At 43.3% G+C, this 144179-nt stretch overlaps 3 protein-coding genes, 1 long non-coding RNA gene and 1 pseudogene across 6 annotated transcripts in view; 3 read left to right on the forward strand and 2 right to left on the reverse strand.

Annotated features, from left to right (window-relative positions):
• Positions 1–8772: 8772 nt before the first annotated feature.
• Positions 8773–46726, reverse strand: LOC147020276 (uncharacterized). The gene is made up of 5 exons (XR_015061741.1): positions 46592–46726; positions 37901–38122; positions 21109–21157; positions 9738–9892; positions 8773–9538 (listed from the first exon to the last, which is right to left on the reverse strand). It is a non-coding gene; the product is annotated as an uncharacterized LOC147020276 (long non-coding RNA).
• On the reverse strand, positions 15973–18220 carry LOC147020277 (uncharacterized). Its single transcript, XM_085896709.1, has 2 exons — positions 16945–18220; positions 15973–16786 (listed from the first exon to the last, which is right to left on the reverse strand). The coding sequence occupies exons 1-2, from the start codon at positions 17548–17550 to the stop codon at positions 16082–16084; spliced, it is 1311 nt and encodes a 436-aa protein (XP_085752835.1). The 5' UTR covers positions 17551–18220; the 3' UTR covers positions 15973–16081.
• Positions 46727–48123: 1397 nt separating the features above from the next.
• Positions 48124–100156, forward strand: LOC147020278 (calpain small subunit 1-like). The gene is made up of 10 exons (XM_085895530.1): positions 48124–48383; positions 68933–68969; positions 81841–81927; positions 83439–83496; positions 90395–90459; positions 92474–92542; positions 93298–93376; positions 93469–93585; positions 93678–93736; positions 99307–100156. Exons 1-10 carry the CDS (start codon positions 48331–48333, stop codon positions 99331–99333), a joined length of 651 nt encoding a protein of 216 aa, XP_085751656.1. The 5' UTR covers positions 48124–48330; the 3' UTR covers positions 99334–100156.
• Positions 58888–59028, forward strand: LOC147020279 (signal recognition particle RNA; annotated as a pseudogene).
• Positions 100157–142285: 42129 nt separating the features above from the next.
• LOC147020280 (thrombospondin-1-like) overlaps positions 142286–144179 on the forward strand; it is a 116292-nt gene continuing 114398 nt past the window's right edge. The window contains exon 1 of one of the 3 annotated variants that reach the window (XM_085895531.1): positions 142286–142508. In XM_085895531.1, coding sequence (XP_085751657.1) covers positions 142393–142508 — 116 coding nt within the window. In that variant the 5' untranslated portion in view covers positions 142286–142392. Of the gene's footprint in view, positions 142509–143349; positions 143369–144179 lie in introns of those variants that run through there. The other 2 variants (XM_085895533.1, XM_085895532.1) reach the window with 2 other exon arrangements.

A 144179-nucleotide genomic window follows, 5' to 3' on the forward strand; every position in this document is an offset into this window, starting at 1 on the left:
ACTGCAGTGCAATGGCAGGATAGCCAGGAAAACCCAGCAGGTAACCCACCTGAGAATTTACCTAAACTACCGAGGTTGTACCCAACCCTGTAAGGTATGGAGTCGCTGGCCACGGCATCTGCCTTCCCGGTGCGGGAGGTAACCCCAGCAGTGCAGGGGGTAGGAAGGGCTGCAGGACAACCAGCCTAATCGATATACCAACCATTCAAAGAACATGAATTAAGATCCATGAGGGAGCGAGTTTTAGAATTAAAAGGGAATGCTGAAACAACAAAGTTGCGAATAACACAGTGGGTAGGGACCCACCACTGTACACATAGAGATATCGGTATATTGTACCATGCAGTGTTGTCCACATCAATCTGGAGGACAGCTCGACAGGATGCTCAGTGGCCGGGAAATGAAGATCGACAGTGGACTCCTCAGGATCGGCAGGCCGCATGTCAGCGGCTGTATGATGCAATCGGAATGGCACTGGAAGCTGCCACGCGAGATTGGGATAGGATCGATGAGACAAAGTAACGTCCAGGGGAATGGGCAGCCGAGTTTCTTCATCGGTTAGTGCAGGCATTCCAGCAATACGGGGGTTTCCAAATTGAAGCAGATATACCACCTCGATTGTTAAAAAAAACTTCCTAATGGAGGAATTCAGACTCTCGGTGAAGAAACAACTGAAGTATGTAATGCTGGGATGGCAGGGCATGGCCCCGAGGGTACTTTATACATCAGCCGACCAATGTTCAGCTCGATTAGAGGAAAAGGCGGGTGCAAGAGCGAAGGTAAAGGAAGAGGTGTTCCAGATGGTCCTGCTAGATAAAGCAACGGAAAGGGGCAAGACCAGGGATTGGAGACGTTGGGAACCTGAGGAAGATGATACAGATTCAGAGGAGGAGGCTGCCAGGCAGTGGCGATGATGAATGAAAATACCACCTCGGCCCCCACCAGTGGTATAAGGAAGACAGCCTAAGAAACGGGGAGGAAGGAACAGAGACCCAGAACGAACGCCACCGCAGACTCATTCTAGGACCGCTCAGGATCAAACCCGAATACAGCCAACTGCGCCACGGGGATGTTTCCAGTGTGGGGATACAAACCATTGGAAAAGGGATTACCCACAGGGAAGGAGGCCGGTCCGCGAACAGGACCATAAGCCGTATTGACAAGACACGAGTGGACCTGTGTTGCAAGGAGCGATGCTGAAATTAAACCCAACAGAGGAGCTGACCTGAGACATTCCCACGCTCAAGTCAACCCAGGAGGAATCTGATTCGCGTATCATCCTATATTGTGAAGATGGTAGAAGTCAGAGTTACAAGTACTTGAGGGTGAAGAGTCCAGACGCTGATGTATTCTTTCGACTGGATTCTCTGGATGTCTCAGGTAAGAAGCTTTCCTTTTTGGTTGACACGGGAGCCAATCACTCCACCATCGCAGTGAACGAACTGTTAGGGGTTGAAAAGTCCGACACGAATATTCGACTAGTAGGGTTAGGGGGTAAGGTTCAGACATTAAACACAGCAACACAATTACCAGTAAGGTGTGGACCTTTACAGGAAAAAACACGCCTTCTCACAACCTCCACGCCAGTAAATCTGTTAGGGAGAGATTTCTTGTGTAAACTAGGATGCACAATAGCATGCACTAAGGAGGGGGTGTATGTTGACATCCCCCGAGAGAAAATACATTCAGCAATGATGGTTTTGATGGCACCGCACCCGGTTGTCTCTTGGTGGCATTGCCAAGACAGCCGATTAGCGATGTTTTAATATGATTGGATGCTATTTTAGCCGAAAACCAGAGTATGCAAATGTGGCGAGACAATGCACAAGTAATGGCGCGCACCTACTATGACCCCCCCACACTGTATAATCTATAATGATGTGGATGGAAATGATGCCGTATTTGTGGGGGGAATTGCTCCGTGTCTGGAGAGATGTGATGATTTATTGGTGTGCCGTTTAATGATCAGTAAGGAAGGTGTTTCAATGGAAGTTAAACTCATGAAGGAACAAAGACAATTGACAAAGTACCCGCTGGGGGGTAACCTCACATATAACACTAACCACGGCAAGAGGGTATCACCCAAAGGATTTAGGCATTATGGTTTATCGCCTACAGAAGGCAGCAGTGACCTCCACAACAACAATATTGCATTGGCAAGTACACAGGTTAGCTGATAACGAAGGGTCGATTTGTGATTTTAAAGAACAGATGTTACGAGGGATGGTGGAGGAGGTTAATTTACCTCCTAAACGAGAGATGTTGATGGAAACTGCAAGTGAAACAAGGGACATAGAAAGTTTGCGAGAGGGTTCCACAAGAATTGTGGACCCGGCCTGATAATGATGTGGGTCGTATCATTGGGGCAGTGCCCCGAGTGGTAAAACTCAAACCCGGAGTACGGTGGCCGAATGTGCACCAATTTCCTCTCCGGAGGGAAGCAGAAGCTGGCAAAGCGCCGGTAATTGAATCCTTCAAAGGACAGGGTGTAATTGTAGAAATTTCAAGCCCATGTAACACACCTATATTGCCAGTAAAAAAGCCACAGAAGAATAAGTGGAGATTTGTCCAAGACTTGTGAGAAGTAAATGAGGTGATTCAGGGAGTCACCCAGTAGTACCCAGCGCAGAGGGGTTGATTACCTCCATCCCCGCTGACGCCACTCATTTTACGGTAATTGATATATGTTCCGCATTTTTCTCGGTTCCCATTGCAGAGGAATCGCAATTTTTATTTGCTTTTATGTACAAGGGACGCTTATATATGTGGACGGTCCTGCTGCAGGGGGTTTGCTGATAGCCCTACATTATTCTCGCATGCATTGCTTAAGGATCTAGATGACATCAGGCCATGGGCGACATATGGCTACCATGCCCCCCCCCCCACATCTCAATGAACCTATGTTTTTCTGAATCCCCTGGATGTGCTGAATAAGAAATTGAATGTTAACATTGAAAATATAGGGATGAACTTCTGGTTTTGACCCTATAACTAATGGTACCCTAAAAACCGCTAATCGCTGCTCCGCGTTGGTCATGATTCCTATGCCTCATCATATCAACTTGTGGAATGGCTCAATGAAGGTCAATGTTCACATGTGATATACCAAATAATAGCTGATGCTATTCTGCTTATTTTCATATGTCTGATAAGTTGTTACAATACATATTGCCTAAATCACAGTTATTTGAATGAGCATACCCCTATCCAGGGATATTCACGCACTGACTGACACTTTCATGTTTCACATTTTTTATTTTACTGATAAATATGGCAAAGATAATCAATTTAAAAGTCATTCATAACATTCTAGAAGGCAACAGAATTATTTTAATACCAATATTAGCCAGATACCTTGATAATAAGTTGCAAAATTACATTTTAAACTTTATTGGTGTTTGCTGAAAGTTGGTCCAAACCCCACTTTCAAGAATGATTCTCGTGCGTACGTTGTAATTGTGTTATTATTATTGTAATTTAGCAACAACAAAATAGTCATCGCCTTGATGGGTAAATGTAGTTATATAATTATAATCATGCAACACTCCTCTCATTAATAAGCACATTTGAAATATCAATGTTCATACATAGGTTTAATCAGAATCACTGTCTGAACTGTCTCCAGCAGGATAGTCTGTTCCTGCAGGAAGTGGGCAATCATCATCTGATTCGTCCTCATCATCAGTCGGTGAACCTTCAACAATATATATTAATTGTTGTGGAAGTCCATCTCCATCATACCATAACGGCTCCATTTTGCCATCATTTTGCCATTTTGCCATCAACCATTGTCCAACCATGGCCATCAGTAGCCAGAGGGATATCAGGATCAGTGATATACGCTCTCTTCCATATTCCAACCTGGAAATTCACTCTCCTGATAGGTTGCTCTAACGATTTTCGGCATGGAGGTAGATTAACCATATCAATGTTGTGTGAAGTTTTGATTGATGTGTCATTATCTGTGTCACACAACTGGCTCATCTTAAGGAAGCGTGCTTCATCAACTCTGCGCATGCGCGGCCTTTCGTAAATGGCACACGTGAACTTGTCAAGATCGTCTACGAGCTCTGCAGGTACATGCCAGGAGTCTCCCTCGCAAGCACACGCACAAATTTGGGCATCTTCAATAGTTTCTTGAGAGGTTTCACTTTTCCTAATCCTTTGAAGGCGCTTGTGGAGTCGCATCCACTGTATGCATGGAGTGCCATCAGAGCTGTACAGTGTTGCTGGGTATAACCTCGTGACATATCACTCACATTTAGCAGTCTTTTCTTGTTTCCAGTGCCAGTGTCAAACAAGATGGTGGTGACATCACCAAGTGTGGGTGCATAGTGGAGAAGTATAAAGAATACATCAGTGTCCGGACTCTTCACCCTCAAGTACTTGCAACTCTGACTACTACCATCTTTACAATATAGGATGATACGTGAATCAGATTCCTCCTGGGTTGACTTGAGCGTGGGAATTTCTCTTCTATGTGTTGACAGACCATCATCAGATGTCAGGAGGTATGCAGTGCCTTCACAGATTACAGTCACTTCTCTTCCTTGCAGCTTCTTAGCATATGCATCTTGGCTCCAGAGTCGAGTGAGTAGTGCAATAAACTGTTGCTTGTTGACATCATTGCCCAAGAACAATTTCCAGTCAGATGGTTTGTTGGTGTTCTCCACTTTGATAATCAGTTTTTCACCACAACTTCGTCTTAGTCGCTCCATTGCTTTCACAGAGTTAGGCATGCAGGAGTCTGTGCTGAACACATCATCATCTATCGGTGGCATTATATCAAACACTTTGGAACATATCTGGCTGAAGTTTCCTGGTGTTTCTTTCATGCAGTAGAATACAGCATTACCACCGGGGTATGTTCGCTGCTCAATCGTTATCTGAGGACTCCTACGCTGGGTGACATAACAATCTGGAAGACATTCAGATGATTGGATGTTTAGAGAGTGTTGTTTTGTTGTCATATTCCGTGGAATGGATGGTATTTCTACACGGGTACCTCCGTGGTCCTCTGGTCTCGCTTCTATATCCTGCAGCATGATACCATGGGCAGTGTGGATTGATCCCATTCCAGTGAAGTTATTGAGTAGTTGATCAAAGTTGTCAAATTCAGAGTGAAAGACAGAAGGTGCATCTGGAGATCGGATGATTTGAGTTGACAACAAATTTGAAGTTTCATCCACAGCCTGTGCGAGAGCCGTTTGCAGTTCCAATGAAAATGAGTAGTTCTCTGAATGTCCCATTCAAGTCAGTAAGGTGATCATTCGCTCACTCCTGAAAAGGTGGCGGAGTGTCATGCATATCAACATGTGTTTTGGGAGTTTCCACTCACCATTGGTAGCTGCTCAACAAATGTCTTGTCCTATTGAGTATACCAGTCGATGTGACAGATGTACGAGCGGTGGCTTTTCCACCTATGACATCACTGAGAAATTTCTCGAGTTGTGGTGGTACAATATCCTTCACATCTCCAAGATCTTGAGCAGTTGGTGGCCATTTTAGTTCATTGGACAGAGCAAAACTGCCAAAAATCACCTGACGCAGGTATGTTCCAGCTTCTTGTATCATATTTGTCGAAGCCAGCTCATATGCTAATCGGACTGCATTGTTCACGTCAATGTCAGAACTATATACTATATAGGACTACATTTTTGCTGAGGAATACAGCTTGCAGAAGGCCAATCTGTCCTTGTACTCATCGTGTTTCTCAAGTTTGATTTTAAAGTTTTCTCCACGGAAGTTTGGATTTGCGAACTCTGTGAGTTCCAAGCTGGCTATGTATGTCTTGACAAGATCAGTTAGTTTCACCATCTTCTTGTCTCGTAGAACATCAGTGTTGATTACCTCACACACATCGTGAAATGCATGATTATGAGCCTCCGTCAGTTGAACTTGTTTATCTTTCTTCTGGACATTGGTACTTCTCCATTTATCTGGCTTCAAAAGGTACTTTGTCCTGCACGAATTGTGAAATTTGGCTTCACATGAAAACAAATCCTGGCATCTAATCCGTGTGAGCAGTTTTTCGTCATTTGTCTTCTCGGCTATCTCTAAAATTGTTTGCCAACCATGAGAAATAAAGCAACTCATGCCCTCGGTAGTCCACGCCCCCTTGCTTTTAACTTTTTTCCTTCCTTCAGAATTGCAAAAAATACAGTCTGGTGCAAACAACATATGATCTGCTGAACTGCGTCTGCTTGGTCGGGAACATGATGGTTCTCGTGAATCCAAGTGTGAAGCCAAACGATTGATGTTCATGGTAAAACGCTGATAACACACCCGATGATAACCATGATGGTGCTCTTTTATGACATCAGGAATAAGATTACACATGTCCTTCATCTGGTGAACAGAACCTGCATTTTGGGCGAGTCTCTTATTACGAATCTCTTTCAATTTATCCAATTTTTGGTCACCATCCTCATTTGCAGATAATTGTAGCAATGGTCCATATTGTAATCCTGGGACATGCACAATGCACACGAGCAAACTACAATCTTGGCCACCCTTTGATCGCTTTTGGGGAGGCGCATTCTCGTCACCGAGGTCTGATGAATTAGACATCATTCAGGTGCAATCTGGAAATAGAAAAACAAGAAAGAATTGTAGAATAAAATCAAAGTGGAAATATTAACTTGCCAAGCTTAATTAATTGTTCTTTGAGTACGAGATTCTGTAATATAAAACAAAACTTATCAGTAAAAGAAAAAATGTGAAACATGAAAGTGTCAGTCAGTACGCGAATATCCCTGGATAGGGGTATGCACATTCAAATGACTGTAATTTCGGCAATATGCATTGTAACAACTTATCAGACATATGAAAATAAGCAGAATAGCATCAACTATTATTTGGTATATCACATGTGAACATTGACCTTCATTGAGCCATTATACAAGTTGATATGATGAGGCATATAAAGAAACCATGATGCGGAGCAGTGATGAGCGGTTTTTAGGGTACCATTTGTTATTGGGTCAAAACCGGAAGTGCATCGCTATATTTTCAATGTTAACATTCGATTTCTTATTCAGCACATCCAGGGGATTCAGAAAAACATAGGTTCATTGAGATGTGGGGGGGGGGGCGTGGGGGGGTGATGGTGGCCACATGTTGCCCATGGCCTATTTCCTTTTGCCTTCAATTTCACATCTTCATTTTCTTCATCACAAAGTCCCACTGGCTTTTAATTAACGTTTTTCAAACAATTAATTTTTATGCAGTAAAAGTTTCGAATTGAAAAAAGCTGAATTACTACTCATCGGTAAAGGCGACGTTTCGGGAAGAATCCCCTCGGCTTGGTCACGGCAGAGGAGGAAATGAGGAAGAAGCTGGAAAACTGCCACGTGACATCCAACCTACTTCGATTTAATTACCAACATCCATCGATTTAATTAATTAATTTAATTGCATCGATTTTTTTTTTAACCAACCTTCATCGATATAAATAATTTTAATGATCATCCAGTTGTACACAATGAATTAAATACGGATACATTAACACTCATGTCAGACTTTCACCAACTGGATGATCTTTTTGGTGCTTGTCTGGTTAAGAGTACAGCAAAACATTCGTTTGTCCCGTACACTTCTGAGACACAGACAGAAAGGGACACGATGGGGGTGAAGAACATGTAGTTTATACAAAGTTTGGAATAATTTGTAAGGTAAGGCAAGAATCTCGGCAAGTTACGTTCCATCCGGTCGGATGGTTTCATTTGAGGGGGTGGAGGGGAGTTAACGAGCACCTCTTCTGAGGGGTTTGCGGGAAAAAAAACAATAAAAATATAAAAGATTAAATGCATTGATATCTTCATCAGTTTGATAACTTGTTCAGGAAAGGGCACAGAAGGGAATACACTGAAGGAACAGGTAACGAAGAAAAGGTGAATAATCCAATCGAGGGAAGTTAAACTTTTCGTGATGTAACCTGCATCGCGATGACCATGTTAATAAGTTTCCTTCCCACCAAAGTTATCTATCTATAATTTCAGCAATGTGTGTGTGTGTGTGTGTGTGTGTGTGTGTGTGTGTGTGTCTGCGACCACTGTTTCTCGACGACCGCCGGTCCGATCGGATTGAAACTTTCCAGGAATTGCCGGAATATTGCCGGAGCCCCGCAGATGTGCCTTTTCGAGGTTTGATATCGATCGGACAAGCGGTTCCCAAGTTACGGCCATTTATCTGTTGGCCAATGACAAGACACGGTGCTATGACATCACGAATGATGTCACAATTAATGTTTATTTATTTATTTTTGCACAATCGACGGTCCGATCTGACTGAAACTTGCCAGGAATATTGCCGGGGCCCCGCGGATGTGCTTTTCAAGGTTTGATATTAATCGGATGAGCGGTTCCCAAGTTACGGCCATTTATCTGTCGACCAATGACAGGACAACACAATTCTTCTTCGTTTGATATGACGTCACAAGTGACGCTGAGGACCTGAGTATGTTTCCCAAGTTATGGCCATTTATGATTCGGTTGGTCCAATCTAATTGAAATAATGCCCCAATCCAGTTGTCGTTTATGCACCTACGGGCCCATACCAGAAATTACAATTCTCTCCACAATTAAGAACATTCTTCTTCATCGAAGGAAGTATGAACAGCAATGTCAATAAAAGAACAGGTGGGAAAATGTATTTCAGCTTAACGTCCCGATCTTGGGGTTTGCTGTCTTTGCCCCAGTGTGGTCACCGCAACTGCCAAAAGTATTGAAGAGTGCTTACCTGTTGAAGGTTCTGCATGTGGTATGACCTGTCAACACCGTGATGTTTCTGCTGTTGCTGTTGCAGCCACTCAGTAACATGTTGCTTGTGTTGCTGTTGCAGCCTGTGATCACAATGAGGGTTCTGCTTTTCCTGCATCCCCTCAACACCGTGCTGCTTCTGTTGATGCTGTTGCTGCTTTCGACCCTGTTTACCCTTAAGACCTTTAGACCCCACATGACCCTTTAAACTTCTATATATCCTTTGACCTCTTTGACATTGATACCCGCAGATCCTTGAGACCCGTTGAGACCCCATAGATCCATTTTGATGCCTTTTTTGTAAGAGCCCGTGTGACCATTACACCGTTTGAACTGCTTCGACCCCTTCAGAACCCTTTACACACACAAACAAACATCAAAATAGTCTTTTTGCAACACAGACTACTCTTTTCAGCAGGTGATGTGCAAACTCGTTCTGCCCAGAGGGTGGTAAACTGTGCTGGTGACCTTATCTGATCGAAAACTACTTGGAAAAACTACAACTGAAATGAAATCAGATTCCTGGAAGTTTTACAACACAAATTAGAGCCTCTCGCCCTCCTCCCCTGCGAACCTGGTATCCCTGTCCTCAATTGGAATCGTCATTGGAACAAAGACATTCATCCTCACAATGACATCCGTCATCGTCGCAATCACATCCGTCGTCATCGTCGCAATCACATTCGTCATCTTCTGAATGAAATCTCTCATCCTCATCATCTTCCACATCTTTATCCTCCCCATCAGGCTCATCTTCTCCATCGACTTTCTTGTCCTTTCTGTGAACACACAAGAAAAACCAGAACTTCGTTTTCGAGAACATTTCTCTGTGTAGCACAAATGTATCAATCAGAGGACCACCAGATATATAAGCTCCAATAACAACATATTCCTCAGGAGAGAGGTCCATCGGGATCATAGTTTGCTGATGTTAATTTGAAGATCAATAATAAAAAGAAGACTTATGAAGAACTTTACCGGAACCGTTTGTTCATCCAGAAATAAATCGCACAAAGCGAGTTGATGATAACTATCACCATGGAGATGATCCCCACAGAAAATTCAAATCTCCCCCAAAGCAAGACGAGTTGTCCAACGTCCATCGGGCCGAAGATGGAACCTTCCCCAAAGATCTGTGGACACGGATATAACAAGTTTAATAAATAAATGTTATTTCAATGAAAACAGGAATCAATTTCCTGCAGAACAATCCTAAAATGGAATCCTTTCAAACTGAAGTTGAAATACGACGTTCTGACCACAGGCCCAGCAAATGGATCAATCATTCCAGAACAGGTGTGGTTTCCTTGTAACAAGACAAAAGAGTACATTTGTTCACATCGTAATCAAACCATCATTATTTCTTGAATATCACAATCTGCTCCGTTCCTATAACTTCCTTTTCATTCTCATAAATGGGATCTTTGAACCTTTACTCTCCGTACATCAAGGCCCGGTCACACCTTGACGTTTTAGCCAACGTATGCCGATTTTTGAATTATTTTTCTAAAACGCTGGCACACGTTGAATACGTTATGGGTAAGTTTTGATAACATTGAGAGCACGCTGAAAAACACTGTCATACGTCGTTGTACGTTGGCTTTAAACGTTGTACTTTTTGGTTTTGTTCAAATTTTTTCATGCTTGAAATTTCACGACGTATGCCGGCGTATGATGCACACGTTCCGCTACGCTGGTCACAAGTTGTATGCACGGTCTGCGATCGTTGACAGACGTCAACACATGCTACTTGTAAGTTAATTATAAGTCGAGACACGCCGGCGTAATGTTTTGCGTACCCGAAACTTATTTCTAACCTGTGATTAACGTGTTGTTTGGCACGTTACGCGTTCGATGCCACACGTCGACAGACGTTACTTTTAAGTTACTCATAGGCTGAAAGACATCGGTATAATGGTTAGCGTGCCTGAAACTTATTTATAACCTATCAGCGACAAGTTGCCAACAAGCTTCGCGATCGTTGACACACTTCGACACTCCTTGCTTAAAAGTTACTTACACGTCAAACCATGCCGAGTTATTATTTAGAACAAAAGAGGCTTTTATCAAACCAGTGAGTGACGTACTTTGCGCCTGTGTGTAACGCACCTCTTGCGCATACTGACGTATGTGGACGTATTTGGCGTTTGCCGGACAACTACAGAACATAAGGAACGAGTTCCGAACGTACTGATACCAGATGATGATGTAATGGCAGCGATTAGGGGAACTGGTAAATAAAAAGAGGTTTCACAGGAGGAACCCGTCAGTGTTGCGGACTACATAGCGAGTACATGTCCATGACATTACGAGAGATGGAGTATCCAGCAACGATGACACTACAATACCTTCCTGTCCTCCAACATCAGCATACCCTCATCAATTTGGCACTGCACCACTTGCGTGCCAATAGAACCAAGAAAACAAGACGTGAACGAAGGAGAAGGCACTGGGTGACACCATGGATTGGGAGGCGACGGCATTTTGGTTTATATAACCAGCTCATGGTGGAACTCCGTAAGGAGGACCATTCAGCCTTCACCAACTTTCTCCGCATGCCCCCAGCCATGTTCGATGAGCTGCTGGCCAGAATGGGTCCACGGATAGCAAAGCGGCACACCTTCTTCAGGGCTCCGCTTGAGCCTGGCATGAGGCTGGCACTAACTTTGCGTCACCTTGCCTCTGGATGCAAGTATTGCTCGATGAGGTTCGGATGGCGGGTCCCTCATAACACCCTGTCCCGAGTGGTAAGAGACGTCTGTCAAGCTATTGTTGACGAATATGTGGATGAGGTACTTGTTTGCCCAACAACTCCTGATGGTTGGCGCGTCATAGCCGACAAGTTCTACAAACGATGGAACTTCCCCCATACATGTGGGGCACTTGATGGGAAGCACGTGGCCTGCCGCTGTCCTCCAAGGAGTGGATCACTTTTCTACAATTATAAAGGATTCTACTCTATTGTTGTTCTGGCGCTTGTAGATGCTGACTACAAGTTCATTTGGGCAGATATCGGCGGTGCCGGATCCGCATCAGATGCGCAAATTTACAATGACTCTGAGTTGAAGGAATGCGTGGAAGACGGTACACTTGGCTTCCCTGACCCTGAGCCTCTTCCACACGACAACGAGGACGTACCATACTTCTTCGTCGGCGACGATGCGTTTTCCTTAAGAACCACCATGATGAAGCCATACAGTTTCCGGGGTATGAATAATGACCAGCGCATCTTCAACTACAGGCTTAGCCGAGCAAGGAGGGTGGCAGAAAATGCATTCGGCATTTTGACGAACAGATTCCAGGTTCTGCTAAGTGCAATGCAGCATCAACGCTCCAATGTGCAGGTCATTGTGAAAGCATGCCTGATCTTGCACAACCTCTTGCGGACAAGGTAATCCATGTTTAAATAGCATACATTAACCAGTATAGAATGCAATAGAACTTTTTAGCGTACCCTTCGAAAAATGTATGACTTACTTTCGATGTTATATGTATCATTATATTGTTTGTTATTGCACAGCGCATTTGGATACGTGTTTTTATAAAAGCTGTGCTTTATAAGTGAATAAAATATAATTTGACTCCAAGGTACCCCAGAGTACACAACCCGCAACTTGACCGGGAAGACAATGGGAAATGAGACGTTGTTCCAGGAGCATGGCGAGAGGGACGCCACTTGGAGGATACGCAGACAGCTACTGGTAACAACACTGCCTCCAAGGATGGGAAAAAACAGAGGAATCTCCTCAAGCACTGGGTCAACTCCCCTGCTGGTTCAATTCCATGGCAACAAAAAAATGCTATAGATATGTGTTTTTAGCAAAAGTTCATGCAATAAAGGACCACAGAGGATTTAACATTCCTCTTGAAATGAACATCGTTTCTGTTATTTATTACAAAGGACAAATACATAAGGGAAGACAACATAACGTATTGGGTGCTCTTCCAGCACCCTTTTTCGGGGTATTTCCATGACTGCCTTTCCCAAAATCCTTTGTCAAGCCTAACAGCTAAACCACTCTAAGGATTCCTATGAAATTTGCTACGTACGCTCAATATATGTGTGCATCGTGTTCTTTCCAATAAAGCACCACGGGTCCTATCAAAGTCTTGCCAGCGACCCCTTTAATTCTTCCGAAAAGAAAAACTTTTCAAAAAAAAAAAAAAAAAAAAGAGTGCGCAATCTACAAATGCCCCTTCATGCCAATTTATAGGCTTAACCACCCAAAACGACGAGGAGGATATAGGTTATGGCCCAGTACATTTCTAACAGCCTCACGAATGCTAAATTGTTAATATTGTTGCGGATTCGCGCCCGCCGGCGTGCGGACGGCCACGTAACTCGAATCGCGGCACGTCGCCCACCGGACGGACAATCCAGTCGTGACCCTCTCGGACTAACGCCGAGAACCAGTCATGGGTGGACCTTTCGGTCTCACCACGATCGTGCCAATCGGCCCCCGCGTGGGATAGGGTTGCTCGCCAAATTCGACCTACCTAAGTACCCACACGGAGGGTAGACCGGGCGATCGCACCTCGCCGCAGGTCGACTTCGGACACGGGCCACTTTAAGCGACCCGTTCCGTACTATCGGGATAACCGAGCGGTGTTATTCGTCGGCCTCGATGGTTCGATTAATTATCGGGCGTTTTAGCCCACGACCAACCCTTTACGTGAAGCAAGATGGAGATTCAATGAAAGAAAAGACGAAGCGAAGCGGGAAAACAGTTCAACAATAAGCACATTTATTTCGCGATGAACGGAAAGCACACATATACAATTACACCAAAAGCAAATGTAAAAGAAGAAGAAGACAATGCAATATTACACAAAAAGCAAATGCAACAATGCAGATCTATCCGACTACCGGGCACACGGCAACACTTATACAATTTTACTTCACAGACGGCGCCGACAACACATATTCCCAAAGCAAAAGAAAAGAGAACCACCCTCCAGGATGAGGGGGGTAGGCGGGCCTGGGGCCGAGACCGTGTCGGGCCTACCCGTCTGATGATGAGACGCGGAGCGGCGGTGGTGCCTCAACACCGCGGGCCTCGCGGACAGTGTCTGGTAGGGGGTGGGAAGGGGGCCCCCTTTGTCGCACTATCTCAGCGCGGGGGGGAAACAGGAGGGGGTTGCTGATGCTCGGGGGAAGGAGGATATTACCCTGTCTCGGGTCCCGCGGCGAGCGTCTCCTCCTCCACCTCGGTCGCGTTGCTGGCCTCTCTCTGTGCAGCTCCCGGCACCGACGCGAGCACCCCCTCGTCCGCCTTCGCCGCCGTCACCTCTCCACAGCTCCGTCCTCTTCACTCCGACTAGTACCACTTCTTTCCAGCTCCACTGACGACTCTCTTGAATTCCGCACACTCAACTCTCAACTTCCAACTGAACTCTTCTCAACTTCCAACTGAACTGAACTCGACTGATGAACGCAGTCGTTTTTATAAGCCCCGTGGCTTCGCTCTTTCACCCTTGACCCTTTGCCTCCGACCCTTCACCTGGCTCCCCATTGGCCCGAGGAAAAGTGGGCGTGAATGCTTTTTGATCCATGAATTTGCATATAGCGACCGCCCTCCAACGCCCTGGAGGCGGGGCCAAATCGCCCCTCGCTCACTGATTGGACGGAACAAAAGTGGGCGTGAGTCGTTTTTGATCCGTTTTTCTGCGGAAAGTCCGTGATGTTTTTGAACACGCTGCTCGGTGCGCGCCCCGCACGAGTCCAGCATCGGTGCCCACGAGTGGCGTGAGATGACGGTGATGCGATGGTGGCGAGTTGTGACGGTAAAGGTCGTGGCGGTTGTGGTGAAGCGGCGTTGTGGTTGGTGGTTGTTGTTGTGATGGCCGCGTTGTGGTTGGTGGTTGTTGTGTGATGGCTGTTGAGACGTGGTTGGTGGTGGTAATAATGGCGGCTGGTCCAAAATAAAGATAGTAAAAGAAAAACGGCTATCCTGAAGAGTCGCAGCCCTCATGAATGACATTTATTCCCTCTAGACAACGGGTTTGGGCCTAACTACACATATACTTACCGAGATATCTCACCTAAGGGACCTGAATGGTGGTTTGTGAATTTCGTCAACCACAACAATATGTTGAAGAAGAACATTATGCTGCTCAAGACACTTGGGTGAATGGTGGTCAATGTTGTTCGTTCGTGCACAAAATTTAATGGTTGCTCTGCACACCTCCGTTGCTTCGGAATAGCTCAAATACTTTATCGAAAAACATATAGTTATTGTGAAGTGTGCAAAATACAAAAAAAAACCTCCATAAGTACACCTCCGAGGGGTCTTTTTAAAATGAACAAGGACAAATGTCTCCAAGTGCCGTATCCTAAAGGTTTTGTCCTCTCCAGGACAATAGGGAAAAACATTTATTTATATAATTGAAGGAAAAGAAAAAACAACAACAACTACAAAAAACCGTCACGTGGCGTCGCCTCACGCCCGTAAATGGCGTTTTCCGTGCATTTTAAGTTGTAATTATATTTACGCAATTTAAATATATTAAATGGAATAATTTTTTAATTGAAATACGAACTTCCCCAAACTTGTAAGCAAATTTCCGAATGTATTTAAAAGTCCACGTTAGACACTATCAAAAGGCAACCTCAATGTGACAATGTGTATATGTGTCTGGTATTTTTGGAGATCCGGATCGTGTATGTGAAAGAGCCGTGACGTAAAGGTTTTGTCTTCACAAGAAGAAGAAGAACAGCGCCAAGCTCTCCATGAACCACGGCTCGCAAGCGAGACGCGACTTAAAATGTGAACAAGGAGAAAGTGTAACAAACTCCTATTAATAAAAAGTGTTTTAGCGAATAGGCAAATGGGATCACTATGGCTGACATTTGTTACAGTCCCTTTGGATACATGTTTATTATTCCACAAGGCGGGTTTCTGGCCGCAAACTAAGAGGGTTGTGATGAACATATTTATTGTACTAAACAGCTTGGTACCATGTAAATGAAAAGGACAAGTGGCGTCGCCCAGCTCCCAAAGTAGAGCGAGCAGCGATGGCGCCTAACGGATTCATATTTAGCATTATTGTTTTTGAATTAAATATTAATGAAGCAATTCCAACCAAAATAGAAAGAGTTTGCTCAACTTTTATTCAGTGCTCTGTGGAAAAATTGTAAAAGAGTACAGTGGTCCAACGTATATAAAAAAAAAATGGCACAAATATGGCCCAAACAATGTATTTGCCAAACTTGAAAAGTAAACCACGACACTGTCACTCTATTTACTTGTTCTTCTCAGGTGGTGGAGGTTTGTTAACCTCCACACAAGGGGTGCTTGTGACAATCAGATTGCTGGTCAAGCTCAGCAGTCCTGAGAAGCCAGAGATGTCGACATTACTCCCACTGCGAATGTGTCCAACTCGTTTGGGGACTGGTTCAGTTCTTGCACATCAGATGCAGATGCGGAGCTTGCCTGCTGTGTACTCACAGGGGGAGGAAGCAAAAAGCCATGCTGAGGGGGATGAGGCGTCATCAGCTGCCACTGCGGATGCTGCATGTGTGGGTCCACATCGCCGGTAGTCTGTGAGGCCCATGCTGACGCAGTGGATGGCTTGTTTCCCCACATGGGGCGGGGTGGCTGGTGCCTAGCTGTTGCTGCAAACTTGCGCCTTAAAACACGAGCAGGGACGTTGTGAGCTGTCGGGTACTCTTCCTCTTCACTGTCCTCATCCAGCAGCACATTGAGGATCTCGTTGAATCTTGACCTTGTCTCCCGAAACTTGTTTTTCGACATACCGAGCAGGATGTCATGCACGTATTTGGCGTACGCTGCAGCGGCTGTGACGGGTTGAGGTTTTGCGAGACTTTTTAGGAGTTCCCCAGACTCGTGTACCCTCTCCTCGAGTGACTGCAGCAGCTGGTCATCGTCGTGTGCACGCTTCCCCTTGCCCTGTGCGGATGAATGTGGGACAGGGGAAGGCGTGCTGTCTTCATGGACCATGAGCTCTGCACAAGCTGCCTCTGCAGCGGCGAGGTCCCCGCTGTGTGCCGCTATGGTTTTCTTTATCTGCAATTACAACAAGTGTATATTAAATGACAATGCAAAAATTTGAGGCAAATGTAATGCTTTGCATTAATATATGAAGAATTTCCTTAGAGATCTTTAGTACAATTAAAGGCATGGGGGAAAAAATAGTATCCATGATACTATGTATTTACACTTACACTATTGACGGGCAAAGGACGATGACTGATCACAGGCTTGAGGAAGCCGAAGTTTGCCTTCACCCACTGCTCCCTCTCCGTCAGTTCGGTGGCGCCGTCACTGCTCTTGCTCCTGTCGAGACGGGTGTGGGTGTCTCGCAGGGACTTCAACCACCCCTGAAGGTGCTCCACAGACTTTCCCATGGCCTTGCCTTGATCCTCCCAGACCTTGACCTTCTTGTCCACCCTTCTGTAGTCCGTCTTCTTGATGTCCCAGATGCATGGATTGTCGCGAAGGAAATCGCACATGAGCTGCTCCTCTTCGAAATCGAGACAATACATTGTCTTCTTGGCCCTCTTCTTCGCAACGACTTGTGGAGGGGACGTGGAGGCGTCGCACGCAGCTATCGATGCCACCGACGATGCCCGAGAGGCGTTGGAGCCAGCATCCTCTCCGTCGGAGGTTGAGCGTGATGGGGAGGGTTTTGGTGATGAAGGATCGTCCTTGCGTCGGCGTCCACGGCCACGGCCAGGACATCTATTTGCAGCAGTCTTCAAACTTTTCTTGGGCATGACGAGGATGTTCACACTTTGATGTCTTGCTTGCCTATGATTCCAATTGTCCATCGGCAGCGTCTTTTTAAAAGAGTGGGGTTTGATCGATTTAGCTCGTTCAATGGAAACGATTAAAATTTCTGAGTGCCAGCGTCAAAAAACAAAGGCGAGTGACAGCATTTGAAATCGTTCATTGTAAACAATGAAAATAGCTGAGTGGTACCGTTTAAAAGTCGTTGAGTGTAAAAAAAAATCGAATTGTTGAGCGCAAACGTCTACTTTCAATAGTGGGGTTTGAGCGATTTAGCACGTTCAATGGAAACGATTAAAATTTCTGAGCGCCAGCATCAAAAAACAAAGGCGAGTGACAGCAATTTAAAACATTCATTGTAAACAACGAAAATACTTGAGTGGTACCGTTTAAAAGTCGTTGAGTGAAAAAAAAAATCGAATTGTTGAGCGCAAGCCTCTACTTTCAATAATGGGGTTTGAGTGATTTTGCATGTTCAATGGAAACGATTAAAATTTCCAAACCCCAGCATCAAAAAACAAAGGCGAGTGACAGCAATTTAAATCGTTCATTGTAAACAATGAAAATAGCTGAGTGGTACCGTTTAAAAGTCGTTGAGTGTAAAAAAAAATCCAATTGTTGAGCGCAAGCGTCTACTTTCAATAGTGGAGATGCAGCCATTTAAATCGTTGAGTGGCAGCCTATGAACCTACCCGTGGACACGCGGACGCAAGGACGATCCATCATAACCCACACCCTCCCCCTCACACTCACCTACTACTGCCAACATGAACAAACTGCTACTAATACCAATACTAATACCAATACTAATACTGATATTGATACTGATACTGTTACTGCTGACATGGACATCGACTCAAAAAGGACTCGAAAACACTGTTGGGTTTCCCTTTTATGAGCAGCATTTTTATATACCAATTCCCAAAACCGCTGGGAACACGTCTTCATATGGCAGTTGTAAGTTTGAAACACGTTCTTTTATTTTTTTTGTCGACCGGAAGACGTCATTTGAATACGTGTGCATACGTCGATGTTGGTTGGGACTATGTACAGAATTGGTTCAAAGCACGTCAAACAAAAGTTATAAATAAGTTTCGCGTAAAAAAAAGACATTACCGTGACGTGTTTCGACTTATGAGTAGCTTATAAGTAGCCTTTGTAGACGTGTGTAAAACTTATCCCCATCGCATGCGAACGTGTGTCATACGCCGAGTACGTCGTAAAATTTTGAACATGTTCAAAATTTCTTGACGTACTCTACTTACTACGACTTATGATAGCGTATTTAGCATTCTACTCGCGCATACCAAACTTACCCATACCGTATTCGACATGCCCCAACGTTTTAGACACACTTTTTGTTACGTCGGCATACGCTGGCAAGATTGCCAAGGTGTGACCGCGATTTTGACCCTTCCATTTCTACGGCAGTTATGATTCGAATCGTTGTGCGTCAGCCTTTTAATAGGCTACGCCACGACATAGTCGGCGATGCGTGCAACGCGCTATGCCTGAGTTAGACTATCGTTGGGCATCGGTTGTGTAGGCCGACAACAGGTTCAGCATTCGTTGGTATAAGTTATCTATAACACAACGAAACGTTCTGTGTTGTTACCAATGCGTTATACATAAGACCAAGTCGCTATGAATACATCCGAATCTTTAAAAAAAAACATCAAAAGTTCAACGTAAGCCAGCGTTTTACATAAATTTTAACACGTTGCCATCGCTGGCTAAAACGTCAAGGTGTGACCGGGCCTTCAGGGAAGGTCTTTCTCTTCGTTTAACACTTACCTGGTAAGACTTCCTTCTAGTCCAGACTGCAGGATGCACTTGCAGGTGTGCCGGAAATATGTCCTCTTGAAATTCATTGAAAAAAACTCAAGAGCACAACAAGGTACGACCACATCGTAGCAGCAAATGTGGCAGAATTGTTGAAATGTTCAAAAAGGTGAACACAGAATGCATCGCGATGATGGTCTTTGTGACGCTGCAAGCATTGTTGTCATGGTAACCCGATTCGGTTCCAAACGAACCCATTTCAGTTTTAATTGTATCATCATCCATTGTATTATCTGAAATTATATCATGGTTTGCAATATTTGTGTACAGGTTGGCCTGAAAGTCGTTTTACCCCTCATCAGTAAAGCATTCATTCTCAAACTCTTAAAATAAGGTTTTATTGTGCTGTACTTACAATATAAAATAATCACTTATTGTATTTGTATGTGCTCCATCACCATGGAGATGATCAACATCAATATGTTGAATGCATCCACATTATAATATTCACCACTGTTTGCATTCTCACTCAAATGCTGTCCAATAGCAGATGCAGACGATGTTGGGATTGATGCTGGGACCTTCCTACAAGCAGGTACCGGCTGTATTCGTGTACCAATAGTGTTTTTTCCTGATGGACAAAGGGACGTGATGTTTGATTCTGTCAGTCGGAATCTGGGTAGTTCTGCCTTCATACCGAACATCACACCGGCACTTGAACTCATAAATAATATTGCTAAATTTTGAGGCAGGCAGAACATCCTTCTTAACTGCAGGAATCAGTTGTCGAGAGGTGAAAATCACTCTTGGACGAACAGCGAGATACATGTTTGAGACGCATCTTTTGATTTGTTCCTCATATCTTTGCGTTCAAGAGGTGCATTCAAATATTGAGGAGAGGACGAAGTACATCACATCTCTGAATACCAGAAGTGGCATTTATCTATTCAATGGACCCTGTGTTATGTCGGCAAACAGACTTTGTCCACTCTTTTGCTTATTTATGCAAAGAAGAAGAAGAACACGAACTCGTCTCACGATCACAGATGCTGATGAAGAGGATTCTGAAACAGCCTCAGGGGCTCTGCCTCAGACTCAGCAACCTCCAACTGGAGAGCTGAACACTGAACAGGCTCCTCTCACCTCGACCGTCGGGAGGTGATGACACATCAAGAGAGAACGTCCAATCAGAATTGACTGTTGATAGGTGTCTATTTGACTTCTTCTTCTTCACCTCATTCAGTTGGTGCGAATTTCACCTGAAGAGAGAACGAAAAGCGTTGTGGTTTTCTTTTAGTCTGTTTTATGGTAATGTCCTACAAATGTCTCAACTGATTAACTTTATTTTTAATTTCTGCACAATAAAACCTCTCAATTAAAAGAGTTTAAGAACAAATGTTTCTGTCTCATGGGGTTTGCAAGGGAAAGACTCATAAAGGGTGTGGATAAAGGAAATTAAAGGGGTGAAGCCAGCATTAGGATTAAGTTTAGAAATCGAGCTGTTAATGTTAAGATTGTGGTTTCTGTTATGTTGGAGTTCAAGAAAATACCACCCATCATTTCACTGATGGGAATAATAAAGGGGGAGGGAGAAAAAGAGGGGGGAAGAGGGAGAGAGGGGTGGAGGAGAGAGAGAGAGAGAGAGAGAGAGAGAGAGAGAGAGAGAGAGAGAGAGAGAGAGAGAGAGAGAGAGAGAGAGAGAGATAGAGAGGAGGGAGGGGGAGTGAGGAGGGAGGAGGAGCCGGGAGTGATGGGGAAGGGAAGACAGTGTGATGTGAGAGGAAGGGAAGGTAGACGTGCGGTGGAGCAATAATTACCACCCAGAAGCGTCCAGGGAAAAAAACTCCAGACGTTTCTTGAGCCGAGCTGAAAGAGACAAACACTGCTTGGACACGAACGGAGACAAACACTGCTTGAACACATCCGGAGAAAAACCCTGCCCAGACAAAGAGACAAACACCATCCAGATATGTCCAGAGACAGAGAGAGAGACTTTTGACTCCTTTTATTATAAAAATACAAAAAACCAAAGGAGATAAAACAAAAACAGCTTTCAAAGACAAAATCAGCAAAGTCAAAGAAACACCAAAACTTGAACGGGCACTCAGTGGAGCGCATACCTTCGCGAACGCTATATTTTGCCCCCCCCCCCCCCAGAAACCGTTGATTGTGAGGGTATTTAATCCCGTACCACATCTGCCATCTCATATGTGTTTTGATGGCTTAAAAACATTAAATTTCCTGTGTCATATCAGTAGGGTGAATACACTGATTCTGGCTCACTTTTCCCCATGTAAATGAATGGGGGATTTTCAGCGATTCATATTTTTTTTCCCTAAAAATAAACCCCCTTTTTATCCCAAGGTATATTTATTTGTCTCCCCCTTTAACCTGGGGACACTTTTTTTTTCAAATAACCCATGCAATAAGATAAAGATTTGTTCAAGTAGCGAAGTAGTAATGTGATTTGTTAAAGGTGATTCTAAAGAAATATCTGAAACGTCGAAGCCTCGGGACACTCTTTTTCAAATAACCGATGCATATTGGTTAGCTCACTCATTGAACCTATAAAGATTTGATCATTCTCAAATTCCTTCAATAGTTTAATTTTCTTTGCACAATAATCCCGATCTAAAATATTTAAAAACAAAACATTTGAATCTTTATATTTTTTAAGATACCCCTTTTGTGCCATTACGAAATGATAAACTTCTCTTAATGCTCTTGTTTGACCACCTCCTGAGCCACGTATCATTTTGAGATTATAGTAAATTGTTTTTTCATTGTTCAATTGATAACCATCAAAGTTTTCAGTCCATTCAAGGATATTCATTTTTTTCTTTACATCCTCAAACTTACTAGTTTTTAAATTGATTCGCTTATTTGTTTTATTTACCTTTGTTTTAGTTATTTTTTTCAAGAAGACTTATTTGATATTTTTCACATTCATTATGTTTTCCATTTATATACCAAGACTGAGATTTTCTCCACTCTTTAGTTTGATTAATACTTGGTTTGACCATTTATATATTGCGAAAAAACGTGGCGGTAGCCCTTAAAAAACCCTAACCCATCTTCCCATCGTTAAAACACAATCTATTTTATACACTCTATCATACAATATCCACATGGAACACAATCTATTCCATTATCTAAAATAAATCTCTCATCATCAAAGGCTCCTAATGCCTTTTTATTTACTTCTTCACTATATATATATATATATATATATATATATATATATATATATATATATATATATATATATATATATATATATATATATATATATATATATGTTATGTTATGTTTATAACTTCTTATTGCATTCATTTTCCTATATTCTTCTTTCTTATTCATCCAATGATTATAATAATTTCTAAAAGTTATTGATTTCTTTATTACATATTTCTTTCTTCCCTTTAACCTCTTATCAATCTGATCACCATACTTATAAGCATAAGCCTTTGCTATCAATCCAATAAACTCACTCATTACTTTTCCACCCAACTCATCCTTAAACTTACCAATAACCTTTTCATTCTTTTTAGAAAATAACTCGCTCTTCTTGCTGAAATTACTTGTATCATATACTCCAATATTTTTCTTCATATCTTTAGAAACATCATCAGTTTTTATATCTAGGATAAAACTATCAGTGTCCATACACAACAATGAAACATTTTCACCATACTCTTTCTTTAAGTCATTATACAAATAATCATACATCAATATCTTTGATAAATCAAGAACTGCTGTTCCAATATAAATTGGTTTATCCATTACAATACTTTCCTTTTTCATATGAATTGCAGAAAAGTTCTCTGAAAAAACGTCTTCTCTCTCAAAACTTGGTTTATTTATCAATCTCGAAGCTTCTTTCCAAGATGTTGCGAATCTAATGTTTTGCATGTTTCTAACATTTCCATAGTCTTTCCAAATACAGCATGATTCATTAATTTATAAAAGTCCCCTTCAAATTTTACTTTAGTATTTGCTCTCATATCTGTATTGAATTGAATATACTTTTTCACCCAAGGACTTTGTTTAAATTTTAAAACTCTATGAATTTTAGCTACTCTCAATCCTTCTCTCAAAAACTGTTTTAAGCTGCTCTGATGCAAAACATATCCCTCTTTATCATAGAATGTTGTTAATAACTTTTCTGTTGATTTGCCTTTAATATTAAAACTTTTATGATAATCACTGAACCATTCTTTCTTTGGGGTTTCTTTCTCACATGCAAAAGGAAGGTCTTTATGCTTATTATGAAGATCACTCGTGTACCTCAAATCAACTTCAAAATAATAACCTTCTTCTTCGTCATTCAATTCCTCTTGAGAAGAAATAACAATATTCATCAAAGCCTTTTCATAATCCTTTTCTTCCACCCACTCTAATTTACCATAAGGCAGAGATTGAGACATTGCCCATACATACAAATTATTAGCATCAAAGTACATCAAATAATTACTATCCTTTTCACTATCATAATTTGGAAGATATTTATTATTTGCTTTAGCATATATTTTTTTGAACATACTTGTGATATTCCACCTCTCTTGGACTTCTCAATCATCAAAAGCATATCTACATCACTGATTAAATCTATATCTTGTTTTGTCATTTTCAACATTGCACTCCAAGCTAAACCAGGAGCTGTGAAATAGTAAGCAGGATCTAATCCATAACAATTTTTATAATGACAGAGTGATCTAAAAGCTTCAAACACATCAGCTAACAATAAAACATCTGTTTTTAGATACAAATCATGATATTCTCCAAGGTTCTTTATCTTAAATATTTTCCATATTTCTTGTGCGGGTTTATATTCCTTATCACTTAACTCTTCTTCATAAAGGTTATTATAGAAACTTTCTTTTGAAGGAAGTTGTGTTTCTTTAAATCTCATAAATGAATCCATATAATCATAAGGATAAATTACCTTACTTGTAAGAATTTTCTCTTTACTTTGAATTTCATTCCTTGTTTGAATTTCCTCTCTCGTGAGAATTCCTTCTTTAATCATAATTTCATTCATTGTTCGAATTTTCTTTATAATTAGAATTTCATCTTCAGTTAGAATTTCTTTATTAATTAGAATTTCCTCTTTACTTTGAATTTCCTCTTTTGGAAAGAATGAATTAAGATTTGGAAAAGAGTCCGTGGAGCTTAGATTTGATGCGAGGTAGGCAAGTGGTGTTCCCCTAAACTTGTAAGAATCTAGAAACCTAATACGAGTTAAAGGTTTTGTGAATATCATTTTTGCAAATTAAATATACTTTTGACTTGTGTTTGTTATGGCAGAAATATTCCCTGGTGTTTTTGAAAGTTCATTTATAAATAGATGTGTATCATAGTTGGCGCTGTTGTGAAGAAAGACTGGAATAAAAGAAGGTAATTTATAATTAAGATTACAACAGGAATGAGCGGGACCTCTATATTTACCAGTAAGATGACAATGATCCCTAACTTTAGACTCCTTAATTTCCCCCTCACAAATATGACAGATATTGTTCTTTCTAAATTCTAATTTTTCTTCTTTGGTTAATTCCATCGGTTCATTTGTTTCTTTCATTAATTTAGTGAGTCTTATACAATCCTTTTCTAATCGTTTTACAAACTCTTGTGAAGCTTTTTTTCCACTATAATGTTCAAGTTTGTTATACTTTTCTCCAACAGATGATTTGATATAATAACAGAAACCACAAGGAATATGTTTTTGATATTTATTTGTATATGATTCTTTTGGATTAGGAGAAGCAGTATTTATCTTTTTAAGGATACACTCAAAATCAGCGTTTATCACAAATGGGTGCATGATAGATTTATTATAATCTTCAAAATAAATCTTTTCACCAGGTTTAGGCATTGTAATTATAGCTGATTTATGATTACTACAATATTTTGAATGTTGTTCTAATCGTTCTTTTGTATGAAATGAATTAAGACATCGCTTACAAGGATATATTTTGTTTGCTGTTCTGAATACCTGAGAAGAGATGAATCCTGATAAATTATTGATGTATGTGTAATGTGAATTATTTCCAACACTAAAATATAAAAGATCAATGTGTGTTTCTTGATTTTTATAGTTGTTTGAAATTTTTAATATTTGAACTTTGTTTGTATCCGTTAATCCATATACATTAATAGAAAGATTATTCTTTTTCTCAAATTGAGGAATATCTGTTCGTGGCATTGAGAATTTAAAATCTTTCATGTTCAAGGTATTCTCATATTTCATATATTGTTTTACTCTTTCTGAATTACATTTTGGCGGATGAAAGTGAGCAAGAACAGACCAGAGAAAACATTTATTATCATTGTTCTTAATATTAACAACTGCCTTCTTTAGTTTTATTTCTTTTCGTAATTCAATATAAGAAGAAGCTTTAAGAGGGTTTGATTTTAGAATGTGTATATGTAAAAAGATGATTTTTTAAATATTGAATCCACTTCCTACCACTGTATTATCAACATCCTCCTCTTGTTTTGATAGTTCTTCATTAACCCCACTTTTCAAAAATCTTGAAATGATGTTATAAAATGAAGATCTGTTCTCATTTTAAGAGTTTGTTCTTCATCTTGTCTTTTCATATTCATTTTCACTCCCATATAAAACTTTAGAGTTTTCATTTCTTTTTAATAACTTTTTCAACATCAGATTTCACTATTTCAATTGATTCAGCTATTGATGATGGACCAGGTTCTCCAAATTGAAAAATCCTTACTTTTATATGCCCTTTAAATGCCCCATTAGTGTTTTCAATATAATAGTCTCCCTTTACTTTAAACTCATTTTTCTTGTGTTTTTGTGATTGAAGATGTCTATTATAACTTCTCTTCAAAACATCCTTTGAACAGATATCACAATGTTTTCTTTCAAACTCAAGATGAGATATTTTATGAAATAGATTAAATGTGTGTTTGTTGGTTCGGAGGTGTTTTCTATAATGTTTATATTCGTGATTACAAACATCGCAGTATGTTGTATTCACCATATTTATATAATAAATCTTTGCTTAAACTAAAAGTTTCTTGATGAAAATTTCATTTATTTTACAGGTGAATCTGTGCTTAAAACCATTTTATCCTCCAACTTTTTCACTTAATAAATACAATGTTTCAAGACACAAAAGACAAGTTTCAATCAATCTCTTCATTTGTTAAAGATATTGAGAAATATGTCAAGGATGTAAAATTGAACAAAGAGAAATATAACAACTATTGGATAAAAACAATTGTGGTGGATCTGATGAGTTCTTCAATTTCCTTCAGTGGAAGGGCTTTTAGTATACCTGGTAGAACATCAATTAAAGTATCTCTAACAAAAGTTTCTCCTCTCCTTCTGGTAATATATTCAAAACTAGAAAAAGCAATGAAACAAGAAAAAGTATCAAAAAACAAAAACATTATGGATGAAGCTTTAGAAAGAAAAGATAAGACCATCTGTAATATGCAAGGAGAAATTTGTATTTTTTTCAACACCCCAAAAGATGTAAATCCTGATGAAATAAAGGATGTTAAGATATCAGGTGAAATGACATTTCGTTCAATCGTAGTTAACGATCATTTTAAAATTACCTTTAATATAAAAAAATGTTGTCGTTGAATCTGGTAATGAAAAAAGTATATCGATATCGATAGTAATATTATTAAATCTGAGTCAATATACAACTGAAAGTATGGATGAATTTCAGTTTAAGTAAAGTTTTACTTTATAAATATGCTAGACTTTCCTGATTCTCCATATGACAAATTTGACAATTGTCCTGCATGTGAAAGACGGGGATTAAACACAGAGTCAAAAGCCTATAAACAATGTATATTCTGTGATTATCTTCAAATTAATGATAATAAAAAAATATAAAAAGGAAAATAATTCTTTTAGATTTACACCAAAAATGAATTACTTTTCAAGATTGATTAGAGAAATGAATGTAAAGTATGATTGTGATAACACACCTTTACTTACAAGGGAAGAAACTGAACATATTAGAGAAATGTTCAAAGGATTGTTGTTATATATTATTCATGGATGTGATTTTCAGGGAAATATCAACACAAGATATTGTATAAATAAAATAATGGATTATCTTGAAATTAAACCTGAACTGAGGATAAAATATAGAGTTTCTAAAAAAGCCAAAAATAAATTAAATAACCTGTTTTCCAAAAATATAAATGAATGATTTTTTACCCATTTGGGAAAATAAGATAAAATTTAACAACCATAAAAATCTCCCAAATTCATAAAGATGTCTCATAGTTGGTTCAAGTGGATGTGGAAAAACCTGCTTACTTTTAAAGATGCTCCTCACTCCCAACTTTTTAGACTTTGATAATTTAATAATTTTCACAAAGTCGAGTTTTCAACCAGAGTATCAACTACTCTCACAAGGTTTTAATGCTGGTCTTCAAAAAGAAGATATAATCGGTTTATTTAAACGTCAAAAAAACCTAAATGATTATAACATTGAAGATATAATTCAACTATTTTGTGATACACAGAGATGTAAAAAGAAATCAAATCCGATAACTTGTATTCTTCGTGATAATACGGATGATATACCGTCTCCGCAAGATTTGGATAAATCAAAAAAGAACCTCGTTATCTTTGATGATTGTGTTAATGAGAGAAACCAAACGGTAATGGACAGCTACTACACAAGAGGGAGGCATTCTTCTTGTAATTGTATTTATCTTAGTCAATCGTACTTTCAACTTCCTCGTCGTTCCATCAGAAACAATGCTAATACTTTTATTTTATTCAAGTTAAATTCAATAGATATCAATAATTTTTGGAGAGACAATTGTTCTACATTATGTAGTAAAAAGAAATTTGAGGATTACATGAAGCACACGACTGAAAAATATAAATATATTGTCGTGAAACAAGATGAGATATTAAGGGATATATTTTTTGTTTTATAAACAATTACATATATAAATGACAACTATTATTGTAAATCTGCTTCTGGAAAAACTTTCATAAATCAAGGTTCTTGTGTAGTACAAATGAGAATATTGTAAATTAACTTAAAAAACACCCTGTGATACGCATTGTATCAACAACAACTAGAGCAATAAGACCTGGAGAAGTAAAAGGTGAAGATTATCACTATATTTCAGTGGAGGAACATATGCGATTGAGGAATGAAGGTCAAATATTTGAGGAGGTTTCTCTTGGTACAACAAAATATTCACATTGTAAGAGTGAGTTAAGGAAACTAAAATCTGGTGGTCTTGGGATATTACAAACTAATCCAGAAGGAACGAGACAAATTATTAAACATCTGAGCGGAGTGAAGATTTTACCATTCGGTTTTGATGTTGATGAAGAAACTCAACGCAAAAGTATGAAAAGCAGAGATGCAAGTATTAGTGAAGCAGAAATTACAACTCGCATTAATGTGAATAAAGAATTTGATGAAATATTTAAAGAAAAGTATTTTTTTGAACACATCTACTTGAATGATGAAGAAAAGGAAAATTTCCCTGTTGATCTTTACAATTCATTAAATGATATTTTCCAATAAATAAATGGATGCAAAAGAAAGAGCAAGAAGATTTAAGGAACATCAAGAGTTGGTTTCAAAAGTTGTAAAACAAGAGGAAGACATAAAGAAGAAACGCAGACAGAAACTAACGGGCGAAGAAGCATTTGAAAGAAAACAAGATAAATTTTTTAAACCACTTTTAAAAACTTCCCAAGGAAAAATGAAAGATGTTTCCACAGTTCCCACAGTAGAATATACTCCTAAAAAACTTCAAATGTTAAAAGATTTTGATCAAATGACGGAGGAAGAATTAGAGCATTTAGGAGAATTAGAATATGATGATGAAGGTTTATTTCAACAACTGGAAGAGATTAATCGACCCCCTGATTATATTGTGAATGCTCTTCAAAACAATGAATATTCAGCGGATTCAAAAACCAAAGCAGGACTCATTCCATCAGAACAACCAGCAATATTTCATCTTGTTCAAGAAAAGGTATTGATATTTAATGATGAATTAACGTTCTTGGGTTCTGCTCAACCCCCTGTTAAACTAACTCCGAGATTAATGTTTCTTCTCACAAAAGATGGAAGACAAGGTTCAACTGTGAGGGATGAATCAAAGTATATTGATAAACCATTGGATTTGAAAAATAATGATGATAGAGTATATATTGATCTGCTGAACACTCTAAATTATAGGGTTAGTATTTCTAGTAAAAGTAGGAAAAATGAGAAGGAGAAACACATTATTGAGGCTTCAAGTATCCTTGGTTCAGGTATTAGTTTTCTTCCAAATGACCCATTGCAATTAGTTAATAGACTGTTATTGTTGTTAGGTAGTAAGAAGGCTGGAAATAACAATAACAGTTTATTATTCACAATATAATCAGGGGGTCGATTAATCTCTTCCAGTTGTTGAAATAAACCTTCATTATCATATTCTAATTCTCCTCAATGCTCTAATTCTTCCTCCGTCATTTGATCAAAATCTTTTAACATTTGAAGTTTTTTAGGAGTATATTCTACTGTGGGAACTGTGGAAACATCTTTCATTTTTTCTTGGGAAGTTTTTAAAAGTGGTTTAAAAATTTTCTCTTGTTTTCTTTTAAATGCTTCTTCGCCCATTAGTTTCTGTCTGCGTTTCTTCTTGATGTCTTCCTGTTGTTTTACAACTTTTGAAACCAACTCTTGATGTTCCTTAAATCTTCTTGCTCTTTCTTTTGCATCCATTTATTTATTGGAAAATATCATTTAATGAATTGTAAAGATCAACAGGGAAATTTTCCTTTTCTTCATCATTCAAGTAGATGTGTTCAAATAAATCCTTTTCTTTAAATATTTCATCAAATTCTTTATTAACATTAATGCGAGTTGTAATTTCTTCTTCACTAATACTTGCATCTCTGCTTTTCATACGTTTGCGTTGAGTTTCTTCATCAACATCAAAACCGAATGATAAAATCTTCACTCCGCTCAGATGTTTAATAATTTGTCTCGTTCCTTCTGGATTAGTTTCTAATATCCCAAGACCACCAAATTTTAGTTTCCTTAACTCACTCTTACAATGTGAATATTTTGTTGTACCAAGAGAAACCTCCTCAAATATTTGACCTTCATTCCTCAATCACATATGTTCCTCCACTGAAATATAGTGATAATCTTCACCTTTTACTTCTCCAGGTCTTATTGCTCCAGTTGTTGTTGATACAATGCGTATCACAAGGTGTTTTTTCAGTAAATTTACAATATTCTCATTTATACTACACAAGAACCTTGATTTATGAAAGTTTTTTCCAGAAGCAGATTTACCCACAAGATTTATAATAATAGTTGTCATTTATATATGAAATTGTTTATAAAATAAAAAAATATATCCCTTAATATCTCATCTTGTTTCACAACAATATATTTATATTTTTCAGTTGTGTGCTTCATGTAATCCTCAAATTTCTTTTTACTACATAATGTAGAACAATAATCTCTCCAAAAATTATTGATATCTATTGAATTTAACTTGAATAAAATAAAAGTATTAGCATTGTTTCTGATGGAACGACGAGGAAGTTGAAAGTACGATTGACTAAGATAAATACAATTACAAGAAGAATGTCTCCCTCTTGTGTAGTCGCTGTCCATTACTGTTTGGTTTCTCTCATTAACACAATCATCAAAGATAACGAGGTTCTTTTTTGATTTATCCAAATCTTGGGGAGACGGTATATCATCCGTATTATCACTAAGAATACAAGTTATCGGATTTGATTTCTTTTTACATCTCTGTGTATCACAAAATAGTTGAATTATATCTTCAATGTTATAATCATTTAGGTTTTTTTGACGTTTAAATAAACCGATTATATCTTCTTTTTGAAGACCAGCATTAAAACCTTGTGAGAGTAGTTGATACTCTGGTTGAAAACTCGACTTTGTGAAAATTATTAAATTATCATAATCTAAAAAGTTGGGAGTGAGGAGCATCTTTAAAAGTAAGCAGGTTTTCCACATCCACTTGAACCAACTATGAGACATCTTCATGAATTTGGGAGATTTTTATGGTTGTTAAATTTTATCTTATTTTCCCAAATGGGTAAAAAATCATTCATTTATATATTTGGAAAACAGGTTATTTAATTTATTATTGGCTTTTTTAGAAACTCTATATTTTATCCTCAGTTCAGGTTTAATTTCAAGATAATCCATTATTTTATTTATACAATATCTTGTATTGATATTTCCCTGAAAATCACATCCTTGAATAATATATAACAACAATCCTTTGAACATTTCTCTAATATGTTCAGTTTCTTCCCTTGTAAGGAAAGGTGTGTTATCACCCTCATACTTTACATTCATTTCTCTAATCAATCTTGTAAAGTAATTCATTTTTGGTGTAAATCTAAAAGAATTATTTTCCTTTTTATTATCATTAATTAGAAGATAATCACAGAATATACATTGCTTGTAGGCTTTTGACTCTGTGTTTAATCCTCCTCTTTCACACGCAGGACAATTCTCAAATTTGTCATATGGAGAATCAGGAAAGTCTAGCATATTTATAAAGTAAAACTTTACTTAAACTGAAATTCATCTATACTTTCAGTTGTATATTGACTCATATTTAATAATATTACCATCGATATCGATATACCTTTTTTCATTACCAGATTCAACGACAACATTTTTTATATTAAAGGTAATTTTAAAATGATCGTTAACTACGATTGAAGGAAATGTCATTTCACCTGATATATTTACATCCTTTATTTCATCAGGATTTACATCTTTAGGGTTGTTGAAAAAAAATACAAATTTCTCCTTGCATATTACAGATGGTCTTATCTTTTCTTTCTAAAGCTTCATCCATAAGGTTTCTCTTTTTTTGATACTTTTTCTTGTTTCATTGCTTTTTATAGTTTTGAATATATTACCAGAAGGAGAGGAGAAACTTTTGTTAGAGATACTTTAATTGATGTTCTTCCAGGTATACTAAAAGCCCTTCCACTGAAGGAAATTGAAGAACTCATATTATTTACCATAATTGTTTTTATCCAATAGTTGTAATATTTATCTTTGTTCAATTTTACATCCTTGACATATTTCTCAGTATCTTTAACAAATGAAGAGATTGATTGAAACTTGTCTTTTGTGTCTTGAAACATTGTATTTATGAAGTGAAAAAGTTGGAGGATAAAATGGTTTTAAGCACAGATTCACCTGTAAAATTAACGAAATTTTAATCAAGAAAATTTTAGTTTAAGCAAAGATTTATTATATAAATATGGTGAATACAACATACTGCGATGTTTGTAATCACGAATATAAACATTATAGAAAACACCTCCGAACCAACAAACACACATTTAATCTATTTCATAAAATATCTCCTTTTGAGTTTGAAAGAAAACATTGTGATATCTGTTCAAAGGATGTTTTGAAGAGAAGTTATAATAGACATCTTCAATCACAAAAACACAAGAAAAATCAGTTTAAAGTAAAGGGAGACTATTATATTGAAAACACTGATGGGGCATTTAAAGGGCATATAAAAATAAGGATTTTTCAATTTGGAGAACCCGGTCCATCATCAATAGCTAAATCAATTGAAATAGTGAAACCTGATGTTGAAAAAGTTATTAAAAAGACATGAAAAGAAATGAAAACTTTAAAGTTTTATATGGGAGTGAAAATGAATATGAAAAGACAAGATGAAGAACAAACTCCTTATATGAGAACAGATCTTCATTTTATAACATCATTTCAAGATTTTTTGAATAGTGGGGTTTATGAAGAACTATCAAAACAAGAGGAGGATGTTGATAATACAGTGGTAGGAAGTGGATTCAATATTAAAAAAATCATCTTTTTCGATATACACATTCTAAAATCAAACCCTCTTAAAGCTTCTTATATTGAATTACGAAAAGAAATAAAACTAAAGAAGGCAGTTGTTAATATTAAGAACAATGATAATAAATGTTTTCTCTGGTCTGTTCTTGCTCACTTTCATCCGCCAAAATGTAATTCAGAAAGAGTAAAACAATATATGAAATATGAGAATACCTTGAACATGAAAGATTTTAAATTCCCAATGCCACGAACAGATATTCCTAAATTTGAGAAAAAGAATAATCTTTCTATTAATGTATATGGATTAACGGATACAAACAAAGTTCAAATATTAAAAATTTCAAACAACTATAAAAATCAAGAAACACACATTGATCTTTTATATTTTAGTGTTGGAAATAATTCACATTACACATACATCAATAATTTATCAAGATTAATCTCTTCTCAGGTATTCAGAACAGCAAACAAAATATATCCTTGTAAGTGATGTCTTAATTCATTTCATACAAAAGAACGATTAGAACAACATTCAAAATATTGTAGTAATCATAAATCAGCTGTAATTACAATGCCTAAACCTGGTGAAAAGATTTCTTTTGAAGATTATAATAAATCGATCATGCACCCATTTGTGATATACGCTGATTTTGAGTGTATCCTTAAAAAGATAAATACTGCTTCTCCTAATCCAAAAGAATCATATACAAATAAATATCAAAAACATATTCCTTGTGGTTTCTGTTATTATATCAAATCATCTGTTGGAGAAAAGTATAACAAACTTGAACAGTGTAGTGGAAAAAAGCTTCACAAGAGTTTGTAAAACGATTAGAAAAGGATTGTATAAGACTCACTAAATTAATGAAAGAAACAAATGAACCGATGAAATTAACCAAAGAAGAAAAATTAGAATTTAGAAAGAACAATATCTGTCATGTTTGTGAGGGGGAAATTAAGGAGTCTAAAGTTAGGGATCATTGTCATCTTACTGGTAAATATAGAGGTCCCACTCATTCCTGTTGTAATCCTAATTATAAATTACCTTCTTTTATTCCAGTCTTTCTTCACAACAGCGCCAACTATGATACACATCTATTTATAAATGAACTTTCAAAAACACCAGGGAATATTTCTGCCATAACAAACAGAAGTCAAAAGTATATTTCATTTACAAAAATGATATTCACAAAACCTTTAACTCGTATTAGGTTTCTAGATTCTTACAAGTTTAGGGGAACACCACTTGCCTACCTCGCATCAAATCTAAGCTCCACGGACTCTTTTCCAAATCTTAATTCATTCTTTCCAAAAGAGGAAATTCTCACTAAAGAGGAAATTCAGATTAAAGAGAGAATTCAAAGTAAAGAGGAAATTCTAATTAATGAGGAAATTAATGAAGAAATTCTAACTAAAGATGAAATTCTAATTGTAAAGAAAATTCGAACAATAAATGAAATTCTAACTAAAGAGGAAATTCTGATTAAAGATGAAATTCTGATTAAAGAAGGAATTCTCACGAGAGAGGAAATTCAAACAAGGAATGAAATTCAAAGTAAAGAGAAAATTCTTACAAGTAAGGGAATTTATCCTTATGATTATATGGATTCATTTATGAGATTTAAAGAAACACAACTTCCTTCAAAAGAAAGTTTCTATAATAACCTTTATGAAGAAGAGATAAGTGATAAGGAATATAAACACGCACAAGAAATATGGAAAATATTTAAGACAAAGAACCTTGGAGAATATCATGATTTATATCTAAAAACAGATGTTTTATTGTTAGCTGATGTGTTTTAAGCTTTTAGATCACTCTGTCATAATAAAAATTGTTATGGATTAGATCCTGCCTACTATTTCACAGCTCCTGGTTTAGCTTGGAGTGCAATGTTGAAAATGACAAAACAAGATATAGATTTAATCAGTGATGTTGATGTGCTTTTGATGATTGAGAAGTCCAAGAGAGGTGGAATATCACAAGTATGTTCAAAAAGATATGCTAAAGCAAATAATAAATATCTTCCAAATTATGATAGTGAAAAAGATAGTAATTATTTGATGTATTTTGATGCTAATAATTTGTATGGATGGGCAATGTCTCAATCTCTGCCTTATGGTAAATTAGAGTGGGTGGAAGAAAAGGATTATGAAAAGGCTTTGATGAATATTGTTATTTCTTCTCAAGAGGAATTGAATGACGAAGAAGAAGGTTATTATTTTGAAGTTGATTTGAGGCACCCGAGTGATCTTCATAATAAGCATAAAGACCTTCCTTTTGCATGTGAGAAAGAAACCCCAAAGAAAGAATGGTTCAGTGATTATCATAAAAGTTTTAATATTAAAGGCAAATCAACAGAAAAGTTATTAACAACATTCTATGATAAAGAGGGATATGTTTTGCATCAGAGAAGCTTAAAACAGTTTTTGAGAGAAGGATTGAGAGTAGCTAAAATTCATAGAGTTTTAAAATTTAAACAAAGTCCTTGGGTGAAAAAGTATATTCAATTCAATACAGATATGAGAGCAAATACAAAAGTAAAATTTGAAGGGGACTTTTATAAATTAATGAATAATGCTGTATTTGGAAAGACTATGGAAAATGTTAGAAACAGGCAAAACATTAGATTCGCAACATCTTGGAAAGAAGCTTCGAGATTGATAAATAAACCAAGTTTTGAGAGAGAAGAGGTTTTTTCAGAGAACTTTTCTGCAATTCATATGAAAAAGGAAAGTATTGTAATATATAAACCAATTTATATTGGACAGCAGTTCTTGATTTATCAAAGATATTGATGTATGATTATTTGTATAATGACTTAAAGAAAGAGTATGGTGAAAATGTTTCATTGTTGTATATGGACACTGATAGTTTTATCCTAGATATAAAAACTGATGATGTTTATAAAGATATGAAGAAAAATATTGGAGTATATGATACAAGTAATTTCAGCAACAAGAGTGAGTTATTTTCTAAAAAGAATGAAAAGGTTATTGGTAAGTTTAAGGATGAGTTGGGTGGAAAAGTAATGAGTGAGTTTATTGGATCGATAGCAAAGGCTTATGCTTATAAGTATGGTGATCAGATTGATAAGAGGTTAAAGGGAATAAGGAAATATGTAATAAAGAAATCAATAACTTTTAGAAATTATTATAATTATTTGATGAATAAGAAAGAAGAATATAGGAAAATGAATACAATAAGAAGTTATAAACATAACATATATAGTGAAGAAGTAAATAAAAAGGCATTAGGAGCCTTTGATGATAAGAGATTTATTTTAGATAATGGAATAGATTGTGTTCCATATGGATATTGTATGATAGAGTGTATAAAATAGATTGTGTTTTAACGATGGGAAGATGGGTTAGGGTTTTTTAAGGGCTACCGCTGCGTTTTTTCACAATATATAAATGGTCAAACCAAGTATTAATCAAACTAAAGAGTGGAGAAAATCTCAGTCTTGGTATATAAATGGAAAACATAATGAATGTGAAAAATATCAAATAAGTCTTCTTGAAAAAATAACTAAAACAAAGGTAAATAAAACAAATAAGCGAATCAATTTAAAAACTAGTAAGTTCGAGGATGTAAAGAAAAAAATGAATATCCTTGAATGGACTGAAAACTTTGATGGTTATCAATTGAACAATGAAAAAACAATTTACTATAATCTCAAAATGATATGTGGCTCAGGAGGTGGTCAAACAAGAGCATTAAGAGAAGTTTATCATTTCGTAATGGCACAAAAGGGGTATCTTAAAAAATATAAAGATTCAAATGTTTTGTTTTTCAATATTTTAGATGGGGATTATTGTGCAAAGAAAATTAAACTATTGAAGGAATTTGAGAATGAACAAATCTTTATAGGTTCAATGAGTGAGCTAAACAATATGCATCGGTTATTTGATAAAGAGTGTCCCGAGGCTTCGACGTTTCAGATATTTCTTTAGAATCACCTTTAACAAATCACATTACTACTTTGCTACTTGAACAAATCTTTATCTTATTGCATGGGTTATTTGAAAAAAAAGTGTCCCCAGGTTAAAAGGGGAGACAAATAAAAGGGGAGATAACTATACCTTGGGATAAAAAGGGGGTTTATTTTTAGGGAAAAAAAATATGAATCGCTGAAAATCCCCCATTAATTTACATGGGGAAAAGTGAGCCAGAATCAGTATATTCACCCTACTCATATCGAATATCACAAGATTGGGCATTGAATTCACCACATTTTGGCATTGGTTGCATGCAAATTGGATAAAAATTGACCGCACTCTGGCAAAATGACGATTTTGACTTTTTCATGACCTCGACCTTGACCTTTGTACTCTTAATTTTGTAATTGGTATTAGAATGTGGGGAAAAGAACAGTCAACATTTTGGTGTTGGTTTCATGCAAATCAGATAACAATTGACCTTGTTATGACTAAAACCGCACATTTTGCAATGTCGTGACCCCCCTGACCTTTGACTCCCAACCGCGAATATAGGTTATTACGTCATTGTGTCATGTCAGATCACAAGATGGGGCCTTGAATTCTGAACATTTTGGCATTAGTTGCATGCAAATTGACCGCGCTATGGTAAAAAGACGATTTTGACCTTTTCATGACCTTGACCTTTGACCCGATCGCTCCCAAAATCTAATCAAATGGTCCTCGGATAATAACCAATCATCCCACCAAATTTGCTGCGATTCAGTTCAATACTTTTGGAGTTATGCGAATAACAAACAAAAAACACATATTATACCTGGTGTTGGCTCAATGGTTAGGGTGTTGGCTTGGAATCCTCTGATCCTGAGTTCAAACCCCACTCCACTGTTGAATTCATACCAGGTGGGGTTGACTCTGCCTGTCATCCTTCCGAGGTCAGCAAAATGAGTGCCAGCATGCTGGTATCCTGTGTCGGAGTGGCGACCCGTCCAGGATTGTGTCCAATAGCCAAGGAGACTGCTTAGGCAGCACCAACGCTCTGCATGGAGTATGGTCCCGATGGATGGATGGATGGATGGATGGAAACACACATATTCACAAATATATAAATAAAAACACAGCGATCAAAACATAACCTTCGCAACAAAGTTTGCGAAGGTAACAAAGAAAATTCCAAGGGCACAAGGAAAGAAAACACTACACGTAAATTTCTCATACATTTTCCTTTACATTGCACATCTTGAGGCGCTGTCACACCTTGACGATTTAGCCAGCGTATGCCGACTTCTGAAAAAATTGTCAAAAATGCTGGCACACGTCGAATACGTTATGGTAAGTTTTGTATACGTTAAGAACACGCTGAAAAACACTGCCAAACATCGTAGTACGCTGGCTTTCATCGTTGTACTTTGCGGTTGTCCTCAAATGTTAGGATGCTTGAAATTTTACGACGTATGCCAGCGTATGACTCACACGTTACGCTACGCTGACCATAAGTTGTTGGCACATTTTGCGATCGTTGACACATGTCGACACACGTTACTTGTAAGTTTCTCACAAGTCAAAACACGTCGAGGTAATGTTTAGCGTACCCGAAACTTATTTATAACCGATGAGTAACGTGTTGTGGGCAAGTTGCAAGATTGTTGCTCACACGTCGAAGCACGTCATGCGATCGTTGACACACGTCGAGGCACGTCAAGTGAAAGTTACTCAGAAGTCCAAACACGTCGAGGTAATGCTTAACGTACCCAAAACTTATTTCTTTCCTCTGAGTAACGTGCTTTGAACCTATGTGTAACGTACCTCCAACGCATATTGACGTATTTGATTGACATCTTCTGGACGACCACAGAACTGACTGAACGTGTTTCTAATTTACAGCTACCGTGTAATTGTGTATTGGCAGTGTTTAAAAAAACAAAAAAACAACAACAATAATTTCCGATATTTCGTCACGTGCCGTTACGTCACGTCCGATTGCCTCTTCAGTTTGCTCATGTGTTATTCTTAGTTCCTCCTCTGTGAATATTTTCTGTTTGAGGATATTATCACGTCGACGTCGAAACTTAAAAGCAAATGTCCGAATGTTTTAAAATTCGTGATAGACTAAATAAAAAAAAAAAAAATTAAAAAAAAAACAACAAAAACAACAACAAAAACAACAACAAAAACAACAACAACAACAACAACAACAACAACAACAACAACTTCAGATATTTCGACACGTGCCTTCACGGAGCCAAGGAGAAAAAAAAAGAAAATAAAGTTTTGGGTATGCTAAACATGACCTCGAGGTGTTTCGACTTACGAGTAACTTGCAAGGAACTTGTGTCGACGTGTGTCAACGATCGCATATCGTGCCTACAACTTATTCCCAGCGATACATGCAGCGCGCTTTGCCTAAGTTAAACTATCGTTGGGCATAGGTTGTGAACGCTGACAACAGGCTAAGCATTCGTTGGTATAAGTTATCTATTGGACAACGAAACGTTCTGTGCCCGTTACGATGTTATGCATCCGACCAACACGTTATGAATACGACCAAAACTTAAAAAAACATCAAAATTTCAGCTTACGCCAACGTTTTGCAAACACTTTTATACGTTGCCATTGCTGGCTAAATCGTCAAGGTGTGACAGCGCCTTAACCAACACACCAAGTTTCAACAAAGGTATTCATATTTTCATAATTTCTGTAATAATTAAATTCTAGTTTCAAACGAGTTGAAACCAGGGATTGGAAATGCAAAATCACGTTACATTGCTCAAAAGGTTAGGCCAAACTCTGAGGCCAAAAATAAGTAACCGGAGTGAAAAGGGGACATTTACCCGATGAAATATATTGTTCAATAAAAGGAAAATGGGGCACAATCGTACACAATCAATATATCCATGGAACAAATCTTCAGTGATGTTACAAAAGCGACAAAGCACTGAAACAGCAACATCAATTCGGTTGACAAAGGTGTTTGTTGGAAGTGACCAGTGACAGCCCCCCCCCCCCCCCCAACAAACGGACGCCAACGTTGTCAGACGGAATGAAAACCTGCCATTCTTGTTACAAAAACAGCTAAAATTGATGAAAAAGCGGCCGAAATTGAAACCAACACAGTTGTTACAGTCGCAACAGCAAATATAACCGAAACCAACACGTTTATTCTACACACAAGAACGGTCGTGACGGACACAAGAATGGTCAATCTCGAAATAGAACGGTGGGGAATGGAAGCAACATCAGTTATTTCCGTCGTGAAAGCGATTAATTCCGGTTACCATAACGTGGAAAACATAGCGGCTTGAAAAGTTCTTGAAGTTATGGTAAGTTAACTTTAACGTAGTCTGCCTTGAATATATCATGTCTGTTAATGAAAACCCGTTTGTGGTACGGGATATTATACAAGCAGCGATAAATGCGCCATCTTGACTTAATGTGTGGCTGACATTTCGTGAAATTCGTGCACCCGTGCTGCAGCGATCAGTGACGATTGATCATTTATATTTACACGAGGTGAAATTTGATAGTAATAATAAATTGCGAATTCCAATAAAATAACAAAGTTAATATGAAGTAAAAACAGTAAAAAGATCCCATACACGATCCCCTATGTTGAACTGGGCCTACACAACTCGCGATCCTTCACTCGGGGGCTCAAAATACAGGCAAACCAAACATTATCATCACAACAAAATTCGGTTTAACAAAGTGTTAAAACTACATCAGGTACTACTCCTATATATTATCTATATTACATTTATGTTCGAGGCACAAGCACTAAAAATTTACATACCGTAACAGGTCGTTCGACTGCATCTGCCATCTTGTTCGCACTGCAGTAAGTATAGTGCGATATAAGTTAGAAAGGTGAAATAAACCATTTTGGTCGCTAAAGGGACCCAGAACCGTTGTGGGGTCGACATGGTGAAGAAGAAGCTGACAATCCTCTATATTTTATTTTCAACGCCGCATTTAAAATCTCTAATTTAATCATTCTAAATCACACAGTTTAATGAGACACCTTATTCTGTCGGTCTATCCTTAATCTTTGTCCTCGTGCAAACGGAAAATTATTCGGATGATGGCGGAAGAGAAATTCCTTCCGGAACGTTATTTTTCCTAGTAAAAATTGCAAGCCACGGCTAAGCTACTAAGCCTAAGCCTTTTTTAATCGGATTTTCGAGGTAATCTCATTACTACCCTATAGATACTGTATAATCCGAGAACAGAATTCAAAAATTATTACGCGTTCGTTTGTCCGAACCGCTTAGCTGAATTTTGCATATTTTTCAACAGCTACCTTTTAAAATCTATAATTTAATCCTCATAAGTCCGACGACCGAATGATACCTCTCGTTTTGTAGGTATATACCTCCCCTAAATCCAAGTACAAATGAAAAATATATTTACATTAACCGCCGCAAAAGCGAGTGAATCAGCGCATTTTATTTGATGTTTCCTAAGTATTCAAAGCTAATTTAGTCGCCAAAATACCCACTTTCCTTCGATTTTCACCCGGTTTTCAACGTTGGGATTTAGGCCACTGTTATCGACTGCGAAATATGAAAACAGCATTACAAAATATCTTTCCGTTCATTCGTGCGAGCCGGTAGGTGGAACCGTGTCATCCTGCACAAGCTCCACCATCTCAATCAGCATACCAGGCCGCGAAATCTTTTATTGGCTAATAACTCGACAGTGCAAAGTCACAAAAATTAAACACACACATCATCGTGCAGGTAATAACATCAGGCATCCGGCGATATAAGTTAGAAAAGTGAAATAAACTATTTTGGTCGCTTAAGGGGCCCCGAGCCGTTGCGGCCTAACACTATCCGAGGCGTGGCGCTCTGGGCCATGAAGCCGCAATTTCTTTAAACACTCATAAAATGACGATACTGAAATGAGAGCGAGAGATGAACCTTCAGAGTTTAGGCTTTATTCCATTTGATTGGAGCCGCTTCTGTGGACACACCAGGAAATACAGGTTCAGCTAGGAGTACATAAGCAGAAACGTATACATGTGCAGTTAACCATTGCAGACTAATCCGCGTAAGCACGGAGTTCGATATAATCTCCATTCTCACCAGTCAATGAGCACCTTCAGTTAACGAGCATCAAGTGGACAGCCGATGTCAATAGCAATGCCCCGGGGACAATCACTCGTGCCGCAGAGAGACATCCCCTTATACGCGAGACGCACAACATGTGATCCCGCGTCATGTCCCTTGATTCACGTTAATTCACCACATTCTCCTCACCTTTAAAATGTAACTAGGGGCCCATCTTACACACCATGATTGCTTTAGCTCTATAGGAGTATACATTTCAAGCAACGCGGACTAATAGATCTACAGGAGCATACATGCCAAGCAGTGATTATTTTGAGTTGTAGGAGCATGGAAATGAGCATCGATATATGATATAATGGGCATATAGGAGCATGAGCAGCGAGAATGCCGATAATCCCCTTTACAGATTGAGTCGTCGAGGGGGCCTTATTCGTCGACCTCTCCGGGAGTAAACGGCAGTTTCACTTGAGGGAGACTCCCGATCCTCTTGGTGAGCCTCGACTTGTGCCGGGGATGACTCCTCGATCGCCCTCGGGGGGAACACGGCAGCCCCGTCGCCTGGCGGAGTTCCTGGGGGGGAAATGTCAGAAGGAGGAGAGCCAGGAGGTGGTGTACCGGCGGGAGGAGTACCGGCGGGAGCCAGATGGCGAACCGACACAGTGGTCTCCCTGCCATCCGGGAGCCTGACATGAGCATACTCTGGATTAGTGTCAATGAGTTCGACCCATCCACCAGCGGTTCATACTTGCTTTGTCGTACCGGGCGTTTCATGAACACTGTACCGGGGTGGGTCAGCCAGTTGGGCACCGTTTGACTGTCAACATAACGTCGTTGGTGAGTAAACATACGTTCGTGAGGAGTGGCATTTGTGGACGTGCAGAGCAAAGAGCGTATGGAATTCATTGCGTCAGGAAGAGCAACCTCCCATCGCTCGGGGCCCAGTCCTCTCGATTTCAGCGCCAGAGTTATGGCTTTCCAAATAACTCCATTATACCTTTCCACTTGCCCGTTCCCCTGTGGGTTGTAACCCGTCGTTCGACTAGTTGCTATGCCGTGCTCTAATAGGAATTGTTTTAGCCCGGCCGACATGAAACACGGCCCTCTGTCTGAATGTATGTACGAAGGTCTCCCAAACATAGCGAAGACGTCAGACAGACATTTTACGACAGTGCCCGAGGTCATATCCGAGCACGGAAACGCGAAAGGGAACCTTGAATATTCATCAACAACGGTGAATATGTATCTGTTGTCTGTCTCGGTGGGCAGGGGCCCTTTGAAGTCGATGTTTAGTCTCTCGAAGGGGGAAGTAGCCTTGATCAGTCTGCCAGATGCCGCGCCAAAGAATCTGGGTTTTAGTTCAGCACAAACAGGGCATGAAGCATTCATTTGTTTAATATCTTCAACAGAATAGGGAAGATTTTGTCTGCGTACGAAATGTGCCATCCTGGTTACCCCTGGGTGGCACAGAGACACATGGAGGTCTTGCAAAGCCTGACTGATTGTTGCCGAACTGTAGACCCGAGAGAAGGTATCTGCAGCAGGGTTTTCCTTCCCGGGCCGGTAAACAATGTCGTACCTGTAGCAGGCTAGGTCTATCCGCCATCTCATAATTTTTTCATTCTTAATTTTCCCGTTATTTTTCCCATCAAACATGAAAGCCACGGATCGTTGGTCCGTAACGAGCGTGAAGTGGTTTCCCAGTAAATAATGTCTCCATTTACGCAGCGCTTCGACGATGGCGTACGCCTCCTTCTCTATTGCCGAGTGTCTCTGCTCGCTTCTAGAGAGAGTTCTCGAGAAGAAAGCGACCGGCCGCCCAGACTGATTAAGTGTTGCAGCTATGGCGTGATTTGAAGCGTCGGTTTCCACCACGAAGGGCACCGAGCTGTCGATCGATAAAACCACGGACTTACTGATATCATCCTTGAGATCGTGGAAAGCTTTCACGACAGCGGCATCTGGTGGAAAGTTTTTGCAATGCACTAGGGGATATATTTTCTCGGAGTATTGCGAAATCCATCTTGCATAGTAAGCGAACATCCCGATCACCCGGCGCATTGTCTGCAAGTCCTGAGGTGGTGGAAGCTCACGGAGCGGGCGCAATCGCTCAGGATCAGGCTTAATTGTGCCGTTGGCTATCGTGTAGCCGAGAAGGTCAATTGACCTTGCCGAGAATACGCATTTCTCGTAGTTGAGAGTCAGATTATATTTTCCAGCAATGCTCAAGAATCTGTCCAGATTCCTATCATGTTCCCTCTGATCCCTACCGCACACTGTGACATTATCCACGTAAACAAAAGTGTCTTCGAGGTTTTCATCTGAGATGATGTCGTCCATAACCCGTTGGAAGCAAGCTACTCCATTCGTGACACCGAATGGTATCCTTCTGAACTGGTAGAGGCGCCGCCCTGCCTGGAATGCAGTGTACGGTTTGTCTTCCTCTCGGATGGGAATTTGATGATAGGCGCTTCGCAAGTCGATGGTACTGAATACCTTATAATTGGCCACGCGTTCGACCATCTCATCTATGCGCGGCAGGGGGTAGGCGTCGAGTTGGGTGAAGCGATTGACCGTTTGGGAATAATCGACAACCATCCGTCTCTTATGGTTCTGACTGCTGGTCACTAACACCTGTGCGCGCCATGGCGAATCGCTCGGTTCTATAATTCCCTCCTCCAGTAATCGCTTGGTTTCTGAAGTGATGAAATTCATGTCAGCAGTGGTATATCGCCGCGATTTGATCGCTATCGGTTTGCAGACCGGCGACAAGTTAGCGAACAGCTGGGGGGACGTCACCTCCGCGGTGGTCAGCGCATTTAAAATTAGACGAGGCTTGCTTCCTCCAAAGGGTATTTCGATGCTCGTGTGCTGCTTGAGGACATTATGACCCAGAATTACGTCTGCGCACAAATCACGAAGCACCAGCACCTTTACATCCCGATGCGTGTACCCTTTTACGTCCAATTCAACATTGCAGTACCCTCGTACGCGGGATTGTAGTGAGGTGGCGGCCATGCATACCGTATTGTCAGTCGGGTGGATTACCCATTTCCTGCCCTTCACTAGCGAGCTGTTGACGAAACTTTCAGAGCTACCGGTATCAATCAGTGCCTCAGCCATATGCCCGTTAATTCGCACGTTGATGATAGCCTTGGATAGATTCCCCGGAGAGGCTGCAGTCAATTTATTTTGCGAGTAGAGAGCCGCAGAAGTGGGTTTATTCCTCCTTAGAGTAGATTTACATACCCTGGCATAATGCCCTTTCTTGTCGCAATTCATGCATGTGGCATCTCTGGCTGGACATTTTTGACGAGGATGCCTTTTGTACCCACAAAAGAAGCATTTACCGACCGGAGCAGTTGCTGAGGAGTTTGACGAGGTCTGGGTATCCGGCTCCTCGGGTGTTTCTCCATCCCTCATGTCTGGCTGAGTCTGTGCCAGTGGGGTTCCTTGGGTTCCCATCGTAGCAGCGTTCATGAGCAGCATCGGTGTCCCAAATGACTCAGATTGCTGCTGAGCCGTATCCATCGCTCGAGCCTGATCGACTACCTTGTCAAGAGTGGGTTGCGCTTTCTCTAGTAAGCGTTGCCGTATGTGGGCTGATCTGAGTCCTTGGATGAATGCCTCCCGTGTCGCTTCCTTTCGGTGTTCCTCGGCGCTTACGGCCCGGAAGCTGCCGTCTTTTCCCAGCTGATTCAGAGCTTGCAGGAACTGATCGATTGTCTCCCCGGCTGCTTGCTTGCGTGTGTTGAGAAGATGTCGTATGTATACCTCGTTCTTGGGCTTCACGTAGAGCGCCTGCAGTACGTCAATCGCTGCTTCGTAAGTGTCGCACCCCGAGAAGAGCCTGTATACGCCGGGCGAGACATGATTCACGAGAGCGGCAAATTTGTCAGCTCCCTCCGCGATGATGGTCAGATAGTGTGAGAAGGAGCAGAACCAATGTGACCATTTCATTTCTGCGTCAGTCGTGTTTGGGTCTGCGTCGAACCTCTCTGGTTTGTAGATCTTGTCCATCTTTGGTTGAGAGAGCCGAGAAAATCAAATGGAATAAATTGAAATGAGAGCGAGAGATGAACCTTCAGAGTTTAGGCTTTATTCCATTTGATTGGAGCCGCTTCTGTGGACACACCAGGAAATACAGGTTCAGCTAGGAGTACATAAGCAGAAACGTATACATGTGCAGTTAACCATTGCAGACTAATCCGCGTAAGCACGGAGTTCGATATAATCTCCATTCTCACCAGTCAATGAGCACCTTCAGTTAACGAGCATCAAGTGGACAGCCGATGTCAATAGCAATGCCCCGGGGACAATCCACTCGTGCCGCAGAGAGACATCCCCTTATACGCGAGACGCACAACATGTGATCCCGCGTCATGTCCCTTGATTCACGTTAATTCACCACAGATACAAAGTCCGAAAACGTCCCAACATACCTCAAAATGTCCAGGTCACGTTCCCTGTTAGTGGGTGAACAATCCAACGCTTGGCGAATTCTGCTTCGCAATGATAGGAAGAGCCGACATCGAAGGATCAAAAATGACGTCACTAGGCCGCTTGGCTGGTGGGAGGCCATGGCTTGGGAAGCACGGATTCTCAATGTTGAATTGTTAACCTATCATCTTTAATAGAACTACAATAGACCAATAAAACTTTAATAGAGATTTAAAAATTTATTCTTGTATTTTAGGAGCATCTTGGCCTGGTTGTACTAGAGCAGCTAGTTTTGTGTTACGAAACTTACGTTCAATGAAAAAAGTGGGGGGGATCGATATGTTGCCCCCCCCTTTGATAAAAAGTGGGGAGGGACATGCCCCCCTGTCCCCCACCAATCGACGCCCATATGTATTTGTGATTATATAAAAAGAAGATAAGTGGTGCTTGCTCCTGTCCTCCCATCCTGATTGTTGAGGAAAACTCCTGCTGTTGCAAAGTACATCGACACTCAAGACAGGCCTGAGTACAATTCGCTGGTTTTGGGGTGGGGGGGGCTGCATTATCGAGAACAGATCTCTACAAAAGGAAAGGAACTACATGTATCCTGACTGTAATTCACGGAGTGTGTGTGTGTGTGTGTGTGTGTGTGTGTGTGTGTGTGTGTGTGTGTGTGTGTGTGTGTGTGTGGGGTGGGTTGAGGGTGTGTGTGTGTGTGTGTGTGTGTGTGGGGGTGGGGGTGGGTTGAGGGTGTGGGGGGTGTCTGTGTGTGTGTGGGGTGAGTGTGTGTGTGGGGGGGGGGTGGGGTGAGTGTGTGTGTGTGTGTGTGTAGGGGGAGGTGTGTGTGTGTGTGTGTGTGTGTGTGTGTGTGTGAGTGTGTGGGGTGTGTGTTGTGTGTGTGACGCTACTCCTCGCCCTTCTGCAGTTCTGGCCTGATTACTTCCAGACTTGCCACAGAGGATCATTTCAACCCCAATGATCCCATTGGGGTGTTTTTATCTTTGTCGGTGGTCTTGGGGAGGAGACGCAAATTCTCGATCTAAATGTGTATCGTTCTATGTAAATATTATAAAATTGTAAAGTAGGTATGTTTTTGCTTCGTGTACGTAACTCGGTTTTTTGTTTCTTTCTTTTTGCTTATAAATAGCTCTCAGTTGTCTATACACCGCCCAAATGAATGTATGCGTCAGAAGAACGTGTTGCATGTCTCGGAACATGATGCTTGGAGCGGTTACTCTGCCAGTAACAACAAACACCGTCCCGATGATCCGGAACGAAGTACTTTTGCATAAAATGATCGTACGAAGAAAAGAACACCATGAAGAGATTCGGTATAAACGATTGGGCCGACATTAAAAAAAAAAAATGTTATTTCGTTGTATCTTCGGCTCAAACCCAAAATATGTCTCCTCGAAGAGAGGATGTTCTTTACTAGTGTGTTGGAGCGAAGACCGGTTACAGGTCGAAGTTGATGGAACCCTTTACTGTGCCAAGATGGTCTTGGATAGCGCAAACCGCATTCCCAGGGTGGGAACTGGGAACGGAAGAGCTTCGAAGTGACGTGTGTGGCGTGGGTGGGTGTGACTGTGGGCGCCACTCCTTAGTTTGGAACAGAGTAGTAATATATATATATAAATAAATAAATATATATATAGTGTGTGTGATCGAGTCCGGTTCACTCCCTCACCAACCCTCACACACGACTCTTTCTCTCTCCACAAGCCGCTCTCTCACCGCAGTCATGACGATGGGTTTCGCGAAACGGATGGCCATGGGTGTTTTCGACGCTGTGAGGTGAGTGAGGAGCTCGGGCCCATCCGTGTCCGAGCTTTCGAGGCCTCCTGTCCGCGCCCATCGAGTACGTGTGCGGTGGTGTGTGTTGGTGTGTGGTGGTGTGTGTTGGCGCGGTGGTGTGTGTTGGTGTGTGGTGGTGTGTGTTGGTGCGGTGGTGTGTGTTGGTGTGTGAGAATCTCTTGGATTTGACGGTCGGAGTCGAGATGGTCGGTTTGGTGCACCATTTGCAGTCACACTGCAGATTGTTACGTCTGTGACGTCATACCTAAGAAGTGCATTCGAGGCGTTCATGTTCAAATGAGCAGTTTCTGTCGGTCCTTTTTTAAAACATCTAAATAACAATTCTAACAGCTCGAAACATAATTATTTTTCAAATGGTCAGAACAATAATGATCATTTTCGATCCTTTTTTTTTTGCATTTCAGTGAATTGTTGATTTCTGTCTGTTCATTGCATGCAAAAGTGTGTGGAGTGAAAATTCTTGTCCTACTTGTCCGAGAAAATCCAATTAAGTTCGCATTTTTGTTCACATTCGATGTTTGACTGTGAAAAGAGTAAAAACGATTCTTACGTCGTCGTAATAGTCACGCAACGCATCACAATGCTCGCCCGACCTCCGTATTGCACAGCTTTTGAATTCAAAGTCGAGGCTCATGGAAGAGTTGAAACACAGGTCGTGCATTTCATCCGATCATCTTGCCAAAAGATGCTCTATATCTGTGACCTCATCGGCCACAAAGCCTGCCAACCTGTTCCACGCACTTGCTGGAACTGCTGTGGAACGGAAATGTCACCTTGCGATAAAGATATTTCACTGCCATGAAGACTTTGCATTATATACGAGGAAACTCGTCTGAAGCTTTCCTTCCATTCTGAAGATTCATTATCTTGTTTCATGGCGGTGCACGCCCACCAAATATACCTGTTTTTCCAGGTGTCAACTGCGTAACAAGCTCGATGTTTGATCATGAATTCCATTTTTCGAGCCATTTATTGTTTGTTTTTTCGAGTTGTGTTGCGCAACCTCTTTCCCCAATGAAATTTTAATACTGTGTGGTACAGCATATATGTGAATGAATTATGGATTTGGTTTAAAAAAAAAAAAAATTAAAACTACCTAATTTGGCATATCGTGTGCAAGGATCATGTGAAGATGATATTTATATATTTATTATTTCCAAGGTTTAAACGTATTAAAACCTGCCTCACGTCGTCAAGCCATCTGTATTCCTTCTGCACGACCGGAGGATTATCTGACAGTCCTCTTTGTTCAGACTTTCTGGCTTCCGTGCAGGTGGATGGATCTTTCCTACACACACCATCATGGGAGACAATGGTGTCTGACTCTAGTACGTCTTATTTTTCTTCTTTCGTATGCGGCACATGACTGCGGGTCGCATCATTTGTTGGGGGCACAGCTATGCCGCTGATGCAGTGCCCCCTGTAGGTTCGAGCAGGAATTTGGCATCGTTCACCTCCTCTTCACAAAGGATCTTTGACGTCCACCAACTAATGCTGGCTGATGGGACGGGCAGGTTATCGTTCAGGCTGTACGCACATTGATGAATCTCCCTGCCTGCGAAACACGAGGATGACAGTTATAATCTGGGCCGAGATTCAACCCAGGCTAGACAGTTTCGAGGTGAGTGTGCATACCTCTAGGGCCTTGGCTATCCTGTCTATCTGCTCCGGTATGTGCGCCACAGTCCTTTCGTCAGCAACTTGAGTGTGGTCATGAGAGGTGCTAACAGCCCATTTCACTCCACTCATCTCATCACTTGGATGTTGGAACAGGGATATTCCAGTTCCATGGAATAAATCCTGTGCACCAGTTGAACTGAGATTATGGCCTAAAACATACTCATTAACACATCAATTAGAATAGCCTTTCCCATCCCTTCAGGGATGGGCAAGGTGAATGATGCACCCATTTTGCACAGATTGTGGATAATTCATTCCATGATTAAACTGACCTTTTTCCAATGATTTGTCCAATGATTTGTCCAATGCTTTTGTGGAAGACCAAGTTTTTGCAAACAAATCTTTTTTCTGAACTATATGTGAACCCAAAACAGTTCATCTATTTATTTGTTGTTTTTTTTCAATAATATTAGCTTACAAATACGAGTCTGAACCTGAGGATCCGCACTTCCGTGGGTGTATTTACAATGGATGAGGGTGCCATCATTACCTCCACCACCGAAGGTGAAGGAGGTTATGTTTTCACCCCTTTGTGTCTGTTTGTGTACAGGATATCTCCAAAAAGTTGGGGACGGATCCGGATGAAATTTTGTGCACAGGTTCGGTGTGTGACAAGGACAAACTGATGAGATTTTGGTGACTCTCCCGATCCGGATCCAGCTACTAGAATTTTTTAGTGATTCTTCACCATTTAGAGATAGGACCAAAAACTATATATAGCACAATATCTCAAAAAGTTGTGGATGGATTTGGATGAAACTTGGTGGACATGTTGGGTGTTTGACAAGGAAGAATTGATTCAATTTCGGTGAAGATCCGGATCCGCATCCGGATCTGATAATTTTTTAAGTGATTCTTCACCATTGAGAGATAGTACTCAAAAACGATATATAGCATGATATTTCACAAATGTATTGGGCCGGATATGTTATCGTGGATCAGGCATTACGGGGCGGAAGTGTGCGCTCGACAGAGTGCCCTTCAAGTTATTTGTATATTTACTATATGCAATATGCATGCGCAGATATGGTTTTTTTTTTTGTTTCTTCTGGTTTTTTTGCATTGGAACATAACCTGGAAATCTCAATTTAAGAGGATTTGTCAATTTTTTTTAACAATTAAAAGATGCTCATCTATCTTGTATCCCATGATATTTATTATCTTCAAATTAATTGAGGAATGAATAAGATGTGCCCATAGTTCAGGGTGGTCAAAAAAAAGTTGGCCCATGAAAAGTGTTATTAAAACTTCAATTTTATTTCAAAATCAACGAAATTACAGTTACAATTTTTACACAATCTCCTCCTTCCTGAACTTCTTTATCTATTTATACATTGCTTGCCTGGTCAGTGTTGGGATTTTTAATGAAGGTTTAGCACTGTCCCCTCCTTTCTGAACTTGATTTTTAACTTTCTTTGAGTTTCCTTAAGTGACTACGTAAGGAAGTAGATTTCCACCAAAAACGTCTTCTGTTCTGTTGGCCAGAGCATGCTCATCTCTCGTGTAAGGGTCACGAGGTCGACGCCGTATATTCTTTATACGTGAAACACCCTGCAACCCATGCCTGCAGAAAACTGTCTTTTTGGAACGCCTGCCGCATTTTCTATCCAATCATCATGAATATTTGTTAAAAAGTTCTCCATGGGTAGGCACTCCTGTGTTGAAGGTTCTGTGTCAATCGCTAAAGTGGTTGCGGAGAAAACTAATTGAAAAGTGATTGTGGAAGAAAAGAAAGAAAGAAATAAGGAAGGACCTCTGCCGATGTTCCACAACATGGTCAAGGATGGTTGTGGATGCCGATTTAGTAGTAATATTTGTCTGTTGCTGTCTCCACCTTCTCAGCTATATCATACACCTATAATATAAGAGAAGTTAATAAAATTAAGTTGAAGGATAAAAAATGGGGTGCGGGGGGGGGGGGGTGGCGAAGGGGGTGGTCAACTTTATCGCAACAGTAAAGTTGATTGCTGGAACGTCGACTCGTCAGGGAACCAGAGATTAAGTGGCATTTTGGCTTCTGCTCAAACTTGGCATCACCCATGTTGGTATCGTTGCCTCCTTAGACAACATGCACTCATCTAAATGCATGAGGTTGATGACATCAGAACCATTAAGCATTTACTTTTATTAATGTATGGAGAAAAAGCTGATGTAATGGAGCATCATAACATTAACTCAGCCTTGAAGTAATGTTTTTTGCTTTCGTGAGATGTTTGTAAAAACTAGATGACATAAAAGTTTTAAAAAGGAGGCAGTCATCTGAATTGTGTTGTGAAGTTTTATGCACCACCTCCTCCACTGTCCTTCCAGCAACAGCGCTGGAGTTTATAGGAAAGTCGATTCTGTTTGTCCCTTGAATTCACATGAAATGACAACTCATCTATGAAAGAGTCTTTGGTGAACTGAAGTTCAAGCTATATTGTGTGTATAATAAAAATATTTCATTACCTCCACCACTGAAGATGGACGAAGGTTATGTTTTCACCCGTCTGTCCGTGAGCAGGATATCTCAAAATGTTGTGGACGGATTCAGACAAAATGTGGTGGACAGGTTGGGTATGTGATAAGGCCAAATTGATTACATTTTAGTGATTATCCGTATCAGATAATTTTAAGTGATTCTTCACCAATGAAAGATTGGCCCAAAAATGATATATAGCACTGTATCAAAAAGTTATGGGCGAGTAATGACAAAACTTGCTGGATGAGTTGGTTAGGTGACAAGAACAAGCCGATTCAATTTTGGTTATGGTCTGGATCCAGATCCGGCCTATCGGTGAAATATAACACGTAAACCAAGGCCTTTAAGATTATTGGACTCTCCCACGATGACGCTGAGTATGGGCTTATCATATCACTGTCGTAGAGAGGTCGGTGGTCTCTCTTCTGCCACCTCCTTTCTGGTCTTGCACTCTCTGCTCTTTCCATGCTTTGTTCCCTCCCCAGGTTTATGCAGGGCTAACATGGTCCACCATCAACCCACTTCTGGTGAAACTACTTAAATCCAGGATCACTGCTCACCTCCACTCATTTGTTCCTCTTTTTTTTCACCTGTGGAACCAACTTCCACATTCTCTTCAATCTCATTCTGCCATCCAGGTCTTCAAGATGACTGTTCACCATCTCAGATTGTACCCAATCCAAAGCCATGATCATTTCTACCCTTATTAACCCCACCAAAATCCCTCCTCCTTCCAATTTTCCAGTTTTCCCTCCCACACAGTTCAAGGAGTGTGGGATGTGTCAATTATTGATATAATTCTAGCCACTGGGTTTCATTGATTAGGTGAGAGCTGATTGGCTATTCTCTCCATTCCCAGGTGAGAGGTGTGGGTGGGTCTTTCTTTATTTATATATTGACTGCTTTTGACATTTGCACCTGGTACATGCTTGGGAGCCTCATTGGTATGCATTGCTCTCTGTGCTATCGCTGATGATTCGCCAATAAGCGAAGAAACCGGTCCGGTAGCTGAGGGGGTGTGTAGCATTGGGATTCTCATGTGTGTAGGAACTCTGGGAAGGATTCGAAACAGTTAAGCGCTTACCTTGTGTAGGCCTTCTTGGGTTGCTTTATGCAGCTTCTTCAGCTGGAGGAGTGTGGGAGGTGTCATTTATTTATATAATCCGGGTTTAGTTGATTAGGTGAGAGCTGATTGGCTATTCCCTCCATTCACAGGTGAGATGTGGGTGGGTCTTTATATATATATATATATATATATATATATATATATATATATATATATATATATATATATATATATATATATACATACATACATACATACATACATACATACATACATTTCATGTGAATCGTTATTAAAAGCACCTCACCACCTCATAAATCAAAACACCTCACCACACATCGCTATAGAGACAGGCTTGCTAAACAAACTGAGGATAAGTACGCAAGTTGCCATGTTGTCATGAGTTGTACCAAGCAGAATTAAAACATGTTTTGCAAATTTATTTGTAATATTTGTGATATTACATTTTAATAAGCAATTGAAGATGAAAGCGAATATATTGTTACGGCTGTGGAAATTCGCATAGCACCATATAGGTCCTTAGATCAGTTATGCCGATAAGTCTGTGTTCAGATAGATTTCCCCACCGCTGTCTAATGGTAATTATTCGTGTGATCAGGGCTGTGATCTTTGAGTTAGCCGTTTTTCTTTTGCTCTCGATTTTGGACCAATCACACCAACCACCTTCTCCACAACGCCAACCACCAACCTCCTTCACACCAACCACCGTAACCACAACTGCCCAACCACACCACCCTCACGGCCACCACAAAACGCCAGCCACGCCACCATTACAACAACCATGCCACGTTAACCACAACCGCGTTTCCACCTCGGCACAGGGTTGCGAGAAGCCTGGCATTCATCGGGGGAGAAGGGACGACGGCCCCACCCCCCCCCCCCAATGAATAACATCTGCGCCGGCCAGCGCAGCAGGGGGAGAACCCAACAAATAGAGTTATAAAGCGGCACCACTAGCTATGAAGAAACGACGCCCTGGAAAAGGGAAAGAAAGGCCCCGATTCGGCAAGGAAAACGCCCTGCCCCTGTAATTTTCCTCCACCGTGCGCCGCAAAGGGAGGGGCGATGCGCCCTTGAGATAAAAGGACACGAGGTGCTGAGGTCGAGGTCTGTCTGCGGTGGAGGTCTGCAGGTTGTGGCCGCTCTCTCCCTGGGTCAAGGTATGCAGGTCGTGGTCGCTCGCTGAGTCGTCGGCTGCGGGAGGTTGTGGAGGCGTGTAGAAAGGAGGAGAGAGCGCAGCGGAGCCAAGGCGCGTGGCCTGCCGAGCCGTGCCAACCGGGGGTCATGGAGTCGGGACCCCGCGGGCCGCCCCAGCAAAGTGAAGGTAGCCAGCCCGGTCTCGCGGAGCCTCTGCGGTCCACACGGCTCCGTGTTATAAAGACCCCAAGAGGTCCAGTCTACCCCCTTGCCTTTGATGGGGTTATTTTTCCTTGTTTCTTTGTGTGAGAGACGTGGCGCCAAGTCCGATAAGTAGAACTGATAAGTGTGTAAAGAATAAATAGACGGTCATAGCGCTTTGTCTTGCTTGCGTCTTGTCCCTTCCCCCATCCATTGCATAACTGCATGCGTGTTTGCATTCATTGCTTGATTGTATACGTGCATGGTTGTGTACAAATAAATGTGCTTGTTTGAATGTGAACCCGTTCGTTGTGTCCTCTTTCCCCAATTGAACTGCCATCTTGCCCTCGGAATATAGTTGGTTTTTAAATAGCCGGTAAAGCGATCGGGTCCAACGGGAGTCGCGATAACACCCCGCTTGGTTATCCCAAAACGGAGTGAGCTGCATTAAGCGGCTCGTGTCCCAGCGGCCCCGTTGAGGTACAATCTCTCAGTAATCTACCCATGCGATTAATTAGGTATATCGACAATTCGGTGATTGACCCTGTAGCGTGGGTAGAGTGCGGACAAGGTTGTGGTGTGGTTAAGAACACACCCGTGGCTGGTTTTCGGCGTTGCTCCGGAAAGCCGCGACTGGATTGTCCGTTCGGTGGGCGAAGCGGCCGCTATCGGTTAAACGCGGTCGTTCGCACGCTGGCGGGTGGGAAATCTACAACAATATATATTGTTGTGGCCGGGGGTCTGGGGGGGAAGCTATCTCGTGTTCCCACCAGACTCCCCGGAATTGCAGGCTGTCGCACACGGGTAACTCCGTGACGCGGCGGGTCGCTAACTGACCGTGAACGCCAATAACTCAACCACATGACAAGGGGTCCTCCGTCTAAATCGGTTTCCCAATTATAATCATGTGACCTAATTACCGGGGGACACGCCCTCAGTACGCCTTGTCCGAACTGGGTCACCTTACCGGGTCAGATGCAGCCGAGCGACACTGCCAAGGACGTAGCGGCTAAAAGAACAGATCGTTAGGAATAAAGTCCCGGCTAGGCTTGGATACGGACCATGCTGGATCAATGAAAGAAAAGACAAAAACGAGCTGGGAACATTTTGACACAAACATTTATTTTCAATCGAGCAAGGAAAGGTATATGGCACAGTAAATTGGGTTTATTGTTATGTACAGCAGAGGATAGCAAGGAATTTGTGGGGTGGGACAAAAGGCAAGCAATTTACAAAAGCAGACACAGAGCAGACTTATTCTGTTTTCACTTCTACAATCTTAATTTATGCGAAGACAGGTGCCATCACCTACACACACAAACCCGAGGAAGATTAGATAGCGAGAAAGAAAGAGCAGATGAGGAAAAAATGGCTTCGCAATATCTGGCGCGGTTGGTCGACCAATGCAACGTAGTACGTTTCCGGAGAGGTAGAGGGAGAAGTACTGGTGTGGGAGGTGTGGTATCATGCAATATGGGGGGGGGGTGCAGTGTCATGCCAGAGGAAAATGAGATTGCAAGTTAGTAATAATGCTCTTTTGTGCGTCCAAAGGGGATGAGATAGAGGGGTGGAAAGAGAGAAAGGAGAGAAGATGTGTGAGGCAAAATATCCCTAATCTAGTCGTGAATAGGTCTGCTCGTGTAGCGTGTACTTCCGTGGGACGCTCCGCTTCAGCGTTCCCACCTTTAGAGTTGGCGCGTTATCTCTGGCTTAGTCACTTTGCTGGGGCGCGTGGCAACGTGCGCTCCACACTGGTCCTCTGGAATAAGCATGTCTCAGTTGTGCACCAACCGCAAGTGAAGACCCAGCGAAGGGCAGAGGGAGCGAGGAGCAGCCCACACAGAGCCGAGACAAGCAGAGAAGAGAGGTGAAGAAGAGGTCGAGTGGCTCCGCGATCTGCCTTTTATAAGCCCCAGGCGAAGGGTGGGGTGACGACCTAAAGCAACACGCTGTGTCCCAAATCTTGCTTCTTTATTGGTCCACAGCGGCCCTAACCATGCCCTGCCAGGCTTCTGGGGGCCGGAAGCGGTCTCATTCGCACATCCGGCGCAACACGGCTCTGACTCAACATAGTGTATAAGCCGGCAACCTGGCCCCGAACATGCTCCAAATACAGTCTGAATGTTGAATAGCAATACACACCCGCCACCCACGGCCCCTCCTCTCATGAGCCAACATGCATACCCGGGCCCTGTACCAAACTCCCGGATCGCCCTTCCCACGATCCCTCCTTGCTGCCCGACTTGCCGTGTTCTGGCAACTGGACGAGGTTTATATCAATCCTGCGTGCTCACCCAAAACATTCCTGGCGAGATGCGGTTGGCGTTATTAACATCCGTTGCTCGTCCTTGCATCATGCGGTTCGAGTGCAGCCTGAGTTATGCAGCACACCTTTGTTTAGTGGTGAGTTGTATCGATGCAGAGGTACAAGGAGGTGCGGGAATATTTTTCCCGTGTGTGGGAGGTGTTGGTGGTCGAAATGGTGAGTTTTTAGTGAGCAAGGTGAGAAGCTGTTGGAAATTGGCGCACAGATTTGAATGAAATCATGACGTGCCGTGCGTGTGCTGTACAGTGTGTAGTGTTTATGGTTGAGGAAGTTTGTTGGTTCCAAGCCATGGGAGGCATCATAGTGTGCTTAGTACTCATCGCATCTTGCATGGCGTGTATGCTTGCTTATTTAATTTGTACCATGGCTAAAAGGAAGGGGTTGGATTAGAAAGCAGAATAGAAGATAGAGGTATAGTTAATAGACCTAGCTATAAGACCCACACAACGCACTTCGGCCCGTTAACCCACTAGACATGAGAGGAAGGTCTAACTGCATGAAGACTAACAAAATAACTGCCGGGGATCACTGTATGTTGGGTGACGTTGCCTTAGAGGCATGCGGTTTTACAGAACCACAACAATATATATGTATATGTATGTATATGTATATGTATATGTATATGTATATGTATATGTATATGTATATATATATATATACATATACATATATATATATATATATATATATATATATATATATATATATATATATATATATATATATATATCCACCAGCCTGGATCGGCTCACTATGCTCGCCTTTCCACACTTCGCTGCATTGGGACAAACACCGCCACATTATTAAAAACATCTCACCACCACGGTATTTAAAACACCTCACCGCAACATTATTAATGAGGATAAAAACACCTTACCACCACATAATTAAAACCTCACCACCTTGTAACTGCCATGTTATTAAAAATTCCACAGTGCCATGTCATTCAAAACAACTCCTGCTGTGCAATTCAAAACACATCGCCACATGTTGTGAAAGACAGGCTTGTTTTAATTGAGAAGTACACGAGTTGCTGTGTTGTCATGATTTACATTTACGCCAAGCAGAATTCAAAGTTTGGGACGATCTCGCAAAATTTTGAGGGAGTCGTTCATTGACAACACAACACAGCACATGACAGAAGCTGCACATATATATATATATATATATATATATATATATATATATATATATATATATATATATATATATATATATATATATATATATATATATATATATATATGTGTATGTCGATGAAGCAACCATGAAAGGCTACGCAAGGTAATCCCTTTGCTGTTTCAAACTCTTCCCACAGCTCCTTCACAGCTGTAAAGATGTTCACAAATAGTACACACATGAGAATTCCAATACTATACACCCCATCAGCTGCCGAACCAGTTTCATCACTTGTTGGTGAAACATCAGCAACAGTGCAGTCAAATGCATACCAAAGAGGCTCCCTAGCATGCATCGCGTTTAAACATCAAAAGCAGGTTACACATTGTACATACATGCATGTTACACGTGGTACATACTTGGGAGCCTCTTTGGCGTGTGTGTATATATGTATGTATATATATATATATAAACCGGGCGTAGTGGCGTGCGCCTGTAATCCGGCTACTCGGAGGCTTGGGTTGGAGGATCGCTTGAGGACGGGAGCTCTGCGCTGGGCCGTGCTATGAGACGGTGTAGGGCAGCTCGGAATAATGGCGAAACCCAATCCTTATCCCTGTGTCGTAAGAGGTGACCAGGTTTGCATCAGGAAGGGCATCCGGCGTAAAACCTATGCCAAATCAATATGCGGATCATGACTGATGATCCGCTGTGGCGACCCCTAATGGGAGCAGCCGAAAGACGAACAATATATATATATATATATATATATATATATATATATATATATATATATATATATATATATATATATATATATATATTTTTTTTTTATCGTGGATATACTTAATAGTGCTGGTTGGAGTTAAAACATATGCCTAATAGTGCTGGCAACTGATATAATTACCATATATATACTGATTAGTGCTTGCCTTTCACGAAGCCCAGATGTGCTTTTGGGCCAGAGCAGGAATTGTACGTTCATAATTATTATTGCCAAATGATACTATTATTATTGTTCTTAATATTATAAGTATTGATTAATATATGCTTTGTTACAATGTTATTCTTTGTGATATTTATTTTGTCAGTGGAATGTCATGCTGCAGAAGGACCTATTAAGCTGCTCGATACACGTGAACATGACGTGCGTTTTAAAAAAATCAGAATTCTTCTGGATTCTTTGTAGTTAATTAGCTGAATCAACTCAGGAGATCGTTATGATCACTTCAGTGTATCACACTTTATATCAGAAGGCTCCAGTACAGCTCTGCAAAAAACATGACACACACACACACACACATCTCATCGATTTATACTAGATTAATTATTAGTCTACATGCTTTACTTTGAAGGGAAGCCATTAAGCCAGAGAACCTGTCTAGAAGCACTCTTCATTCATTGGTGGATATCACAGATCCCATGGTATCTTTCGCGAATAGTAGGTGAGTTATTGTCGGCACCCTGGACAAATTACAAATTCCTGCCGTTTAAGTATCAGACTTGGCCAGCCAGTTCCAGGAAGAGCTCGGCCATAAGCGTTCCCCCAGCCAACCCCACGAGAAAGTGGGAATAATTGGGGCCGCTGTGGAAGAATCTTTTTTTTTTTTCTTTTACAACATGGAAATATCAAGGTCAAATTTTAACCTTCCTCGTAGAAGGTATTGTTGCGGTCTTCGCGCCCGCCGGCGTGCGACGGCCACGTAACTCGAATCGCAGCACGTCGCCCACCGGACGGACAATCCAGTTGTGACCCTCTCGGACTAACGCCGGGAACCAGTCACGGGTGGACCTTTCGGTCTCACCGCGATCGAGCCAATCAGCCCCCGCGTGGGATAGGGTTGCTCGCCAAATTCGAACTACCTAAGTACCCACGCGGAGGGTAGACCGGGCGATCGCACCTCGCCGCAGGTCGACTTCGGACACGGGCCACTTAAGCGACCCGTTCCGTACTATCAGAATAACCGAGCGGTGTTATCGTCGACCTCGACGGTTCGATTAATTATCGGGCGTATTCAGCCCACTACCAACCCTTTACGTGAAGCAAGATGAGGGTTCAATGGGGGAAAAGACGAAGCGAAGCGGGAGAACAGTTCAACAATAAAGCACATTTATTCGCGGCACACGGGAAGCACACAAATACAATTCCACCAAAAGCACACAAAAAAAAGAAAACACAATTCCATTTACACAAAAAGCAAATATAAAAGTGAAAACACAGTGCAGAGCTAATACCGACTACCGAGCACACGGCAACACTTATACAATTCTACTTCACAGACGGCGCCGACAACACATACCCAAAACCAAGGAAAAGAAATACCCTCAAGAATGAGGCAGGCCTGAGGCCGAGACCGGGTCGGGCCTACCCGTCTGGTGATGAGACGCGGAGCGGCGATGGCCCCGCAACCCGCGGGCCTCGTGGACGGTGTCTGGCAGGGGGTGGGAACGGGGCCCCCTTGGTCGCACTATCTCAGCGCGGGGGGAAACAGGAGGGGGTTGCTGATGCTCGGGGTATAGAGGATCTTTATTATCCCTGGTGTGCGTCTCCACCTCGGCCAGGTCGCGCTGCCGGCCTCCCTCGGGCGTGCAGCTCCTGGCACCGACGCGAGCACCCCCTCGTCCGACTCTCTTCAGCTTCTCCAGCCACTGCAGGCTTCGGGCTCCAGTCTTCCACACTCGTCCCCTCCGTTCCGACTGCTTCTCGTTCTCGACTCCTTCTCGTTCTCGTTTGCGACTCTTTTTCCGTTCTCTCCTTTTGCGACTCTTTTCTGACTGACGAACACCGTCCTTTTATCCCCCCGTAACTTCGCCTTTGACCCCCTCCCTTTGACCTTTCACCTCGCTCCCCATTGGCCCGAGAAAAAGTGGGCGTGAAGGCTTTTTGATCCACAAATTTGCATATATCGATCGCCCTGGGGGCGGGGCCAAATCGCCCCTCGCTCACCGATTGGACGGCAAAAAGTGGGCGTGTCGTTTTTGATCCGTTTTTGAAGCACAAAATCCGTGATTTTGTACACGCTGTTCGACGCGCGTTCTGCATGAGTCCAACACCGGTACCCACAGCGGGGCAAGAACGGTGGCGATGCTACGGTTGTGAGGTGTGCGTGAAGGTCGTGGCGGTTGTGGTGAAGCGGTGGTTGTGGTCGGTGGTTGATGTTGTGGTTGTGATCATGGCGGTTGGTCCAAAATAAAGATAGTAAAAGAAAAACGGCTATCCTGAAGAGTCGCAGCACGTATAAATGACATGTATTCCCACTAGACAACGGGTTTGGGCCTAACTACACATGCACTTACCGAGATACCTCACCGAAGGGACCTGAATGGTGGTTTGCGAATCTGGTAACCACAACACTACCCCCTTCCCTTTTTACAGACTCGTCCCGAGTCGTCAAATTTTCGTGTGCCATCATGTGTAGTTTTCCCCTAGTACACTTTACCTACGGATCCCTGAGTGCGACATTCATGGTATTCGTGTCCCCAAAATAAATAACCTGAGGGCTGCGTAACTATCTAAACAAACTCACTCACACGGACGACTTAAATAAAATTGCCGGCGCTAAGACATACATGCCGGGGCGCACTCATATGTACAGTACATCTTAACCTTAACTTACAAATTTTACACTAAACCATGGCCCAGGATCATTGAACTCTGCAAAAGAAAGCAGTTAGCAGGGAGCCAGGCTGCCCACATGCAGTCTCTGGCTCAAACAATGCAGGTGACAGGGAACGTGGCTGGCTGCTCACACGCAGTCCAAGGCCTTCCCTTTTGAACTGAACTCAGTGAACCACAACGGTGCTTGGGCTGCACAACGCAGTCTCCGTGCCAGCTCAAGTGGCACACGCAATGAGCACAACGAATGGATGCATGAACGGTTTGAACTGAATGCAGTGAACCACAACGGTGCATGGGCTGCACAAACGCAGTCTCCGTGCCAGCTCAAGTGGCACACGCAATGAGCACAACGAATGGATGCATGGACACAAACACGGTGCACGGGCCGCCACTGCAGGCCCGTGTTGTAGCTGCCAACAGGGCAGTTCTTGCAGCTTGCAAACTGTTGCCTTGCGGATCCTGGCGCACATGGAAATGAACAGGGGGGGCAAAGCAAAAATTGAACGGGGCTGGTGAACGTGGGCAGTGGGCATGGCATGGCAAAGGTGAGCAGGCAAACACAGCCCGCAGAAGAAGGCCGCTGCTGGCAAACACAGCCCGCAGATGAACTGGCCGGCACAGGCCTTGAAGTACAGCAGCTGCAGACGAAGTGGCCGGCACAGGCCTTGAAGCAAAACACGGCCAGCCGATGAAGTTGGCCAGCCTTTGCCGTTCAATGGAGGTTGGTGGAGGGAGTGCGGTGGTGCTGGCCACTTGGAAGGCGGGCTCGGACCTACCTACCTGTCTCCCTCCCAACCTATCGCCTTTGCCTGTCACTGTACATACCCACTCCCTTAATTTGTCAAACCCCAATTTAGCCCCAACTTATTTTTTTGTTGTTTTTATTTTTACTTCCCCACTATAAATCGTCCCCTAACCCCCTTTATCGTCCTTGTTCGGCTAACCTATCCTGTCACCTAGCCTACTCCCAACCCCTACGTTCCCTTCCCGGAGGGGAACAAGGGAGAGCTAGCGTCCTGTGTCGAGGCCCAACGAAGCCTCAGAATGGCCTCCCCAGAGTTCGGCGATCTAACCCAAAGTGGGTCCAGCGGCCCACAACGAGAGCGAGGGGATGGATGGTGCGGAGGGGTACATCTCCTAATCTACCCTAACCATTTAACTGTTAAACTACCCCGGGGCTTTCAACAAGCGCCTCTCGCTTAAACTATTGGTTCTAACAACCCAGATTCCCGTCGCCTGTGTTGGTGTCCTCACAATTTCGGGCCTCGCCCCCAATTTTCTCTCCGTGCCCTCACACGGTCTCCTGGCTGGGACACGTGGCTCCCTTTGGCAGGCACGACCCTCTGCCGAATCTCCCGCTATGGCACCCCCGGGCACTACACTGCCTCCGAGCCTACCAGCTCCCTAACACCGGGGAGTGCCCCCATGGCACCTCCCCTGAAACGCACACGTGGCAGGCCGGCCTCCCGGGCCCCTTTCCGAGGGTCACCCGTGCCCACAACACTGCCCACGCGGCTAATGGCGCCCCGGGCCCCCGCACCAAGCAGGCGCACCCGTGCCCACTACTCTATCCCGGCCCCCATGGGCCCATGGCCTACCGCGGCCGACTAGCCTGGTGCCCGGGGTACCCACTCAGCGATACTCACCTTTCGCAGCCACGCTCCCAAGCCCGTCAACAGGGCTCCTGCACCCCTCCAAATGGGTCTCGAGCCTACTTTCCCACCAACAACAAAACGACCTCCATTTTTCAATTTGACTAACCCAGCTAACTCACTCTACACTGACCCCGGGGTCCCTTGGGCGGGAGTCACTCCTCCCCCCAATCACTCATCGCACCATGCATTCCCCATTCGCTCCATACACACAGACCCGCTGGCCTCACTCACTCACCAAGTACTCACCTCACAACTCACCAACAACTCTTCAACACACACACCGCTGAACTCTGCCATCCTTCTAACTACCTCCCCTAACTAACTCGTGCTCCCACGTCGTCCCTTATACTATAGCACGTTCCTTTTAACACTACGTAGCTAAACTACGTCAACTCTACACACTCACTGTCTGTCACTGTCTCCAAAATAATCCCATTTTATTTCCCAACCTAGATCTGGCTACAATCCCTCTAACTAATCCATTCCACGGACTCCATGAGGACTTACCCCTGCCCCATGAAGTCGGTCTAACTAAGCTAACCCTTCCCCCTAACTAGTTTTCATCCTGTGCCCAGGGTAAGGGGGTCTTTCACCCCTTGCCCAGGAATCCTGTACACCCGAAAGTGAGGCTTGCTTTTTCTTTTTTTTTTTTCCCATGCGCAGCACCTGCGCGGCAACTCAGAGCTCGCGCACTTTGCACCTGCCCGTGACGTCATGCAGCTGCACGTGTTCCTCGTCCCTCCTTGGACGGGACCATCCGGCAGAGATACCCCTCCTGCCGGATTCCAACCCCACGTGCAGCCATGGCGTCACCGTGCGCATAAAAAAAACAAGCCCCACCTCTCGAGGGGTTTCCCACGCGAACACATGTGCTTTGCCCGTTGGAGCTTAACACACACGATCGCGTGGAGAACCCGTCCGGTCCAAATCCGTTTACCTGCCTAAACTTTGTCCGTCCGCGGGATCGGCAAATCCACCGCGTGCGTTTCCGGACCGGGACTTCACTCTCGCAAGCGAGCACGTGGTGGTCTCGTGCGTTGCACAGCACGAACCGCGTGCTCACTGCTGGGTGAACCCGGCACGGTCCTCGAAACAACCACAGCCGCTACTCGGCTTTCGTTTCTCCCATGTCGCCGTCTCCGTCTCCATTCCACACACGCATACCTGCGTGTTACGACGCACACAGTCCACACCATCACATTCACACCGGGAGACGCGGCTGCGTGCTCCCGCATGCCAACCGACATCTCCCTCACATACCGCTCTCTCACACACACGGTCTCCCTGGCACACAGCGACCTTGCACACGGCCGTTCACTCACGCGTGCCTCACTACTCACACAAACCATACTACTCACACGTGGTGCTCTATTCACTCGCGCGGGGGCACTCACCCGCGGTGCCTCACCCACACACGCGAGGGCACTCAACCGCTGTGCCTCATCCACACACCGTGCCTCACTCATACACGCGGGGGCACTCACCCGCGGTACCTCACTCATACACACGGCGACACTCACACACGCGGTCTCTTCCACACAACGTCCCTCACTCATACACGCGGGGGCACTCACCCGCGGTTCCTCACTCATACTGGCCGTTTCACTCACACACACGGCCTCTTCCACACACGGTTCCTCATCCACACACGGTGCCTCATCCAAACACGGCGTGCTGGGAAGCACGCACTCCAGCACCATCGCCACCACACCACTCACACACGGGGTCGCTTCCACACACGGGGACGCACTCACACCTTGCACCACACACACAGGGACAACCACACTGGGGATTCGTGTCCCCACAAGGGTCTCCGGGGCCTCTACACCCCCCAAGCTCTCCGTGCACCCGTCCACAGCACTCGTCCCCTCAACCTCGCAAAGCACGACCGAACTCACCTGGTCGTGACTCGCCTCAAGGGGGCATACTCCCTCCCCTTGTTCCTGGAGGAGGTCATCCAGCTGCTCGCACCGGGTCCCCACACGCTCCGCGAGCTCACCCCCATTGTCCTCCACTACCTCCGTGTGTGTGTGCGCGTCACTTACCCCGTCTTCATCGTGTTTATTGGTCTCTGCTTCTTTCTGGCGTCTTTCCCTTATCTTTATGTAGGTCAACCTTGCTTTCTCTTTAAGTCGCTCCCGTCCTTCCCTGTTTTTCACTCCTTGCTCTTTCACGATCTCCGCGTACCTCATCCTTGCTCTCCGTATTAATTGTTCTTTTCTCTCCCTCGCAATTACTTTCACCTCGTCTCTTGTCTCCCGAATTACTTTTTCCTTACCCGCCTCCACCGCGGGCCTGTCAGCCGTTGCACCCCCTTCCAGCTCGTTTGTTCCGACACGTGGAGTCGCCATTTTAAGTTCCCTGCTTACAGCCTTCATGCCCGCCTGCAGGCATTGGCCCATGTTCTGCGTCTCACCCCGGAACTTTTTCATCTCTTCCCTCATTTGCTGTGTATTCGCATCCATCGTCGTTTTCACTTCATTTGTATTTGTATCCATCTTTTCGTTCATGCCTTTCATTTCCGCATTCATTTGTGCCAGCATGGTGAATAGCTGGGCCATGCCGGATGCACTCAGCTGAGCCGTTTCGGCAGGGGTTGGGGAAGGGTTTTGGTGGAGAGGGGGGGGAGGTGTCATACACCGCGGCCGCTGCCGCACCCACCTCGGGCCCTGGGTTCAGTTGGGCGAGTCCGTGTTCCTGCACAATCAACATTTCCTGCTCGGGGATTCCATCCTGGACCATGGATTCTACATTACTACACATATACATTTCTAATACCCCCGGCTCCCGCTCGCCTTGAGACGCCATCTTGCTTCTCTTAAAGGGTTAATTTGCTCGCTCGTAATTTGGAGGGAATCGGGGGTCGCTTCTCTCACCCCTGGACCGATTCCCGTGAATTTAGCCGGAGACAGGAGAGCCTGTTTTCCTGTTCTCCGATACCAGTGCCGCGAGGAGGGCGATGAATTTGTATCGCACGACCTGACACCAGTGTTGCGGTCTTCGCGCCCGCCGGCGTGCGACGGCCAGGTAACTCGAATCGCAGCACGTCGCCCACCGGACGGACAATCCAGTCGTGACCCTCTCGGACTAACGCCGGGAACCAGTCACGGGTGGACCTTTCGGTCTCACCGCGATCGAGCCAATCAGCCCCCGCGTGGGATAGGGTTGCTCGCCAAATTCGAACTACCTAAGTACCCACGCGGAGGGTAGACCGGGCGATCGCACCTCGCCGCAGGTCGACTTCGGACACGGGCCACTTAAGCGACCCGTTCCGTACTATCAGAATAACCGAGCGGTGTTATCGTCGACCTCGACGGTTCGATTAATTATCGGGCGTATTCAGCCCACTACCAACCCTTTACGTGAAGCAAGATGAGGGTTCAATGGGGGAAAAGACGAAGCGAAGCGGGAGAACAGTTCAACAATAAAGCACATTTATTCGCGGCACACGGGAAGCACACAAATACAATTCCACCAAAAGCACACAAAAAAAAAGAAAACACAATTCCATTTACACAAAAAGCAAATATAAAAGTGAAAACACAGTGCAGAGCTAATACCGACTACCGAGCACACGGCAACACTTATACAATTCTACTTCACAGACGGCGCCGACAACACATACCCAAAACCAAGGAAAAGAAATACCCTCAAGAATGAGGCAGGCCTGAGGCCGAGACCGGGTCGGGCCTACCCGTCTGGTGATGAGACGCGGAGCGGCGATGGCCCCGCAACCCGCGGGCCTCGTGGACGGTGTCTGGCAGGGGGTGGGAACGGGGCCCCCTTGGTCGCACTATCTCAGCGCGGGGGGAAACAGGAGGGGGTTGCTGATGCTCGGGGTATAGAGGATCTTTATTATCCCTGGTGTGCGTCTCCACCTCGGCCAGGTCGCGCTGCCGGCCTCCCTCGGGCGTGCAGCTCCCGGCACCGACGCGAGCACCCCCTCGTCCGACTCTCTTCAGCTTCTCCAGCCACTGCAGGCTTCGGGCTCCAGTCTTCCACACTCGTCCCCTCCGTTCCGACTCCTTCTCGTTCTCGACTCCTTCTCGTTCTCGTTCTGCTGACTCCTTTTCCGTTCTCTCCTTTTGCGACTCTTTTCTGACTGACGAACACCGTCCTTTTATCCCCCCGTAACTTCGCCTTTGACCCCCTCCCTTTGACCTTTCACCTCGCTCCCCATTGGCCCGAGAAAAAGTGGGCGTGAAGGCTTTTTGATCCACAAATTTGCATATATCGATCGCCCTGGGGGCGGGGCCAATTCGCCCCCTCGCTCACCGATTGGACGGCAAAAAGTGGGCGTGTGTCGTTTTTGATCCGTTTTTGAAGCACAAAATCCGTGATTTTGTACACGCTGTTCGACGCGCGTTCTGCATGAGTCCAACACCGGTACCCACAGCGGGGCAAGAACGGTGGCGATGCTACGGTTGTGAGGTGTGCGTGAAGGTCGTGGCGGTTGTGGTGAAGCGGTGGTTGTGGTCGGTGGTTGATGTTGTGGTTGTGATCATGGCGGTTGGTCCAAAATAAAGATAGTAAAAGAAAAACGGCTATCCTGAAGAGTCGCAGCACGTATAAATGACATGTATTCCCACTAGACAACGGGTTTGGGCCTAACTACACATGCACTTACCGAGATACCTCACCTAAGGGACCTGAATGGTGGTTTGCGAATCTGGTAACCACAACAGTATGTTCATTTAAATCAATAGGCCTGGTGTTGGCTTAACCGTTAGGATAGCTGGCGTAAAAACATAATGTCTTGAGTTCAGGCTCCTGTCAGCCTGTTGAATGAACACCAGGTAGGGTTGACTCAGCCTGTCATCATTCCGAGGTTGGCAAAATGAGTACGAGCTTACTGGTCACAGATGCATTGCATCAGCAGCTCAGCCGTGCCCCCCAGAAAATGATGCAGCCACAGGCTGTATTCGAATAAATAAATAAATGTCAATCAATAATTTCAGGAAATGTATTTACGTTTCCCAAACATTCATGTTGTTGAACAATTCCATTTTTATTTCAAAAAAATTTTTTGACACTCATCTGCATTATGACAATAACCAAAAAATGTTCTACCCCTTTTTTATTTAAAATGTGAATGTATATCCATTGCTTCGAAATGTGAAAACGGCAATTGATTTGTGATGTAAAATACAAACTACAAGTGTCTACATATATGGGATTGCTGTTCCTGCCAGTATGAGATCATTTACTAATATTCTTCCATCTGTGTCTTCATTCCAACACAGTCAAGCCGGAGGACAGATTGCAGCGCAGATGTTGCAGGTGAGGTGTGTGTGTGTGTGTGTGTGTGTGTGTGTGTGTGTGTGTGTGTGTGTGTGTGTGTGTGTGTGTGTGTGTGTGTGTGTGTGTGTATATATGTGTGTGTGTGTATATATATGTGTGTGTGTGGTCGATTGTTATCTTGTTATCTCCATGTGCAGTTTTCAGAAGGTGGAACAGGGTCCTCCTAGGTCTCATAGTATCCACCTCCATTTCAGTAACAGATCATGATTCGTGATTGTGAAGTTTTCTTCTTCATAAAATTTTGTGCCGAGGGCTCTCTTCCGGATTGTCACTGAGCCCTGGTTAGTCTTCAACTGCAGTTTGTGTGTAGTAATCTTCTCAGGGATAGTTTTTAATATCTCCTTGAGGTTCTTTTTATCATTCCCGTTGTCCCAATTATCACTGGCACAATTTCGGCATTCTTCAGCTTGAGATAATGGTATTTGGTCATTTTTCTTGATTTCTGCATTGTTTCAACAAAAAATGTTTCCTATGTTTTTGCCGGATGGGATTACCAGGTTGTACATTTGCGTTATTTTCAATTATCGCTTTTGGTTCATGCTTCTATGAGTTTTCTGAAACTGGGATATTAAAATTTTTGCAGGTGTGTCAGTGGATTACTCAACATACTTTGTTGTGTCTTTGTGTATACAGCTGTTCTGATAGTTTTTTTTTTACATCCCGATAGGAGGTGACTCATGCTTTTTGTTTCTACCTTGTAAAACCTACTCTTATCCGATTGACTCAGTCCTGCCATTTTATTAAAGCCATTCGTATAGTCTACATGGTCTTTGTCATTTACGGGTGACCCTCGTATAACGCGTATCCTGATAATGCGTTTTCACTACAGCGTGGATTTAATACAACACCAACAACTTCACTCCGTCATTCTGTGTGAGTCGTTCATGCTCCATCACTCACAGCGGCCAAAGCTATGGCTGCAAACTATGTAACAAGTGGCATTGGAGATAATGATCAAGTGAAGAAGAAGTCAAAGTCTCATTCATTGGAGTTGAAATTAAATGTTTTACATCGGATTGATGGAGGTGAGCGCAGCATTGATATTAAAAGAGAGAAGGGACTTCTTGATTCTACAGCGAGAACCGTTCATGACAATTGTGATAAAATCTGTAAGAGAGCTCAGCCAACAACATATCTTCGTGTTACCAGAACTGCAAGATCTCAGCCTGATGCTATTGAGAAAATAGTCAAGATGCTGATCACGTGGATAGAGCATCAGAGCCAACAGAACATGCCCTTGTCTGGAATGATCATTCAAGAGAAGGTGAGGAGTTTGTATGGTGATCTAACAAAAGTTACCAATGATCCAGTACCTTTTGCCGCCAGTCATGGGTGGTTCAAGCGCTTCAAGAGTCACCATGCGTGCCACAATCTCAAGTTGACTAGGGAAGCGGCTGCTGCATACCATGCTGCTGCCGAATAATTTCCAGCTGTCTTCAAATCGGTGATTGCAGATGGAGGTTACACATCAAGCCAGGTCTTTAAGCTCAATGAAACTGGACTATTGGAAACTCATGTCCAGCTGCACTTTCATCTCCATAGTCTTCATCTCCATCAACTCTGGCCTGAGGCAATGATTGAGTTCAGAGGTTTCATGCAGGCTGAAGTCGGTGAAGCAAGGCAACAGATTGTGGACATGGCCCTGCAAGTGGGATTTGAGGAAGTCGACGAAGATGATGTTGAGCCAAAGGATGTATGTATAACTTAGATAAATGCATACACAGGAACTCGCATTTAGATTATCAAATAAATAGCCTAACTGAGTGTGATCTTGTGGTGGTATTTGTTGAACTTCTTAGGAACCTGCTAAGTGAGTTTTTTTTTCTTTTTCTCCACCTTTGTGTTTGCACTGCATTGAACCCACCTGGGAGGGGTTGGAATCTGGTTAATGGTTCTCCAGTATTCCCTGCAGCATGGAAGGTTACTGCTGTCTATCTAGGATGAATGAAAAAGGGGAGTTTAATTGATTTCCTGTTTCTTAGTGTCGTTCTAAAGCATTCAACAATTTTACAATCACAATTGGGATAAATCTACCTGACCAAAAACATATACAGCATGTAAAGTGAACAATGGAATACTAGTGACCTCATTAATTAGGCAAATTTTGATATTGTTACGTGGAAGAGTGGGATCCATAGTGAGAATGTAGTGATCCTCAAGTATGGACCATTTGTTTCAAATAGGTTTGAACGCCATGTAACAGAGACCTGTTTGGCTAAGTTGTACACATGTACACTGAGGGGAGGGCAGTGAGTGTAACTTTTAGGATAGACAGGGTAAGGTTGTGTGTGTGAAACTTCTCCGCAAAGGGGGCAGGGCCAAGTGAGGACTTCTCGCCACAAAAAGGCACAATGGAAGCACTTGTGCTTCAAATGAATTGTTTGGCTGTTGTGAGCAAGCCATTACGGCGAGGTAGGAAGTGGAGCCGGAATGCCAAATCCTGCCAACATCAGACTGTGATAAGCTTTAGAGCTGCAGGAACATTCTGGATGGGGGTGGGATGAACGTTTGTGACTTTCAACATGGAACATTTATTGCACATGACTTGGTGTTTCGAAATTTGTCTGATTGTAATGCACGTTCTTTCCGAACTTTAATATGTTACAAATCTTGTGCCAATTGTTTTTTTTTAATTTCCCAATAAATTGAGAGATGTCCCTTTAAAAGTGGAATCTGCGATTATAATCGAGGAACCCAAGTTGCTTTTGCCCAGCCATGCAATCACTTGCTCTTGTTTGTTTATCTATTTATTTATTTATTTATTTAATGTTTGAGGGTAAACAACCGAGATTTAGCTGATGAAGCCCGTTTTAGGTTCACACCTAAAAGTTACCATTGTTTGCAATGCAGCTCCCTCCCCAATGATAGCTTGTAGTTTAGCTTGACTCCACCTGGGGTCAAACCGACAGTTCAACCGTGAGTGTGCTACCAACATAGCTATCCTTCCTCCAAGATTAAGTGAACTTTGGCAAAGGAACATCAATTTGGCCTATACATCTCCTTGAATATTTCCTCTGTGTTGCTTTTTCATGATCTGGACATATGATTTATTTATTTTTATGGGAGCAGCACGAGTTAAGGAAACTATCGATATATACCTTTGTTTTTTTATTTGCCACCATGTTTTTTTTCTAATTACCGTACTTATTTTTGTTGGATTTGTTTTATTGACAGGCATGTACGTGAGCAAATTTGTAGATACTAAGTAGAGGTTACAGTAGGGTCAATGTAGTGCATTTTCCATGTCTCCTGTAGTAACTATTCTTGGCCAATGATATTGTTATCTTGCTTTGTCCATTGACTCGCGTCCTTTTGCTTCATGTAAAAGTACGGTGATGTCGTCTTGGTGTTCTTGTCCTACATGTACTATATATACACAAACAAGCTCATGGGCCCCATGCCCAATTTTTCTTGCATTCTGTTCGTAACAAAAAAAATGCAAGTTTGAAATTCTAAGGATGGGAAAACTGTGTGTGTGTGTGTGTGTGTGTGTGTGTGTGTGTGTGTGTGTGTGTGTGTGTGTGTGTGTGTGTGTTCCTCGAACACAAACATTTTTGAGGGGAACAACGTAGAGAACTCGGACACCAACTACAACTAAGTGATGGTTGGCCCAGACCATGAAGCTGTGACCCGGCAATAAGGTTTTTTTTTTTTTTTTTTTTTTTTTCTTTTTTTCGGAATTTGCGTCGTTGTTCCTCCACCCTCAATAGCCCCTCCCTTTGGCAAGGATCAGTGGTTAAACCACTTGCACTATGCCACGTGTACAGGTAAAAACTAAGTCATCTGCTCACCCTTGAGGCATGGAGGGGGGGAGCGGGGGTGGTTTAAATTTTTTTTTTTTTTTACCCATGACCTAATCCTGGGTATTCTGAGCACATGTGCAAAATCTGAGGGAAATTGCCAAGCAGTTTTCGATTCTGTAAGGTTTCGAGAATTTCCAATTTTTGGTGTGATAAGAAAAATAAAATGCCTTAAAAGTCAATTCAACCATCAGCACTGCATGGTAAGTCAGCAGAAATTAGTACAGTAAGGGTGCATGATGTGACTTGCAGGAGTCTATCATGCATCCTGCCTCGCACAGCCAATCAGCAGCATCTTGCAACTTGTCCACAAGAAGCAAAATCCATGATTGCTTTGTCTGGGCATTTATTGAGACAAGTACGTGCCCGTAGGTGAGTGCCAGTATGTGCAGCCTCTCTCTCTCTCTCTCTCTCTCTCTCTCTCTCTCTCTCTCTCTCTCTCTCTCTCTCTCTCTCTCTCTCTCTCTCTCTCTCTCTCTCTCTCTCTCTCTCTCTCTCTCTCTCTCTCTCTCTCTCTCTCTCTCTCTCTCAAACCTCGAAAAGGCACATCCGTGGGTCCCAAGCAATATTCCTGGAAAGTTTCAATCGTGCAAAAGAAATAATGAAAAATAAATAAACATTAATTGTGATGTCATTCGTGATGTCATAGCACCATGTCTTGTCATTGGTCGACAGATAAATGGCCGTAACTTGGGAACCGCTCGTCCGATTAATATCAAACCTTGAAAAGGCACATCCGCGGGACCCCGGCAATATTCCTGGCAAGTTTCAATCAGATCGGACCGTCAATCGTGCAAAAAATAAATAAATAAATAAATATACATTAATTGTGACGTCATTCGTGATGTCATAGCACCGTGTCTTGTCATTGGTCGACAGATAAATGGCCGTAACTTGGGAACCGCTCGTCCGATCGATATCAAACCTCGAAAAGGCACATCCGCGGGTCCCCGGCAATATTCCTGGCAAGCTTCAATGAGATCGGACTGGCGGTCGTCGAGAAACAGCGGTCGCAGACAAACAGACAGACACACACACAGAGATTGCTGGAATTTTTGATAAATGAATAATGAAACTTTATTTTTTGTTGTTGTGTCCAAATCAAAAAAATTTTGATTCTGCACTGCCTGGGTTCTTGTCGAGGAATATGGTACCATTTTTTACTTTGTATGACCAGTTGTTTGGGATGAGATGCAAAACGGCCACACACACACACACACACACACACACACACACACACACACACACACACACACACACACACACACACACACACACACACACACACACACACACACACACACACACACACACACACACACACACACACACACACACACACACACCCATCCTGATCTGGATCTGAAATTTTAAAAAGTGATTCTTCACCATTGCGAGATGGAGCCAAACTATACATAGCATGATATTTCAAAAAAGTTGTTGACTGATTCGGACGAAACTTGGTGGATGAGTTGGTTAGGTGACAAGAACAAGCTGATTAGACTTTGGTTCAGGTATCAACGAAGCGTTGATTATGTTTACCACCATGGTAAATGAGGTTTCGCTGACGTTTTGAGCATTAGCCCTTCTTCAGAGCAAAAGCTTTGGGCTCGTACTCTGATCAAATTCCAGGTTCCCTGAAAGTGGAGTGTAGGGTTGAGCAATCTGCTTATTTTGAAGCATTACTCATCTATAACTTCTCCTTTGATCCTTTGAGGCTGCACTGTTTGAGGAATAATTATACAGTGAATTTACATTTGCAATTGTTTTGCAAAAATGAAAAGATAGCAAATGCCCAACTGCCAACGTGGCTCCTTTCACCGCCTTAATTCGAAAGGTTGTCAAAGTCAACACAGCTGCTTAACTTGAATACCTCACCACACCTCATTTTACTTAAACCAACCCTACCCAGGGGCAATACTGGTTATTAGCGTGTATAAGAACAAACAAATACAAAATAATCAGAAGATTATGTTCTCCAAAGTTCGTGTGACTCCCAGCACCGGCCACACTCATGATTGACCGACACCACCAAATATATATTTTATGGCACCTTGTTGAAGAAACTTTCTCCCCATAACGAAAGGCCTCTATTGCTGTTGAAGGCAATGTTTCATTCACTCCCCCATCGTATATTTTTAGTACTTTGAAATCTAGTTTTTAAAGACTGTTGATTGGCCTCTTCATAATAAACTTTGCCTCTTTGTAAGGCTCACCCTATAGCTTGGGGTGTGGGGGGGGGGAAAAGAGGTGCTGTCAGGATGGCCTCAAAGTACGCACTCACCTTGCAAATTTCAAGGTGGCTGAGGATCGTTTTACCCTTCTTCTATGTGGCAATACAGCAGGCACCTTCATCATGCTCTCAGTGATCCAACAGCCATCGCAAGTTCTACATCCACATCTTTCTAAACCTCCCCCTCCCCCCATCATCATCATCATCCTTGTGTTTTCTATTTTCAGCAGAATGCAGTGCTAACAGTTCTTAATATGTTTGTCCTCACCCACCTCGCTATTTTGTAATAAATTTAAAAGGTAAAACTCTTGTTTAATTCCTTTTGCCACCGAAGGTGGAAGGAGGTTATGTTTTCACCCCTTTCTGTCTTTGTTTGTCTGTTTGTTACTTGCAAAATCGAAGATTTTTCAAATATATTTCAGTAGATTTTGTGTTCTGTCTGTTTGTTAATCACCTTCAGGTCACAATTCTAAACCGATCATCATGAAACTTTACCAGGTTGTTGAGGTAGTCTCAACTGAGAAGCCTATTAATTTTGAGGTCAAAGGTCATATTTCTAAAATCGTCAATTTTTTCATCCGATTGACTTGAAAGTTGAACAACATTTGCATATTGCATCACTGAATTGGGAAACCAAGTATTTGAGGTCAAAAGGTCAAACTTCTAAAATCATCAATTTCAATCTGAAAAATAATCAATTTTCATCCGATTGACCCGGGCTTTAATTAAGATTGTTAATTTTCATCGTAATGAAGTGGACAATTTGATGTATCCAAGGCAACCTTTGGAGAGGGGGGTGGATTTTGCAAGTATCGTGCTCTGCCTGACATCTTTTTCTTATTACTTGCAAAATCGAAGATTATTAAAGTATGTTGGTCAGTCGGTTTTGTTATTCTGTCTTTCTGTCTGTCTGTATGCCAGGTGTTGGCTTAATGGTTAGGGTGGTGGGCTTGGAATCTGAGGATCTTGAGTTCAAAGCACACTCAACTGTTAAATTAATACCAGGTGGGGTTGACTCTGTCTGTCATCCTTCCGAGGTCAGCAAAATGAGTATCAGCTTGCTGGTTTCCTGTGTTGGAGTAGCAACCCGTTCAGAATTGTCCAATAGCCAAGGAGACTGCTTCGGCAGCACCAATGCTCTGCACAGGGTATGGTCCCGATGGATTGATGGATTGATGGATAGATGGATGTCTGTCTGTCTGTCTGTCAATCGCCTACGAGTCACAATTCTAAACCAGTCACCATGAAACTTTACCAAGTTGTAGAGGTAGTCTCAACTGAGAACCCTATTGATTTTGAGGTCAAAGTTCATTCGATTGACCTGAAAATTAAAAGCAATTGCTTATTGCATTACTGAATTGGGAAATCAACTATTTTTGAGATCTCAAGGTCAAACTTCTAAAATCATCACATTTCATCTGAAAAATTGTCAATTTACATCCTGTTAACTTGAGAGTTGAGCAGGATTTGCATAGTCCATCACTGAATCGGGAAAGCAACTATTTGAGGTCAAAAGGTCAACTCAAAGTCAAACTTTTCAAATCATCAATTTCAATCTGAAAAATAATCATTTTTAATCCGATTAACCTGAACTTTGATAAACATTATCAATTTTAATCTTAATTAAATGGGAAATTTGTATCCATGGCAACGTTTGGAGAGGGGGTGGATTTTGCAAGTATCGTGCTGTGCACGATATCTTTTTCTTTCTTGTTTGTTTGTTTGTTTGTTTGTCTGTTTGCGTGCAGGATATTTCAAGTTATAGACGGATGCTGATGAAATTTCGTGGACAGGTTTTGTGTGTTTGATAAGGACAAACCGACTAGATTTTGGTGAAGATCCAAATCCAGATCCGAATATGAGAATTATTTAATTTGTTAAAGGTCCCCTGACATGCAAAACTTTCTGGTTATTTATATATTAACTTGACCTTCTTAGTGAAGAAATCACCCATGTTTTTTTATTAATCAAAAATGGGATAATTAGAGCAATATTTCGATCATTTCTGGTGCTTTTCTCAACTTGCTATGCCCCGCCGCTAAAAAAAGTTGACTTCAGCGAATCGCAGCGTTGATGTCACATACAGAAACTCGCACAGAGTGGATTGACTCGAGATCTCTGGAGTCAAGACTCTAGACTAGTCCGATAAATCCGTCGTCTGTCCGACTAGTCCGATAAATCTGTCCAACTAGGCCGATAAATCTGGCTTGCTGGAGCTTTTATTTATTATTTTTTTTCATTGTTTTCTACTGGTGCTACATGACGACAGTAGGAATAAAATAAATAAAAATGCAACAGAACGTCAGATTTATCAGACTACTCGAGACAATTGTGTCACAAGGTGTGTTCTGCACACAAGTTTTCATCGTATCCGGACAGCGAGATTGCTTCGTTTTATGCACGGAGAGATACGGCCGATGACATGCGCCGTCCTTGCTTGTGATTAATTCGCCATGAACCATGACCATGTCCGCTGCGCTGCGTTGGTCACGTCACCTCACTAAAATATTTCTGATATCGAGCAGTATGCAAGTCAAATTTACATTATTGAATTACGAATAGGAATTTGTCTAACCAATTGTTATTGCCAAGTCTTCCTTCGATGTCTTCCCGATCATAATGAATGCCGGGAATTTCATCGCCATTTTCCTCTGTTTGTCCTGCTTCGGGCTCGAACTGGTAAGGCCGTATTTCATTTCCAGTTTCCTGAACATCACCTCCCGCGACTACGTTATCCGACAATTCTCTATGTGATTCAGACCAAAATCCTTCATTTCTCTCACACTCACCATCATTACCAGACAAATGAAAGTCCATGCCATCCATTATTCAAAACCAAATGTTCGATTTTTTTTTAAAGCAGAAATGAATGAAGCGATTGAGTCGACCAATCAAATGTGGAAACACACAGAAAGCCAATAGAATCACGTAGACCTCCAACCCGAGTAATTAACGTGCAGCCTTTGTCATACTGCAGTTGACGTCATGTGGGTTATACGCCCCTTTCAGGAGAATTTTTTAGGGGCGTTCCCGAAGAGTTTTGTTTTTTTTAATTTTACATTTTACAGAATGAGTATTGTTAAAAAACATTGTCAGATCTGAAATCACGATGAAAAACTCCTATAGGACATTATATATATATATATATATATATATATATATATATATATATATATATATATATATATATATATGTATATCCTGGTGTTGGCGCAGTGGTTAGGGCAGCGGCTTGGGATCCAAAAGGTCCTGAGTTCAAGCCGCGTTGGGCCACTGAATTAATACACCAGGGGGTTGACTCAGCCTGTCATCCTTCCGAGGTCGGCGAAATGAGTACCAGTGTACTGGGCCGGTGTATACCCCGGTTAAAATAGGTGTACCATATCCCTGTGTCGTAAGAGGCGACCAGGGTTGCGTCAGGAAGGGCATCCGGCGTAAAACATGTACCAAATCACTATGCGGATCATACGGATGATCCGCTGTGGTGACCCCTAACGGGAGCAGCCAAAAGAAGATGTGTGTATATATATATATATATATATATATATATATATATATATATATATATATATATATATATATATATATATATATATATATATGAAATTTCAGTACTTTTGCGTGTCAGGGGACCTTTAAGTGATTCTTTACTTTTGAGAGATGGGGCTAAACCGATATAGAGCACGATATCTCAAAAAGATTGTGGATGGATTCGGACGAAACTTGGTGGACAGGTTGGTTGTGTGACGAGGACGAATTGATTCGATTTTGGTCAAGATCCGAATCTGGATTCGGATACGAGAGTTATTTAATCTGTAAGGTGATTTTTCACCATTGAGAGATAGGGCCAAAAACGATCATATATAGCATGATATTTCAAAAATTTATTCGGCCCGATATGTTCTCATGGATCAGGCATTGCGTGGCAGAGGTATGCACTTCACCAAATGCCCTTCAAGTTTACACTGTATTTATTTTATTTACATGTTTATTTCAATGTCAACATATTTTATGTAGATATATTTGTGTGGTTAGTTCAATGTGATGTGGTTACTTCTTGCTGCCGTCGATCTTCCTCTATCTTCGTCGTCGAATCTTCGTCGATTACTTTTTTAAAATGTATTCGTATACAGACTGTGATTGCTTAGCTGCTTCATTCTCTGGGCGCATGGCTGTGCCGCTGATGCAGTTGTTACCAGCACGCTGGTACTCATTTTGCCGATCTCGGAAGGACGATAGGCTCAAGCAACCCAACCTGGTGTTGATTCAACGGCCCGACAGAGGAGGAGGAGGAGGAGATTGGGACCATACTCTTTGCTGCTTAAGCAGTCTCCTTGGTGTTGGTGCTGCTTAAGCAGTGTTGATGCAGTTGGTGCTGCTTAAGCAGTCACCTTGGCGAGTGGATACAATCCTGGACGGGTCGCTACTCGATACAGTATACCAGCATGCTGGCACTCATTTTGCCGACCTTGGAAGGATGACAGGCCGAGATAAACCCACCTGGTATTAATTCAACATCTGAGCGGGATTTGAACTCAGGACCCGAGGATCCCAAGCCCACCACCCTAACCATTAAGCCAACACCAGGCCTTGAGGGTTTACTGTACTCTATATTGTTTGATTTGTAAGCATCATGAAATAAACTCAGGTAGCATCAAAATATGAAAACTTAGGTGGGGGTGGGGTGAATACTTTTGCAGGTCACTATATTGTTGTAGGGCCAGGTTTCAGTGGCAAGCACGACCGTTAGGGGGAGCAGTAGAGTCGGCTCCACCGAACACACCGGAATTTAAGTCGTGACCCTCGGATAAGTCCGCAAGGCACGGGTCCCTTACAGGACCATGAATCGCCATTAATTTGACCGCGTGGGGTAGGGTTAATTGCCAAACTTCAATATACCTATGTACCCACGCAGCAAAGCTACCGGGGAGGGGGGGGGGGTGTTACCGTGCTTGAACCGTGTGTAACACGAGCGGATGGTTACCGAGGCCTGTCGGTCCAAATGAACAATTACGGCAACAACGGCCTTCCGAGTCCCCAATACGCACCGTGGCAAACCAATGGTAGAAATGACAAAGAACAAGCTGGTACATTCAACATGAGGGGAATTTATTTACAAGAATAATCTGGGAGGGGAACACAGAGCAGAGTTATGACGAATAAAGAAAGGGTATCAAATAAACAAGCAATTCCTTAAACAATTCTACCTAGAGAAAGGGCACACGGATACACACATGCACACACAAATACCTCAGAAAGAGATGGACCTTGAGGTCTTTATTGCCCCTTCAGCTTGGAGGGAAGACAAGCTGAGGGAAGAGAACGTGCTGGCTACCTGGCTGCACCTTCCCGGAACACCAGTCGCCAAAGAACGGACCAGGGCAGCCGAACCCAGAGAAGGCGAGACGAGGTGATCTCCCGTGATGAGATGGTCGGCCGCTTGTAGTAATGCGCCAGACGAGACCCTCGGATGTGCGCAATGCAGTCAGCCGCAGACCCAGACAGAAGCATGCTCGAGCAGACGGGACGCACTCTTCAATCCTTTCTTCCGTCCTTTGGGGCGGGTCCGCTCCCCCATCGCCTGCTCTCATCGGGTGGACGGCATGTCACGGCTCCGCCTTCTTGCGAAGGACCGCCCCGGCTCTGGTCCGCACGTCGCCCATTGGGCGGAAAATGACGCATACCCTTATTTGGCATGCAGCCAGAGCAAAACGCTTCGTGACCATATTTGGTGCGAAATCCACACAGCCTGGGGCATGGAATTCCGCACACAGACAATGCGGCGAGCAGTGTTGTTGTTGTCATTGTCGTTGTTGTTGGCGATGTAGAAAATAATTCACAGCACACGTACAATTAATCACCCATTAAACATAGGATGTTTAAACTACCAAGAAACACATACTTACCAATATAACTGATCTATTAGGACCTGAATGTTGAGTGCTCATGGCTGCCAGATTCGTAACAATATTTCTGGAGATAGGATAGATATGGGGAAGCTTATACCTATTGCAAGGTTTGTTTCTAGAATTAGTGCCCCCAACTGTTAATGGTACCCCAGTTTCTTCGACCCTGAGGAGTACAAAACCACCATTTTGGTTTGTTTTGTTTTTTCTCCGAGCTATATGTTGCTGGCTGGGACTTTCCGAAATAAATTTTGCATCAATAATGGGAATAGAATGTTTGCGTGGTTGACATTTTTCTGACCTTGACTTATTTTTTAAGGTCATGACCTAATTATAGACATTTTTACATTTTTCATCAAAACTCAACTGAATCGTGTCCTTGACCTACTTTTTTGGATTGAGACTGAACAAAAGACATCTTTTTGATCATAACTTGAATGATTTTCCTCCGATTTTCATGATGTTTTATGGATAGATCGTAGATGGGGACACTTTCTTTTCTAAGTTTTTTTTTCATTTACACTATCTTTAAATGTTGAAAGTCGATGTCGTATGGTGGTCTGAAAAAGATAATGCCGTTATTGAATTGTGGGCCAAGGGTAAGCCTTTTCCTAAGCTTACCTTTTCCGATTGCTTTGTGCTCGCAGATATCTAGTTTTGTTTTGTTTTCTTTGTTTCATTTAAGTTTCCTGGGCAATGCAACAGTAGTTTGCACAAAAACACATATCTGTATGATGTTGATGTCGTTGACCACATGATGTTAAGCTTTATTTTTGTTTGCATAAGCAGAGCACAATGTTTACTTTATGTATGGCTTTAAAAAAAATTTAAATGAACTATTTTCCTTCCTGTAAATATGGAGCAATATGTGATCCCGAATCGTCAAAGATCAATCTTTTGTTTGTGAGCAGCCAGAAGCGCAGCAGTCATATCGACGCCCTATTTCAGCAGAAGAAGACCAAAATTTCAGAATGATCTTCCAGAAACTGGCAGGAGAGGTGAGGTTTATTTTAAAACTCAACCTCTGAATGTTTTTCTGGTAGAAGTAATCAAATGATCATCTTTTGCCATCAAATACTTTCTGCTTTTATCATAAATTCTCTATCTCTATCTCTCTCTCTCTCTTTTTTTTTTCGCAAATTGTTTACTGCATGTACGTGTGTAACAGCTGTTATTTTCAACATAATCTCCATTGCATTCAATGTATTTTTTCCAGCACTTTATGAAGACCTGGATTCCTTTAGGAAAAAGAATATATTTTAGCTGTTTGTGTAGGCACTCATGCACCACCTCTTGGACCTCTTTGTCAGATCGGAAAGTGATTCCACCAAGCACCTCTATAAGTGGCCCAAAGATGTGGTAATCTGAAGGGGCGAGCTCTGGCGAGTAGGGAGAATGAGGAAGACACTCAAAATGCATGTCTTCGATTGGTGCAGCTGTGGCGCGGGCAGTTTGGGGCCGAGCATTGTCATGCTGCAGCATAACACCGGTAGTGAGTAGTGCACCACGTTTTGATCTGATTGCTGGTTTCAGATGATTTTTAAGGAGGTCGCAGTATGATGTACTGGTGACTGGTCCCTCCGGGCATGTAATGCTCCACAAGTGGGTCTCGGCTATCCCAGAAGAGCGTCAGCATCACTTTTCCAGCGGACGGCTGTGTGTGTGGAATTTTTTGGGCTTTGGTGAAGTTGAATGGCACCACTCTTTGCTTGCCCTCTTCATTTCTGTCTGAAAGCAGTGGACCCAGCTTTCATCCCCAGTCACTACGCGCTGTAAGAAAGCGCCACCTTCTGTTTCGTAACGTCGCAGAAGTTCTTGACATGCGTCCAGTCGCCGTTCTTTCAGTTTAGGTGTGAGTTGTGTAGACACCACCATGCAGACACTTTGCGGAACCCCAGCACGTTGTAAATGATACGGTGTGCTGAACCATGGCTCATGTTCAGTTCGGAGACCACTTCATCCAGCGCAATGCGACTGTTTTCCTTTAGCACATGCTCAACTCCTGCAACCATTTCTGGTGTGTCGGCTGTGTGAGGCCGGACAGAGCGAGTAGCGTCTGCCACACTGGACACTCCACTTTTAACCTTCCTGTCTCAGTTGTACACCTGCTGCAGTGATAAACATGCGTCACCATATTGCATTTTCATTCTGCAAAGGATTTCACTGGGATTCACACCCTCACTTCCCAAGAAACGGATGACAAAATGTTGCTTCTCCCCGGTGCATGCTTCTAAGGGAGCCACCATCTTGGAACTGCTCTACTGACATCATACGCTCAATGTTGCCAGATCGAAAACAGGCAAAACATGACTCTAACCCATAGATATAGCATATGTTGTCTACAACTTACACACATTGCATTCTCGAATTGATATCGCCATTTTAAGGTTGCTTATTGACTGGTCCTCGTATAATGCAATACAGGGCAACGTCATCTTGCATCTTCATTTGCTCCTCTCAATACAACGCCGCCCCTCATCATTTTTGTCTTCTGCCCTAATATATGTAGGACATGGAAATCAGTGCTGCAGAACTGCAGACTATTTTGAACAAAGTCATCAGCAATCGTGAGTATAACATCTCTCATTGCCAATATTTCATGGTTAATTCTGATGCATATTGGGGATGGCAGGGCAGGAAATGTCGCTTCACAAAGGTTCTTGCTCCTAACATTTTGAAAGGCCTTGATGGAAGTTGTTCCAAAGAATAATTTAATGTATATTGCAGTGATAATTGGTAAATTGTGTTCCAATTGCTTTTTCTGTAAATAAAAGCAATCTTTTTTTTCTTTTTTTTTGAGCATCAAAATCATTCATTGCCATGAACAAGAAAAAAAAAACATATTTTAGGAAAGAAAATTCACACTTGGTGGATAACTGTCTGCAATTCAACTAGTGGGGTAACAGACGGACACAACAAGCAAGGTAACGAATTGAGGCAAGAAAGATGGTGATGGACAAATAAAATGAGGGGTGAGTTTGGAGAAGGTTCATGATGGGGAAGGAAATATTGCAGGTAGGAATGTAAAGTGATGATTTACCACTTAATTGAAGCCCTGGAGTGAAAAGTGGGACAACTTACTGTTGAAGGGAGTTCCACAAGTGGAGGGGGGGGAGAGGAAAAATGAGTGGAGGTGAGGATTTAAGCCTGGATTTTGGAAGGCTAACAAGGAGGGGATACTGGAAAAGTGTATGCATCCAAGAGGAACTGGGGAGAGGAAGAAGTTCTCATCATCAGCAACCCCAATCGTCCTAAATGGAAGCCCACGCCCCAAGGAAGCTGGCCACTCCGACTGGATTACCTCAGAGATCGAGTAAACATTCAATGTTTAATAGTTTTCTGCATTGCACAAGTTGAGTGGTCAAGTTGTAATGAAGTTGTGTAGTGTCAAGTTCAAGGTGCAGAATGGGCAGAACAGGTCCTGAATTGGGTCAAGTTTGTGTTGATGGGTTTAATTGCAGGATGGTAACTGTAATGAAGTGTAGACTGGAGACGTGCGGGAGGGCTTGTTCAGATGCATGATCATGGAGTGTGGTTCGTTGAATATTTATTCAATTGCAAGGCGATGGTGGTGATGTGATGGTGTCTCATAAAAAATATTCACAAAGTCCTAACCCACTGGGGCATGAACCAGGAGTCTAATCAAAAAAATCGTCACACATTTCATGCCCCTACCCCCCCCCCCATGTTGATTGCATATACAAAGATTCATTTTAAAACAAAAAAAAATGTTTTTAAATGTTCCCGTAATTACATTTTTTTGGTATTTGACATTTTGACCCTGCCCAGCTAGGTGTCGGGGCTAAAAATGATATTGCTCTTGCACCTTTGTGCCATGTGGTAAATGTAACTCCCAAGTTTGATGTATTTCTGTCCAACTGTTTTGGAGGAGATAGAACAACGGACAGACAGACAGAGCCGATTACAATATCACCCTTTTGTTCTTTTTTTGTTTTTTGTTTTTCTCAAAAAGCGTGCTGGGGGATAATGATAAAGCAGTTGGACACAGAGATGCCACCAACCTGTCTATGATGAGAGAGCAGCAGGCCTGGTGCTTCTGGTTCTTGGTGGGCGACCCCACCGATGTTGAGATTTGGATTCCACAGCATCCAGTAGTGAAAACGAGTGCGGCACCAGCCTATAGCAGAGAGCGGGACTCCATTTACCTGTGAGCTAAGACCTATAAGGTCTTAAGAAGTTCAAATTTGCCAAGGAAGGACTTGGCACAACAGAAGGTACCAAGTGCACACTTGGTTTTGGAGGCCAGCTTTGATTACATGAACTACCTAGGAGAGATCAAGGCTGATTCCTGAGACCCAGAAGTTCCAGATATTGAACCTATTCCAGTGGTTTATCTAGGAAGTGGATAGGTGTGTTCACATTACATTCCTTTTGGAGAGCAATGTGAAATATTCCTGGATTAAATGATATGTTTCCTGTGTCACACTCACATCTGAGGCTCTCCAAATTTGCAAAAATGGAAGCAGCTGCTACTGGTATAATGTGGAATTATCTGCAAATAGTAAAATGGGTTTTCTCTTAGATCTGAAAGGTCATTTGTGTAACATAGGTGGACCTAGGATACTGTCATGGGGAACTCCAGCCTCCACTGGAAAAGGAGATGAAGAATAATAAGGAACTTTGAAACAGGAGGAGGCCAATCGGACCATCATGCCTGTGCTACACCACCACCAGACCAAATAAATCCGTCTCACACCACAGACTCGATCTCAGTGGGGAAATGGGGGAAGGTGCCATCTATGCAAACAAAATAATATTTAAATGAAAGGCATTTTTAATGATTATTACTACAATAACTAGATTTTTTTGGGGGGGGGGGTGGGGCAAGGGACAAAGGCAGACCCTCCCACAGACATCACAACCACCACACATGTGTACTAACACCATCCACACAAGATGAAAGTATGCCGTTGAGAGCTACGTTCTGACCATGTGCAAGCCAGAAGTTCTCAGCAGGAATAAAAATGGCCTTTCCTGTGACAGCCTGAAAACCTGGTGTGTAGAGCAGGGTGCCAGACAGTGTTGAAGGTGATATGCCCAAAGATATCCCTGGCCTCTTGTTCAAGATTGAGGGCCTCCATCCATTGTTGAGAGAAACAACAGTAAATCAAAAGTTGAGTGACCAGGTCTCAATTCAAACTGTTTATCAGAAATCAGGTTATTTGAGTAATGTTTTCTTTCAACTTACTGCCTTGTTGTTGAATGGATCTGTTTCTTCACCTTTGTGTTTGTGAGTGACAATGGCTAGTTTTCATGCAGATGGAAGGCTTTTGGGGGGGGGGGGGAGTTGAGAGAACACAGAGGGATGGGTTTGATCCACGCATTATTCTGCAGAGTCTGCAGTGAAGCTTTTTTGGGGTGAGGGACGACTTAGAGAGGGAGCATAGGCAAACCTAATACGTTCCCAAAAGGATTAATGAGGAAGAAGACCGAATGGAGAGTGAAGCCACAACATTATCCAGATTGTTTTTTCACTCACCTGAAGATGGACACACATTTGTTATGATACAGTACTTGTAAAACAGCTGTAGGTTGCCACCAAACAGGTTCAGCTTCTGCGATGAGAAGGCAAGCTGTTTTATAGCAACCACTTTACCACAGGATGCGGTGTCCCAGGGCTAATAAGATTTATCAGAGAACTGCAGAGATAATATGGGCTTACTGTGTGCACAAGATAGATTAATTTAACTACATTCATTGCTCACTTGAAGGTGGGAATAGTGAGAGTTTAATATATACATGTGTGGTATAGTGATGACTGCACATCAAGGTTAAGGCCCTGTAACACATTGACGATCTAGCCAGCGTATGCCTGACGTATGCAAAATTTGGCTAAAACGCTGGCACACATCGAATACGTTATGGGGAAGTTTGTATACATTAAGAGCACGCTGGCATATGTCGTAGTACGCTGGCTTTTTTTCGTAGTACACTGGCATACATCTTTGTACGCTGGCATACGTCGTAGTACGCCGAGGTGTTAGACAAATTTTCCATGCTTGAAATTTTTCGACGTATGCCAGCGTATGACTCACACGTTCCGCATAACGCTGGCCATAAGTTGTAGGCACGTTACGCGATCGTTGACACACGTCGACACACGTTACTTGTAAGTTAATCATAAGTCGAAACACATCGAGGTAATGGTTAGCGTGCCCGAAACTTATTCCTAACCAATGAGTAACGTGTTGTAGGCACGCTACACGATCGTTGACACACGTCCACACACGTTACTTGTAAGTTACTCATAAGTTGAAACACGTCAAGGTAATGGTTAGCATCAGTGTTCCAGACTCCCTGCTTTTTTATTTTATTTTTTGTTCTTCTTCGGTGTGACGGTGATGTTGACACTTCGATTTCTAGTGCGGTTATAATATAATATAATTAATAGGCTACCGCTCAATGATTTAAATCATAACCGCACTAGAAATCGAAGTGTCAACATCACCGTCATACCAAAGAAAAACAAACAAACAAAAAAATTCAAAACAGGGAGTCTGGAACACTGACGCTAACCATTACCTCGACGTGTTTCGACTTATGAGTAACGTACAAGTAACGTGTGTCGACATGTGTCAACGATTGCGTAGCGTGCCTACAACTTATGCCAGCGTATTCGGAACGTGTCTCATACGTCGAGAAATTTTCAACATGCTGAAAATTTCTCGACGTACTCTGCGTATGACGACGTATGCCAGAAAACTACGACGTATGCCAGCATGCTCTTAACGTATACAAAACTTCCCCATAACGTATTTGATGTGTGCCAGCTTGGTTCGGCAAATTTTTCATACATCGGCATACGCTGGCTAAAACGTCAAGGTGTGACAGCGGCTTCACACTTCGATGTCTAGTGCGGTTATGATTTGAATCGTCGAGCCGCAGCATATGAATATCCTACGCCACGTGATCGTCGGCGATACGCTGCCGCGCTATGCATAAGTTAGACTATTGTTGGGCATAGGTTGTGAACGTCGACAACACGCTCAGCATTCGTTGGTATAAGTTATCTATATGTGATTAAAACGTTTTGTGTTCGTTACTAATACATTATGCATACGTCCAACACGTTATTATACGCCCAAAACTTAAAAAAAAAACATCAATAGTTCAGCATACGCCAGCGTTTTACATACATTTTGAGACCTTGCCATACGCTGGCTAAAACGTCAAGGTGTAACAGCCCCTTTACATACAACTATACGTCTATACTGGAACTGCACTTGGTGGAGTACATACCTCCACCAGGTTGAACAGTTTATGTTTTGTATCCCACCGATAGGCCAGATCTGGATCCAGACCTAAACAAAAATCGAATCGGCTTGGTCTTTTCATCTCACCAACTCATCCACCTTGTTTTGTCATAACTCGTCCACAACTTTTTGAGATATCGTGCTATACTGTCGTTAGTTTTTGGCCCCATCTCTCAATGGTGAAGAATCAATTAGAAAATTTTCAAAATTCTCAGATCCGAACTGGGATCTTCACCAAAATTGAATCGGTTTGTCGTCGTCACGCACCCAAACTATCCTTCAAGTTTCAGCCAAATCCGTTCACAACTTTTTGAGATATCGTGCTAGAAATCGTTTTTGGACCTGTATCCCATTGGTGAAGAATAACTTTTTAATAATTCTGGTATCTGGATCCAGATCGTCACTAACATGTAATCATTTCATCCTTGTCATACGCCCAATCTATCCACCAAATTTCGTCCGAATCCATCCACAACTTTTTTGAGATTACCTGCTCACAGACAAACAGACAGACGGGTGAAAACCTAACCTCCGTTCACCTTCGATGGCAGAGGTAACAAGTACAAACTTGTATGGAAAGAAAGGTCCATGTGAAATTTGAACCACCCTCACAAAAGGTAACGAGCTGTGAAAGGAAACACTTCAGGTAACGTGTGCAATGCTTTGTGTTGCCTTTTGGAAAATATATATATATATATATATATATATATATATATATATATATATATATATATATATATATATATATATTTGAAAATTCCCCCAAATGTTGCTTTTGTAAATTTCTTTAATTTCTCAGGTTTTGCCCATTACGAGTTCCAAGATCTAAAGCGTTACATATTCAAATGTCTCTCTGTGAATCTCATTGAGGATGTAAAATGAAGTAAAACACGAAAAAAAGGATATTTTATAACATGTGGTTGTTGCTGTGGTGGTCGTGGTGTTTGTGTGCTCCTTCCGTGTACTGTTATATATTTTTATATTGCTTCGTGACGCAAGCTTCATCACCCATAATGTACCAGTGAACACAAGCTTCATCACCAGAAATGTACCAGTGTATTGACCGCATCAAAATTTGCACCCATTAAGGGGGTCTATGGGGTTGGGGGGGCGAGGGGTTGAACCCCCCAAAACAGTTATTTGCTCTCTTCTCAGAAACTACACAAACGATTTTGATGAAACTTGATCACAACCTTCATCATCAGTGATGTACCAAAGTTTATCAACCACAACAAAATCTGTGCTCATTAAAGGCGTAAATGGGGGGTTTTTGACCCCCAAAATAGGTATTTGTTCTCATCTCCGAAACTACATGCAAGGTTTTGATGAAACTTGACCACAACATTTTTCACCCATGATGTACCAAAATTTATTCACTGCATCAAAATCTGCACTCATTAACGAGATTTACGGGGGGGGGGAGGGGGGGTTTGACCCACCCCTAAATAGGTATTTGCTGTCTCCTCCAAAAGCGTACACACAATTTCGATGAAATTTGACCACAACCTTCATCACACATGTTGTGCCAAAGCTTATAATCTGCACTCATAAATGGGGTATATGGCGGTAGGGTGTTTGTCCCCCCCAAAACAGGTATTTTCTCTCTTCTCTGAGACGACACGCACAATTTTGATGAAACTTGACCACAACACATTCTTCACCCATGATATAACAAAGTGTATTGACTGCATCAAAATCTGCACTCATTAAGGGAGTCTACGGAGGGGTTTCTAACCCCCAAAATAGGTATTTGCTCTCTTCTCCGAACTACAGACAGAATTTCAATGAAACTTAACCACAACCTTCATCACCCATGATGTACCAAAGTTTGTTCACGACATTAAGAAATCCAAGGTTTGAGGGGGTCTGTGGTGGGGGTTTGAGTGACTGTTGCTCCTGATCCAGGTGAGCTACAGGACAGATGGTCCTATTTTTTAGCAATATATTACATGTGGGGGTGGGGGGGGGGGGAGGGATATACAATACGTGGGATTTGAACCAAGGATCCCAGCAATATATAACTTTGGAGTCTGAATGAGAATGTCGAACAAGCGATTCCAGTTATTGTGCTGTTAAAACATTGTCTTTGCCTACAATTAAGGATGATAAATTGAATACAATGAGATGTCCAGTAAAAGGTTAATGAGGTATCCCGACTAAGCTTCCTCTTTAATTGTGTGTCTATTTGCAGACGAAGACCTGAAGACTGACGGCTTTAGTCTGGAGTCCACTCGTAGCATGGTGGCACTTATGGACGTATCCTTTTTTCCATTTGTATGAGTCCTTATAGAAGAGGGCATGGTATACAGTCACTTTCTTGAACCTTTTAACATTTTTTTTTTTTTAGCTTCCACATCGCAATGAAATGAAATGTTTTCACGTACAAGTATTTGCATTCTTCTGTTGATCGTTCTTTGGGCATTGGCTTGTTTGTTTATTTATTTATTTTTAATCTGTGGCTGGATTGGATCATGTTCACAATAACTGTGTTGATTATCCTTTGCACTCTGTTTTGTTGAGGAAACACTTTACAGTGTGCACTCTGCTTGTTCCAAATGTTAGATTCAAAAATAAATTCAACAGCAGTTTGAATGTTTGCAAACCTCCGATCCAAGGCTCTCCTTTCCAAGTTAGGTCTCTCTTCGTCGTCGTTTTTTCTTAAATCAAATAAGGCCCCAAAATGAATGTTGTGCAGATATCCCTCAATTTACGAAAGGGTTTAGTTCCTGGAGAACGGAATGTAAACTGAAAATGCTTTTCCCATTGTTTTAAAGGTAAAGAATGGGGGGATGCGTTCCTGATGCAAAATTTCCGGCCTCTCTTTATGTAATCTTTTCTTTCACGACAACGTAAGAAAAATCCTGTTCCAAAAAACACACCAACAAAAACCTGAAATAAGACATTTGCATTCATAAATCCTACATAATGCCAAATGAATACAAAATCCTTAACCTTTTCAAGGTGTATGTACTCACCACGATAGGGCAATGACGGGTGAGTTTCTCGCCCTTCTCATTACGTTTTATTATGCCCATCTTCACCTCCAGCATTATAGCCTGGCGAGAACGTTTAGCTGGGGCAGTAGTTGAACTTGAGGAAGGTCTCTTGCTCAACATAATGAGGGATGAACGAGATTACAGTCTATTTTAAATTATGGAGCACTTCATAAGGAGAGGCATACGATGGTGAACAAAGGTAGGCTGATGCTGCATGAGATGCGTCGTATGCATGGCTTTGACAGTATATGGCATATGCATGGCTGTGATGTTGCTCACTAAAGGAGTGGAACACTGTTTGGAATGTCCTCCATAGTGCTCTACTGTACTGTACTGTAAATATATACACAAATTGAACCCCCTAACTTGGCGAGGCGGCAGGGCACAGATCAAGTCCCATCACAGCCCTTGCTGCACAACGTGTTGGCAACAAATGTCGTCTGCTGCACAAACACATTGTTTCTGTCCTGTTAATCACCAGTTAGCAGGTTTGCAGTCAGGAATAATAAATTAAACGTAAGAAGCACACTGACGTCATGGACATTAAATTATGCCGACGCATCACTTCCAAACTAGGATAGTGTCCGTGTGGCACTCAAGTGTTTGCAGTCTGTGATTTATGCCTTTATGGTCATGAATAAATAAATGAAAACAGAGCTGCCGAATCAGATGTCACCCTTATTATGGGCTCATCAGGATGACATACTGCAAACCATTTATTCGTGACCATACGAAGTTTGTTACTAAATACAAATTGAAGCCCCTGACTAATTTATGTGCATGACGTCAGTGTCATGTCACATCAAAGGTGAGTGTGTTTCTTACATTATATATGTATATATTCTCCAAACCTCTCCCCCTTCCCCATTTCTTTTCCACCATTTCCCATCCCCTGTAAGACCCATCAAATTTAGCTTTCTTATTTTCCTCCTGTTTTGCATATGAATATGTAGATGGCCTTTCTTATTGATTTCTGTGACACATTGTTATGAATGAGCCAAAATATGTTTTCTTTTTTTTCTTTTTTTGTGCTCTGTGGCTATTTCTAATGATTAGAGCATGAATTGTCTGAGAAATCTTTTAATATGATTGTGGAGTTTGGTTGTCTATCACAAGGATCAAAAATGTAATGGACTGTACTGCACTTCAATGCCACCAGGGAGCAGGTGAGCTCAAGCTCATCACGTATGTCAAGTTTTCTTTTCACTTGGATCACTTGCCAATCGTTTCACTTTCTGCAACAATAAGGCAGGTCTTTCCTTGATCACCTTCAGTCTGACGGAACCGGAAAGTTGGGATTTGACGAGTTCAAAATCTTGTGGAACAAGATCAAGGAGTGGCAGGTATAAAGCAGACCTTTTACTCGAGTTGTATTTAACTACTTCAGCTAATCTGATTAAAAAAAAAAAAGAAATTTACCAAATGGCACTGTTGCTCTTTTCAGCCTGACTCTGAAATGTATTGAAGTACAACCACAAAGTTAATTTTTTTGAAATTCAAGATGACCCATTTAAAGTGATATTGCATAGGGACAGGTTTCATCTCTCTTCTCTGTGATCCAGAAATTTCATCACTAAAAGCTTTGAGATCTGATGTTTTGCATTCAAGTAAAGGTGACCAGCTATAAACCACCATACTGGTGTTTCGTGCGTGCGTGCGTGCGCGCGCGCGCGTGCGCACCATCCTTTGGAGAGATGTTAAACTGGGTGACCCATCTGCCAGCATTAGTTGGTGGCCATTAAAGATCTATGTCCTTCAATTTATTAAGTGAGTTATTGCTGGTACCACAAACAAATTCCAAATTCCTGCCTTAACTGACTGATGCAAAGGTAATGGAAACCACACAGCATAACCTTAACACTAACTCTTGTCCAGGAATGTGTGCGTGCATTTGTTCCAGTATCGAGTTGTTTCCTCAGCACGGCGATATCAGTATTTTCTATTTTATCCTCTTTCTTCTTGATCTTTCTGAAGCTAAGGTTTTGTATCCTCCAAATTAATAATGTATTTGGATTGATTGTATGCATTGGGGAGGTGGGGGGCAGGGGGTAGGGATGGGGTGAATTCTCTGCTGATGTTTAACCACTGTGTTCTGCAGAATGTCTTCAAAAGTCATGATGCTGACTGCACTGGTACTATGTCCTGTGAAGAGCTTTCAGAAGCTATTTGTAGTGCAGGTAAGAAGAATATGGGGTGCAACCTTAAACCTGCTTCTCTTAACGAGTGTGCAAAGGCTATTTTGTTCACTCAATCTGCATCATGCCATCAGGTTTCCAACTGAACGATCCCTTGTACAATGCCATCGCGCTTCGCTATGCTGATGAGTCAAATAGCATCGACTTTGATAACTTCATCTGCTGCCTCGTGCGCCTTGAAGCCATGTTCAGTGAGTAAACCATACACAAGAACACACCTTCCCGTTAACCGACGAGTGAAGCTGAATCCATTTGTTGAACAATCATTGTGTGCTTTGTGCAGGAGCCTTCAAAGCTTACAATCGTGATGGAGATGACACCATCAGTTTGAATATTATGGAGGTAAGTTCAGCTGTTTGAATATTAATGACTTCATGATGCACTTCCAATTTTCACATGTATGACACATCTTTTAGCTTTATATAATAGTGCACAAAATCTATATTACTATTTTGAAGATGATAGTTTCTTTTTCCTTAAAGTGACTATCACTGTTCTGCTGAATGAGACACCACTGTGATTCTTCATCAATAAGGTACAGGTAATCATTATTCATTTTGAATCATCCACACAGCTCATGAAGGTTGAGTAAAGTCTGCCTCCATTTGATTGTGAAAGTTTAAATCGTCTGATCGCACGTTATTGTAACTGATTGTTCCCAACATATGTGCTATAAGCATGTTTTCCAAGTGACATCCTTTGGTGATCACACCTCATTCTTTTCGCTGAAGTCTATATTTATTTTGATTGTTGCCACTTGTAAAATAATCAAAAAATAATCGATTTGTGAAATAGCAGCAAATATTGATGGAATATGTGACAAATTAGACTTGTGTGATCAGTTGTTATTCGTAAGATTGCTAACGTAAAACAAAGCCCAAGGAGGGGAAGTTGTTTATAATTTTGTATCCATAATGAAGTGGATACATGGATGCTAATTAAACAACGGCACAAATTTATTGTTACGGATTCGCCTCCAATAGAAATCGTGAGCAGTTTTCGGAAACACTTCCCAGCCGACGATCCTGAAGCTGACAAGCTGCGGATAACTCTGCGGTGCGATGGGTTGCTAAGCAACCACAGATGTCATCTGATACGTTTAATTCACGCAGGGTCCAGTGTCCGAATTGGCTTTACCTTTCCGGCAAATTAAACTTCCAAGATGGAGGACCATACTCTCAACGTCCCACCGAGATTAGCAGATGGCCAGGCGATACCGTAAGTAGAAATGTTGGCGAATAGATACACATAACGGAACGGTGGGGGTGAACTCCCTTTCTTACACACTAACCAATGGAAGCAGACAACCCGAACAGTTTGTAAAATGTTTGTTTTGATTTAACAAAAAACACATATGTACAAGGCAGTGTCACAACAGAGAAATCCTTACCCCGAGCACATAAGCCCACTCTTAATCAGTCACGTCTCAAATACAGACATGCACCTCAGTCATACAGGGAAACGAGGGAAGAAAGAGTGACAGAGGGAGGAGAGAAGAATACGAGGCAAGTTTCCCACCTCTTGCTCACTGTACGTAAACTGGTGGGCTCATGTGGGTCTAAAGAAAAAGGGGGGGGAGGGAGAGAATAAAAAGAAGAAGAAGTAGAAGGTGGTGTAATACGATGTGTCCTGAGAATTGCAAAACTAGGATGCATGAGGGGTGACAGTTGGAAAGCTCTGAAAAGAGCAGTTGGTGCTTTGTGTTGATGCTCATGCATCCAAAGGGAACAAACTACAATAGAGACAGGAAGACAAAGATCATGTAAATCAGTGTGTATGGTTGACGTATCCGGAAACTCTCTGCTGGATTTGTCTGCCTGGTACCGGACCTCGCTCACTTGCACTTGTGCACCAGCTCGCTCTCGCTTGTTCACCAGTCCTCAGTCACCGGACACCAGCTTGCTCGACCTCTCTGTTACTAGATGCGCGCTGTTCTCAACTCTGGTTCGGACTTTTATAGTCCGCTCTGCTCTCCACCACATCTTGACGCCACTTGATCCACCTGCTTTCCTATTGGACCGCTCTGAGCCAGCGCACACCATTTATTGTTCCGAGCTTCACGGCACGGCCAGTGACAAAATATCACATGCATCGAGGCCACCGTCAACCTCCGCACAGCCCCATGCTGCGGAGCATTTTTCCTTGGTCCTGCAAAGCACTCTATTCATTGCCCTTTCTCGCCTTGATTCAGCCCTTTCTGCACTGTCGAAAGTGCTGTATTTGATCGATTCTTGCATGAAAAGTGGCTTGATGTTCATGGTGCACAGCATGTTGTAAAGCATGTAGCATGTGTGGATGCGCTGTAGAGAGATAGACAGACAGACATACAGAGAATGACAGATAGATATAGAGAATAAAGGAATCGCAATAATCACATTGGGGTTTGATTGGACGACAAACGCAACGCATTTTTTCACATTGAAAGGTTTGAAACAGCAAAGGGCTCTTGGGTCATGTTTCATGGTTGCTTTATGCATTTTCTTCGGCTCGAAGAGCATGAGAGCAGTTGATTAATTTATATAATTCTAGCCACCTGGGTTAATTGATTCGATGAGAGCTAATTGGTTATTCCCTCCATTCACAGCTGAGAAATCTGAGTGGGTCTTTCTTTTTCAAATATATATATATATATATATATATATATATATATATATATATATATATATATATATATATATATATATATATATATATATATAGTTACGGCTGTGGAAATTCACATTACACCATTCAGGGCCCGTAGGTGAGATATCTCTAAGTACATTTGTAGTTACCCCAAACCCGTTGTATAGAGGGAATTTATGTGATTCATTCGGGCTGCGATCCTTTGAGCTAGGCGTTTTTCTGTTCTATCTTTATTTTGAACCAACCATGTCTCAACCGCCATCACACAACAACCACCTTAACCACCATGCCAGCCATCATCACCAACTGCAACCACGCTCCAACCCTCAGACAACAACAACAACGCCAACAGCCACGACCTTTACCTTCACAACTCGCTCCCACATCATCGCATCACCGCCATTCCCAAAGGGCAGCATAACCATCAAACCACCACCGAAAACCCTCCACCACCTTCACCTCTCTCCTTCTACGGCCATTCCCGCACAACCTGTGAACACTGAGCGTCGGGCTGTCTCGGGCCCGTTTGGCGATTGGTGCTGAACGCACCGAGCCGCGAGCGCAAATAGCGGCCTTTCCTTAGGAGAATTCGGATCAAGAACGCTACACGCCCACTTCCCCTCCGTCCAATTAGCAAGCGCGGAGCGGCTTGACCCCGCCTCCAGGCGCGTCTGTGTGAAATCGATATATGCAAATTCTAGGATCAGGGGAGATTCACGCCCACTTTTCCTCCGTCCAATTGGCCAGCGTGGCTCCGCCCCCGAGGTCATCCTGATCCGGATATTTGCATATTATTTTCTCCTGCCAGCCTAAAAAACTGCGAGCGCAAGGCGAAGAGAGTTGAGTCATCGGTGTGGCAGATTCGAGTCGGGGGGCGAAGTCAGTCGAGTCGGGTGGAGAGTGAGTTGAGTCATCGGTGTGGCAGAGAGTCGAGTCGGGTGGCGAAGTGATCGGTGTGTCTTCGAGTTGGGTTCTGGAGTCGGCTGAGAAGAGTTGCGGGAAGAGGCATAGGAGCACGGGTCCGAGGCGAGAAGGACGGCGGTCGGCGATGAGGCCGCGGTGTGAGATCGCTCGTCACGGGACCCAAGCCAGCCAGCCATTCTCCTCCCCCAGGGCATCAACAATTTCCCCTTTCCCCCATGCTGGGATAGTGCAAAAAGGGTGCCCCGTTTCCACCCCACTCCAAACGTCGTGCCAACGAAACCCACCAAGAAGCACGGAGTCGGGGCACAGCCACGCGGCCACATCTGCTGCTCGTCCGCCAACGCGTCACGACGCGGGTAGGACCCCCCCCCCACCTGGTCTCGCGGGCCTGGCCGCTCCTTCAGGTCACGCGCACATATTGGCCTCCAGGCCCGTCTGCCCCCTTGCCTATGAGGGTGGCTTCTTTCCTTTGCTTTTGAGTAAATGTGTGTTGGCGCCGTCTGTAAAGTAGAACTGTATAAGTGTTGCCGTGTGTGCGCGTAGTCGGTAGTAACTCTGCGTCATTGTTGCTTTTGTTTTGATTACTATATGTGCATTTTGACTGTTTGGCTGTATATGTGTGCTTTCCGTGTGCCGGGAAATAAATGTGCGTTGTGTGAACTGTTTTCCCGTTTCGCTTCGTCTTTTCTTTATTGAACCTCCATCCTGCTTCACGTAAAGGGTTCGTAGTGGGCTTAATACGCCCGGTAATTAATCGGAACCGTCGAGGCCGACGATAACACCGCTCGGTTATCACTGTAGCACGGAACGGACCGCTTAAGCGGTTTGTGTCCGGAGTCGACCTGCGGCGAGGTACGATCGCCCGGTTTACCATCCGCGCGGGTACTTAGGTAGATCGAATTTGGCGAGCAACCCTATCCTACGCGGGTGGCCGATTGGCACGATTGTGGTGAGGTCGAAAGGCCCACCCGTGACTGGCTCCGGGCGATAGTTCCCGGAGGGTCACGACTGAATTGTCCGTCCGGTGGGCGACGCGGTCGCGATTCGAGTGACGCGGCCGTCGGCACGCCGGCGGGCGCGAATTCACAACAATATATATAATATATAATATATATATATATATATATATATATATATATATATATATATATATATATATATATGCAAGTTACACGATTGTGTCTGAGTGGAGTAAACGTCGTAACCACAACACGTATAATGCTGGATGATACCTCATTTAAGAGGCCTTGGGTCCAGACAGTGCATGTAAAGTTTTACAAATATCAATATTCATGCAATTTTGAGTCGTGTGTATTTTTGTGCCTATGTTGCGCATATAGGTAGTGAAGAGGCTTAGAGTCGCTTGTCCACACACCTACAGGAAGTGAAAAAAGATACACCCACAAACTATTCAGTGAATTCTGTTGAATGTATTATTAACTTTTCGTCTTTTTGCTTTATCGAGAAACCTGAGCAGCCTTAACAGTTAGTGACGATTGCGCTGTTAAAAGACATTCCGAGCAAACTCCCTAAATATTCCACACTCTATTGGGAAGAAATTCCCTTACAACAGCCAAGTGGAACCGTCATCTGCTGGTAAATGAATTAATGCAAAATGTCTGTCAGCCAATCACGCAATAACCGCTTGACGTGCACAGATGATCAAAGTACATCCCATTAAATGAATGTCAGCAACTGCTCCTTCCTCCATGTTCCTCGAGTTTGTCCTTCTGATCCACAGTTTCTTACTTTAAAAATAAATACTGCATTGTACCTTTAAAATTCAATCTGACAATCTCTATCTTCGAAAAAACTGTTTCATACAAGTGAGCTCACGTGGCAACATGGCCGATACAACTGGTTTGCTCATATTCAAGAGTCACTCCAAGTAGTCATGTGGTAAAGCCAAAACATCAGTCAGTTGGGACTTTTTCAAACCTAAAGGCTATGCTATATATCCACCTCAGGAATACAATTACAGTGCTTTACTATCCCATAATATCAAACATTTTTGCGCTTGTGCCGCATATTATCCGATCAGTAGGATTGTTTTAAACAATTAACAATTGCACGATAGACTATTCAAGCAGAAGAACTGTATTCCAAATGCAAAAATTTTAAATAGCAATGGATTTTCTTGATTGGGAAATTGAATGAAAAGTATAAGTAGCCTTTATTTTTATTTAAATGTATTTGAGGCTTTGCGACTCTTGTACTCAATGCCATACAAATGTCCAGAGATGTATGACTGTATGCTGATAGATTTTAAGATTGTTGTTGGGTGTACGACATAGTTGTGAGCTAAAGCCCACTACCTCATGCCATGTTTGCCTCACTCCCGATGTCCCTGCCATCTCATACAGTGGCTGGAACTCTCGATGTATGCTTAAGGAACCCACGAGAACTCAATGCAGCTTGGAGAAGCCTCGATCCTTGGCACGCTCTCTCTCACAGACTCATCATACACCTGGCTTTAACTTTGATTTATTGTGCTTTTTGTTATTCATTCTGTGCTATTGGTGTGTGCGGCTGCATGTGTTTACATTTCCGACTGCCATTTTGGCAGACAAGGATCAATGAGATTTGGGAATTGAGGAAGGGGGTGGTGGGAAATAGCAACATTGTGTTGAGATAGCTTGTTTGTCGATTGATACCATTAAGCTGTGCAATGCTTTACCTGTGGAGATGGGGATAGTAGGGTAGTGGAGTGACTGATATATATTTGGAAAAACGTGCATGATGTTTAGGAGGGTCTTAGCGTCATTGTGAAATAGTTTGAGGAGTGCAACTCTTTTTCATAATTGTCCCTTTGTGTACTGAAGAGGTTGTTGGGCTGAATGAATCATCCAATAATTATTTTGATCATGAACCAGTCTTTCCCAGCTTTCTCTTTGATTCTTGCGGAGGCTCGAAAGAACCATCTGGGACGGATCTGTGCTTTGGGACGATGCAGCAGCTCCACTGCATGCATATTGACTGAGGCTTATTCCACAAATGCTCGCCAGCTGCTCTTATAAGCATTCTCCCTTCCACACGTCTGCTGTTTATTTGCTGCATGCAGCATTATCCTTGTGTTTGTTGGCATCCATTTCTGCTCACTAAGGGAAACAAGCCGGAAGAGGATTATAAACAAAGCTACTGAATGTGTAATCAACGGCCCTTGAATAGAGTTGGGTCCCAAGCTTTTGACAATAAAGCATACTCTTAACTATCTTTCAAAATTATTCTCTAACTTTGTTATTTTAAGGAATGTGTAATAATCTTGTGTTGTGGTCGTATGTTTTGTTCTCGGCGGGAGAATGCTGAATCGTATTGAAGGTGAACAAAAGACGTGGCAAGGGCAGCTGAGGTTTGTGATGTACCAATAAGCAAGATTATCCGGTTTACATTATGCAGATAATTGTCTTGCTTAATATGGATTCTCTGATCCAATTCTGATTCACCATACTCTCTGTCTCTCTCTCAAAGCGTCGGTGCTGCCGAAGCAGTTTCTTGAAGATACCACAGTGGATTTACACATAGTCGGAAAGTCATCTCAAGCACCATAAACAAATTCCAAATTCCTGCGCTAACTAACTCAAGTCAAACATGAGGCTTGGCCAGCTGGTTTGTGAATGACCTAGGCTAATCGTACACACCCTGTCAGCCAACTCCAAACTAAGTGCATGTGGAATTTGATGAGTACCATGGTGACATCTTGGTCTGTGCCACTCCCACGTGGTGTTTTCAGCATTTCCACTTGTCTGAGTCTTAACTGAATCGGACAAACCAGGCAATCCTCATACTTTAATTAGTGTTAACTGTATTTTGTTGTGATAATGCTTACATCTGTTGTATGCTCACAAATGGTGGAGAGCTAGAGTGATGCAGACATTTCCTTTGGCCTCGGTTTAAAATCCATAAACCATTGCACAGTGAATGCGGTTTCTGAATTGTAAACAGGAAAGAGTTCAGTGCACTTTTTGCCTTAGTTGCAGTCTATGAAAGATAGACAGCCACCCATTGTTGTATGCATTTGTCAACTGCTCCATTATTATTATTCAGTGTCAGTTTGAAGGCTATTGAAGCCTTTGTGGCAATGCCACCCAACCCCATCTTGTCTTGTATATCCTTGTACATTTTGAGGGTCATGAGCCATCTTCCCCATTTCAGCCCCAGCTGGTTGCATTGATTCTTTCAACCTGTAATACACTCCTTGTCAACTTCCCAAAGGTGAACCAATTTACTCAGCTCCACTTCTTCATAACCCTTTTATCTTGCTTCTGGAATTGCAGCCTGGTCATTCCTGATCTTCCCTTCAGTTGTTCAAATTGTTAGTCCATATACAGGTAATGGAAACACTGGGGTAAATAAAGGACACCAAGTATATTGAAAGCAATGGCTTGAAGCCAAAGTAGATAGCAGGGAGTACGATATAGTTGCAGTGAGTGAGACATGGTTTAAGGAGGAGAGTAACTGGAGGACAGGATTAGAAGGCCACAAGGTGTATCCGTGTGATGGGAAGGAGAGAATAGGAGGAGGAGTAGCAATCTGGGTAAAGGACAGCATTGCATCAAGAGAAAGGGGTGACATTAAGGAAGCAATAAATGTTGAGGATTCTGTATGGGTAGAGATTGTAAAAACAGTAAGATACTAGTAGGATGGTTTTATAAGGCTCCGGGTGTGAAGGAGGAAGGAGGATGACATGAAGAATTCAAAAGGGCATGTGATAAAGGAAGAGTATTGATTATGTGGGATTTTAACTTGCCAGGGATAGATTGGGTCCAAGAACAGGGAAAGGGCAGAGCAGATGAGGATTTCCTAGTTTTAGTCCAGGATTGCTTTTTTAACCTTGTTTGTAGATAAGCCCACGAGGGGGAGTGCAGTGTTCAACCTCCTTTTAAGTAACGATCCCAATATGGTAGAGGAGGTGGAGGTTGGGGAGCATTTAGGAGCAAGTGACCATAACATTGTGTGTGCAAAGATTCTGTTGAGGGTTAGAGTTCAGGATAGTAGGGTAAGGCTATTAGATTTCAGAAAGGCAAACCTTGAGGGTATGAGGAGAGAGTTGGGTGATGTAGATTGGGAGACTCTAACAACAGGACAATCAGCATCAGAGAAATGGGAAACCTTTAAGGAGCAAACGTGTTGAATGAAGAGTAAGTACATTCCGATGAAGTGTAAAACTCGAAGCAGAAAGAGACCAGGGTGGTTGAGCAGTGAGACAAGGAACGCTATTAAGGAGAAGCAGAAGGCATTTATTAGGTTTAAAATCACAGGACTAGAGTTAGATTTATATCATTATCAGAGTAAATAGAGGCAAGTTAAGAAAATAACTCGGCAAGCCAAAAGAGAGTATGAGAAGGTCATGGCTAAGAATATTAAACATAATAGCAAGGCTTTAAGTATATCAGGGGAAAAGGACAGGTTAGGACCAGTGTGGGCCCATTGAGGAATAGCACCGGGAGAATGGTTTGTGATGAAAGTGAGATGGCAGGCTTATTAAACAGGTTTTTTTTTTTTTCAACTTTTACACAAGAACAGTCAAGAGAATTGCCAACAGCTGAGAGTATCTAGCGAGGAGCTGAGGAAGGGCTTTTACAGAGGATTCAGGTTTGAGTGGAGGAAGTAAAGGAACAGCTCAGTAATCTAAGAGAAGATAGGCTCCTGGTCCATATAATATTCACCTGAGAGTATTGATGGAGGTGGCTGAGCAGGTAAGCGAGATGTTAACATATATTTTCAATAGCTCAAAGGAGTCAGGACAGGTACCGGAGGATTGGAAAGTTGCAAATGTAACACCATTATTTAAGAAAAGATCCAGAGAAGAATTGGGAAACTATAGACCTGTTAGTTTGACTTCAGTTGTGGAGAAGGTTTTGGAAACATTAATTAAGGACCGGATGAGGAACCATTTAAACAAATACAAACTAATTAAAGGTCGTCAGCATGGGTTTACCAAAGGTAGTTCCTGTCTAACATTTTTTTTTAAAGTTCTATGAAGCAGTGTCTGATTGGGTGGATGAGGGAAAGGCCGTGGACAAAGTGTATGTAGACTTTAAGAAAGCATTTGATGAGGTACCACATCGGAGGTTGTTAGCCAAAGTGAGGGCTTGTGGAGTAGCTGGTCAGATCGCTAATTGGATTGCAATCTGGCTTCGTGGTTGGAAGTATAGAGTGGCTGTGAGTGGGAGGATGTCTTGCTGGGAGGATGTAAGTAGCGGGGTACCTCAGGGATCAGTACTCGGACCATTACTTTTCATTATTTACATCAATGATTTGGATAATCGGGTGAGGAGTAAGGCTTTCCTAATTTGCAGATGAGACAAAGCTTGGAGGTCAAGTGGATACCAGAGGGGGTGGTGATCAGATTCAGCAAAGTATTGATACTTGTATAGATTGGGTAAAAGAGTGGCAGATGGAATTTAACCTGAGCAAGTGTAAGGTGTTGGGGATGAGAAAGAACAATGAAAATAGAGATTACAGGATGTAAGGGGTAATTTTGGAGCGTGTCACACAGGAGAAGGATCTGGGGCTGGTAACAGATACGGGAGGTAAGCAGGCAGCACAGTGCCAGGTAGCTACAGGTAAAGCAAATAAAGTTTTAGGTTGTATTCGGAAGCTGATCATTTATAAATCAAATGAGGTGGTGTTAACATTATACAGGAATTTAGTGAGGGCCACATCTAGAATATTGTGTGCAGTTCTGGTCACCACAGTTCCGGAAGGACATAGATGCCATCGAGGGGGTTCAGTTTCGGGCTACTAGATTGATTCCGGGCCTCAGCTATGAGGAGCGGCTGTAAGGAGACAGATGAAAGGTACAGATAAAAATAAGTGCAGATTAATTATTCAACAGAGTAGACAGTGACAGAACCAGGGGCCAGGGCCTGAGAGTAAAGACGGTAGTAAGGCAGGGGACTTTTACTCAGAGAGTAGTTAATGCATAGAATGGTCTCCCTGGGAAGGTAGTGGCAGCAGAAACAGTAGATAAGTTTAAATTAGATATGTACCTGGAAATTATGGAGATCGAGGGGTATGGGGATGTTGGTCGAACTTTGAGGTAGTTTGAGCATTGATGGGTGATTGTGCGGAGCGCTGTTGGTGGGGGTCCGGTCAAGGGGTGTTGCCTGGTTGATGTTGTGTTTGTTAGGAGGAGAAGGAGATTTTGTTTTTTCACGATCTCCCAATTTATACTTTATCAATGTATTCTGGCATCTTTATCAGCCTTGGTAGTTCTGAAAACACTCAAACAAGAATAAAAGTGACTTTGTAAAGGTATCGCAGTATTTCAAAGTATAATTTCTACACCTTTACTTCAGGAGTGTAGATAGATGCAATAACAGATTTGTTTCCAAAAGAGTTGCTTGCACAAAGTAGGCCTACTTCTGAAGACTGCACAGGGTAAGTATTCTATGAATTCCATGTCATTATTATTATTTTTCTTTCCATCAAAAAATTTTGGATATGTATATATATATATATATATATATATATATATATATATATATATTGTTCAACGCTGGGTTCCAAAAAAATTTGGGGTTGTAATCAATCAACACGCTGAAAGTTTGAGATTCAGTACCCCTGCCAGTACTGTATTGCATACGGATGGCAGTCGTGGCCTGAAAATTCCACGTTGGGGAACAAATCTTTGACCAGACAATTCAGAAGCGAGTCTTCTCCCAAATCTATCTTTCTGGCTGTCAGTTTGTGACATCTGGCCTTCAATCCATCGAGGTCTCAGATACAAGTACTCGCAGACTCGACTCTGCAAACATCATTTAACATGATTTGTTTTGGATGAAATAACTTTGTCGGACGATATGCTTCCAAAAGATGTGTGGGGAAAACAGACAGTAACACACATGAGTATGGTCTTGAAACAATTGAAGTGTATTCAAAGCTCAGTGAGAGGATTCTGGGCAGACAGCCAGACTTACACATTTGCCACCACCACTCCTGCCGGTGCCCTGCCTTATGTGCTGCAACCCCCGGTGGACCGCATTCTTTCCAAGCAAGGAAAGGGTTTTCCATCGCACTCCCTCACATACATCTCCAGGCTTGTTCGGCTCGTTTTAAATGTGCCTTTCGGGCAGGGACATGGAGGCATATGGATTTAAACTGGAAATCTTGTCACCATGTATGCTGATGCATAGCCAAAGAACAAGGAGGATATTTAGAGATAATTAAATCAAGAACCCCTGGGATTACTTCAAAGGGATTCCAGAAGTACCAAGCCAAGCATTCCCAGGTGGAGGAATCACTCGATGTCCAATGCTGGCAGGAATTGGAGGATCATTCCAGCTTGCGTTTGCGCAAATATAACTGAAACGGTCATGACTGCAAAACATTTCTGGGAACAGAACAAATTTTTTTCAATAAGGAATAAACAAAAAGGACATTATTTTTATAAATACAATGGGGAGGTTCAAGGAACAAATGGAATATTGTTGAGCAAAGATAAATTAAATATGACTCACATGTTATTGACTCACATTGTTATTTGAGTTGAACCCTCCTTACACACTTTAACTAAGATGGCACTTGAATAAACAGAGAACATACGATTAAAGTACAGACAAATGAGTGGAAAGAAGCAGGATCTTTATTGGAATGATATACAGGAACCGATGGTGCACAAAAAAAAAACATGGAAATACCAACAGAAAGTCACTAAGAAGGGTGTTGGGGCACCATGTGCATCCAGGCCTACATGGATATGATGTGGCATGGAGTCAACATGGATCTGGAACTGTTCTTCAGGAAGTAGCACCATTCTGCCCCAAGGACGTCCTCCAATTCATGTAGGTTTGATGGAGGAGGAAGCCGCGGTCTTAGGCACCTTTCCACACAGTTCCACAAATGCTCTATGGGATTGCGGTCTGGCGATTGGGCCATGGAAGATGGGAAACTCCGTCCTCGTGCTGCTCAAACCACCCGGTGACAACACGTGCCTAGTGAACTGCAGCATTGTCCTCCTGAAAGACACCCGTCCCAACACCGAAGAAATTCTGCATCATGAGATGCAGATGATCACTCAGGATGGCAATGTTGTGTGCTGCATCAACCCTGCTTTCTGATGGAATGAGTGGTCCCAAGCCATCCCAGGAAAACGCACCCACTCCATCATGGAACCATCAGAACTTTTTACTGTTGGAACCAGACACTCAGGGCTGTAGATCTCCCTGGGGTGTCACCACACATAAACATGTCCATGTGAACAGAGCGAGCAGCTGGCAACATGGTGAAGGACCTCTCATCAGACCATAATCACACTTCTCCACTGCTCGGTAGTCCATTGCCTGTGTTCTTTGAACCACTGGTCTCGCACAGGTGCATTGCCAGGTGTGATGAGCGGTTTGTGCACTGCAAGCAGACTATGTTATCCCACTCTGTGGAGTTCTCAGCGGACCATTTTTTTATGAAACTGGCTGCTCGTGCCCCAGGTTGAAATTTACCGTCAATTGATCTGCAGTTTCTCGCCTGCTTTGCCTTGCACTTCAAATGCATGCATTGACATCATGATCCTGGAGTATGCGCTTCACACACCAATGCCCTTCGATGATGATGTCTTTCCTTCGACATCACCTTGGACACCGTTGCTTGTGAAACATCAGCAAGTTGAGCTGTCACTGAAGGTCCTGCCAAATGCACCCCAAAAGTAACCCCTCTTTCAAAGTCACTGAAGTGTCCTCCTGCAGCCATGCGAGCCATAATATAGGCAACCAGGCCTGTGCAGCATTTCTATACATGACCTAAGCATTGCTTAATTAACACATGGGCCACACCTGCGTGTAAACAAGGAAATCCAACACAGGTGAAGAATGCGTGGATACGACACCAACTCATCCACACAAGATCCAAGGAAGAAAATGCAAAAAAAAATTTAAATTAATGAAATACATTATTTTTTTTATTTTTTTTTTGTAGTTGTAGTTTTTGTATTTTTTTTATTTTTATTATGTATTTCCTTCCCCTCAGGGGAGGGGGCATGGGCTTGATTAAAAACACACATCAACCACATAACCCCCCTTGACAAGACCCCCACCAACAGCACTCCGTACACATGCACACAATCACCCATCAATGCTCAACAACCTAAAAGTCCGATCAACATCCCCATACCCCTCTATCTCCATAACTTCCAGGTACCTACCGAATTCCAATTTAAACTTATCGACTATTTCTGCTGCCACTACCTTTTCCAGCGAGACCATTCCATGCATTAACTACTCTCTGAATAAAAGTCCCCTGTCTTACTACCATCTTAACTCTCCTCTTCTGTACTCTCAGGTGATGGCCCCTGGTTCTATCACCATCTATTCTGTTGAATAATTCATCTTCACTTATTTTATCTCTACCTTTCATTATCTTAAACATCTCCATCATATCTCCTCGTAACCGCCTCCTTTCTAGTGAATAAAGCCCTGTCTCCTTCAACCGCTCCTCATAGCTGAGTCTAGCTAGGCCCGGAATCAATCTCGTAACCCTGCACTGAACGCTCTCTGTGGCATCCATGTCCTTCCTGAATAATGGTGACCAGAACTGCACACAATATTCTACACGTGGCCTCACTAAATTCCTGTACAATGTGAACACCACCTGCTTTGATTTATAAATGATCCCCCTCCGAATACAACCGAAAACCCTATTTGCTCCACCTATAGCTGCCTGCTTACCTCCCATATCTGTTATAACCCCCAGATCCTTCTCCTGTGTGACGCATTCCAAAATTACCCCTCTCATCCTGTAATCTCTATTTTCATTGTTCTTTCCCATACCCAACACCTTACACTTGCTCAGGTTAAATTCCATCTGCCAATCTTTTGCCCAATCTGTGCAAGTATCAATACTTTCCTGTATCTGATCACCACCCCCTCTGCTATCCATCTTACCTCCAAGCTTTGTGTCATCTGCAAATTTGGAAAGCTTACTCTTTACCCCATTATCCAAATCGTTGATGTAAATAATGAATAGTAATGGTCCGAGTACTGATCCCTGAGGTACCCCGCTACTTACATCCTCCCAGAAAGACATCCTCCCACTCACAGCCACTCTTTGCTTCCAACCACTAAGCCGGTTTACAATCCAATTAGCTACCTGATCAGCAACCCCCCCCCCCAAGCCCTCACTTTGGCTAACAACCTCCGATGTGGTACCTTATCAAATGCCGTCTTAAAGTCGAGATATACTATGTCCACTGCCTTTCCCTCATCCACCCAATCAGACACTGCTTAATAGAACTCTAAAATATTTGTTAAACAGGAACTACCTTTGGTAAACCCATGCTGACTACCTTTAATTAGTTTGTATTTATTTAAATAGTTCCTCATCTGGTCCTTAATTAACGTCTCCAACACCTTCCCCACAACTGAAGTCAAACTAACACGTCTACAGTTTCACAATTATTCTCTGGATCCTTTATTAAATAATGGTGTTACATTTGCTACTCTCCAATCCTCCGGTACCTGTCCTGACTCCAGTAAGCTATTGAAAATATCCGTTAACATCTCGCTTACCTGCTCAGCCACCTCCATCAATACTCTCGGGTGAATATTAACTTGTCCCGGAGCCTTAACTATTCTTAGATTACCGAGCAGTTCCTTCACTTCCTCCACTCCAACCTGGATCCTCTGTAAAAGCCCTTCCTCACCTCCTCGATAGATACTCTCAGCTATTGGCAATTTTCCTGACTCTTCTTGTGTAAAAGTTGAAGTTAAATACCTGTTTAATAAGCCTGCCATCTCACTTTCATCACTAACCACTCTCCCGGTGCTCTTCCTCAATGGACCCACACTGGTCCTCACCTGTTCTTTCCCCGTGATATACTTAAAGAATGCCTTGCTATTGTGTTTCATATTCTTTGCCATGTGCTTCCCATACTCTCTTTTGGCTCGCCGAGTTATTTTGTTCACTTGCCTCTGTTTACTCCGATAATGATACAAATCTAAAAATAGATATTAAAAAAATTTATATATATATATAAAATCTGATAATGATTGAAACCCGTTCCTGTACGGTGTATAAGAGTTATGGGGATAAGTGTGTTGGACCTGCAGGAGATGCTGCGGCGGATGAACTGGAAGCACCCTCCTCTCTGTAAGGCGGTATTAAAATTCCTGAAGGAATGTGGGAGACCAATTTAAAATGTATCTGCCTTTGAAGGGCTCTGGCTGTGGGCGAGTTTGATCAGATTGTGGTGCGTGGCGTGGATAGAGCCTCCAGGCTCTGACAGCGCCATTAAACCAACAACAACAACAACAACAACAACAACAACAACAACAACAACAACAACAACAACAACAACAACAACAACAACAACAACAACAACAACAACAACAACAACAACAACAACAACAACAACAACAACAACAACAACAACAACACAACCCCTTCCCGGGTTTGGAACGTCGACAGGTCTCCTTCCTTGCTCTCTGCTGACGATCTCAAAGTTCAGTTTTCGGTCGTTATCTGTCCCGTTTTAACTGTTTATTCTCTCACTTACATGTTCTTGTGTGTTCCTAGTTCGGTTTTGTTTGAAAAAATCGTGATATTTTGTGAGATTTTGTCGACTTTGTCATACCGGACGCTTGGGGCCTACCGGTACGATCGTGTTTTGTTTTTTTCTCCCCATTACCTTCAATTTCCATCTTCCCCACTTTCTTAAAGTCCCCCATCCCTCCCAATTAATCACTCTATTTCTTATCTTATATAAAAAAATGCGATCTTTCTCCTTCCTCACTCACGACTCTCGATTCCTCTGATTCATCTTCTTCTTCTTCATCTCCTTCTTCCTCGATTTTTTTTATACAACATTTACATGACCTAATCTGTTGCAAACTCTCAAACATTAATCATAAAAACTATCTCTTATAATGCGTCATCTTCCTCTTTCATACGTGTGGTACTCTTTACTGTATCATAATGCACTACTCTTCTGCTATTGAAACAGACTGCTCTCAATTCGACCTCTCCTTCATACCTTGCCGAAAAAAATCCAACTGTTAGAGCGTTTCTTCTCTCCATTCTCTGAATTCGTCTTGACTGCATCCATCAAGAATTGTGTTTAATCGCATCTCTGACCTACAAATTTTAAAAATCCCAGTTTGCTTTGAATGTTCGCTTTCCATCAACCATTCTTTTTTTCCAACTTCAGTGCCAACTCACCCCCCTCACCCCTCACTCTCACTCTCGAAGCAACCATCCCACTCTTCTCCCTCCAAGCCTCCCTCTCACCTCTCTCAAAAACTCCCACCTCACCTTTCTCCCACCATTCATCCCCTCACTCATCCTTCTCAAAGTTGCCCCCCCTCTCATCCACAAAGTTTCCTCCTTCCACTGCCCTCTCACCTCCTCTTCACTCCACCTCAAATCCTCAACTGCCTTCTTCCTCTTCTCTTGTCTCCCCTCTCCCCCAGTACCACAGAGCCTTTTCTCCTCCTCATCCGGCCTCCTCCACTAGCTATTCTGCAACCCCACACACTCTTTCAACAACCCTCCTTACCTACCCCCCTCGTCTCTTGTCCTACCCTCCCCCTCCCCCTCCCCACCCCCTGCACCCAAGGCCTTCTCCCCTCCCTCTTCATTAAAAGTGTGGACCTCAAATATCCGGGGCCTTCGCTCAAACCTTTCAGATCTTTCCATACAGGTTGCCTCTGACAAACCAGACATTATCTGCCTAACAGAAACTTTCCTCTCCCAAGACGTGTCTGACTCCCAAGTATCTCTCCCCGATTACTCCCTCCTCCGGTATGACAGACCTGAGCCTCGTCCTGGTGGAGGAGTTGCTCTCTTCATCAAAGACTCTATTCCTCACTCTCCATGCACTGCCCTCACCCCCCACACCCCCAGGAATACCTCTGGCTACGGCTTCCCCTCCACTCCAACCTCATGTTAATATGTGTACTGTACCGTCCACCTAACAGTGATGACTCCATCTCCACCTCACTATCTGAAAACATGGACCAACTTCTATCTTCTCATCCAAACTCTCTCTTCCTCATATGTGGCGACGTTAATTGTCATCATGCCAGTTGGCTAGGTGTGGGTACCTCTCTCACCTGCCATGGCACCTCAGCAAAAGCTTTCTGCGACTCATTGGGAATGAATAAATCGGTGAACTTCCCGACCCGGATCTCAACCAATGGTACTCCATCTCTTCTGGATCTGATTTTGACAAACTACCCTGACAATATCTGTTGCTCTTCCTCCGCTCCAATCGGTTCTTCTGACCACGTCCTTGTCAAAGTGGACATCTCTCTGGCTGTTATCAGAGAACCACCTCACCGCCGTCAAGTCTGGCATTTCACTCAAGCCGACTGGCAGGGTCTCCGAGCAGCCATCAAACTTATAGACTGGTCTTCTATCGCTACTTTCTCAAACATCAACTCATCCTGGGAATTCTTTCAAAGAAACTTGCTCTCCCTCATGCAGAGATTTATCCCCTCTCATATTCAGTTGTCTTACCCGCCCTTGGTTCACTGAAGCTTGTGGTGAGGCAGTTGTCCTGAAACAACTTGCCTTTACCTCATGGAAAGCAAACCCAACTGAGGGCAATCTCAGTTCCTTCCAGAAAGCTCGGAACAAGTGTGTATTTACCCTCAGGAGAGCCAGAAAACAACATCTTTCTCATCTCGAGTCTGAACTCTCAAACCTCTCTCCCTCCTCAAAATCCTGGTGACGTCTAATTAACCTCCGCCATCGAAGATGGACGGAGGTTACTGTTTTCACCCCTGCCTGTTTGTTTGTTTGTTTGTTTGTTTGTGAACAGTATTTCGGAAAAACTCCTGGACGGATTTCGACGAAACTTGGTGGGGGGATTAGGTATGGTCCAAGGATCATGCCATTAGATTTTGGACTTGGTCCAAAGTCCAATATGGCCGCTATGGCGGCCATTTTGAAAAAATATTTGAATTTTTTTGTATTTATATTTCTAAATGTTTTAAGTGATTTCCAACCAAAAGAAAAAAAAATTTGTTAGAGAAAAAAACAAAATTTTGCAACTTTTTTTTTCAAAAAAATTTCCTTATTTGAAAAATATTTGAATTTTTTTTGCATTTCTACATGTTTTAAGTGATTTCCACCCCCCCCCAAAAAAAATTGTTGGAGAAAAAAAACCCAGAAATTTTGCACCTTTTTTTTCAAAAAAAATTCCATTTTTTTTTCTGGCATTTCTACATGTGCATCGATCTAGTTTCGTTTATTCAATCGTGGTTCAGCAGAGTCTGATCCGTTTTTACCTACAATCAATACGATATCAGGTTCACTTAAGTGACCCAGCAGTATTGGCAGCGGAGGTTTTGCACTCTACCGAGTGCTCCCCCTCTAGTTAAATCTGTTTCTGGTGTATGTTCCCCCTCCATCCCCTCCCTTACCTCAAAAGGCCGCACTGCTGATGCCGCACGTGAAAAAGCTGAATGCCTAAACTCGTTGTTTGCAGCCAATGCTTTCTCTTTCCACCTCACCCAGTCTTACCCAACTGTCCTTGGACTCTGTGTCCTTTTCTCCTGACAAGGTGGAGAGCTTGCTGTCAAACCTCGACTCAGATTCTGCAACCGGTCCAGACGGCATTAGCCGACGTGTCCTCAAAGCCTGCTATTCTGCTCTTCCTCACCCTCTCTCTATTCTATTCACTCTCTCATTTGCTGAAGGTCATCTGCCATCTGCTTGGAAATCGGCAAACATCACTGCCCTGCAAAAAAGGTGCAAAAAACATCCCTGCAACTCGAGACCAATTGGCCTTCTCCCAATCATCAGCAAGGTTATGGAATCCATCATCGCTTCAGCAATCAAATCCTTCCTCTTCTCCAATGGTTTGATTTCTGATCATCAATTTGGTTTCAGACCAGGTCACTCTACCCTGCATATGCTGCTTCTGCTCTCCCAACAATGGATGGAATTCCTCAATGCCAGACAGGAAATCCGAGCCGTATCCCTGGACATATCACGTGCTTTTGACACAGTCTGGCACCCTGCCCTGTTCACCAAACTCTCTTCCCATGGTATCCAAAGCCATCTCCACTCATGGCTCGCAGACTTCCTCTCCTGTCGCAGTCACCGTGTGGCCCTAAATTCTTTCATCCCCTTTTTCATCCCCTTTTCCTGTCCAGGTTGTTCTTTCATTCCCTCTTCCTGTCCAGGTTGGAGTTCCTCAAGGTAGAGTTCTGGGCCCTGTTCTTTTTCTTGTTTTCATCAATGATCTCTCCGACTCTGGAAAATCCTCTATATCTCTTTGCTGATGACTCCACCCTCTGCCGTACCATCGATCATCCCTCAGACCGGCAAGCAGCAGCTTCTTCGCTCACTGCAGATCTGGAGAAAATCACAAACTGGTCCAACACGTGGAACATGTCTTTCAATCCGGACAAATCTCACACTCTCACTATGTCTCTTCGAAAGGACCGTTTAGAACCCCCCCCCCATCCACTTTCTCAACAATCCTCTGGAAGAAGTCCTTTTCTTTCAAGCTTCTAGGTCTCACTATCTGCCATGACCTTTCATGGGAAAGCCACATTTCAAAGCTCGCCTCCAAAGCCAGTCGCCGACTGGGAATCCTCCATCGTGCAAAGTCCTTCCTCGGCCCACCTGAGCTCCTGACCACTTACAAAGCTTTTGTCCGTAGCCTGATGGAGTACTGTTCTCCCCTCTGGGTTGCTGCTCCTGCCTCCCACCTTTCTCGGCTTCACGCTGTAGAAACCAAGGCATTTCGGATCATTGGCATCTCCCGCAATGAGGCTGAGTCTTTGGGCCTCTCACTCATTCACCGCAGGTTGGTCGGTGGTTTTTCTGTCTTCTACCGTTTCCTCTCCAGCCTCGCACCCCCTGCTCTCTCTGCGATTTGTCCCCACCACATTTCCGCAGGGTGCTCAAGGTCCGCCAACAACCCCCTTCAGGTAAAACTACCATAATCACGAATCACTGCTCACCTTCACTCTTTCATTCCTCTTTTTCCCTGCCTTTGGAATAAACTCCCTCACTCTATTCATTCCCATTCTTCCCTCCAGGCCTTCAAAATAGCTGTTCACCACCACCTCTTATCATCCCCCATCCAAATCCTCAAATTTTTCTACCCCCGATAATCCACCCAAGCCCACCTCCTTCAAATTCCCTGCTTTCCTTCCTGAAAGTCCCTGTAATGTCCATCTTCTATTCCCCATGTTCCCCGTCCCATCCCTCTCCCTTCCACAGATCTCCTACTGTCTCTGTTCCCCACTGTTTTGTCCTTCCCACTCCCTCCCCTCTCGGCTCATGTCCCCCATGATGTGCGTTGTGTGTTAGCTCTCACACGAGCCTCGACAAGGTATATATATATTGTTACGTTTGAGGGGGGGGGTATGCATTCAAAGGGTAATTAGGATGTTTAATTAGGTATGCCATGCTGTTCGAGTTTACCAGGATCTCGATGTATTAAGTAGCAATTCAGTGGTGATAAGTTGTCTAGTAAATGTTCATTTCTTCAAGGGGGGAAATGATAATTGTCACGTAATTAGATAGGGACACGGGATAGGGTAAGTGTGTCTGCGTAAACCCCTTTTGGTATTCTCTGGAGACTGGCCGTGACGTCACAGGACAGTGCAGCGGATGGCTCCGCCCCGTGATCACGATTGGCAGAAGGCGACGGCGGTGGGCCAATAAACGGCTCGATTGGAAGTGACGAGGACAGGAGGATAAAAAGGTTCTGTTCGGGGTCGAAAAGGAACAGGAAGAAGATCGGGACAAAACGATCGTGTTTTTTTTTTGGTGTGGAGGCTGTTGTGCGGAGAGCGTCCTTGTTGTTGTGCTGATTCGATCGTGTTCTTCACCGTGTCTTGGAGCCTTGCTGAGCCTCGTGCCTCACCTTGGTTGGCTCTGGGGTTCTGCTGACTCGGAGTACGGGGTCGAACGGCGGGCGGACCTGCCTCCCTCTCCTGCTCGCAACTTGGCGCCAGAACTGGTTCCCTGGTGGCTGTGAGCGGACTTGGGCTAAGACCAGGAGGTCGACAGCATCACGGTTTCTCCTGCCCCCCTGACGAGAGCAAGGCCAGCTCGTCCGACGCCGATCCAGGGACAGTTGCGTCCACACCACGGTCCAGCCTGACCACCAGAAATAGCTACGTTGTGTGTGTGTGTGTGTGTGTGTGTGTGTGTGTGTGTGTGTGTGTGTGTGTGTGTGTGTGTGTGTGTGTGTGTGTGTGTGTGTGTGTGTGTGTGTGTGTGTGTGTGTGTGTGTGTGTGTGTGTGTGTGTGTGTGTGTGTGCTTGGCGCCTTAGAAGGTTTGAGATCTGTATATTCATTGGAATTGTCTGTGTTTTTCCCCACGCCCGATCCCACACCATCCCGTCGAATCGCCCCGGATCCCTTTTCTTCCCGAGTCTTGTTATTTCTTGTTAATGGTAAAAACAAATAAACATCATCAACTCAGTGAAAAGTGACTCGTGCCACCTTCCTCGTCCCGTTTGCGGTAGAGCGATTAGAACCGACATGTTTGGGTTATAAATAAATAAACCGCCTCCATCGTTTCGGCTCATTCTACGTTGGCGGGACTGTTCAAGTCCCGTGGACGTCACATTGGTGTCAGAAGTGGGATGTTCGAACCCCTCTAAATTATATTTGGTATCGGGAGAATATACCAAGATTAAAATCTAGCCACGAATTGGAATATAAAATTACTACAGAAAAGCGCGCGAGCGCGGGAAAATTTTGGTGGGATTTTTCAAATTTAAATTAATTGGCGGCAAACGGGACTTCTGCACCATGGTGGATGTGCAGATGTTTGAGGAGGAAGGCCACGTATCTGGCAGCGAGTCGGGGGAAGAAGGGAGAGACGGGGGTAGGGTTGGAACCTCCCCCATTCCGAGCGTGGACTGTGCTTCATCGCCCGTAACGGAGCCGGCAGCGCCGGAAACCGGTGCGATGACGATCTGGACAATGTTGGAACGTTTAATGAGTGCAATTACAGCACAGGGGGCAAAATGATGGCACAGGGTGCACAAATGGCAGAAATGACGGCACAAATGGAAAATCAATTCGTGACACAGAGGGCAGAAATGACGGCACAAATGGAAAATCAATTCGTGACACAGAGGGCAAAAATGACGGCACAGGGGGCAGAGATGGGGAATCGATTGGGGGTAATGGGGGAACAGTTGGGTGCACGGATTGATTTAATGAGGGATGAATTGGGGGAAAAGATGGAGAAAATGAAAACTGAGATGCAGGAGTGTGTGGATGTTAAATTGGGAGAAATACAAAGTAAATTCGAGGATAGATTGGAGGAAACAAAGGTAGAAATTACATTGGAGGGGGAAAATATACGAAAAAAATTGGTAGATAAAATTGATGCAACGAACATTCGGGTTGATAAAGTGGATGAAAGCCTGGAACGTCATCGTGCCTGTGTGGATGCTCGTATGCAGCTGCAGGTTGAAGAGTGGGGAGAGCTGAGGAAGCAAGGGATGAATTTGGCGGAGGAGGTAAAAGGATTGGAGGCTCGTTTGGACGAACAAGATAAAATTATGAGCCAAGATGAAGTCTTGGATAAAGGCCTGGTAGAGCCGTCTTTTGTAAGTAGAGTGTCCGGGTTGGTTGAGGAGCAGCTACAAATTCGCGACGGAGCCTTGGAGGAGGTTGTGCGGGCCCAGAAGATCCTGCGGGAAGAGGTGAATCGGTCCATTCAACGTTTGGAACAGGAGGCAAAATTGACCCATGAGACCCTCACCACAAAACATCTTTGGCCACAGTGGGCTCCGAAATTGGATACGCAGCCACAAGGGTGTTTGATCCCTGGGCTGGATTCGGACAAGGGAGAAACTGAGAAGCGGGCCACCGTAAAAGTGATCCCCCTGGTAAATTTCGACGGGTCAGGGAGCGTTGAAGCTTTTCTGACGCAATTTGAGTGCATTTCCCGACTAAACGGGTGGAATGAGCAGGAACGTACAGGGAATTCGGTGGCAACGTTGCGGGGACCAGCCGCAGATGTGTTAAACGTGATCGCGGAGGGGATGTTAACCAGCTCCCACATTTGCGAGGCGTTGAGCCGTCGGTTTGGGTTCGCGGCAAACTGTGATCTGGTGCGGGCCCAGCTCCAGCACCGCAGATTAAAGCCGGGTGAGACAGTGCAGGAGCTGGCACAGGACATTTACCAATCAGTCAGGATCGCGTATCGGGACCTTACAGTGGAGGCGTGGGACAGACTGGCACTAGAGAAATTTTTAGCTGCTCTCCCTGACCCTGAGGTCCGAGCGCTAGTGGAGTTACAGGATCCACCCACCGTTCACCGAGCGGCCGAGTGCGCGGCCAGGCTGGCCTCATGGAGTCGGCCGGGTCGGGTTCCAGAGAGGCCATCGGTGACGATCCGACAGGCGGAGATCCAGGATCAAGGAGAGGGGCTGGGAGAAATTGGCATTACCCAAATGTTTCAGGAAATTTGCCAGAAACCGTCAAGTTTGATAAGGGGTAATCCGGTAGTTAGTGCGCCAAAGCGGCGGGGTCCAGCCCAGCCAATAGAGCAATTTGATTATGGCCGAGGGGGTCCGGAACTGGAAGGGACATTTCACCGATACTCACAGGGGCCTTTTATGGGGAGTTGTTCCCGGTGCGGGAGAAGAGGACACATGCAACGATATTGCCGGTACCCGGCGATGGAGGGACCCTCCAATAGACTTTTAGACTCGGAGAGGGTGAATCCTCCTGCTGAACCGCCAGGTCTATCCGAGATGCCCTTTCATAGGTCGGGTCCGGAGATCACTGTCGGGGGTCGGGGAGACTAGATTGGGCTGAGCATATACGGCCATGCTCGGCTGCTGAGATTGTGGCGAAGTGCCCTCCTTTGGTGGAAAAAAATGAATTGTGGGAAAATTGGCATGGGTTTGTAAGTTCTGCTGGGTTTTAGAGTGACAATCGGGACAGTGGGTAATTGGTAACAAAGCGGGCACAAGTGGCTGTCCAATGGCTGGTGCGTGGATCGGGTGAGAAGTGCTGTGTGAGTTGCTTCAAGTTAAGAAGTGAAATGTATGGTGCACACATTGATTTTTATTGGACATGGTGTGGTAACAGGGAAGGTCATGGTCGGTGAAGTGTTAGAAATGCAGGTGTCACTTGTAAGGCCGATGGGGTGGGGGAGTCATGTGGGTTTTGTGGGTGGGGATGATGTGCTTGTCCGCAGGGATTGCTGAAGCTCACGGTGAGCATGAATTGCGACCCCCTTCAAGGAGATTCACCACCTGGTGGCTAATGGTGACAGTGTCTGGAGGCAACTGGGAGAGGGTCTGGTTGGGCGACCAAGGCGGGTAGGACTTTGGCGACCCAGGAAGGCCAGAGGAGCCAGTGAGACCCCTTCCAGAGTGTTGTACGGGATTAGAGCTGATGGCTACCAGGGGGGAGGGAATCAAAGGGAGCGGGGCGGAGAAACGTCCGGGTTGGACTAAAGCTTACCTGTGGGCATGGTTGCACCTGAGATGCCCCCATCATCTTGTGGTAACCCACCCCACGGCCACGACGGGATTCAGCCTGCATGATTAAAATGAGGACCATGACCTAGAAATGTGATGATGACCATGGTGTGAGTGTTGTGAAGATGTGTGAGTCCCACTCGATCCCGCACAACTTGACAGGTGCAGCAAGGGCATGATGTCCGCATAATTTTGGGGCAAGCAAATTTGAAAATTGGCTCCCCAGGTAACGCTGGGTCTATTAGCATCCACTGGGGGAGGCGGTCAAGTGTAAATATCCTGTGAATAGTGTCGTTAAGGCTTAGAGTAGGAATGTAAAGTATAAGTGTTGTGTTTTTGTGGAACCTTTTGTTTCCCCTCCCCAGATCACTGGAAGAGTGCTGGACAAGAGCGATGATCCAGAAGATGGAGTGCAACTTCGCTCAGTGCTCTCATGAAATGAAATAAAAAAAATAAAATGAAAAAACGAGTGATTGTTTAGGCGAGGATAAGGCCATAAGGGGGTAGTACATTAAGCAGGATAGGTAAGTTAGCTGCGACTCGCTGCCCATTGCCCCTCCTACTTTATTTCATTAGGTTAATTAGGTGTGAGTCAGTAAGTGTTAAGGCTGGTACGGTAGCGCCTGTGATATACCTTGCAGGAGCTGCGGTACCAGAGGAGGGGGCAGTGTTACGTTTGAGGGGGGGGTATGCATTCAAAGGGTAATTAGGATGTTTAATTAGGTATGCCATGCTGTTCGAGTTTACCAGGATCTCGATGTAATAAGTAGCAATTCAGTGGTGATAAGTTGTCTAGTAAATGTTCATTTCTTCAAGGGGGGAAATGATAATTGTCACGTAATTAGATAGGACACGGGATAGGGTAAGTGTGTCTCCGTAAACCCCTTTTGGTATTCTCTGGAGACTTGCCGTGACGTCACAGGACAGTGCAGCGGATGGCTCCGCCCCGTGATCACGATTGGCAGAAGGCGACGGCGGTGGGCCAATAAACGGCTCGATTGGAAGTGACGAGGACAGGAGGATAAAAAGGTTCTGTTCGGGGTCGAAAAGGAAGAGGAAGAAGATTACAACCAAAAGATCGTGTTTTTTTGGTGTGGAGGCTGTTGCGCGGAGAGCGTCCTTGTTGTTGTGCTGATTCGATCGTGTCTTGGAGCCTTGCTGAGCCTCGTGCCTCACCTTGGTTGGCTCTGGGGTTCTGCTGACTCGGAGTACGGGGTCGAACGGCGGGCGGACCTGCCTCCCTCTCCTGCTCGCAACTTGGCGCCAGAACTGGTTCCCTGGCGGCTGTGAGCGGACTTGGGCCAAGACCAGGAGGTCGACAGCACCACGGTTTCTCCTGCCCCCCTGACGAGAGCAAGGCCAGCTCGTCCGACGCCGATCCAGGGACAGTTGCGTCCACACCACGGTCCAGCCTGACCACCAGAAATAGCTACTTTGTGTGTGTGTGTGTGTGTGTGTGTGTGTGTGTGTGTGTGTGTGTGTGTGTGTGTGTGTGTGTGTGTGTGTGTGTGTGTGTGTGTGTGTGTGTGTGTGTGTGTGTGTGTGTGTGTGTGTGTGTGTGTGTGTGCTTGGCGCCTTAGAGGGTTTGAGATCTGTATATTCATTGGAATTGTCTGTGTTTTTCCCCACGCCCGATCCCACACCATCCCGTCGAATCGCCCCAGATCCCTTTTCTTGCCGAGTCTTGTTATTTCTGGTTAATAGTAAAAACAAATAAACATCATTAACTCAGTGAAAAGTGACTCGTGCCACCTTCCTCGTCCCGTTTGCGGTAGAGCGATTAGAACCGCCATGTTTGGGTTATAAATAAATAAACCGCCTCCTTCGTTTCGGCTCATTCTACGTTGGCGGGACTGTTCAAGTCCCGTGGACGTCACAATATCTATCTCCAGTCCTGTTATTTTAAACCTAATTAATGCCTTCTGCTTCTCCTTAATAGCGTTCCTCTTCTCACTATTCAACCACCCTGGTCTCTTTCTACTTCTAGTTCTACACCTCATTGGAATGTACTTACTCTGCGCTCGACACATTTGCTCCTTAAAGGTTTCCCATTTCTCTGATGCTTATTGTCCTGTTGTTGGAGTCTCCCAATCTACATCACCCAACTCTCTCCTCATACCCTCAAGGTTTGCCTTCCTGAAATCTAATAGCCTTTCCCTACTATCCTGAACTCTAACCCTCAACAGAATCTTTGCCCACACAAAGTTATGGTCATTTGCTCCTAAATGCTCCCCAACCTCCACCTCTTCTACCATATTGGGATTGTTACTTAAAAGGAGGTCGAACACTGCACTCCCCCTTATGGGCTTATTTTCAAACTGGGTTAAAAAGCAATCCTCGACTAAAACTAGGAAATCCTCATCCGCTCTGCCCTTTTCCTGTTCGTGGACCCAATCTATCCCTGGCAAGTTAAAATCCCACATAATCAATACTCTTCCCTTACCACATGCCCTTTTGAATTCTTCATGTAATCCTCCTTCCTCCTCTTCCTTCACACCCAGAGCCCAATCAAAGCATCCTACCAGTATCTTACTGTTTTTACAATCTCTCATCTCTACCCACACAGAAGGTCGCTCTACTTGTAACACAGGTGAGAAAAGGATACCAACAAAAAAGCAGCTGATATTTAAATAATTTATTTGCACGATTTTTAAAGAGTGGAAGTTATTTTTTTTTTTTACTTTTTTTTTCTCTTAAAACCTGTCGCCCAAAACACGACCCCCATCTATTTATTACATAAGCAGAAATGGCAGAATTTCGCTCTTTTCCTCTGCACCGGATTCTCCATAGGTGAGGGGTGGCGGACTGATGCGACTTGCTGCTTCACAGAGAAGAGGTTGCGCTTGACCTTTCAGAACGTATTTATTAAACCAACAACGGTGGATTTATGGAACTCCCAGGAAGGTTTGTGTGTTTGGGCACACGTGGCGAAACTGCAAATGCAAACTTGCAACTTGCGACGCTCGTTTTACCTGCATGGAGGGGGAGGGCAGGATCTGCCATTGTCAGTGTTGGTTGTCACCTTCGCTGAACGAGAGGATTGGCATTTGGGTCCGTTTGTGTGTTTGTTTGTCTGTGTCTGCTTTCGTGTTTTTCTTTGCAACCGCTCGTCGGATTGAGACAAAATTTTCACCAATCAGGAGCAGCTACTCACTTAGAATGTTTTATTGATAATTATGACGTCATAGGGCACGTGTCGTGGCAGCCAGGTTGGAAAAGCGGGAAAAAAATTTGGACCTCTGTATCTCTGAAACCGCACCAAGGAAAAAAATTGAAACTTGGAACATAGCAAGTACTGCCTCATGGGGGAATGTTTGATGTTTATGACGTCATAGGTGCCTTCATTATGACTTCATAATTGCATATGTAGAACGCTACATCTGATCAGTTTGAAATTTTTTGAGGGTTATCTCGGGATAAAATGGTCCAGAGAACAAAAATTTGATGTCACCGGTCACGTGATTCATCAGCCATATTGTTTAAAAAAACAAAAAAAACAACGAAACAACCTTCAAAAAATCTTCTCTGAAGTGGCTGAACAGATCGAGGCAAAACTTTACACGTATGACCGCCTATCAAAGAGGAACAAAAGGTTCACAATATGATGTAATAGGTCACATGGTTTGGCACAAAGCTTGGAGCTAAATTCAATTGAATAATAATTTAAAAAAACGTCATGGGTCAGGGTCAGGTGTCCAATCAAAGCAGGGTTGCATCAAAGTGGGACAGCTTTGTACCTGGCCATCATTGCCAGCAGTTATATAGTGGCAGTTCCAGTTATGTCTTTTCTTAATTGTGTAACACACCCATTCACAACACCACACAAAACAAGTCCTGGCCATGGTCTGCAATCTCTGATTGCTCTTTTTCTTGTTGTTGTTTTACTGCTTGGGACATGACGTCACTTGACGACGTCTTGCACATGCTTCGTTTTATTCTTGTCGCTCATTATTCATTCGCTCTCTGATTTCCACAGGCTCGGTATGTTTTGCGTGAGCTCTCAATGAAGCTCGATCTGTTCATGGCAATTGCGTACTGTGTGTGATCCAATGGATTGAGACCATGACAAGGTCTATCTTTGCTAACTCAACATGTTAGTACTGATGATGTTACGAATAGCAAATTGTTGCCCAGTCATTGCTCGTAACACTATTGTCCAAGATTCAACTTCTGGAGAACGTATATGTCAAGTCACCTGCCTGCATCTTGGTTTTTAGTCGTTCGGTGCACATTTCCTGGATTTATCTGTTATCCCTTTAGAACCAGAGGAACGTCCAAAAGACCTGTACCAGTGCTTGACAACTTTTATTGATGACAATCTGCTACGCTATGACAGATGCATCTTGCACCATGGTGGAGTTCCTGCAGATGACGAAGAGCTAACTGCATCTCTCAAATGTTGTCGTCGTCAGCTGGCTTCAACTAAAACACCCGACACTGCCGAAAATAGTCAAACAACGTTATGGGACTGAATTTTATTGGCGTCCATTAAACCGGAAATGTCCCTCACCCTCCCATCCTTGCGAGATGAAATACGTTCCTATGAAGATACAACAGTCATGCGGGCCCATCTTTCCAAAAGTCAAAAAAAGACCATCTTTTTACCTGTAACATCTACTCCAAAACCGAAACATAAACCTTCAGAGCATTCCCAAAAATACTGCCCATCATGTCACGAAGCAAAGTGTAGACTGCCATTTTCTCAGTATATTTAAGAAGTAATATTTACTAATCCATACCATCCAACATTAAAACACCAATACTAATTAAAAACAACCCATAATGTTTTTCCAAATAATCCCAAAGCAATAGAGTATACAAATGTCACAGATTTCAATGCAGCTTTGAATTAACTCACGACTTTCATGGTGGCAACTTGTCAGGACAGGTATGGGAGCATGCACCAGAGCAGCGCGTCGCTGCGTCCACTTTCTGCCAGTAATCCAGGGGCCTCCGTCTGGCCATCCCTCAGGCAGATGCCTGGCCCATCCCAATCTCTTTGAAATGCCGATCAACCTGCTACAACCACGAGGCACGTGGTCGGCCCATTGGCCGCTTCCACTCACGAGACTACTTCGCTGAGAGAATCTGGTGAGCAGGATCAGCGTCAGGAAAATGAGCCACATGTCCATACAGCCACAGCTGACGCTCATGGACTATGCAGGTAACAAATCTCATCCGAGTCTCTCTCAGCAACCGCTCGTTGGACACAAAATCCGACCAGCGATAGCCAAGGATTCTCCAAAGAGACCTGGTTCCAAAGGAATTAAGTTTCCGTCTCAGATCCTTGGTCAGAGTCCAAGTCTCACATCAATGTAACAAGAATAGAAGCACCAAGGACCTGAAGACTCAGACTTTCATTCTCTCGCACAGGTACCGGCAGCACCACACCCCATGATCCAGTGAATCCATGACTCCACTGGCCCAACCCAGATGTCTATTGACCTCTGACTCACAGCCAGCAGAGACATGAATATCACTGCCGAGGTAAGTGAATCTCTCGACGACCTCAACATCCTCACCACAAACAGGCACAGACAGGACAGCAGCATCCACGATGTCATTGAAAACCTGGATCTTAGTTTTGACCCAGGAAACCTGTAATCCCAGTAGCTCCGACTCCTCATTCAGCACCTCGAGGGCTCCAAAAGGATATCTAAAGTCTCCACAAAGATGACTGCATCTTCTGCGAAATCGAGGTCAGAGATCTTGACATTCCCAAATGATGCACCGCAGCTTGATCTCTCCAACATCCTCCCTATAATCCAGTCCATACAAGTGCTGAAAAGTATGGGGGCAAGTACACACCCCTGACGAACTCCAGTAACAACTGTAAATAAGTGAGAGATGGTACCACCACACTTCACAGCACTCTCAATACCAGAGTAGAGTTCAGACATCAGATCGATCTGTTTTGGTGGCACCCCACGAAGACCAAGAATCCTCCAGAGGACATCCCGATTCACTGAATCGAACGCTTTGCAGAGATCAACATAGGCTGCAATCAGCCCCTGCTGAAACTCTCGTCTGCGTTCGGTGAGGACCCGAAGAGCAAGGATATGGTCAATCGTTGACCTCTTTGGTGGAAAGCCTGACTGCTCCGGACGCTGGTGCTCAAGCAGATGGTGGCGAACCCTATCAAGAATTATCCGAGCAGAGACCTTGCCCGGCACTGAGAGCATCATCACCCCTCGGTAGTTGTTGCCATCTTAGCGATCACCCTTCCCTTTCCAGAGAGGGACAACAAGGCCCCTCTTCCAGTCAATTGGGATGATGCCTGTGTTCCAGGCAGATCACAAACTGCATGCAACGACACAAGTAAAGCATTTCCATCAGCCTTGAGAAGTTCAGCATGGATACCACAGATCCCTGGAGCTTTACCCCCATTTCAACCGGTTCACCACATCCTATTTCCACAAACAAAGGTGGATCACAGTTGATTGGAAGGTCAGCAATAGGGATAGTAACACCTTTGACATCCAACTCGACAGCTGGTGGATCAGCCTGGTACAGCCACTAAAATTAACCGGCCCAGCGGGCCTTCAATTCAGACTCCTCTGTCAAGAGCCTACCACCCTCCGCTTTAACTGCAGTACACCGAGGGATGGGCTTGGAGGATTGTAATGTGCGAATTCCCCTGTAAGCAGGACTAGAATCACTTGACCACAGGTGATGCTCTACCCCCTCACAGATTCCTTGCACGTAAGCCTCCTTGTCCACCCTTTGCGCACGTCCAGTTTTATACCTCAGCTCTCTGAACAGCACAGCCCTGCCATTCAGCCTGGCCTTGCGACTGGTCAATGGTTTGGAGTGTTCCCCGAGAGACAAAATTCTTCTTCGCCCTCTGGTGAGTTCCAAGACTTCCACCGGCAACATCAAGGACAGTGGTCTTGAAGGCACTCCACAACTCTTCAGGATCCCCCAAAGCACCAGACCTCCCAAATCCCCACTCAGCGTGTTCACAAACTCCTCTGCTATCCTCTCATCCTTGAGCTTGCCAACATCCAGCTGAGGCTGGGATGGTACCATTCTTTTAATTTAAGCTGCAACTTCAGAGTTGCTACAACAAGCCTCTGGTCAGTAGTGAGGAACTGAGCACTCAAGTAGACCCTGCAGTTCTGGATCATCCTCCAACGAGCACATGATTAATCTCCTTTGCCACACCGCCAGCGTTGGAATACCAAGTCCATCGATGAGGCTGTGGGCGCTGAAACCATGAACCAGCCACCCTAAGTCCATGACTTCTTGCAAAGTCAAGGAATTGAGTGCTGTTCTGGTTCACAGTTCCAGTCCCATGGGGACCAACACACGTCTCATAACTATCCCTATCAGTTCCAGTCGATGCATTGAAATCCCCCAAGACTAGGAGAGTATCTCACCTGGGACACTGATCAACCACAGACTCGAGCACGGCATAGAATGCGTCGTCCACGGTGAGATCACTCGCTTCAGTCAGAGCATCTGCAGAGACCAGGGAAATGACACCCAAGGAGTGACGAATCCTTCGTCTCATAATACGCTCGTTTGACCGGTGTTACCTCAATTATCATTCGAGTCAGCTTATTGGAACACAGCTACAGCAACTCCCTGGGCATGGTAACCATCAGAGTGACCAGACCAATAGTAGGTGTAACCACCCACCGTGATCTCGCCGCAATCCGGTCTCCGAACCTCAGAGAGAGCTGCAATACCGATGTCCAAACACGAGCTCAGATGATAACAGGGACAGGTGATCATGCTCTCATAGGGATAGGACGTTCCAGGTGCCCACCTGAAGGGACAACCTCAGGTTAACCCAAGGAGACCACCCCACCGTCCGGTGGACGACCACCATTAGTTGAGAGTCGTCGAAGGCTGCCTGACAATGATGTGTTTACTGAATTATAATAATACTCTGATGGAATAATGCATTTCACTTTCACCTCCAGCACAATTAAGCCTGGTGTTGGCTTAGTGGTTAGGGTGGTGGCTTGGGATCCAAGGGTCCTGAGTTCAAGCCCCGTTGGCTGCTGAATTAACACCAGGGGGTTGACTCAGCCTGTCATCCTTCCGAGGTCGGCGAAGTGAGTGCCAGTGTACTGGTCTCGGTGTATGCCCCGGTTAGAATAGGTGTACCATATCCCTGTGTGTCGTAAGAGGCGACCAGGGTTGGCGTCAGGAAGGGCATCCGGCCATAAAACATTGCCTCAAGAAAAAGCCTAACCCCTGCACAGCAGGGAAAAATGGCTGTAAAAACGGTCATTTTATATATCTCCAGCACAATTATATGTTTTATACTATTCCGTCACAATATATACACACCCATTTGTAGGAATCCCTCACGGGATGACTTGGTACATTAACTCTTATGGAGGGATGAGGGTTGGGGTGGTTTGGGTTCAACCCTTGTCACTGTCTTTCAATGCAATGAAGGAATAATGCTCGAAACGTCAGCTTCTTGCTTTCCGTGGTGGTTCTTCTTTCATATGCAGTACAACGCTGCGGGGTAGCATCATTGGCTGAGAGCATGTCTATGCTGCTGATGAAATCTGTTGGTCAGGGCAGGCATTTGAAATTTGTTCAGGGTGCCGGTAATAGCTCACCTTCTCTTTGCAAAGGACACTATGGGATCATTAACGTCCACCAACTAATACCAGCAGACGGGATTCCCGTTTAGCATCCATTTGGGGGATGTCACACACATTGATGAATCTACCTGTGAAACACCTGGATGACAATTTATAGCCAAGTCAAGATTTGAACCCAGGCTGGAGAGCTTACCTCTCAGCTATCCTGTCAGCCCTCCCATGGTGGTTAGCATACTTCAATCAACCTGTTGATTTCAACCGTTTAGTCAACAGCAATCTACTTTTCCATGAATTACAAGGACATTAGCAGACAATGGATTAACCACACCATATATGGGATTTGGTCCTGGTGAACCTGCATCATGAGTCGGATGTGAACACCAACAGACCAACTTCAATTGCTTTCTGCCGTTAACCTCTCCGAGGGAATCGTGACCCCAGTCCTAGTAGGACAACCGCCGATGACCCCCAGGATCGTTTGCCCAATTTGGTAGACATCAGTGAAAAACTCTTGGAGTTTGTGAGTGAACAAACACAGAGTGTTCACACTTTTATCATAGCGATTCATGAGATGGGGTTGAGACAGCTGTGGGACTGATTAGTGACAGTAATGAGAGATTATTGAGTGGCAATTGGGAGAAAGTGGACATTTTTTTACCGGGTATTCTACATTTGCAGGAGGAAGGATGGACATCTTGCCAAAACCATCCATTACTTGTTTTTCCTGGAATAAAATATAAACAGCTGGAAGACATCTCAAAGTTTTCTGGAGTAATTCAGTGTAATATATGGCATCTCATGGAGTTACTTACTCCACATAGGATAGGAGAAGTGATGAAGCAGTTCAGCAGTTGGAATGCAGGGAAAGTAATAACCATAATAAAACAAGAACAGGTTAGTTATCCTTTTAACAGATGTATTGAAATGATGAGTTGAGGTACGAGAGGTGCTGGAGTGTTGGAAGAGAGCATCGAGGTGTGCAAACAGGAATTGTGGGACAATAACTTAAACAATACCAGAATCAATAGAAACAATAATCATACACTTAGTGTGTACATTAGTTAGGAGTACTCATCATACACAAGTGTGTACATTAGTTAGGAGTACTCATCATACACTTAGTGTGTACATTAGTTCGGAGTACTCATCATACACTTGGTGTGTACATTAGTTAGGAGTACTCATCATACACTTGGTGTGTACATTAGTTAGGAGTACTCATCATACACTTGGTGTGTACATTAGTTAGGAGTACTCATCATACACTTAGTGTGTACATTAGTTAAGAGTACTCATCATACACTTAGTTTGTACAATAGTTAAGAGTACTCATCATACACTTAGTGTGTACATTAGTTAAGAGTACTCATCATACACTTAGTGTGTACATTAGTTAGGAGTACTCATCATACACTTAGTGTGTACATTAGTTAAGAGTACTCATCATACACTTAGTGTGTACATTAGTTAGGAGAATTCATCATACACTTGGTGTGTACAATAGTTAAGAGTACTCATCATACACTTAGTGTGTACATTAGTTAGGAGTACTCATCATACACTTAGTGTGTACATTAGTTAAGAGTACTCATCATACACTTAGTGTGTACATTAGTTAGGAGAATTCATCATACACTTGGTGTGTACAATAGTTAAGAGTACTCATCATACACTTAGTGTGTACATTAGTTAGGAGTACTCATCATACACTTAGTGTGTACATTAGTTCGGAGTACTCATCATACACTTGGTGTGTACATTAGTTAGGAGTACTCATCATACACTTAGTGTGTACATTAGTTAGGAGTACTCATCATACACTTAGTGTGTACATTAGTTAGGAGTACTCATCATACACTTGGTGTGTACATTAGTTAGGAGTACTCATCATACACTTAGTGTGTACAATAGTTAAGAGTACTCATCATACACTTTGTGTGTGCATTAGTTAAGAGTACTCATCATGGAATTATTAAGGGTGCTCTTGTTCAAAAAAACTTGCTGGAATTTTTGAAGTGTACACTTACTAGCTGAGTGGATAATGGTAATGCAGCACATTTGGTTTACCCAGGGTTAAGGTTTCCAAAAAGTCTTTAATAATGTAATCGCTAAGTAGTAAAGGAGATTACTAGTTAAGATTCAGAATCGGTAGGATAACGTAAGGAAAAGGATTTAATAACAATTGGAGACATGATACTCAAATGAGCTGGGTGCTTGTATTGTGGTTAAAGAATTGTTTTTTCTCTGCTGCTTGATCATCCTTGGTAATGTTGTTTAAGAATTGGAGTGAAATGCACTTGTTTTGGGGTTTTCCCCCAGTCAGGCAGATAGTGAGTACAATGTCAGTTTGCTCTAAATTTTCTCGAATGTCGGCCAACCATACATCCGCTTTTTCCCGGACATGTCCTCCTTTTTGGTGCTTAATTCTGTGTCCGGCCGGGGTTTTTAAATACCTAAAAATGTCCGAGATTTTGCCTTTTTTGTTTTTGCATTTTCAAAGGGATCAATTTTTAAGATTTGGGATACTTTTTTTTTAACTTTATTGAAATGGTTAAACCATTTTTGTGCATTTTCTTACTGTGATAAAATATGTTTTATGTAATGTTTGGATCAGGACAGTTTGGTACAAGTCTATACGACTCTGTCATGGCATTCGAACATTAACACTCAGGCGTCTTCTTCCTGTCCAACCGTGTGTGTGTGTGTGTGTGTGTGTGTGTGTGTGTGTGTGTGTGTGTGTGTGTGTGTGTGTGTGTGTGTGTGTGTGTGTGTGTGTGTGTGTGTGTGTGTGTGTGTGTGTGTGTGACGGACGGACGGTCCAGTGGCGTGCTCAGTCCGCAATGTGGTGCCTTTTCTGAGGCCGTACCGTACACACTTGTTCGATTTTCTTGAAGAACTCTTTTCGAAGCCAAAATTAAAATGTAAATTTACTGCCGAACTAAAGACAAAATTCCCGTGTTTTCGAAATGATCGAGAAGAATGGGAAGCCGAGTGCTCAATATGTAGAGCTGCTATGTACGTCCCTGTTGCAAATAAAGGTGTTGTTGATTAGCAATCTCATGTGGACTCAGACAAGCACAATATTATTTCCAGTAATAATTTCGTATTTCATCAAAATTGAGGTCTGGAACACACATAATGAGATTGTCAATATGATTACTCAATATGGAAAGGAAACTCTTAAGAAGTGTCCTCTGTTTTTCAGCGTGTCCCTCTCCGGAGTGTCCTCTGTTTTTTTTCAGTGTCCTCTGTTTTTCGGAGTGCCCCTCCCCAGAGTGTCCTCTGTGTTTTTCAGAGTGCCCCTCCCCAGAGTGTCCTCTGTTTTTCAGTGTCCTCTGTGTTTTTCAGAGTGCCCCTCTCCGGAGTGTCCTCTGTTTTTTCAGGGTTTCCCTCTCCAGAGTGTCCTGTTTTTTTCAGGGTGCCCTCCCCGGCATGTCCTCTGTTTTTTTTTTCAGAGTGCCCCTCCCCAGAGTGTCCTCTGTGTTTTTCAGAGTGCCCCTCCCCAGAGTGTCCTCTGTGTTTTTCAGAGTGCCCCTCCCCAGAGTGTCCTCTGTTTTTCAGTGTCCTCTGTGTTTTTCAGAGTGCCCCTCTCCGGAGTGTCCTCTGTTTTTTCAGGGTGCGCCTCTCCGGAGTGTCCTCTGTTTTTCAGTGTCCTCTGTGTTTTTCAGAGTGCCCCTCTCCGGAGTGTCCTCTGTTTTTTCAGGGTTTCCCTCTCCAGAGTGTCCTGTTTTTTTCAGGGTGCCCTCCCCGGCATGTCCTCTGTTTTTTTTTTCAGAGTGCCCCTCCCCAGAGTGTCCTCTGTGTTTTTCAGAGTGCCCCTCCCCAGAGTGTCCTCTGTGTTTTTCAGAGTGCCCCTCCCCAGAGTGTCCTCTGTTTTTCAGTGTCCTCTGTGTTTTTCAGAGTGCTCCTCTCCGGAGTGTCCTCTGTTTTTTCAGGGTGCGCCTCTCCGGAGTGTCCTCTGTTTTTCAGTGTCCTCTGTGTTTTTCAGAGTGCCCCTCTCCGGAGTGTCCTCTGTTTTTTCAGGGTTTCCCTCTCCAGAGTGTCCTGTTTTTTTCAGGGTGCCCTCCCCGGCATGTCCTCTGTTTTTTTTTTCAGAGTGCCCCTCCCCAGAGTGTCCTCTGTGTTTTTCAGAGTGCCCCTCCCCAGAGTGTCCTCTGTGTTTTTCAGAGTGCCCCTCCCCAGAGTGTCCTCTGTTTTTCAGTGTCCTCTGTGTTTTTCAGAGTGCCCCTCTCCGGAGTGTCCTCTGTTTTTTCAGGGTGCGCCTCTCCGGAGTGTCCTCTGTTTTTCAGTGTCCTCTGTGTTTTTCAGAGTGCCCCTCTCCAGAGTGTCCTCTGTTTTTTCAGGGTGCGCCTCTCCGGAGTGTCCTCTGTTTTTTCAGGGTGTCCCTCTCCAGGGTGTCTTCTGTTTTTTCAGGGTGCCTTCTCCGGAGTGTCCTCTGTTTTTTCAGGGTTTCCCTCTCCAGAGTGTCCTGTTTTTTTCAGGGTGCCCCTCCCTGGCATGTCCTCTGTTTTTTTTTTTCAGAGTGCCCCTCCCCAGAGTGTCCTCTGTGTTTTTCAGAGTGCCCCTCCCCAGAGTGTCCTCTGTGTTTTTCAGAGTGCCCCTCCCCAGAGTGTCCTCTGTTTTTCAGTGTCCTCTGTGTTTTTCAGAGTGCCCCTCTCCGGAGTGTCCTCTGTTTTTTCAGGGTGCGCCTCTCCGGAGTGTCCTCTGTTTTTCAGTGTCCTCTGTGTTTTTCAGAGTGCCCCTCTCCAGAGTGTCCTCTGTTTTTTCAGGGTGCCCTCTCCGGAGTGTCCTCTGTTTTTTCAGGGTTTCCCTCTCCAGAGTGTCCTGTTTTTTTCAGGGTTCCCCTCCCTGGCATGTCCTCTGTTTTTTTTTTTTTTTCAGAGTGCCCCTCCCCAGAGTGTCCTCTGTGTTTTTCAGAGTGCCCCTCCCCAGAGTGTCCTCTGTGTTTTTCAGAGTGCCCCTCCCCAGAGTGTCCTCTGTTTTTCAGTGTCCTCTGTGTTTTTCAGAGTGCCCCTCTCCGGAGTGTCCTCTGTTTTTTCAGGGTGCGCCTCTCCGGAGTGTCCTCTGTTTTTCAGTGTCCTCTGTGTTTTTCAGAGTGCCCCTCTCCAGAGTGTCCTCTGTTTTTTCAGGGTGCCCTCTCCGGAGTGTCCTCTGTTTTTTCAGGGTTTCCCTCTCCAGAGTGTCCTGTTTTTTTCAGGGTTCCCCTCCCTGGCATGTCCTCTGTTTTTTTTTTTTCAGAGTGCCCCTCCCCAGAGTGTCCTCTGTGTTTTTCAGAGTGCCCCTCCCCAGAGTGTCCTCTGTGTTTTTCAGAGTGCCCCTCCCCAGAGTGTCCTCTGTTTTTCAGTGTCCTCTGTGTTTTTCAGAGTGCCCCTCTCCAGAGTGTCCTCTGTTTTTTCAGGGTGCCCTCTCCGGAGTGTCCTCTGTTTTTTCAGGGTTTCCCTCTCCAGAGTGTCCTGTTTTTTTCAGGGTGCCCCTCCCTGGCATGTCCTCTGTTTTTTTTTTTCAGAGTGCCCCTCCCCAGAGTGTCCTCTGTGTTTTTCAGAGTGCCCCTCCCCAGAGTGTCCTCTGTTTTTCAGTGTCCTCTGTGTTTTTCAGAGTGCCCCTCTCCAGAGTGTCCTCTGTTTTTTCAGGGTGCGCCTCTCCGGAGTGTCCTCTGTTTTTTCAGTGTGTCCCTCTCCAGGGTGTCTTCTGTTTTTTCAGGGTGCCCTCTCCGGAGTGTCCTCTGTTTTTTCAGGGTTTCCCTCTCCAGAGTGTCCTGTTTTTTTCAGGGTGCCCCTCCCTGGCATGTCCTCTGTGTTTTTCAGAGTGCCCCTCCCCAGAGTGTCCTCTGTGTTTTTCAGAGTGCCCCTCCCCAGAGTGTCCTCTGTGTTTTTCAGAGTGCCCCTCTCCGGAGTGTACTCTGTTTTTTCAGGGTGCGCCTCTCCGGAGTGTCCTCTGTTTTTTCAGGGTGCCCCTCTCCAGGGTGTCCTCTGTTTTTTCAGGGTGCCCTCCCTGGAGTATCCTCTGTTTTTGAAAGTTAAAATCTGGTAACCCGATCTAAATAATGTAATCGACAGGAGGGGCATTATGTTTAATCCTATATTTTTTAAATTATATTGAAGAAATATAAATAGTGCGAGCATCGTATTGGAGTTTAGTTGAAGCAGGTTTTTTAGTCGTGAGTACCAATGTTGTCATCTTTAAAAGGTTTTATGAGTACAAAGGCTCTTTGTAAAAAGGATAAATGCAGTAGTTCCATTACAAGTCTTGGCCAGGAGAAAATGCTGTCTTTCATCATGCTTCGATCTATCTCTATCTGCCAGTATCCTTTTGTTTCAAATCCAGGGTGCAGAACCAAGCCAGTTCTGATTAAAAATAATAATAATAATAAATAAATAAAATTCAAGGCATCGTGCATGTGCGAGAACAAATGACTGCCTTTCCTGGTAACTGTATGGAACCTCCGGTCGTCCATGCATTAACACTTAAGATGTCTGTCCGTCCTTAAGAACCAGGACCATTGATAAACTGAGGCTTTATTATCGTCAAATATGCTATCCCACCTCCTTTCTTGAATGATCTTTAGAGTCTTCCCTCTCTCTCTCTTGGCATGTGGAATTGGCTGTGGGTGCTGGAATTGACCCTCGCACTTCTGTGCTTTACTTAGTTGACACGACCAAGAGTCTTGGACATGGTGGTGAACACCTCAAAATTGCACCAGCAATTGGCACAAATACATTCTGCGGAGGAGGCAATACCCGGCCATTCTTCACCAAAAGTGTGCCATTTGAGGCAGCCCACTTGAGGTCAAATGTAAGCCTGAGCCACCAGGCCAATATAATTGTTCCTGGCACAAGTCCACTGAGGAAGTTCCCTCTGCACAGGACTGTGCTGGCCAAACTCTTATTTCAATTGGCTGATCTGCATTAATTGCAATCTTTACAAAGTGGACAACAAAGCAGGTTGTCCTCTCACAATGAGTCATTTGCTCTTTCTTTCCTTTTCATGATCCATTCTCAACATCTCCTGTGTTGTAGAGTCCATTCTGGAAGGAATTGCAAACTTCTTGCTGCCCCATAGTGAGCTCTTTCATCCATTACCAACTCCCAAAAGCAGCTCCAGGTAGACATGTAGCCAGATTTATTTTAACACACGCTTCCCAAATTTTCTCTGCATGAACATTCCTGCGTCCACCCTGGGTGTAGACCCACACGATACTACATCCACTCAGAAACTTGGCATAGCTATGTGATTCGTTACCTCCTGGTCTAACGGTTTCCCACCACTTTTCCTTCCAGCACCCAAGAGGCCACATTAATCATTTTCACCATCAGCTTTCCCTTCCTCCCTTAACTGTCATACCCCACTTGAAGATTAGTGAAGCCCTTTGCACAGGACGAGTTCTTCTCCACGAGTGGAAGACTACATTGAAGACTCAGGTAAACATTACAACACCAGGGCACAAAACAGCTGAATTACATTTTTTTACCACTTGTTCACAGTATCATGTACACCGACTGGCCAACTTTTCCCCTTTCTTACTCCCAGCAGTCCCCTCCATCTCATGACTTCACTTCCCCTTTTTCAATGATAGATAATTGCAAATAAATCCCTTTCTTGAATGCTGGAGCTGAGATGTATGCCTGGTGTTGGCTTAATGGCTTGATTGGTGGGCTTGGGATCTGAGGGTCCTGAATTAAAATCCTACTTGGCTGTTGAATTAATACCAGGTGGGGTTGACTCAGCCTGTCATCCTTCTGAGGTCAGCAAAAATGAGTACCAGCTTGCTGGTATCCTATGTCAGAGTGGTGACCTATCCAGGATTGTGTCCAATAGCCCAGGAGACTGCTTAGGCAGCAGTGATGCTCTGCACAGAGTATGGTCCCAATGGACGGATGGATAGAGCTGAGATGCTCCTTCCATTTGTATGTTTGTTTGCTGGCCAAGAATATAATTCTGCACTTTAGGTGGTTGTGACTGTTTTTAAGCTTTAGATATTGCAAAGGATGCTCAGGTGTGGTGGTGTTATGTTGTGGAGACTAAGTTAAAATGTGCACTTAGTACTTACCCAGGGAGGTTAGAGGAGGTGTTTAGACTGGTGAGGAGCGATAGGCGTTTCGTCAACAATTCCTCCATCTTTATTTATACAAGTCAATGTCTCCTTTGTCAAAGGTCCAAGACGATGTAGGAATGACATAAGATACCTAGGAATTCTAGGCATTCCTACATCATAATTCATGTATCGATGTAGTGCTCGGATGCATCCCTCGGGTATTTTTTTTTAAGATTCCTGAGCAGGTGCAGTGAGTGACAAGTCACTTTGAATCACACGGACGTACGTCCCTCCCTCCGCATTTTGCATGCGTTTTCAAAGAAACCCTTACCTTAATTGTACGTTCATGACGTCTAACCTTGGCACAAACCCCCATCCATTTCTCTTTTTCCGTTCAACTGTCTTCCTGAGTCTGTTGTGATGTGCTCTTTTGATTCCAATGCTTAAAGTCTCTACTGCCGACCAAAGTCTCCACCAACTGACATTCTGTCCTCTTTCACCTGTACCTCCTCTGCTCACGCTGTGGCACGTCCATGCGTTCTCCTCCACCTGTTTCCCTTTGTGCCACTTTTGTCTTTTGATCCTTCACCCTGTCGTTCTGCTCCAGCATGAGCCTTAACACCTTTTTATGAAAAATTTGATTGTAGACATTGTCAGCATGGATTGTGAATACTGTTATGTGGTTTGAATGAAAGTTCCAGGATTTTCCAAACTACTATACATCGATACTGTCTTATATTTCGACATCTGGCATAATCGTTCAAACATTCCTTTCATTTCAGGTCTTAAAAGAACTCAGGAAACTTTGGATGACATTTCCATGACAGGAACCTTCAGAAAAGGATACTTTTGCCGGAGAAGAGCGAGTGAGATTCACTGGGATATTTCCGTAAGTTTTTCCGAACATTTGTCCACCTCCTGAGAACTGTCCAAATACAGACTTCGTCCTGAGTAACAACTAACTGTTGGGTTTGACAAACTGCATTCGGACAAGGTTTCATATACCGGATGATATACATTGAGGCCGAGGGGGTGGTGAAACCCAGGGTGCAATTCTTTGCACACGTATCCACATTCAATCATTGAGGAGACTGATTCCAACTAATCCTGAACTTTTTCATTCAAGGTCAAACTTCACAGACAATTACGTCCATTTTTAAACCCTTTGCACCGTTCAAACGCACTTATGTACTCTCAGAGGTCTCCACCTGGTATTACAGAGAACCACCACCTAAAATGTTTGCGGTTCAATGTGCTCACATAAATATTCCATCCATCCGTTGGGACCATCCTCTGTGCAGAGCCTTGGTGCTGCCTAAGCAGTCTCCTTGGCTATTTGGCACAATCCTGGATGGGTCACCACTCCGATACAGGATACCAACAAGCTGGTACTCATTTTGATGACCTCGGAGGGATGACAGGCAGAGTCAACCCCCACCTGGTATTAATTCAACAGCCGAATGAGATTTGAACTCAGGATCCTCGAATCCCAAGCCCACCATCCCAACCATTAAGCCAACACCAGGCATACACATAAATATTGTGTCACGTGTGATGCCATTTCTGCCTTCATGGCCTCTCGACAAGGACGCCGAGTCACCATACCGGACTGGTTGATCTGTGTGGTTCATCTGGTTTCACATTTTTGTCCACCAGGGAGTTCGTTGCACAACGTTGTTTCCCACCATGTCACACAATTTGCCGCTGTGCTTGAAATGCGTGAGTTATCGCCGGCATCCTGAAAGAATTGTATAAAAAAAAAACTATCACCTTCATTGAGTATCTGTATTGGAGTAGCGATCTGGAATGGTTGTAGCCTCGAAACGTTTCTCAACTTGTGAATACCGCAAAGGATGTGTAATTAATACCTCGCACACGAAGCGAAAAGCTAGGTGAAACAATTGGTTCACATTGTCCGTCTGTCTGCAGACGTCGGTAAACGATCAAGGAACTACTTAATTTCGGTTAGACGTTATATTTTGAACACGAGAATACGAATCGGAACAGGAACCTGCAGGTTAGCAGTACTTTGGCAATGAATCTGGAAAAATTGTACGGAAACTCGTCTCGAGTGTGGATTGCGTGCCTGACCGTCAAACGAAATCGAAAATCATTCCAAACAGGAAACTTACTGATTTTAAGGTTTTAAGGATGTCAAAAAGGACACAAACAACAGGCACGAGTAAGTAACTTATGTGGTGAAAAAGAGATTGCATCAATGACACTAAAACTTTGGAAAAAATGGGTTTTTGGGGTTGTTGTTTTTTTTTTGCTCCAGCCGTTTAAAATCTTTATTTTATTTAAATAGAATTATTTTCTTGAACTGTGAAGGTAGAGAACACATGTCACCTTGTCACTTCCAAAAACCTCCGGTTTAACAGTACTTGGACGAGATATTTCGCCATTTTACGCCGTCTCGGTCATTCGATTGTGCCACTCGCATTCTCAGTGTTGTGGAATACCGAGATTCAGACAAAATTGCAGCTCGTAGGAAATGGAGATCGTGCTTGGAAACACAAAGTAAGAGTTAAAAAGATCCTTCCCATGTCCTTTTTCTCAAGACTGCGTCGGGTAACATATTCTATGAACTCTTGAGTTATAATAATAATATATGTATTATTATTATGATTCTATATCGCTCTAGGAAAAACGTCCACCCCCCCCCCCCATTGCCCTATTTGCAGTCAGATGCTGGTGCTGTCTGAAACCCCATGAGCAGGTGTGATCCTGTCCAAGAAGCCCACCTGGCCCCGAAGAGAAGCCGTCCGACTACATTTATAAAACAATTCCAAATTCCTGCCTCCTGAGTTAGGGAGGGGACCTCTTGGCGGTTCTTAGTAAAACGTTAGTGTATCTTGTGGCACCATTAACATCAGCTAATGCAGACATTTCCAGAGAATCGGGAGGCAGGAATTTGGCATTTTCACACATGTACTGGCACACAATGGCCTACTGTTTTTGAAACGCACTTGAATGTTTAACGTTGCCAATATTGAATAGGACACAGTACAGCCGGCTCAAGGACGGACGACATATTCAATGATGCAATGCACCATCAATAGTGCACCAGGACGACAGTTTGAAGTCAGAAGCAATTCAATTGGAAATCAAACTCAGATTGGATCATCTTCAATCTCTATCTTGTCCTACGATTCACAAACCAATTTTTTTTAACATGTTAACATTCATTTTGTAGCTACCAGTCTGATGAGGCCCCATTTGTTTGATAGTTTTTAGAATAGACAATGTTGGACAATTCTGTTGTTATTTTAAAAGGTCAAATAAGCCCTTCCTTTGCCAAGTGTTGGCTTAGTGGTTAAGGTGGCTGGCTTGGGATCTTAGGGTCTTGAGTTTGAGCCCTGTTTTCAGCTGAATTAACAGCAGGTGGGGTTGACGCAGCCCGTCATCCTTCCGAGGTTGGCGAAATGAGTACCAGTGTACTGGTAGCACAGGCATGCCCCAACAAAATGATAGCTGGCTAAGCTGCCATAAGCAAGAAGAATAAGTCCTTCCTTGGTCGTAGAAAACAGACTTGGCCAGTTAATCCTTTCACATATTTTGGAATCTCACATCCCACATTACTTTGTTGCATCATCATTTCTTCAATTCATTTTATCTAATCTCCATACATTATTGTCCATAAAACTTGGTTACTGCATAAGTAAACAATCCTTGTCCTGATCTGGCTTCTTCAAGAGCCATAAGTCCAATATTCCATTCATCTACCACAATGGGTAGTCCACCTTGTGCTTGCCTGACAAAGAACTGGCCAAGAATGAATCTCTTCGGAAGTGTGCAACATGTCCTGTTTTTATTTCCACTTTCTTTGTATCCTCAAATGTTAACATTGTGCTCTACCTTGTTTATTGTACATATTTTATCCTTTATACGTCATCGTTTAATGGATGCTTTACTCGACTTCTTTGTTCAGATCTCAATGTCCATTTGTCTGGACATATGACAAATAGAGGTCTATGGTTCTCGTCCAAAGCTGTTGGTTAAACCTATAATAAGGCGTCTCACGATTGCTTGGCACTTCTCCCGCCGCAAAAACGAACCTGTTTCCAATCTTGTACTCTGGACACCTAAGCGTGGAAAGGAGTGGGGGCAGACCAGCTCTCGACGACATCAATGTGTTGAAGAAGGATACGGGCCTGGAGACGGAAACTGCACACAGCAATGCTTGCTCGAGAGGATTGGATGCTGAAGATTAGTGTCATCTAAGTTTGGCCTAAGAGCAGATGAAAGAAGAGCAAGAAGATGATGTAATAGCATTCTATTGTCAAGGACAAATGGTTCTTGGAGCAGCTGTGCAATTTGTACAATGGTGTTTGTGAAGATTTGTGGTGACACGTGACGGTGATAACATGAACATTGACATCGCTCCATTTCTCAGCACAATATAGTATTTCCATGAACTTATTATAAGGGTGAAAACACTGGTTGAAAATTTCTCGAAATGGATCCAAGTCATGTCAATAGATGAGGTGACATGCCAACTTTCCAGCACGCAGAATGGACATGAAATTCCCAGACACATCCGTGCCTTTGAAGAATACGTTTATTGTCTCTAACATGAATAACTATATGAACTTCCTGGTGCTGACACAGTTTCTTCACATCATCATTGCTTTTTAATTGTAACTGAGAAAAAGGAAAAAGGAAGTTTGGGAGGGGAAAGTAGGCTTGGGGGAGTGGTGAGGTTAGGGGGGTTTGGGGTGGTAAACTATCTGGACAACACACTTCAGTCGTAAGTGTACTGCAAGGCAACTACAGTTTTAACTAGTTGAAATATCCTGATATATACTGTATGTCGTTTTTGGCCCTTTCTCTCAATGGTGAAGAATCACTTAAAATAATTCTCAGATCCAGATTCAGATATTCACCAAAATCGAATCGATTCTTCCTGGTCACACACCCAACCTGTCCACCAAATTTCGGCCGAATGCGTCGACAACTTTTTGAGATATCCTGCACAAAGAGACAAACAAGAAGAAGACGTTGTGCAGAGCACGATACTTGCAAAATCCGTAAAACAAATTTGACTTCAAATATAATTAGTGGTTGAATTCAATGACCAAATCTGCAACTCCTCTTCAAATATCAAGTGAATCGGATGAAAATTGACAATTTTAGAAATGCAGCCCATGTCGACCTTTTGGCCTATGCGGACCTCAAAAACAATTGGTCGTTGAAATGAGTGACCTGAAATATAAATCCTCTTCAAATTTCAAGTCCATCCATCCATCCATTGGGACCATACTCTGTGCAGAGTGTTGGTGCTGCCTAAGCAGTCTCCTTGGCTATTGGGCACATCCTGGATGGGTCACCACTCCGACACAGGATACCAGCATGCTGGCACTAATTTTGCCGACCTCAGAAGGATGACAGGCAGAGTCAACCCCACCTGATATGAATTCAACAGCCAAGTGGGGTTTGAACTCAGAATCATAGGATCCCAAGCCCACCACCATAACCATTATAGGATCCCAAGTCCACCACCTCAACCATTAAAGGATCCCAAGCCCACCACCCCAACCATTATAGGATCCTAAGCCCACCACCCTAACCATCAAAGGATCCCAAGCCCACCACCCTAACCATTATAGGATCCCAAGCCCACCGCCCTAACCATTAAATTATCCCAAGCCCACCGCCCTAACCATTAAATTATCCCAAGCCCACCGCCCTAACCATTATAGGATCCCAAGCCCACCGCCCTAACCATTAAATTATCCCAAGCCCACCGCCCTAACCATTATAGGATCCCGAACTCAACCTCTGGGTTTTGATGAACAACAATAAAATGGTGATTATGCTTAATGTTATCAGGAAGGAAACTATAATAATAATAATAACTAGAAGGGCACTCGGTAGAGCGCATACCTCCACCCTGTAATGCCTGATCCACGAGAACATATCGGGCCCAATACATTTTTGAGATATCGTGCTATATATCATTTTTAGCCCTATCTCTCAATGGTGAAGAATCGCTTTAAAAATTCTAGTCGTCGTTTCTGGATCCGGATCTTCACCAAAATCGAACCAATTCATCCTTATGGCACACTCAACCTGTCCACCAAGTTTCATCCGAATCCGTCCCCAACTTTTTGAGATATCCTGCACACAGACAGACAGACAGACAAACAGACAGACAAACAGACAAACAGACAGACAGACAGACAGACAGACAGACAGACAGACAGACAGACAGACAGACAGACAGACAGACAGACAGACAGAAAGGAGTGAAAACATAACCTCCTTCACCTTCAGTGGCGGAGCTAATGATGATGACAATGATAGCACATGACATTATTGTATTGAGCCGAACAATGAAACCTCAGAATGAAGTGATAGCAACATACAGATCACCTCCACAATGGCGTGTTTTGACTTGTCCAGTGCTTTGGGGTTTGGAGTCATGTCCTAATTGATTGAGGGTGAGTGATGGGTGTATGTGGTTGTGTTTGAGGGTGAGTGATGGGTGTATGTGGTTGTGTTTGAGGGTGAGTGATGGGTGTATGTGGTTGTGTTTGAGGGTGAGTGATGGGTGTATGTGGTTGTGTTTGAGGGTGAGTGATGGGTGTATGTGGTTGTGTTTGAGGGTGAGTGATGGGTGTATGTGGTTGTGTTTGAGGGTGAGTGATGGGTGTATGTGATTGTGTTTGAGGGTGAGTGATGGGTGTATGTGGTTGTGTTTGAGAGAGTGATGGGTGTATGTGGTTGTGTTTGAGGGTGAGTGATGGGTGTATGTGGTTGTGTTTGAGGGTGAGTGATGGGTGTATGTGGTTGTGTTTGAGGGTGAGTGATGGGTGAATGTGGTTGTGTTTGAGGGTGAGTGATGGGTGAATGTGGTTGTGTATGAGGGTGAGTGATGGGTGAATGTGGTTGTGTTTGAGGGTGAGTGATGGGTGTATGTGGTTGTGTTTGAGGGTGAGTGATGGGTGTATGTGATTGTGTTTGAGGGTGAGTGATGGTTGTATGTGGTTGTGTTTGAGGGTGAGTGATGGGTGAATGTGGTTGTGTTTGAGGGTGAGTGATGGGTGTATGTGGTTGTGTTTGTGGCTGAGTGATGGGTGTATGTGGTTGTGTTTGAGGGTGAGTGATGGGTGTATGTGGTTGTGTTTGAGGGTGAGTGATGGGTGAATGTGGTTGTGTTTGAGGGTGAGTGATGGGTGAATGTGGTTGTGTTTGAGGGTGAGTGATGGGTGAATGTGGTTGTGTTTTGAGTGAAACATTGAGAGAGCTTTGGTGCATTGAGTAATGATGCTGCGCACTCTCTCACGTCTGTGGAATTTGCCTGCGGTGTGGAGGGAGCGAGGGCTGGGGGGAAAGGGGAAGGCAGAGAAAGAGAGAGAGAGGGACAAAGAGACGGGTTGGGAAAAACTGGAGAGGCAGTGAGAGGGAAGCGAGTGAGCGCCGGTTACAGGAACCCTCATGGGGCGGCGGAGACCTGCTTGTGAGACACGAAGGGAACGACCACAGAGTCGTCCGGTTCAGCCCCGTAGCTGTTCCGTATCGAACGTCATCAATGCAGCGATATCAAGAAATGGGTAAACTCATTTAATTCCACACTTTCCATTTGTGACGTGCTGTACACTGTTTGTATTTCATTGACAAAATTGAAGGGGTGTCGGGTTTGGATACAGCACAGGCATGGTGGGTCAAATGGCCCCCTCTGCTGTCCAACCTCCTCGCATATCCTTATAATGTTCTGCACCTTCACCTTTTTAAATACTCATTCTTTTTACTGTTTCTTATGGAATCAGACGGGCAACACTTGCTAAGATTTGCAAATCGTATCACTTGCCTTTTTTATACGGATACAAGATCGTGGGGCTCATGGAAGAGTGAGGGCACGAAGATTGAAAAGGTAACAACGTGACAGTGGGGCCAAAATAAGACAACACCTGTAAGGATCCAAACACCTCTCAAGGCAAGGCGAGTTGTGTGTATGTGTACATATATATATATATATATATATATATATATATATATATATATATATATATATATATATATATATATATATATATATATATATATATGATCTTGAGCACACCTCAGTTATTCCATAGTCTGAGATCCTCATTTTCAATAGAACACCAACTTCATTCCTCGATTTCTGACTTCCTCCACTCATGCAGTCAACGTATTGCCATTAATGGAACCCTATCCTCCCCTCTCCCCAGTTCTCAACTCAAGTTCCTTAAGGCAGGGTGTTGGGCTCACTCATTCCTAATCTTTCTATTCTGACCTCGCCGATGCTCTGGAAAACTCCCTCTTCCTTTTTGCAGATGGACCCCCATCCCGCTGACTGACAGCCTCTCCGATGCAGCTTCCTCTGCTCTCAGTCTTCTGATCCTCAGCACCTCCGGGATGCACACGTTCTTCCAGTAACCCCTTCCTGCAGGTTATACAGTACTTTTAAAATCCAGGCTTACTGCACACCTCAACATTGTTGTTCCTCACTTTTCTGGTATGTGGAACCCCCTTCTTCGGATTGTTCTGTCCCACTTTTCCCTCCATGACCTTGAGAAGGCAGTGCACCACAATGTCATGTCATCCCCATCCCTACGCACATTTTAAATCCCCATTAACACTTCCCAAACAAACACTACCCCCTTGTTTGCAAGTGACTGTGTACTCCCCTCCTTTCTCCGCTCTCTTGTTCTTTTCGTTCATCCCCTTGCTTATTGTATTCAACAGTTCCTTCATTACCCCACTGTCGGTTCATTGCCCTTTTGGCCTTTGTCACTTCACTTTTCCATGAGACTCGATGTTGTAAGGAAAATAATAACGAAATAAGGGAATCTTCTTACGGATGCAGCACAAGGCTGCTGGGTGGCATCGCTGGCCGGGGCGTGGCAGTGCCACTCATAGATAAGGAAATGATCGAACAGGATAAGAGTAGAGCGAGAAGGGGAAGAATCTGAGTAACCTGCAAGTTAGAGGGTTGGGTTGTTGGGGTAGAATAGATCAAGGGGTCGGGTTCGTGGTGTAGGTAAGATGAGACGGTAATATACCACCAACTTGAAGCCATGAAGGGAAGAGTGAGATTGAATAGTTTCAAGAAAGCGGTTCCACAAACAAGAGAATAGTGGAACAAAATGGTGGAGATGAGTGGTAATCCTGGATTTTTAGAGTTTAACCTGGAAGGGTTTACTGGAAGAAAGTGTGCATCCTGGAATTACTAGTGCAGGGTCGGAAGGCTGAAAGAGCAG

Source organism: Eptatretus burgeri, chromosome 9 (assembly GCF_056783735.1).
Source record: "Eptatretus burgeri isolate ZD-2024b chromosome 9, Ebu_testis_v1, whole genome shotgun sequence".
Taxonomy (NCBI): domain Eukaryota; kingdom Metazoa; phylum Chordata; class Myxini; order Myxiniformes; family Myxinidae; genus Eptatretus; species Eptatretus burgeri.

Bases quoted from the DNA above. Each gene is read 5' to 3' on its own strand.
- LOC147020277 (XM_085896709.1), bottom strand. From the start codon at position 17,550: ATGGACAATTGGAATCATAGGCAAGCAAGACATCAAAGTGTGAACATC. The intron at 16,787-16,944 runs GTAAGTGTAAAT...TTGTAATTGCAG, and splicing joins GTCCTTTGCCCGTCAATAGT to ATAAAGAAAACCATAGCGGC.
- LOC147020278 (XM_085895530.1), top strand. From the start codon at position 48,331: ATGACGATGGGTTTCGCGAAACGGATGGCCATGGGTGTTTTCGACGCT. The intron at 92,543-93,297 runs GTATAAAGCAGA...TGTGTTCTGCAG, and splicing joins ACAAGATCAAGGAGTGGCAG to AATGTCTTCAAAAGTCATGA. The intron at 93,586-93,677 runs GTGAGTAAACCA...TGCTTTGTGCAG, and splicing joins GCGCCTTGAAGCCATGTTCA to GAGCCTTCAAAGCTTACAAT.